This window comes from Homo sapiens, chromosome 13 (genome assembly GCF_000001405.40).
Source record: "Homo sapiens chromosome 13, GRCh38.p14 Primary Assembly".
Lineage (NCBI taxonomy): Eukaryota > Metazoa > Chordata > Mammalia > Primates > Hominidae > Homo > Homo sapiens.
Window position 1 is genome coordinate 57613346 of NC_000013.11, and position 144179 is coordinate 57757524.

Below are 144179 nucleotides of genomic sequence, written 5' to 3' on the forward strand. Positions count from 1 at the left end.
TTGTCCTTTTGCAACTGTAATTGGAAGCCTTGTTTTTCATTAAATAGTTTACAAGCTAAAAAATAGAAAAAAAATTTACTTATGAATTCAAAATCTGTTAATAAGTATATTTTGGACCAGTATTTTTCTTGAAGTTGAAATCCAAGAGTATCTTTATTCTTGTAAAATCAATAAAAATGTAAGAAAAATTCAAAAATTGGGTCTAATCATGATTACATATTTGTGCTTATAATTACAAATTTTTCAAATCCACATTTTAAAAATTTGTATGTTATAATGCATATTGTTTTTAACTGCACAGTGAAATCGTTGATGGATAATTCAGTTTTCTTGTATTTACTGCCTTCCATTTCACTTTTTAATTTTGTTAGATTTATTTATAAGATTCCTATGTTGGGACATAAATGATGCTTTATTATATTTAGGTCATTAAAAATAGGTATAATCCTAACTGGACTTAAAAACAGAAGTTTGTTGGCATATTACTGAATGGAACATACAGTCATGTATTTTTTTTTCTTTTTTCATTATGATAGCAAGGAGATAAACAATATTCAGTTCAATAACATAATGCTCACTCAAGTTTTAATTGATCTTTTATACAGTAATGTTATCTTTCAAACCATGTTACTACTATTTATATCCATATCCAATCAACTTTATGCCAATCTTATGTACCATTCTAACATCACCTGTGCCATTTTAACCATTTCTATTGTGCCCAAAGAAAATAATAAAAGAAGAATTTAAGAAAAGCTAGAGAGAAAAAGATCAAAGGCATCCATTCAGTACCTACTGCTGCCCTATGTGTGGCATTAAATATATACCCCTTCATTTAACCTACCAATCAAATCATTTATCATCTATACGTTATAGAAAACTTAGCACATTTATGACATGGAATCTCTATAACAGTTCAAGGAAATGTAAATATTACATTCATTGTAGTGATTAAACCACGAAAAGTGTAACTAAAACTTTTTAACAGCAAGTACTTTTGCTTATGACAGTTTAGTATCTCATACATTATTTTTAATTCTATGATCCAGCTAATGACTAAAGAAATAAAAATGCTTTCTTGAGTCTCCCTTTTAGAATAGAATTAAGTACTTGATTAATTATCATAACACATCTTAAAGTGTAACATCAAGTCATTTGTATGTATGACTTATATGAATAAAGCAGTTTGCTAAAATTTGTGGAACTGCCACTTCAGTAAAAAATGGAATTAACTTCATAAGGATAATTGAAATAATAAAGCAAATTAAGACATGTCATAAAATGATTCCAAAATTAATCTTGTCAAGTATTCAACATATAATGACAAAATTGATAACCATCTACCTAAAATGAAAATACAAATATAAATTCTTATTGAATTTTGATGACTCTCTTCCTTGAACATTTAAGACTACTATAATCTTTTTATATGTAATAAATTATCTAATTCTGGAGACAATTTCTATGATAAGGTGTACAAAAGAACAATTCTACCAGCAGGAAAATTTTATTCAAGAGTATTGTGATAGGGAAGAGAGATGGAACTCAACTCCCCTAAAACAAAAGGCAGAAAAAGTTTAAATACTGGGATGAGGTACTGCAAAAGTATATGATATACACACACTCCTATTTATTTTTATATCAATGTTGGTAACCATGAGTAAATACCAGTACTTCTAATTCCACTGCAAAACTATGGAGTCACACGACTTCCACCCACTTCCAAATTTATATTCTGCTTCCTGGAGTGTGAAATATGTTTGCATCATCTTAATCCTCCTGTATGTAGCCAACCTCCCAATGCTGTTAATGCTGCTACACCCTCACATTGGGCCCTACACTGACTTGAACGTGCCTAATATCGGGCTGCCTACCTCATTTGGATTTGTCTAATGGATTTTTGACAATGGAAGGAAGTAAAGAAGAGTAGAAGAGACAAGGTGGAAAGAACACCTGTAAACCCTCTACTAGATTTAGCTTTTGTAAATATTTTGTCACATTTGCTTTCTCATTCTCTTTCTTTCTCTTCTCTACATGGCATGTATGTATAAACATACGCATCCATTAAGTGTATATGCATATACATATCATCTGTGTATACACATGCATTACTTTCTGAATCATTTGAAAATAAGGTTTACAAATCACAGCCATGCACTCCCAAATATTTTAATGTGTATTTCCTTAAAATAAGGATATTGCCTTAAATAACCCCCTGTAGACTTACTGCCATCAAAATATAACATTGATACAGTCATCCCTTGGTATGGGTGGTGGAGAAATTCGTTCCAACAACCTCCAAGAACCTACGCTGATACCAAATTTGAGAAATGCTCAAGTCCCTTATTTTAAATGACACAAAAAAATAAAAATAAATAAATTAGTTGGGCATGGTGGCACGTATCTGTAGTCCCAACTACTCAGGAGGCTGAGACAGGAAGAACGCTTAAGCCCAGGACCCCAGGAGCTCCAGGCTGCAGTGAGCTATGATCACACCACTGCACTCCAGCCTGTGCAGCAGAGTGAGACCCTGTCTTAATAAATAAATAAATAAATAAAATGACATAGTGTGACCCACTGTATCTGCCAATTCTACATTCACAGATTCAACAAACCGTGGATCAAAATACAGCATTTTCTGCCCTGTATGGTGGCACATGCCTGTAATCTCAGCTCCTTGGGAAGCCAAGATGGGTGGATCACTTGAGCCCAGGAGTTTGAGACCAGCCTATACAACATGGTGAAACCCTATCTCTATAAAATACAAAAATTAGCCTGCTGTGGTGGCAGGTGCCTATAGTCCCAGTTACTTAGGAGGCTGAGGTGGGAGAATCACTTAAGCCCGGGAGGTTGAGCCTGCAGTGAGCGGTGATTTCACCACTGCACTACAGCCTGGGCAACAGAGCAAAACTTTGTCTCAAACAGAGAAAAAAGGAAAAAAAGAAAATACAGTATTTTCTATAAGTACAGTATGTACTTATTTTTGTCCAATCAGCTAAGCGCACTCAAATTTTGTCATTTTATCCGATGTTGTCATTTAGAGTATTTTTAAAATTTCAGTAAAGAATCCTGTTTAGGATTGTTAATTAATTTCTCTTTAGTTTTCTCTAATCTGAAATATTTCCACAGCCTTTTTGTGTCTTGCATGACATAAATTTTTGAAGAATGCAGTACCCCCAACTTTTTATTAGAACACACCAATTAGTTATGAAATGTGCATTTCTTTTGATATGGATAATTAATTTCTTGCAAAATAATTGCATGTGAAAAATACTCCTACAAATATAGAATAGAAAAAGATGTTATGTCAATTTCAACACTAAAAAAAAGATCATCAGAATCAGTCTATATACCTATTAAGAGGGAATTAGTTACATACTAATATCTACACAAATAAATTCCACATATCCATTCAAAAGTACAATGTTCTTCTACTGAAAGATATTCTTAGTATATCATTACTGGAAGAAAAAGAAATCCTAAAAAAAGTAATTATTACGTCTCATTTAAATTTGCTAAGGTATTGCTGCTTTTATAAAAACCTTGACAACCAAATTTCAAAAATTTATGTCAACATTATTTTGTATCAAAAACATAAATTTAAAATATTTCTCAAGTTACTTTAGGACTAATCTAAATAATTAAAACCTCTCCTAAATTCTAAAAAGAGTTTTAAGTTTACTATTCCACAATTTTCTGACATTAGGTATTTATAACAATTTTAGTGACATCTAAAAGTATTATAATCCTAAGTATTTTATCCAATATAGGACTGCTGATAGCAAAATCTCTTTACAAATTTAGAAAAGGAGTATCCACTGGTGTTTTGAAATATGTAAGATTATTATTAATTTAACAAATAATTTTTGGTAATATGTCTAGTATATAATCAAACAAATTACAGGCTGCAACTGTATATATATCAAATAACTATCAAAATAATGTGATTATCTTTTGAATCAACTTATAGACATTTAGCAGAAAGTCACATGTAGAAATGTCATCTGTATAATAAACTAGCATGTCAATCTCCCCCCACAAAAATCATGCAATAGCCAGCAGAATATTGATGCTAATTGGTATATGTTTTTCTTTTAGAAGTGAAAATTCTAACCTTTCACTTGACAGATGTTTGGGTAAAATGCCATGTAACATTTTGAAAGCTTATTTGTGCTCTTTACAGTTGTGTTTATGCTGCCACACATTCAGGAGCAAACAAATGAAAAAGTAAACAAGAGTAAAAATATGACTGCATTAGCTATTTACAGATCAACATATAAATCAAAAGCAAGTTAATCTCAAATATATAAAAATATAACTAATTAATCAAATAAAATATCAACCTAGAAAGCATATTTCAAAACATTTGGAATATTTGAGAACAAACAGCATATAGTATGGTCAAGAGATTCATAATTTTAAATAGATATGAAAACTATATATCTTATGAACACAAATCTCTAATTCTCAAATGCTCATTATATTCCTTTCTGTCATAATTTAGCTACAAATGACTACTAATGCAATAATTATAGTGACAACTGTTTTTTAGAGTTAGTAAAAATTTTTCCAAATATAATGTGGTTCCCACAAATGTGGGTAGAAGGAATATCAGATATTTTGTAAGCATTTTCGAGATTAGAAAATTTAGTCTCTGTGAAGTTAGCTAACTTGCCTACTGGACTAGATTAAAACCAAGGTATTCTGATAATATTTTCAACCTCATTAATGAAGAGTCCACCCCCTCCCCACATCAAGTTATTAGAAACATTTAGGTACAATTAAGACTGCCAGTAATTCCATGTGCTTTATTATGTATTATTATTATTATGACTGCATTGCTAAATGAATTTATTAATGTTTCTATTGAAAATGTATACCAAGTCCACACAAATCAGTGAGCTTTGCTTGTTCCTGTGTCTTAGACATCTTTTTTTAATTGTTTATTTACTTATTTTTTTTTAACAGAGATGAGGTCTTGCTACGTTGCCCAGGCTGATCTAGATCTCTTGAGCTCAAGTGATCCTCCTGCTTCCGCCTCCCAAAGTGCTGAGGTTACAGGCATGAGCCACTGCTCCTGGCCTTGTGTCATAGATATCTTAAGCCCCTCAGGATAAAAGATAAATACATTTGATTGAAAAGATACACAGAGTGGCCCGGCGCGGTGGCTCACGCCTGTAATCCCAGCACTTTGGGAGGCCAAGGCGAGTGGATCACGAGGTCAGGAGATCGAGACCATTCTGGCTAACACGGTGAAACCCCGTCTCTACTAAAACTTACAAAAAATTAGCCGGGTGTGGTGGCAGGTGCCTGTAGTCCCAGCTACTTGGGAGGCTGAGATAGCAGAATGGCATGAACCCGGGAGGCAGAGCTTGCTGTGAGCCGAGATCGCGCCACTGCACTCCAGCCTGGTCGACAGAGCGAGACTCCATCTCAAAAAAAAAAAAAAAAAAAAAAAAAAAAAAAGATACACAGAGAATTGTGAGTTATAATAAATTAATTCATACTTTCATAAATAATAGTTTATCAATGTACCACTAATCTAATTGATCCAATAAAGAAACTCATCAGATGTGGGACCTTATATACACAACAGTATTAAAATATAACAATTTAGTATACCTAATCTATGGAGTTAAGTAACAGAATTAAAAGCAGGAAGTAGTAACAAGTATTTTTTTCCTTTGAAATGTTAAGTTACAGCATACCATATCAATAGGTTCTTATTTCATTTACCTATAAATTAATTTCTCTTTTACATTAACTGGTCTCTCAGCAATGCATTAAAATAAAAAAAGATTCTTAGTCATGCACCTACACCCAGGTTGCTGTTATTCTACATTGGGGATAAATTATTTGCTACAACTTTTATAATGGAAAGCAAGAGAAAGTAGTATAAGCAATCAGTTGGAACTCTCGGGTTTTGGAAAACAGATTTCTGTGAAAAAAAAGATTTGCCTGGTGAAAAGAACAAAAGCAAACATGGAAATTGATATCACTTATATGAGAGGTAGTGAAATAATAAGAGACTAAATGTATTGGTGAGGGAAAATTGTACTACTTGTCTATTTATACATTTTCTTTAACATAAATTAATGTGTTCATAATACAAAATTTATAAAATATAAGATGTTAAGAAGTCACCCACCATTCTATCACACAGACATAAATACTCACAGTATGTCTTTATAAATGCTTGATGTTTATCTCACCACTTATTTTTCTACATACAAATGTGTATATACAAGTTTTAAGAATGTTTTAATAGTATATACTCTGTTCCTATCCTGTTTTAATATAAATTTTAACTGTTTCCATTTTATTAATTTTTATGTTAACATTTCAATTGAATGCTATCATATAAGTTGTAGGATGTATTTATCCAATTCTTTTGTGGGTAGTCAGAATACTACATTATATGGGAAAAAAAAGTACTTTGCAGATTTAACTAAGATTGTAGACTGATTCAGAGAGATTGTCCTGAGTTGTCTGACTGGACCCAATCTAATAACATAAGCCCTTAAAAGCAGAGAATTTTCTTCTACTGGAGGCCAAAGAAATAGCACAGAAGGGGAATTCAGACAGATTTAAAGCTTGAGAAGGAACAGGCTTTTCTGGTTTGAATATGGAAGGGCAATGGTGCTTATTGTGGGGTGGGGAGACGGGGGAGGGATAGCATTAGGAGATATACCTAATGTTAAATGACGAGTTAGTGGGTGCAGTACACCACCATGGCACATGTATACTTATGTAACTAACCTGCACGTTGTGCACATGTACCCTAAAACTTAAAGTATAATAATTTAACAAAAAAAGAAAAACAAAAAAAGAATGCAAACTGCTGAGGAAGTCTCTTGTCTGAGAACCAGCAAGGAAATGTGGACCTCCACTCCTACAGTAACACTGAATTTATACAACCTTGGATCTTGGATGAAGCACCTTCTTTGTCTGCCTCCTTCACTATTATAATTCCATGCCCTAAAACCCTAAAATTTACATCTCATTTGCTAGGTCAATAAATAAATAAATTATATTCCTTTTTTTGGAGCTTGTTCTTTACTATCACTTGCTGAAGTTTTGTTTTTTTCTTTTCCTTGAGGAATAATTCCACGTTTCTTATTGATTTGTGGGAGCTCAAAGTTCTATACAGGTATTAAATACATAGAGGATGAGACATTCAGAAGACAAATCTCTCTTATAGAAGAAGAAAAATACATGAAAGTGAGTTAATGAAAATTAAAAGAAATTAGGAGACCACCCAAAGCAGTTCTGGGAAGTGTAAATTGGGGTTACCCCTTAACAGTAATTTTTTCATCATCTTTGAATTTCACATGTCGGGGGAATATGTCTATGTTTGTTTTTACATTTTGCTGGTATTCAATGAGGTGGTCTAATTTATAAACCTAGGCCTTTTCAACCTTTTTTCCTCATATTTTTATGGTTATAGATTTTCCTCAGTTTCCCCATTTTATTTTGTTTTCTTCTTTTAAAATTTCTGTCATTTATTACTATATTCTGGTAATAGCCTGTTCTTGTCATTGTATTTATTTTTCTCTGATTTTATTTATCTCTTCATCCACCCCATTGCTCTGAGTTATAGAAAAATATCTGAACTTTCTCTTGTATTTCTCCAAGTTTTCTGCAATATTCTTCTGCTATTGACTGCACTTACTGTAGTTTTTCACTTTACAGTCATGATATTTTATTTTATTTTATTTATTTTGACATGGAGTCTAACTCTTGTTGCCCAGGCTGGAGTGCAATGGCATGATCTCAGCTCACTGCAACCTCCGCCTCCCAGGTTCAAGTGATTCTCCTGCCTCAGCTTCCCAAGTAGCTGGGATTACAGGCGCCCGCTACCACGCCCACGTAATTTTTGTATTTTTAGTAGAGATGGGATTTCGCCATGTTGGCCAGGCTGGTCTCGAACTCCTGACCCTAGGTGATCCACCCGCCTCGGCCTCCCAAAGTGCTGGGATTACAGGCGTGAGCCACCACGCCCGGCCTCAGTCATGACATTTTAAATATTGTCACTTTGTCTTCATGATTACCTATTCAAGTTTCATGGACTCACTGTTTCCAAAAATCTTTTTGAGACCTTGATGTACAATTTTTATGAAGACTTTCTTCTGTTTCTGCATTAATTCCACTTTGTAAGAGAATGTATACTTTGATTCCTTAATGTGGTCCTGAAACTCTAACTTAACAGTAGTACTATTTTTCATAATGATACACTTACCTTGTTCATCTTCACAGAGAGAGATCCTTGAGGGGGTTAAGACAGATTCCCTGAGAGACTGCAGATTTTTATCAAATCCAGACAAAAGTGAGGGCTGAAACTTCTGATTCACTTCCTATAGCTACTGATAAAATAAAATTTGCATCCACTGCTTTCCACAGCCTACTATTTGTGCTTCTTCTCTTCATGGACATGATATTTACATTCTTCCAGGGTCTCCTTCCTCTTACTCCCAGGGAAGTGACTCTGGGGAGTTAAGACTTGAGAAACGTCAAGATGGGACTAGTCCCATCTCACCTGTATCTATAAATCACTCTTAGTTATTCAAATATGTCACTGTTTCTCTTTCTATTATCATGCACAATTTTCTTTGTATTCATTTATTTTCTAGTGATATTTTTAATGACAGTTTAGCAAGATTTGAGGCAAAGGAGTAATACGTGACAACTGCACATGTCACTAACTCAATTTAGAACTAGGACAAGGTTTTAAACTGTGTTTAATCTTAGGTAGTTTAAGGTGCTTACATTTCTTCTTAGAAAAATCCCTGAATAGACCAATAACAGGCTCTGAAATTGAGGCAATAATTAATAGCTTACCAACCAAAAAAAGTCCAGGACCAGATGGATTCACAGCCAAATTCTACCAGAGGTATAAGGAGGAGCCGGTACCATTCCTTCTGAACCTATTCCAATCAATAGAAAAAGAGGGAATCCTCCCTAACTCATTTTATGAGGCCAGCATCATCCTGATACCAAAGCCTAGCAGAGACACAACAAAAAAAGAGAATTTTAGACCAATACCCCTGATGAACATCGATGCAAAAATCCTCAATAAAATACTGGCAAACCGAATCCAGCAGCACATCAAAAAGCTTATCCACCATGATCAAGTGGGCTTCATCCCTGGGACGCAAGTCTGGTTCAACATATGCAAATCAATAAACGTAATCCATTACATAAACAGAACCAAAGACCAAAACCACATGATTATCTCAATAGACGCAGAAAAGGCCTTTGATAAAATTCAACAGCCCTTCATGCTAAAAACTCTCAATAAATTAGGTATTGATGGGACGTATCTCAAAATAGTAAGAGCTACTTATGACAAACCCACAGCCAATATTGTACTGAATGGGCAAAAACTGGAAGCATTCCCTTTGAAAACTGGCACAGGACAGGGATGCCTTCTCTCACCACTCCTATTCAACATAATGTTGGAAGTTCTGGCCAGGGCAATCAGGCAAGAGAAAGAATAAAGGGTATTTAATTAGGAAAAGAGGAAGTCAAATTGTCCCTGTTTGCAGATGACATGATTGTGTATTTAGAAAACCCCATCGTCTCAGCCCATTTTTATGCCCTTCTCTTACTGCTTTTGCCCGTTCACATCAGTAGTGCCCTTTACCTCTAACTAGACAGATTTATACCATCCATCTTTCACCAGAGTGAGAAAGATCTCTACATCTCAATGGATTTTTTGCTGCTAATCCTGAATAGCAAAGTGAAAAGACTGCACCCTGGACAATCTTTTTATTCTCTCCTGGTTGTGAGATGCACTTGAACCACAATAGTTACAAGCTTCCAATTGTAAATGAAGTTTCTGGTCATAAGCACAGGAAGCTATTTTTATAAACAGATTTTTCAATTATTAAAATATGATCATATTGTGCAATGTATTACACAAACCTGTCTCACTTTTCTTAAAATTTTAATATTAGCAGATTAAAGCTAATTCCTGAAAATTGTTGAAACTGAGCTACTCATTGTAAACAATGCGTATGCTAGTCAACTATATACAATTCCTACAAGTGTTCATGAAAATATTTGTGTACATTGAATTTATAGATTACCATCAAATTTATTGAAAAGAGGTCTTGTAGCATTCAAGCATATTCTTGAATGGATCCTTGTAACAAAGGAATTTAATTAGCGGTATTCCTTATTGATACATTTTCAGAATATTATTAATTTATATTTGTATAAATGGCTGAGCAGTACAATAAATTTTAAATTAATCTGTTTTTATGCCTTTCTTTGAGTCTTATTCCCTTAGTATATGACTCGGAGGGGAAAATGGATCACCCTGACTCATATAATTATTATAACCAATATGTTTCTGAATTTGATCTGTATTTTTCTGAGAAAAATTGGCCAATATTTAAATAAGCACTTGAGAATCTAAATTCCTTTTTTCTAATACTACATTTATGGTTGTCACATATCAAACATATATTGCAAAAAGCATTTTTGGTAAGAAATTAAGATATCTCACTTATTTACTACCAAAGTTCTACTTAAGTCTTTCAATGTTTAATTAAAATATTATATAAATCATTCTATTTCTGTTTTAGTATTGTCCATTTCTAAATGATTATGGCCTTTTTCCTACATATTCTTCTTACCTTTTCTCTTATCACTGGTAACAAGTGACACTGACTCAGAAAGCTACAGATACTCTTTAAAAATCTGAGTATAGAGATAGATTAGATTTCAGTAGCTCCAAAAATGAATTCAGCCATGGTAATTTTCAAGAAGTTTCATTCCAGTGGTTCCTTTTATTTAATATCTAACATCATTTCAAAAACATCACTCAAGTAAGAACAGAAATTATTTTATTGGATGTGTATTTGTTTATGAATATTTTTGGGGGAAAAAATAAACAAAGGTGCTTTACCTAAAACAAGAGTGTGCTATTTTGAGGGTGACAGACAATAGCTGTTTAACAGCGCTTAGTTTTCAATTGAAATGCTCCGAATTTTAAAAGATAAGAGAAAATAATATGCTTAGCTCACTGAAAAGAGGAATTTACATAAGCAGAACGTAATTATCCAAGTAAGACCTTGTCGCTGAAACTTGGGAGGGTTAATGATTATGATGATAATTAAAATGCAGGGATTTGTAGAGTACTTATTTGCTTTCTGAAGAGCTCAGCGTACTTCTATATTCTTCTCATTGATCTCTGTGCGAGAGCTATACAACAGGCTGCTTAAATACCTCAGAATTATGGAAAGAAATATATGGCTTGTTATATCCATAAGTTATTATAAGTTTTTGGTTTTTGCCTCACCTGAAAGGCAGGACCTCCGGTGACACAGCTTTTTGAAACATCATTTTAGGTCATTGTTGCTAAACTGACTCTGAGGAAAGAGTGCCACCTACTGAATCAAATGTCCCGGGTTGCCTCCAAGGGCTGGTCTCCAGCTTTAGAATTGTCCTAACATGCTTAGCTATAAGAAACAATGAGATTGCTGCACCATGCATGAAATCATCATATTTGTTTCCAGCTTTAGCCACCTTATTTTAACAATCCAGCGGTCACATCTGTAAATTAACTATTTAATTCATAAGCTTTTCATTTGTTTTTAAAAAGTAGTATACAAAGATTAAACAAACCTAATTTTCCTAAGAAGTAAATTTCCCTAATGCCGGAATGTCTCGCTCTACTGTCAAAGTGACCACAAGGGGGAGCTAGCATGTAACTTCTTATGGGGCAGGAGCATTGAGGTTGTGTAATGAATTGATCTTGTTTCTGGCTGACAAATTAGGAAAGAATGGAAATATGCCACTTGAAACTCATGAAGCTCAAGACAGTTTTTCTCTGAATTACATTTTGCACAACTTAATCTAACTCCTCTTCTTAATATGTACTAGCTAATACATCAGATAGAGTATAACATGTTATTTGGTTGGACAACTCTTTTTTATCCATGGTCAAGTCTATCTATACATACACAATTTATTTTGACCACACTAAATGACATTCAATTTTAAAACTTAAATATAAAAGTCTTAAAATAATTTTAAATATGTCTCAGTACTTCAGAATGTATGCCCTGAAATATGTGTCACTTTTCAAGAGTCATTGGTTACTAATTTACATTTACTTCTGACTTACAAACTTAAAATTGTACATAAAGTACAAAAATACGAGTTGTAAATTTAGTTTATTTATTGCATGAATTACAAATTAACCTCTTGAAGATGTAACTTGCCTGTCTTTGTAGGGTTAATCCTACAAAGTGACTTCGAGTGTTCATCGGCAACACACTTCTTATACTAGCAAGGAGAACGCATATTAATAGATATGTATATGTCATCATATATTACATATTATAACATAGACGTAATATTGAAGAAAATTAAAATACATTTCCTGATCTAAATATTTTTTCTAATAGCAACATTTCACAATTGTAATAAAAACAAAAAAGTTCTATATTAAATTTAAAATGCTGTCTGTTTATAGAAATATTTTATACTTTTTCTTATTGTGTTGTTCTGTAGGCAAGATTGAGTTTTCAAAAAATTTAAAAATAAACAGTAATTATATTTTTAAAAATTATGAACAAATTATTAAATTTTTTTCCAGAATTTTAAAAATTCTTGTTAAATTATGTTGCTTTTATACAGTCCACGTTTATCATCAAGGAGAAAGATATGTTTTAGCGATTGTCCTGTTAGTAGTGTGGATTTCTCATTTGTTAAAAGGTAAAGCTTTTATTAAAAAGTTAGAAAATGGGCCAGGCGCGGTGGCTCACGCCTATAATCCCAGCACTTTGGGAGGCCGAGACAGGCGGATCACCTGAGGTTGGGAGTTCGAGACCAGCCTGACCAACATGGAGAAACCCCATCTCCACTAAAAATACAAAATTAGCCGGGCATGGTGGTACATGCCTGTAATCCCAGCCTACTCGGGAGGCTGAGACAGAAGAATCACTTGAACTCGGGAGGCAGAGGTTGCAGTGAGCTGATATCGCACCACTGCGCTCCAGCCTGGGTGACAGAGTAAGACTCCATCTCAAAAAAAAAAAAAAAAGAAAAGTTATAAAATGGTTGATGGCTGTGTATTAGAGGTGAACCATACATATCTCTAAAAGAGAAGAGCAGCTAGGAGAACTAGCTATGAAGGAACTTCTATCATTAATTTGATAATTTAAATGTGACATGGAAATCTTTGATACATATTATATCTAAAACAGTTTAGCTATTAAATTTACTTTTGAAAATTTTCTGTTAATGAATAAAAATGTATGAAACCAGGCAGTGAATTGATGGTAAAAATGATACAGAAGGAGAGAATAATTGTGGAGAGAATGACTTTTTATTCATATAAACAACGACTGCATTGAAAACATCAGCATCAAAAATGTCTCTTAAGAACTGTATTTTATTGAACTCAAGAACACAGCAAGTAGGACAAGTGGCTGAAGAATGTTAAAACTGATGCTATTATGACTGCATGCATAAACTCTCAGAACTACAACTACAACTAATAAATATGTATTTTAAGGAGTCTTTCTGAGGCAAAATTAAATAAGTTACGTTACATAAAATTCCATAAATTGCATTTCAACATTATTCTTTAATAATAGTGCTATTCAATTATTGGAATACTATAGCAGTACTAATCATTTTTATCAGTCTATAAAAATAGATTTTAATAGTTGTCTTTTTGAAGCTATTCCAACATAACAATCAATTTACCTTTAAAACTCACCTAGACTAGCATATTTTATTAGACACGTTATAATTATATGTCTTTCCAAATACTTTTCTCAATGAGTATCCACACATACATGGTTTGAATAACTTACAAATCTTTAGATGTTTAATGTGTGTGTATTAAAAGATATAATTTCTGTTTAAGGTTAAGACTATCATTTGTAATTATAAATAACAACTATCAATCAGTCTCTTCTTGAGACGTGAGACTGCAAGTATCTTTAGCTATTTATACAAACATATATTCTTCTAGATTCCTCAGTTTCGGGTTCTATGTAGCCTTCTATGGTATTAAAACATATTTCTGAACGATTTAGCTATATTTATACTATCTCTCTTTTTAAAATTAAGTTTAATACTTTAAACACAGTGAAAAATACATTCCTCAATAACTATGTTGTAAACAAAAAAACTGTTTGGGGAAAAAATACAAGTCTTAAGAGATGGTTAAAAATTAGGAGTGATTATTGTGGTTAAAGGAAAGCCAAACCATTGGAAATGAAATATCAGTTAATTTCACTCCCTTTGAACATAAACTAGGTATGGGACATAAGGAAGAAAATTAAGTACCTTGGGTATATGTCAGTATTCAGCAATAAAATTTAATACTATAGGTTAAATAAAATACAAATATGTGATACATTTCAGTCAGACACGCTGTGGTCTTCACCTAAAGCATGGTAGTTCTTTTTATATACACTAGGGGGCGATGTGACATAATTACTCTGGAGGGGTCGTAAGCAAATTTATCTCTATGAGGATGTATTCTCATATCACTGGGTCTCTTAGAAGCTGTATTTCTAACAACTCTCAGTTGCATGCCAGCACATCTCATTAAGTCTAATTGATAAATCATAATACCCTTTCCTTGGAATTTTTCCCATTCTCTTGTTTTTGCTTTATGGCAAACAAACCTCAAGGATATTTTATTACTTTCTTTGAATTAGTATGTAATGCAAAAAAGACATAGATTTGCTGTATTTAAAAAGTAATAATAAGTGAATGTGCAGTCACTATTCTTTATTCAAGTTAGCTGCTGCTTTTAAAGCCTTAAAACCTCTGATCTTCAGCTTCCAAAATACGTGCCTTGGGACAGAGGTATTAACCCCAAAGAGACATAAAACTGGCATTTCCCAAGGCAGCATGGTTAAGTACTCACTCAGGAAAACAATCTAGATTTCTACAAAGCTCTGACTCTCCCGTTCAGCAATAGTATATGCGTGACAAACTACCTGTTTAGAAAATACAAAGACACTTTAGGATTTAAAAGTCTGGCTGTAAACAGCTTCTCTTTGAGTTTTTAAACTGTCAGAGTCTCTTAAGGGAATGGCGAATTTTTGATACAGATCAGACTGCAAATTCAGACTATAGGTTATCTCATTGAATACTCCAGGAAACAGCTCCTATACCTGAATCTTTAAGCAATTATCCCAATAAAAATCTTCAGAACTATCTTGTAATTTGTTTGGATTTGATTTTCTTTGAAGGCTGAATGATTCATGTTACACACTTGTATGTTAGTCATTCACAATTTATAAATGGCAACTTCAGTATTTATGAATTGCGATCAATACTCTAGCAATCAAACACTCACCTTTTCTATTTCAATACTTCAATTTTCTTTTTTGTTCTTAACTCTTTCTCAGAACGGCTGGATCACGAGCAAACCAGTCTCCAGTTGCAGATGTTTGTGATAATATTTAGGGAAAAAAACCTCTCTGAGATTAGTAAATGAAGTTGGAGAATAAATAGATGAATCAGAAGTCGGCCTGTGTATGTGTGCTTGTGTATGTGGTGTGTGGTGGTGGTGTGTGTGTGTGTGTATATATGTGTGTGTGTGTTATGGCTTACAAAACAGAAATCTTAGATCTCCTAATGATTGGCCTTCGTGTTTTATACTTTTGTTTTCATGGATCTTTAGCAAATGCGGTTATCAATGGCTATTTGATCTTAAGGAGAAAAAATCAAATTGCAATGTGACACTTTAATAACAAGAATGGAGGTGAACAAAACACCGAAACTAGTGTGTGTGTGTGTGTGTGTGTGTGTGTGTGTGTCGGGGGTTGGGGGGTGGGTATCCACTTTACCTTGAACCTGGGCTGAGATGGTGAGGAAGGATGACCAAAAGGGGTAGAACCTTAAGTAGTATTTAGCCGGATTTGAGTTTACAAAGCTTGTATTGACAGTGAGCCTTTCTCCTTAAAGGAGAGGCTCTATTTCTCTTAAGAGACATAGCCTCTCTTTCAACGGGAGTCTGCTTTTCTTCTGAAACACTTTCATAATTAAGTGACTTTCCTTGCATAGGTGCCTGAGGACAGCTGATTTTTCTCAGAGGATGAAGAAAGTTACATATTGATTGCTGTTGCTCGCGGCATGTTCGTACCAGCGCGGGCAGAAACGGGCTCACGAGCGCCCTCGAATTCACACACACTCACCGAAATACACATCTCAGCCCGTGGAAGCGCATTCACACACACCCACGTACACTCCTCCGCACCTCATTCAGATGGGTCCACGCGGAGTCAGGGCTGCGCTTCCCTTGGCATGGGCGTGTGTGCGGCGAGGGCGTGTGTGCGTGCGTGTGTGAGAGTGTGTGTAGAGAAACCCTTTAGGCAGACCGCAGCTACGTTATTCTGCAAGCATACTGCGATTCCCGATTCCGTGTATGTAGGACCACAAAAAAATTAAATCGCTGTTAAACTTTTTTTTGTAAATTCTCTTTTCCGAAGGAAGGCGCTGGAAGAGCTACTCCCGGTGGTTAAAGGCCCGGGAGACCTGGTGGCGAATCCTGGGGCGCGTCCGCTTTGGCGGAGCGCTGGGCTCCGCTAGCCGGACTGGTTCCCCATCTAACTGATCTAATCAATGACTCCGAAGAGCCGGGGCTCCTGGCCCCGCCCCCGCCATCCTCTTCTCCGCCTCCCATTGGACGCGGGCCGAGAAGGCAGGGCCTTGCTCCTCGCTCGGATTGGCTGACAGGGAATCAGTATCAATGTTTAAGCGGCGGCGTGAGGTGAATAGAGTCAGTCAGCAAGAGACGCTGGGGAGAGAGCAGGGATCGCGAGCCCGGCGGATGCGGCAGCGGCGGAAGGCGGCTGGGGAGACGCTACTCCAACTGTTGAATTGAATTTTCACCTTTCCTTTCATCCGCTGCTTTGCTTGCGGAGATGGATTTATTTGCTTTGAAATCCGCATATCTTTCTCAGACTGTGGGGTGATCCCGGCAGACACCAGACTGAAAGAGACCACCCGTGACAGAAAAGGAGGAATTAAAAAAAAAAAAAACCTCCACAACAGACTGCACAATTAACTGTACACATCGATGTTGGACTTTGTGAATAGAAAAAATTGAGAGGAAAATCTTGAACTATGATGCGAGGCTAAGCTGGGAACAATTACTGGAAACCTGATTTTGTTTTTCCTTTTCCAAGACTCTGAAAAATTTCGGGGTACCTCTCGCCTAACCAAGAGGAAAGGTTTAAAAAAAATAAACAAAATAAATAAACCAATACACCTAGCAAAGCAGACGCCTTGTTTTCCAGAACCTCGGACTCCGGCAGAAAGAGGTAGAGTAAAAGTGCTGCTAGATTCAGCTTCACCTTCTTCCCTCCATCCTTTTCTCTTGCATTTTCTTTTTCCCCAAAAACATGAATCTGGTTTTTCTTTCTATAGACTGAGTCAGAGAAAGCGTTAGGAAGAAGCCGCAACTAATGTCTGTGAAGGGAGGACCATGAGGCGAGAGTGAATACGATTCGTTCCGCTGCTTCTGACTCATCCGGCAGATCGGAACACCTGCATTTCTGGATGTGTCATTCCCGTATGTCGAGGCGCCTCCAGAACCCGAAATAATGTGTAGACAGACCTGTGTCTAACATCCCCTCGGAGGGAGCTCCCCGGGGTAGGAGCCCCTGGCTGGACCGCCGCGGCCGCAGCTCTGCACCCCCTGCCCTCCCTGAGTCGCCCAGAAAAACTGAAAGAGAGACTGCAGAATGCATCACGCCAAACCTTGATGTGTTGCTTTCATCCAGCCCACTCCTCCTACTATAAGAGAAAATTGAAGGAAAAAAAAAAACACGTACTTTATTTGCTTCAAATATTCATCACTTTTATTCCTCGCCAAGGTTTTCTTTTCTAGATGAAGAGGACTGGGAGGCAGGGCTATTGGAAGGAGATGCTGAATAGAAAGAAAAGAGGCACTTGACAGCCCAGCCCTGTGAATGCAGAGACTGTTTCCCTTCTAGCGAGAGACAGGGAGAGTGTGTGTGCAAGGACTGGGAGGGAGGCTCCCCCTTCCTTTTTATTCGGCCTCCCCCCTCCTCCTTTAAATGTGCACGTCCAACCATGAGTTGCCTGTTGATTTCCCTTCGCCTGGGAAGAAAAGCAAACTGGAATTAAACTGCTTGGAGAGAAGTCCTTGCTCGCGGGGAGAGGATGGGATGGTAGCGGAGGCTACTGGCTTGGCGTAGAGAAATCAGAGAGTGTGTTCTACGAACAGAGGCGAAGATTTATCTCTCTACTTCCCCCCTCCCAATAGACTCACACAGCAAATGCTGATCAGGCTGTGGCTTTCTTGATTTCGGGGGAGAGCCTTTTCCGAGGAAGAGAGGGAGGAGCCTGGTGGGGAGAGGAAACTACAAATCGGGACACTAGTTCTTTACGCTGCATTTCCTCCCCTCCCTTTGGCTGCTCGGAAAGGAGAGAGAGGAAAAAAAAAATACGCTTGGCTGGTAGATGCAGTCCGCCGCCGCCGCTGCCTCAGCCAGCAATGCAAGATTAGATCTCTAAATGCAGCAAAACACTGCCTGAAAACAGACCGGCCCGCGCAGCAAGCAGACATTTCACGGTGCGCTGGGGAAGCTTCAAAATATATCTGTGACTCTGTCTTCGTTGCTCTTCATCCCCATCAATTTCATCACGGGAGGCGAGCAGCAAGTAAGAATTTCACTTTCGGATCTGCCTAGAGACACACCTCCCTGCTCCCTCCCCCACTCGATGTGAAGAGTATTCCGGAGTCTCCGGGCGGGAGTAGATTTGCAGCACCCTAGCGGGAGCGAGGAAAACCTACTGATTCTTTAGCTCATTATCATCTCTCCCAGACGAGATTTCCTTCTTATCGCCTGCCTCATCGCTCAAGTTTGAGCCTCCCGAAGTCCGGGCGGGAGAGACGAAACCCCTGGCTCACCCCCAGCCGCAGGAAGCCACCGCCTTGCTCCAAGCCCCTGCAGCTCTGCTGCACCGCAGCTTCTCACCCAGTGCGGATGCTGTAGATCAACAGGTTCAGGGAACTTGAGCAGAATAAGGAGAGACCACCGGGTGCCGCAGCTCGGGTGCAGAGGGAAAAAAGGACCCATAGACTTGTGGCTCGCGTCGCGCGCGCACGCTGCGCCAGGGCCCCAGGCTGGCGCGCACTCCCTCTCTGGCTCCTCCAGTCCGATTGCTCCTGCCCCCACCTTACAGGTCTGGGATGTACCTTTCCATCTGTTGCTGCTTTCTTCTATGGGCCCCTGCCCTCACTCTCAAGAACCTCAACTACTCCGTGCCGGAGGAGCAAGGGGCCGGCACGGTGATCGGGAACATCGGCAGGGATGCTCGACTGCAGCCTGGGCTTCCGCCTGCAGAGCGCGGCGGCGGAGGGCGCAGCAAGTCGGGTAGCTACCGGGTGCTGGAGAACTCCGCACCGCACCTGCTGGACGTGGACGCAGACAGCGGGCTCCTCTACACCAAGCAGCGCATCGACCGCGAGTCCCTGTGCCGCCACAATGCCAAGTGCCAGCTGTCCCTCGAGGTGTTCGCCAACGACAAGGAGATCTGCATGATCAAGGTAGAGATCCAGGACATCAACGACAACGCGCCCTCCTTCTCCTCGGACCAGATCGAAATGGACATCTCGGAGAACGCTGCTCCGGGCACCCGCTTCCCCCTCACCAGCGCACATGACCCCGACGCCGGCGAGAATGGGCTCCGCACCTACCTGCTCACGCGCGACGATCACGGCCTCTTTGGACTGGACGTTAAGTCCCGCGGCGACGGCACCAAGTTCCCAGAACTGGTCATCCAGAAGGCTCTGGACCGCGAGCAACAGAATCACCATACGCTCGTGCTGACTGCCCTGGACGGTGGCGAGCCTCCACGTTCCGCCACCGTACAGATCAACGTGAAGGTGATTGACTCCAACGACAACAGCCCGGTCTTCGAGGCGCCATCCTACTTGGTGGAACTGCCCGAGAACGCTCCGCTGGGTACAGTGGTCATCGATCTGAACGCCACCGACGCCGATGAAGGTCCCAATGGTGAAGTGCTCTACTCTTTCAGCAGCTACGTGCCTGACCGCGTGCGGGAGCTCTTCTCCATCGACCCCAAGACCGGCCTAATCCGTGTGAAGGGCAATCTGGACTATGAGGAAAACGGGATGCTGGAGATTGACGTGCAGGCCCGAGACCTGGGGCCTAACCCTATCCCAGCCCACTGCAAAGTCACGGTCAAGCTCATCGACCGCAACGACAATGCGCCGTCCATCGGTTTCGTCTCCGTGCGCCAGGGGGCGCTGAGCGAGGCCGCCCCTCCCGGCACCGTCATCGCCCTGGTGCGGGTCACTGACCGGGACTCTGGCAAGAACGGACAGCTGCAGTGTCGGGTCCTAGGCGGAGGAGGGACGGGCGGCGGCGGGGGCCTGGGCGGGCCCGGGGGTTCCGTCCCCTTCAAGCTTGAGGAGAACTACGACAACTTCTACACGGTGGTGACTGACCGCCCGCTGGACCGCGAGACACAAGACGAGTACAACGTGACCATCGTGGCGCGGGACGGGGGCTCTCCTCCCCTCAACTCCACCAAGTCGTTCGCGATCAAGATTCTAGACGAGAACGACAACCCGCCTCGGTTCACCAAAGGGCTCTACGTGCTTCAGGTGCACGAGAACAACATCCCGGGAGAGTACCTGGGCTCTGTGCTCGCCCAGGATCCCGACCTGGGCCAGAACGGCACCGTATCCTACTCTATCCTGCCCTCGCACATCGGCGACGTGTCTATCTACACCTATGTGTCTGTGAATCCCACGAACGGGGCCATCTACGCCCTGCGCTCCTTTAACTTCGAGCAGACCAAGGCTTTTGAGTTCAAGGTGCTTGCTAAGGACTCGGGGGCGCCCGCGCACTTGGAGAGCAACGCCACGGTGAGGGTGACAGTGCTAGACGTGAATGACAACGCGCCAGTGATCGTGCTCCCCACGCTGCAGAACGACACCGCGGAGCTGCAGGTGCCGCGCAACGCTGGCCTGGGCTATCTGGTGAGCACTGTGCGCGCCCTAGACAGCGACTTCGGCGAGAGCGGGCGTCTCACCTACGAGATCGTGGACGGCAACGACGACCACCTGTTTGAGATCGACCCGTCCAGCGGCGAGATCCGCACGCTGCACCCTTTCTGGGAGGACGTGACGCCCGTGGTGGAGCTGGTGGTGAAGGTGACCGACCACGGCAAGCCTACCCTGTCCGCAGTGGCCAAGCTCATCATCCGCTCGGTGAGCGGATCCCTTCCCGAGGGGGTACCACGGGTGAATGGCGAGCAGCACCACTGGGACATGTCGCTGCCGCTCATCGTGACTCTGAGCACTATCTCCATCATCCTCCTAGCGGCCATGATCACCATCGCCGTCAAGTGCAAGCGCGAGAACAAGGAGATCCGCACTTACAACTGCCGCATCGCCGAGTACAGCCACCCGCAGCTGGGTGGGGGCAAGGGCAAGAAGAAGAAGATCAACAAAAATGATATCATGCTGGTGCAGAGCGAAGTGGAGGAGAGGAACGCCATGAACGTCATGAACGTGGTGAGCAGCCCCTCCCTGGCCACCTCCCCCATGTACTTCGACTACCAGACCCGCCTGCCCCTCAGCTCGCCCCGGTCGGAGGTGATGTATCTCAAACCGGCCTCCAACAACCTGACTGTCCCTCAGGGGCACGCGGGCTGCCACACCAGCTTCACCGGACAAGGGACTAATGCAAGCGAGACCCCTGCCACTCGGATGTCCATAATTCAGGTAGGAGACTTTTAGCATAACTGGGAGTTCACTTTATTGCTGGTTTTGGAGCTGTCCTGAAACCTTTGGAACAGGGCAAGCCACTCTGCCAGCAGCAGTGAGGGGGAAAAATAATTAAATGAAAACGGTTTACACTTTTGACACTGTGTATACATCATATTCTACATATAACCCCTCCCATGTAAATAGTCTAAACTCTACCAAACGTAAATATCTTACTGTTTCATTTTAAAATTTATTTTTATAGGTTTAAAAATGTTAGCAGTGTTCAATAATAATAGCTTATTTTACTTACTTTTATTTGTTGGTTTACATTTCTTTTCATAAAAAGGAATTCCCAGAGCAGAAAAAAATGTTTTAGTTAATTGTCTTGAAAATATTTTTATTCTGTTTTTTTAAATGATGCCAAAAATGAAAGGAACTTATACCCAACTATTAAGAAGTTAACTTCTTTAAGTACAGAATAACAACCAGTCAGAATTTCAGAGTTCATTCAATTTGAACTAACTTTTCATCCTTAAAAAGTCAGCTTTATATTTTAAAGGTGCTTTAAAGAACATGAATCTCACTTATTCTTCATCATTACATTATGGTAAAACTGCAGCATAATGCATTAATACAGCTTAAGCTTTTCAAATGTGAGTTATACTCTGAAGCACTTTGAAAAGTTTGAATACATGCAGGCTCTGCATAATGACTAGTAACTATCTATGAAAAGTTTGTATTTGTTTTGTCCTGTGGTTACCGTGATCTGTTTCTTGGAGTCACTGAGGAATGAAAGGAATACAGCAGAGGACCAGAGGCTCATTTTGCGCTACTGAAAAAAGGAGGCAAAGTTACACTGAAGGCACTTGATGTGCCAAAATGAATTCATGATGCATTTAGTTTGCATAGTGTGTATATTAAGTATATCTAAGTGATATTTAATATATATAAGATAGTATGCTTCAAAGTTATTGATAATACCACAAAACTAAATGACTGACCCAGCTTGGACATAGATTCTAACAGCAGCAGGTGACTATACCATGTCTAGTCATTGTCTTGTTTCTTTTACCTACTATTGAGTTGTGTCACAGAAAAACTTCATTCTTGCTTATTATAATTGTATGTTGCAACAAATTACTCTGGATGAGCAGTATGTGGAATTCAAAATTGAGCTTAACTGAAAGTGACACCGCAAGAGGAAGATTAGTTTGGGGCAAGTGGAAATAATTTGTTCATAATGTTATGCTTTGAAAAGCAAATAACTTTTGATGACACTGGACTCAATAATGTTTTTATTGTTAAAATGGAGCAGTAATATTTCATAATCTTATTCTTTCTAACATAATAAGTATACCAAATACTAATACTTAGCAAAATATATTTTCCTATAATAGTATAATGTCCTTGTAAAACAATCTCACACTTGACACTACTAAATATTAAAATATCAATTGTAGTATTAAATCTCACTTCTAATAGTGTTTACTATACATCAGTAATCATAATTTTTTAAGGTCTATATAAAACTGAAAAAGAAATTCTCCACTTTAAAAAAATGTGGTTTCTATGAAAGTATTTCTGTGACTGTGTAAAACTGGTATTTATGATAATCAATACGTATTTAGAAGGAAATATTAAAACACATATTTAAAGATTTGCTACAGTCATTTTATAAATACACATATGTTAAATACCTTTCTTATATTTTTACCATTGAGAATTACAAAGATGTCACAGAGGGTTAATGCTTAGTCTTCCATTTAAAGTGCTGTGAGTTGAATTTTCATTTAGTTTCCAGTAAAAATGAAGGTGGTGCAGAATTTTCAACAAGCCTGATTCCTTTGTTAGACTAGTGGGGAACAATCTTGGATTGAAATATCCAGAGATTTTGAGAGATAGTGATACCTGTAGTATATTGCACCATGCTGTTCTTGAAGGTGGTCATTGCTTAAGGAGGAATAGGATAATGATTCCTCTCATTGACAGTAAAACTCAAGCCAAAGCAAATACACACGTGCGCACACACACACAGAATGTAAAGAGAAAACTTTTTTTAACATTCTGTTTCTTCTAGATTCTTAATTCATGCCATAAAGACACAAACTATGTTTTTGTTTTAAGTCCTTGAAATGTTTTGCACAGTGGCTAATTTTCCCATATTGCTTCTACCCTAGAAATATCCTCAACATGCATTGTTTAAACTTTTTTTTAATTCAGTTTTTGTAATCGTCTAAAGGATGCTTTGTAAGTTCTTAATATGTTAATTCTCTTTCAAATATATCAGGTTTATCTCAATATTAATTATGGGGAGCAGAGTAAATTAACTACAGGGACAGTCTTTTTTTTTTTTAAACTAGTGTGTCGCAAACACACTGTGCTAAAGTGACATGCTTAAATTAAAGCATTTAGGTATCCCATAATCTTGTTTCAGGTGCTTTTATTAGTGTATATATGTAATACAGCATCCTAAGGAAACACACTATTAATCTCATGTGTATTTCTGAAGGTAGAATTTTAATCCACAGAGTGCACTTAGCCTAACTGCTACTAGGTCTGGTTCATCTTCATTTTATAGCATCTGTGTTCTGTTTGGAAGTACAGAGTATTCTATTGATGGAATGAAAAGAATTTCATAATTGTGTTGAGATACACTGGTACAGTGCGGTGATATGAAATTTAGGAACTTTATGATTTATGAAGCTCACATTAAAGCTAAAGTTAAGATTTAAGTATCAAAGCATTTTGTGTGGGTCAAAGGGCCTAAAATGTTAAGGTTAATGCCTGTAGGTTCTCCTTAGGCATAGGAGTACTTTTACTGAGTATGGATGCTAAGCATTCATATAAGCTGATACAGAAACAGTGATGTTTGTGAGAAGAGATTTGATTTCAGGTGTTTTTCAAGTTCCTCAGAAAAATTAAAGTATAAAGTGTTTAAACAATAGATTAGCAACTAAATACCCACAATAGTGTGAATCATAATAAAACACAGTTATAATTAAATATTTAAGTCTTTTTAAACATATAAAACTGATTTTGAAGAATAGGAGCACAGGTTTTGTAGTACATAAGGCAAATAGATTGTTATACAAATTTATAAGAGCACTTTTTATAGGAGCAATATTCCTGTGAATTATTTTATGTGTTAATATGAAATCTAAAGTCAAGTAAAGAGTTTATTACTAGTTCTCAAGAATAACTGCTTATCGTGATTTATCAAGAATTAAGTGCTAAGTCTCAGGGTGACTTCTCAACAGGTGTTTTCAATGAAGGCCTTGTAGGAAAGAGAGGAGGAGGCTGGGGACTTCTCACTGATGGGAGACTTCCCAGTTTTGTTTGAACATCTGTGTTTTCACATTTTTTGTAGCACTACTACAAATCATTTTAATATGCTCTCATAGAAGGAAATACATTGAGCCAGCAGAATAAGATCTACTAAAATAAATTTTGAAAAGGAATACATTCTTACTCAGTGTTTTACAAATCAATTTCAAACGATTCACATTTGGGTTGACTTTAGAGTCTTTATGCTAGGAAGATAAAATCCTTTTGATAGATGTACATGGCCTTTTCAATAACAGGGAATTAAGCATATGGTAAATACCTAGAGCCAATCCAAATATATAAAAATGATATTGAAGTGTAGAGGACTAACGTATCATAGTGTAAACAATAAACTCAATATTGCAGAGTAAAAAGGTGAAAGGAGACTCCATCTTTAATAGCAACATTACCCGCTGTATGCCTTTATTCCCACTTTGCTCTAGTACAGGAAGATCTTCACTATGGGGACTTATTCAGATAAGTTCCCAAGATCATGATCTTCAAAATTTCATACTCTAGCCTATTAATGATTTCAGTAACAAATACAAAGTGCGTGAACAATTTATTTTGGTATTTATAATTTTGGAGATATTTTGCTATGATTTTTATTCTAAGACAGCTCTTTAATTAGTATATGCATTAGTTTCCATAAACTATATATACATCTCTACTTGTAGGCATTCTGGTATCTTGAGTAGGAAAGGAATGTCCCTTTCTTACTCTGTGCCTTCTGGATTGTTTAGTTCACTCATCCTTTTTCTTAAATATTTTGAAAAGGTAGAATGAGTAATTCCTACTTGAGAGTACACAATAATTACATATTTCTTTTTCTGTTTTATCAGGCATTAAAAGTAGTGTAAAGTAAATAAACTTAATTTAAAATATAATCAGATATTCAATGTTTAGAGTTTTTTTGGAGAAGAGTTTATAACCCCTAAAAGTCCAAAAATTGTTATCATCATTATTATATTGTTACTTTTATTTTTATATGCATTTATGAAAATTTTAGCTCCAATTTTAATGTGGCATTTCTCTATTTCCCAATAAATGAAAACACAGAAAGTATAAAGCTAGAAACCAGAGAATCTTGTTTTTAATATTAACTAATATAACTCTTTGTAATGTATTAACTTCTTGATTCCATTAGCTTTTGGTTTTCGATAAAATTTTCAAAATGCAAGCTAGGTAATATTTTACCATTCTTGTATTGAGATTATAATCCTTCAGTCTTTTGAAAATGTCAGGAGTAAGATAATTTTTAATTTTACTTGAGTTGTGTGAGTTCTATAATTTCAATAAATATTACCATATGTAAGTATATGCCAAAAAATTTGGAATTTTAGTCTTGGCATCTTCATGTTATTTAAGGCTGTGTGTGATCATGAAAAGATCGGCATAGAAAAGTATGCCCTAAAATTGTTACCTCAACTACCTGAATATACTGTTTCAGTCATGAGAAAATTTACATTACCACCTTTGACTATATTGTTCAACATACTAAACACACAAAATCCCCCAATTTTCCAGAATGTTTTCTCCATAAAGTTGATGCTATAACATATATCATTCACTTTTTTCAAGTGCATAGATGCAGATTTTGTATATGAGGTTAAAATAATCCCAAATATCATCTCTCTTCAAAAAACTAAGAAATACACATATTTTAAGAGGAAAAAACCTTCAAAAATTTCAGGTAATATTTAATCCTGTTTAAAAATATAGCATTTATATTTTATCATGTTTCAGGACTATTCTTGGGTTTCAGGTTTCAAGTTTTTCACTGTTAGTGCTGCTTGCTGCTTATGTACTATAACACAATAGAAATGTATCTACAAATATAAAGGGCATACATTAAGAAAAAATATATTTAAGATTAATGAAAATTCACATGCATTTATTGCAGTGAAATTTGGCTATGCCTGTATTTATGAAAATATACAAATAATTTTTTGGTAAATTTAAATATGTGTATAAATGTATATGTCTTTATATTTTCAATATAGTGTATGTAAGTACTTGCTCAAGCACAAATACTAGTCCAATTTTATACATTTTAGTTCAAAAGTATTTCTTCTCTAAGGAACAGCTCAAGCTTTTATTTTTCTTTGAAAATATGTTGAAGCTTTATTTTACTGTTTTAAAGTTTCAAACAATTTGAAGTCCCATAAAATAGAGCTAGTGACCCTAGAGCGGGGGGACTTAACACGTGGCCTTCAGTGGGCAATAGGTTGAAGCCTATGTAGACGAAGAGAAACAAAAATCTCACCCAAGTTCCTGATTCTTTTGAGAAGATGGCAGGAGAGCTGGAAGCATGTGAGAATGTATGCTGTGAGCCTGATGATGAAACAACAACAGGAGGAAGAAGAAGCCACTATAACTGGGCCCATGCCAGTTAGGAAGTAAAACTTAACTCCCTAATGCTGAGAAGTCTTGCAATACACTCAATAGTGGGTAAATTCTTACAAATGCACCCGCTAATTACAATATTAGTCATTGCACTAGAATGTATTCCCCTCAGTGGTACTTCTGTTTAATAAATCCCATAGGGCATTATCTTAAGGTTGTATTTTAGTAAAGCCATTAGGGAGGGATTTTTTGTGTATTAAATTCCTTCAATCAATGACTGTATATTAGTTAGAGAATAGCATAAAGTTCCTTTTGCCTATCATTTTGAAGATAATGTGACTTCTGCAACCCACCTACAAAGCACTTTTAAACTTCGTCAGACCTGCATTAACCTATTGTCAACCTACTTTAGTAAAGGAGGCTTTGACAATAATTTTCTTCAATGACATACAGTATTTTATAGTTAGTCATAAGCTTTCACCACTAGCTTTGACAATGATATACTGCGATCTTTGGTCTTCTGGAATAAGTTATCTACAATAAAGAAGTCCTTAATGACATCAACATCCCTACTGTGACTAAGCAGAAGCATGCTTTTATTTCCTTGCTACTGCAGAAATACTAAGATCAATATATTTAAGGTAAAGCAAAAAAAAAGAAAAAAAACACGCAAAAATCCCATAACAAAATATAGATGAAAAATTGTGGCTCTGTGGGTGGCATCCTTTGCTTGTATGTACCAAGTTCTTCCGGGGATAGACTATAAAATTGGTTTCAGACAGTGTTTGAGAGAAAAAAAAAAAAAAAAAAAAAAAAAAAAAATATATATATATATATATATATATATATATATATATGACATACTTCTATTCATCTGTTCTGGTCCTAGTGACATTCTGATTACTGGTATTTGTAGGCCTTGCCCTGGATCTATTCCAAGCAGTTTTATTGTAGTGAAATGGTTCTTACAGTTCATTGAGCATCTAGCATAACTGTGCTGAATATGATTGGCGCGTTTGCATATATTTATTCAAAAAAATAAGGCAGTTAAACAGCATAATTACGGGAAAACGAATCATAACAATAAAAGACCATTTAAGTTAACAAGCTTTGTGATCAAAGGATAAATACAGGTTGGATAAATGACACTTTAGATGTAACTAATCTACATAAATAGACTTTGGTCTGATTAGAGGAGTGGAATATATTAAAATAACTTAATGGTATTAGAAATTTACTTTATTTCAGTTATCTTGAAATGTTTAACGATCTGTATTATCTTATTTTCTTTATGTTTCTATTTAATATAATAGTGATACACCATATTTAAGTTGTATGAAAAATGCCAAGGTAAAGATAAATATAATTTTGTAAACTTCTGTTTGATTCTGAAATATATGCTGTCTGAACAATATTTAACACTTTTTAAACTTTTAATGTTTTTGATTGATTTTTAATTAGTGGAACACATTAAAGGGACTATTTAAAGGACCATTTCTTGTTTACGCTCTCAGCTAAAAGCAGCCTTTGTAGGGTTTGAAAGCTAGAGCATGAAAATCAATTTGAAATTTCAAAGCTATACATTCATAATTGTTTTGTAGATATATACTCTTATAAAAAACATTGGTTACATGTTTGTAAATTATATTGATACATAATTTAGACAATGACTTGATATTCTGAAAGATTCTGATGCTATTTTCATAGCATCTATGCTTTACAGTTACCTTACAACTTCTCTAAACAAGTAATTTCTTTGCAACAACTATGGTATTTTAGATATATTTCATTCAGCTGTTTTTGATAATAACTTTAAAAATATAATTTAGGCACTGAGTCATGAATTGTTACATCTCATTATCTAGGATTTCCACCTAAATACTTAACAGATGCTAAACAATGATTTGGTTTTTTGCGTGCCTAAAATTTTCATGGTCTCCAATTCAGAAAAAAACTCAAATTAAAATATATAAATGAAATAATTAGGTTATATTTGAAATTCCAATAATTTGCTTTGATCAAATGAAAATGCAACAGGTATTTATTGTAGGCAGAAATGGTTATGGGAGTCAAAATAGCTTTCTTATTGTTATAATACAATTTCAGACTATGCATGTCATATAAATTCTTAAATTTGAATTTGCTGTACAAACATTTGCATCAGTTTTGAACATCTAAAAGTAGTTTTCACCCTTAATCTACAACATTCTTTTAAAAATCATAGTCCCCAATACAAATGCCTTTGCTAAAATAGTTCATTTTATTTTTCACACAACATATTTTAGCAGTGTATACTGAGATTATTTTAACTGAATACTTGATATATTTTTGCTATTTTTTCACGGCGACATAGAAATTGCATATGTATTACTGAATTTATAAAGCAATTCACCTTTGACAATCATGAAAAGAATTACCTAACCACATGTGTAAAGTGGCTGTGTGAAATTTTTACTGATGTTCTTATTTTATCAGTAGATAAAATGAAATTAAGACATTAGAATGTTTGAGAAATAATATGCTTAAAATTTTAGCAAAATATAATAAGAAAAAAGTTATTTTAGTAATTTGGAAAAGGCAATTTGTTTAAAAGAATATTTTTCAGTTCAAACTTGAATAAGTGCTTAATGATACATTTTATATAAATTATTAGTCATAAAAACTAAATGTTAAAAATAATTACTTCAATTTCTATAGTTCTGTCAGCAAAACAAAAACAAAACACAATATCATCTAAATATTGGTGAATTCTATTATAATAGTGTCTTCTTGGGTCCCACCAGAATTCATGCCTTCTATTTTGCTCTTGCAGTTTTGCATCTATTTTAAAATAGTATATCCCAAGTCCTTTTATTGAATTAAGAATGTGAATAAGAGCAGTTATAAGTCATACAAAAAAGATAAATCACTAGTCCGTCTTTATTATCATTTTCATTGTGGTAATATTAAGGATTCCATACAAACTTACCTTCCCATTGTTTCACGGCAAGACACTTGATTGTTTTAATTATTATTTGAAGATTTGTGTGACCTTGTGTTATATTAATGAATTTTTTTATTTTTGTGAGAGGTCAGTGCCTTGCCTCATATTGTAATCTTGGTTGATTAAATCAGAAATTCCTGACTTAAAGAAGTAAGCTTATAGATATGCATTGACTGTTATTTGGCATGGTATGCATAGAATGCATTTATCATTTTAGAAAACAATACAAATGTTTTGGTGCTGTGTCATGAACCAAAGTGTAGAGTGAGATACAGGATTATTAAAAGCAGATATATCAGAAAACAGTAACTATTTTAATATCAATGCATACCTTGAAAAAATATTCATAACCTTTCACTTTTTAGTGTTGGCAGATGCACGGGTAGTAATTATTAGCTAAGTTTCCAGGTTCCAACCTTCTTAGGAAAGCTGCTGTTTATCCCTATATGGTCATAAGGATGGAAATAAGAGAACCATCCTATTAAACAAATCCCACTCACAGGACATTTTAAGGATCCTTGGCAGAAGTCTATTCTATGGTGTGGCTCTGATATCAGATGTGCCAATACCAACAAATGAAGCACTATGCCTGAGTGGAGAGAAACTAGAAAAGACAAAGAATACATTTATAGAGACTTTTTTTTCCTTCTGATTTTGAGCAATAGACTTTCCACGATTTTTTATAATCAAGACAATTACATAGTAATTTGGGTTAGAATGCGTGCCCAGTTCCCCATCTCAAAACTCAATTTGTTACCACCTGTGGCTATTTCTATTAAAAAAAAAGAAACATAATTACTATGAGTCTCAGCAGTCTTAGAGTAAATTTTTGCAATTACAATACCCCCCTTGGGCAGATGTGTGAAAATGGCAGATTAATTCTTGCCAGGATTTTTCTGTTCCTCGTGCATTTTTAGGTTTGGTGTCGCCTGCTTATTAGAGTGCCTGTTTTGCTCTGGTTAAAGGTTATGTCAGTTTTTCCGTAGTAAATCTCTAGAAATAAAGATCCACAAATTAGCCATTAAATTTTGCCTTAGGTGAAAAGTTGACATGTAATGTCTCAGGAAAGGAGCAGATAATATTTTCCATCACGCTCTTCGGTTGCCTGGTTAAGTTTGAAGTAAAAGGGAATAAGACCATTTGGCAATGTTGAGAAAGCACGACTTAGCCTAGGAGGTAATAAGAAAAGTGTGGTAAAATAATATCTAATCCAGTAGTAGCCATGGAAGTGATCCCAAAGCTACATGTTGCCTAGGGATTTTAAAGTGCAGTAAAAAATATATTAATACTGGTGGATAACAAGAAATTTAACACCCAACTCATTTCCATTCATTTCTTTTTGTAGTTGTTGTGTGTACTCTTTTCTTAATAAAGATTTAATTGATCTACACACAAACTAATGAATGATATTAAGTCTGTAAAGTGTTAAACCTCTCGATCAGTGTTTTAACTCTCTATGAGTAAGATTAGTTATTTTTTCTCAAAGCAGTCTAGATAGTAGAATACTCGAAACCAGAAGCCGCATCCATCTTGATTGTCACTGTAGTTGAAATAATGTAGCAGTTTCTGACATGTAGTATACACTTAAAAAAATATGAATTCTTTTTGAAGAAACTGAGACTTCTATAGTTAAGTCATTTTCGACAATCACCCATCAGATACATGCTGGAATTTGGATTCAAATCTAGATGTGACTAAGGCTAAAGTCTAAGATATTAATATAAATATGCTAAAATGTTGATCTGCTGGTAAATAATTTATTTGAATGTGGCATATTTTGATATTTTTAAATTTATAGTTACCACTTTTGTAATTATTGCTATGAAAATTTGTATATAATTTTATTAATAATATTACAACTTCATGGAGAAAGACAGGTGATCAAGTTTCACAATTATGAGCATCAAGCTCTCCCAGTATTTGTTTATATTATATATAATTGTATATGGTATATATAATATATACACACACACTTATATAAATGGTACATCAAGAGGAAATTGTGTTGATTGTAGCATATCTTTCTATCTTTTGTCCCACTCTTTGGTCTGGTTTATATGGTATTAGAGTGATGCACTTCTGATGTTATGTCTGTCTATTTTTTAAGGCTTTAAGGATTACCCAACCTCAGTCAGTTATTAAGAAACTAATATGATCATTTCGTCTATATATTAATTAATTTTTAACCTGGTTTTATTTGTGGAAATGCTCCATAAAGTATAAATATTTATTTTCTATATGATAATTTTAATGAAATGAGATTATATCTAAACCATAAACAGTTATTTTGGGATTACATTTATTTTTATTTTTTGATATATAATTTTACAATTTAATTGCTTGGGCACAGATCATCTACCATGTGATAATCAGAAAATAAAAATATGGTTGGAAATTATCAAGTGTATGTAATAAGCCAACTTACAACATTTTTCTCAAAATTTCAGAATCTGTCACATATATGTGGTAATGAAATTTTTATGCAAATATTGAGTAAATGCAAGCTAAGCCTTCATATAAACAGTATGTTGTCCATTTCAGTATTGTTATTAAAAAGACATCCACAACTTTCAGAGGTGTTTAATCTATAATTATTAATTCAATGAATAAATAATGTAATAATTTTAAAAGCTATTAATTGAAATGGTTTACTGGTTTTTCATTTTTTTATTTGTGCAAATTTATGGGGTACATGTGAAGTTGTATTATTTAGTACTTTTAAGCTATACTGAGAGTTAGCTACGTTTGTCTGAATTTTACATTTTAAAATCCATATCAAACCATAAGGAGGTTTTACAGAATAAAAGTTTTAGGCAGAACGAGTTTTCAAACATATTAAAAATTCAATTATCCCCATTAGTCAGAGTAGCTGAAATAAAAAGTGAAGGAAAAATAGAAAGAAGCATAGAAATGTAATTTAAAAATGTTTAGAATTCATTTTCAACCTTCGTAGACAAGAGGATTTTTCTGAAAGATTAAGCTAACGGTATTAAATATCATATAAGATTATCCCATGAATAAGAAGTTCTCAATGCAGAATTTATATCCACATTTGTCTAGGCATTATACTAATAGTTCAAGTCCATCTGTTAATTCACCCTGAAATATTTGGCATTTTTGAAAATAAGACACATCAGCAATCAGTGCTACTCAACCTTGATCCAGGGGGATGTCAAAATAAGTCTTGGTTACATGTTACTACAAGAAGCCCTGTGTGCCAGGAACAAGTTTTCTCTTAGACACCATCAACCAGAAACTGGGCTTGTAATATTCCATAATCTGTTTGTGTTTTACTCTTTCTGTGACTTTTTCTTAAACTATCGTACATGCTTTCTTTTAAAAAATACAGCTTGGACATCTGCTGGCAATGTGACTTCCAAATAATGTTGGTAAAAATCTTAACGTTTCATAAATACACCAGTTGGCAAGTACTTTTTAGTCTTTATATCAAACCTTATAATCTAAAAACATATGTCATTTGTTTAAAAGACTTTGAAAAGTCATTTAAACATTTTAGAAGTATTATCCAAAATACATGATTGTGAGTGAAAGAAAAGGAAATAAATTATTATTTATGTCTTATGCTGACCTGTTCTAATTCTATTATTTTTATCCTTGGCTCTGGTCTCTTTTCTGTGACATCCCAGCAGAAAATATGCTTTTCACAGGGTTACTTTAGTACCTTGTATATTTACATCTAGTGTACTTTTTAAAAATATTCAAATAAATATGTTGATAAGGCATGGTGATATTTATCACCAGATAAATGTTTAACTATATGCACATTTGGGCCTGGCCTCTGTATAGTTGACTTTACATAGTGCATATACACAGGGGTGGATTGGATTGAGCAGTATTATGTTTCTCATTTTAAAAATGCATTTAATAGACAAGAAACTTTTGTTTATTAGCTAAAATAAAAGGCTTCTTCAATTTCCTTTAATTTAGGCTTGAGTATATATTTTAAGATGTAAAATGTTGATTTTCTTTTATATAAAAGCAATAAAATAAACTTCTCCACATGATTTCCTCTTGTGGTTCTTCGGGCAAGAGTGTGCTCTAATAAGATATAGTCGAGATAAAATTCTCCATCTGCTACTCCTGAAGAATAGAATGCTAATTTTTTTAACCTCTTGGTAAATCTTCTTTCCATACTTATGACTATGCAAGTCAGCGTAAGCTAATGTATCAGTTCATCATATAAAGAAAGAAACTTTATAGTTAAACTTAGTCAACAAATTTCTTAGAATTATTTTTATTTGAAATTTTCCATTGAGTCTCAGTGAACTTAAACTTGACATTTATGTTAAATATCCATTATTTAACTAGAGAAATCAAATCGCCAAGGAGACATCTGTTATTTAACGATATTACAGTTTGGATTTTTTTGGTTGAAAGTGTGGGATGGTGATAGAAAGGCTCTAGGAGTGAGGGAAGGAAAGGAGCTGTGGTTCAATATCCCCAGGTAGTATAAATAATTGGAAAGTGGAGATACCTTTTTAGTTGGTTAATTGTAATAAACCTATTATCTTTTTAGAGCATTAAGGTAGAATCAACATGTTGGAAAACAGATAAAAGGTGCATGAAAGCATTTGAAATTCAATCATTAGGTTTCATTGCACCCATCTGCTCCCAGGAAATATAATTGGAAATTTTATTCATTGACCTTTAGCTGCCATTTTGGACAACAGTTTCAAAGTCTGTATTTTCAAGTTGGACATTTGAAGTTAATTAGATAAGAGCCATACTCAGTGCATTTTTAAAACCCGATTATTTGTTGGAACAAAATTTGAATAAATAAAGGCTTAATGGGCAAGTGTATATTTGACAAAGAGTCAAAATAGTTAATCTTGGATCTGCTTAAAAGCAACTAATGTTCAACTTCATTAACATTTCTGTTAACTAGAGGGACTGCTCAAGCTTTTATTGTTTTTTTATGTGCAAATTCCTACCTCACATTAATTATTTTCTGGATTCATATTACCTTAGAGTTATACTTACAACATTCAATTACACTAAAATCACGTACCATGATATAAGGGAAAAAAATTAATGAAACTATTTAGTATTTCAGGTGGTTATCTTGAGTTTTAAAATGTTGGGCACTCCCAATTCCTTTTGCCAGTGTAAGTATAATACCATATAATCTTTCTAGGATATTTTTATGTCTCTACTCAGAAGGATGATGTATGATAAAACTGTGTGTCTAATATAGGAAGTACATTATGTAAATTGATCAAGATTTCTTGCCAGCATTTGTGTATTGCTCTGCTTACTGAAGTTCATGTACCTTGGAAAAGAGTCATGATTAGACAGGTGTTTCTTCATCCTATGAGATCAAATTTCTGAAATATTTATATAGTGATGAGCCAGATGTACACAGCTTAACCTTGTAATCCCATTTCACAGCTTTCCCAAATACTTGGAAACTTGTTAAGTATGAAGCTGATTATTTTGGCAGCATATCTCCATTAATAGGATTCAGATATTCCTTATTTACAAGCCAGTGCTGTTAATATAATCTACTACATTAAATCAACAAGGAAATGGAAAAAGGAGAATCCGTCCAAGGGCAAATTGACAGGGAAGCTTTTCCTAAAGCTTTTTAATTTGTTTTTTATTGACTCCATAATATCAGAAAACACACAGCAAATGTGAATAATGTACATGTTTTGGATACCATGCTACAGCCATTTTGGTGTGAAGTAGTTAGTGCTCAGATCCCTTGTACTTCTATCATAACTTTGATGTAAGCCACATAAGACCATGCATCTCTGCTCTTTACAAATATCCCTTTCAGCATCATCTCAATGGCAAAGCTTACTGTCATTTGACATAAAATTATTTTAAATGCACTCATCTGTTTTTTAATGAACAGAAGCAATACAGAATAATGTAATAATATGTCATGATTTTCATTATGCTTATTTATTGGTTCTGCAATAATAGGAGAGCATATTGTTATGCTTTCAGCTTGAGCTATTTATGCACTGTGCTACTGGATGCACCATTTTATATTTGTGATATTTTGTCCTCCCAAGAAAAGGGGTATCAAGATCCTTAAATCAAATTAGACTAGGGGAAGAGTTTCATACTTCGTCTTTTTTATATTAAGTATATAGCTTTTATAAATTACCTAACTCTACTTGAATAAACTTACACACCTTCAGAGAGAGGAATACCCTATTTTCCAAGCTGTATGTGACAACCTGATTTACATGGTTTGAAAAGAAGGAAGAGGAAAGCAGACTATCAGAAAAGAGAACAACTTTTCCTTTTTTATCTGTTGGAGAAAATTATGTCCTTTGTGTTTTATATTTACACAAAAGTGTCTAACACACCAATAAGAAGGTGACATAACTTTTTTAGTTATGTTATAAAACAAAACATATAATTAAGTAACTTGTAAAAAAAAGAGTTTTTCAAGCCCAGATGAGATGTAAATATTTGAGATTTCTGGACCCTTGATTGTGTGTGTGTGTGTGTGTGTGTGTGTGTGTGTGTGTGTGTGTAATAACAGATACTCCAGAGATGGAGCTACTCCACTGAGACCACGTGCCTGTAGGCCTGTGTAGTTGAGATTCAGGCACGGCTGGTCTACTGCCTTTTGGATTTCAACTAGTCTATCATTGAACTGGAATCTGTAGTGACCCTCCAGGGATGAATTGCTTACATTTGACTACAGGGCCAGTTACTCCTCTTCTGTTTGATTTTTAGCAAGTCAATAGTTTCCCTACAAAAAGATACTTTAATCCTGGGAAAAACAACAACTATTACAAACTCCTGATATTCAGATATCCATGTTTTTATATTAAAATAATTTCAAGTTGTTTTTGAATATGTTATTTGTCTTTGAGTTTAATTTTCACTCTTCTCAAAATTATGACTATATTTTTCCCAATTTTAAGAAAAATTCTTATATATTGCAAATATTCTACTAAAATAAATATCTAAAACAGTGTCCAGTGTATAGTAAGAAGTCATTACATAATTGTGGACTGAAAATAGAGAAAGTTGAACTTATAGAGTTCAATTGCCTATAATTTACTACTCAGAGAAAACCATTGTTAATTTTTTGTTGAGTAAATCTGCAATTCTTCCTTTCCAATTCTAAAATTCAAAAGACTCAGGCCTGAACTGATTTAACATTACTTATAATCTTTACTTATTCTACCTAGTGTGAATATCAACATTTTTCACTGCAGAGATATCGATATGTTTAATATTGAGGTGTTCCGCTAGTCCCCACTGGAATGGACAATACATGACATATACATCAAAATATCATTCTAAAATATGAAAGAGGATGGTCTTACAAAATGAAAAAAAGGATTGTGAACCTATATCTCTTTCTACTTCTTCATGCCTGTGCACATGCACACAAACACACAACTATATATTTTATAAAGAGTTGTATATATACTAAACACAGCATAGTAAACTGCATTTTCCTTAAAATTGTATAAATTTCATGAAAAATTATATACTATTTCATTTTTTCATGTCAATAATGTAGTTTCACATTATCTTAATAATGGAATTCTAGGCCAATCAATGGATATATTAAAATTCAGTTACTCTCTGATAGATAGGTGGTTTAATTGAGGTTTTTTTTTTTTTTTTTTTTTTTGAGACCGGGTCTCACTTTGTCACCCTGGCAGGAGTGCAGTGGCACGATCTCGGCTCATTGCAATCCTTTCACATCGGCCTCCCAAGTAGCTGTTACTTCAGGCATGTGCCACCAGGCCTGGCTAACTTTTATATTTTTTTTAGAGCTGGGGTTCTGCCAGGTTGCCCAGGCTGGTCTCAAACTCCAGGTCTCAAGCCATCCATCCGCCTCAGCCTCTCAAAGTTCTGGGATTACAAGTGTGAACCACAATGCCTGGGATTCTATTTTGAAAATTCCTGACTTAAAAATATATATATTAGCTATGCAGTCCAGGGGAAGTTGCTTAATCTTTTTAAATTTTGTTTCTGATTTCTTATAAGGCATAATATTTACTATCTATAGGGCCGTTGTAAGAATTAAAGATAAAATGTAATTATTTGTATAAAGAATATGATAAATACTAAATACATATTAACACATATTATTATTGTTGTTAAAAGCAAATTACATAAAACATTCTGGTGCAGTTAAACTTTAGGGTACTGATTTGCAAACATATTCTCTATAAAAACAATATTTCACTTGGCCTAAATATAAGCAGTTGCATAAGAACAGAGTTTTATTTAAGAACACTTACGGGCCGGGCGCGGTGGCTCACGCCTGTAATCCCAGCACTTTGGGAGGCTGAGGCGGGTGGATCATGAGGTCAGGAGATCGAGACCATCCTGGCTAACAAGGTGAAACCCCGTCTCTACTAAAAATACAAAAAATTAGCCGGGCGCGGTGGCGGGCGCCTGTAGTCCCACCTACTCGGGAGGCTGAGGCAGGAGAATGGCGTGAACCCGGGAAGCGGAGCTTGCAGTGAGCCGAGATTGCGCCACTGCAGTCCGCAGTCCGGCCTGGGCGACAGAGCGAGACTCCGTCTCAAAAAAAAAAAAAAAAAAGAACACTTACGACTATAAAAAGGTAGTTTTACTGGAGTACTAATTAATTTTACTACAAATTTCATTTTGCACCCTCTAAACCAGGCTTGGTCACTTTTGGTTAATTTTTGTTAGATGATTTTAAGAGTGACAAACTTTTGGTAGAGGATTTTCCAAAATCGGTTTCTAGATATTGTAAATTTCTTAAAATAACAAAGTAAACTCTAAAGTAGAAAGATGTTAAGTCTTCTATATAAATTGTGACTTCTTTTTTATGGAGAGAGGCCTTTTAGGAAGGAAAGCTTGTACCAAGGAGAAAATGAAGAGAAGTTTCTACAAAAGAACTGTTGTAGGATAGTGAATATTAGAAATTTGGATGCGTACAATTGCTTCTGATTCCATTTATACTTCTTTTCTTACAAGAAAACTGAAATACAGAGATTTCATTCATGTATTTACAGCCAGCTAGGAATACAGAACTAATGTCATCTGGTTCAAAGTTTAGAGTTCTTGCTCTTATACCACCGGGATCTCATGATTAGCATGCATTTATCATATTGAGGTATCTATAGAGTTTGAGAAATTTATATAGTATAAATAACTGCTGCTATAAAGTACTGCAACTTGGTTCCTAGATTGCAGGTCACTTTGGAGGAGAATTCTTTAAGGCTTCTACACGTTAAACATTAAAATCTATGCTGTGACCTATGTATAACACATTGCCACAGGGTCTTTCAAATAGGAACCTGGCAGTAGTTTCAAGAGGTTCTCTAGCTTTGTCTTGTGTAGTAAAAGTATTCACAAATTTTGGATACTATAGAGCAGCCCAGGATTCTCATGGATTTAATCTCAGATTTAATGTTAAATTTATTTAATTTTATTAAATTTATTTAGTTAAATCAATTCTCAGATTTAATCATAGAACTGGCTCTGATTATTATTTTATTCTAGTCAAAATGGTCCAGTAGATTTCATTGCTTTTCTTTGTGTTTAATCTAATTCAGAGCTGAATAGTTAGGAAGAAAGCCATTCCAGGGGGTATGACCTCGTATTAGAAACTGTAGGGAGTGTTAATTAGAATGAGAATAATAAATCTGTAAAATAGATGTGACAATGATAAATAGAGTAGAATAGAAAGCACAATACACAGAAAAGCTAGATGAATCATACAGTACTTGAAAGAGTGCAAAATTTGAGTCAAAAGAAACTTGTTCATAATACTTACTCATATTGAAACCTCCACTAGCCTTTCATAAATTTCATAGGACTTAGTTTCCCCATCCACAAAAAAGAAATAATTATAATGGACCTATAGAAGTGAGGTTAAAAGGAAAGAGATTTGAAGGTGTAATATAGTGGTGAGATCATCCTATAAAATAGGTGAGGAAGTATGCGATACAAAGGAGTAAGTTCTGGGTATAAGGGTGAATTCTTTGAAGTAAACAAGAGCTGAAGAGCAATGTTGCTGGAAAGAACCGGTATTTACTCTTACACTAAGTACACTCTAGAGGAATTTATAATATGCTTTAGGAAGCTTCATGTGTCGAAATGCATTTTGTTTTCAGGTGTTCCCATGGCGGTACTGTTTCCGCAGTTTTAAGTAGTTTGGAATTGAGTATAAACACACTGCAAATCACCTAACACTGCAGTCCACTTAAAAGAAATATGAACAGTTTTTCAATCAGGTGCTTTCCACATGTACATCTTGTGAGGGAGGTCTGTGTCCTACAGAGAAAGAAAATGATTTGTGTTTTTTCTAAACTATGACCTAATTAAGCATAGTGCATACATAAAAATTCATCTTTAATATTTTATCTGCAGGAATGTGCAGAGTAAAAATGTTAATTATATGGTTAAGAACCTAGACCTAGATTTTCTAAGTAAGGAGTCAACAACTTTTTCTGTTAAGGGCCAGATAGTAAATATTTTAAACTTTGTGGTTCATGAAATTCTCTGTCACAAATACTGTACTCTGCCATTGAAGCAGGAAGGCAGCCATAGAAAACATGCAAATGAATGGGACATGGCTGAGTTCCAATAAAACTTTATTTTCAAAAACAGATAATGGGCCATGAGACAACCATTGTTGTAAAGCATGACTGTTATTGATATTTCTTAAGTTTTTTTTTTCATTTGTGTGTGTGTGCCTGTAAAAATTGCACCATGTAGATTATAAAAAGTTTCTAACAAAATCAAAATGATTGTTATTTTAAAACTAGATATAAAAGAATGCAGACCTATTGTCTCATGAAATGATCGTCATTAAGTAAGATTGCTTGTTTCACTAGAGGAGAAAATTCTTGAAATTAAAATCTTTAAGCAAAGAAAAAATTGGAGATGCTTGAATTTGATATTATGTGACAGTCTGATAAAGAGTACAGAGATTTCACTTCATCTTGTGCTAATGTTTAATTAAAAGTATATTGACACTAGTAAAGACACTTTATTTTAATTTGAGGTATAAATGTCTACCTAAAATAGACTATTTCCATTGAGTCATACATTTTAAATGTGGTATATATTCTTATATTTCAGAAAATGATAACTATCATAGAAATCTAATACTCATTAATTTGATTAATAATTATTTTTTTCCTCAAATTTGGAAATATCTTTTCCTATGTAATGGTCATGTCAGAGGTTGTCTTTCATTATGTTTTTGGATGGAATTGGTAAATTATCTTTGAAGCTATGTAGAAGGTTGGGGATTTCAAAATTTACCCAAACTATTTATTAATTATTATAAAATATGTTGGCTGATTAGCTACTGGACTGACTTGTTGTTTATAGTCATAAAAAAGTAAAAATTATTTATGCCTATCAAGAGTTAAAAGAAAAACAATAGGCATTGTGTCAGTCCATTTCATCTTGAACTTCATTTTATTTTGTTTTTTCTATTAGGAGTTAAAATGCACCTACAAAGGTGACAGTTGAAAGAATAATGCAAAACAGAGAGACAACTAAATTTGTTGATATTTTTAATTTCATTTGTCAAATGTAACATTATCTAAATAATAATTGATTTATCTTCTAATTGATGATTTAATATTTTGAGATGTAAGAATGGTGAATTTTGTTTACCAAAATTATTGTATTCATAAAGTTTCTTATTTTAGTGTATTGTGAAAAAATAAATTGATGGAAATATATAACAGACTTGTAGTCTGTTATATGTTTGGATCACCTTTTAAATTAGTTATTTTGTTTGTGTGTGGGAATTTTACATAATGATGGGAAAAAAGTAACATATTAAATTTCTTTTGCATTTAAAAAGGTAGGTATTCATAGGTGCCTAGTTTGACAATTTATATGAGTATAATGATGGTAAGTAATCATATGATTAAACCTCCTGCATGCATTAGAATATTTGATAATAAATGGCCATGATTGCCTTTTAATGTTATCGATCAAAGAAAAATCTAGTTGTCAGAGTTATATATAAAGCACATTAAACATTAAACAATAAAACACATTAAAACAATAACATGAAGGTATAGAAATGTAGAAGTACAGATTCTTTCAAAGAACCATCTTGGTATTAAGGGGGATAGTAGTTCTAGTTTTATTTATTATGTAACAGTAATTGTAAAAAAATTTTCAAGGAAAGTTACATTAATTTCTCATCAACTTATTTCCAAAAATATTGGAATGGTTCATTATTTTTCTCCATTATCTCAGAGAGGCAGTACAGCAACCGACTGGTGCTGGCAGGCTCTGGCAAGTGTCATTGTTCTATAATAAATTGGGTATATGATGGACAAATCTATGAAAGTCACTTAGCTACAGTTTCTTTGTTTGAAAAAAAATGTAAACAATGCCTCCACTTTATCTCCTAGGGCAATTGAGAAGAATGAATAATAAACATCACTACAGTAATACTGTTTTGTAGATCCTAATACAAGACACTGTACTCCAAATCTCCCAGTGCAGAATTTAATTAGTGACATTATAAACATGCATTTAGACTCAATGCATTATAGTTTCCAAGCATGTCCATAGTAGCTAAATAAATTAGGCTAAAAACCAGCTTGATCATAAAAATTTAATTTGTAAAAATGTATTTTCGCTTATTAGCAGGTTTCTTAAATTTAATTATATCTAATTTTAAGAAAATGTATCTACCATAAGACTCAGAATTCTTAGCAATAATAAGTAATATCACCAATTTATCTTCCTTTCTTTATTCTCTTCCTTTGTCTTTATATACCGAGAATATTAGAAGAAGCTATTTCAGAAATGTAATGAATTTTCACTGGCCACATATAACCTTTGAATTCTTCGTCCTGGAGGCCCTATTGCAGAGAATCCAGTTTTAGATATTTCTTTCAGTGGGAAAAGTCTTCAGTATTCTTAACAGAGATGGAAAAAGAGCACGGGAGGAAGAAAGCAGAGGAATGTCTCCAGAGATAAGTCTGGCTGAGAGATAGCAAAAAACAGAAAAGAACTTCAAATTTACTCCTACACTGCCTCTGGAATAAAAAGGGAAGACTAAGTTTTGAATAGGGCTGAGATGAAGAGGCTGACAACACAGAAGAGAATGGGTGATTTGAGGATGTTGGAGTTAGCAGTCTTTAAGTATGTTTTAATTTCTGTCCTCATGGCACATCCAGTATTTAGTGGCATCTCAGTTGGCCCTGGGATTCGCAATACAGCAAATATATAACAGGAATGTATGGCAGTCTCTATTTTATGCGCTTTCATAGATAACAAATAGCGCTCATCTTAATTTAATTTTAACTTTTTGATAATCTCAGTTTTCTTTGTTCTTGTCAAAGATAACTTTTTTCGAGATTCATAAATTACATAATTAAATGCTGGCACATCAGTTATTATTAAAGTTATCAATGTCATTTCAAAGAGTTAGCATTTGCAAGAGATCTTAATATATACCCAGATTACTTTAAGAAAAAAATCTAAGTCATCCTCATTGAGCAGCAGACTTAAAAATTCTTACTTACAGGATGTGGCTGTTCCTGTCCTCTCATTTTTAATTTAAAGGAATGCTGGTTTTTGCTCAATATTGTAAGAATACCCAATGTTTTTATTACGCCTTTAGTAGCAAAACACAAATGTCAACCACACTATACTTGTATAAAATGTATTATTTTGAAAACCACTGATAAATACAGTTATTGCCATACTTCATACACTTTAAAAATTCCACAGCCATAGGTGCTGTCAGATAACTTTATGAGTGGTGGCTTAAAATGCCGTTGCCTACTTCAGCAATGTAGAAAGAACCACACCATATATTCTGTGGAAGGCAAAGCTATCAGAAGCAATGTCGGTACGAAAAGGCTTAAAGTGAATTATTCACCTCTTAACACTCCCTTGTGTTCAGTCTACTGCAAACAGAATGCTTGTTATCAATGTGAAAAGCAGTGGCTTTGAATTAAGGCAAAAATTTGTTTTGTTTAGTTTTCAACGCAATGGTATCAAGGTAGACAAACAAACTTCTGTCCCTAATTCAAGGGTATTTTTCAAAATTTTATTTCTGTGTACCCCTGGATTAGGAAAACACTGAAAATATAAATTTGGCTGATTTTATAATTATACGATTTAACACCATATCTAGAATCATTTATTTTTAGACAAAATGTTGTTCTGTTCACTACACATCCAACCCCAAATTAGATTTTAAGAGCTGAGTTGCTCTCTTAATGACTTCAAAAAGTCAAAGACATACTTACAATTATTCTAGATTAATACACCTAGAATTAAAAATGTCTTCGTCTTTATATTTCAAACAGTGGAAGATCACTTTGTATTTGAAATACGTATCTTTATAATATATTTAAAATGTATAAAAATAATGTTGACACAAACATATAAAGCCTATACAGATAATGCAAAAAATAAATTTAAGTATTATCTATTTAGATTATTGAGGCAAATGTTTCTAGAACTTGCTGAAAAAATGCTACATCTTTTCTTCCTTAGTCTCTAATCTGCTTCCAGTCCCATCCAGTGTGTGTATTTTTACTTTAAAATACTACAGCTTTTATTTTTAGATGTTTCGTTTGAATCTTTTTTTATATCTTCTATTTCTCTCTTTCAGGATCAAAATTAACGTGAGGCAAGGGAGGTAGTTAAGGCACAAGATTTAAGGAGACACTCTCCACGTCCTGCTTTTACATTCCTGAACATATTTTTAATATTTCTGATCGATTTTTAAAGGTCCTATTAGTTAATCCTATCATCACTCATCCCTGAGTCTGTTTTTATTGATTTTTCTCCCAGGTCTAGGTTATATTTTCCTGGCTTATTGCATGCCCTGTAATTCCTGATTGAATCTTGGATATTGTGAATCTTACATTGTTGATGCTGGATTTGGGACTGCCTATGTTCTGAGCTAAATGTACATCTGTGAAATGAATGCATCCATTGGGCTGAGTGGTAGACTCTGACTTAAAGGTCTCCAGTTTGGTAAAGAGATAGAGAAAGCCAAGAGGACTTCAAGAATGCTAACGGGTTTTTCGTTTGTTTGTTTTGTTTTGTTTTGTTTTGTTTTGTTTTGAGGCGGATTCTTGCTGTGTCGCCCAGGCTGGAGTGCAATGGTGCAATCTCTGCTCACCTCAACCTCCGCCTCCTGGGTGCAAGCGATTCCCCTGCCTCAGCCGCCATCTCTACTAAAATTACAAAAGAATGCTAGCAGTTTATAATCCATTGCCTCCTGTGTCTCCGCACCAATCATTCTGGAAATGTCAGAGTTCTATGGTGTGTCAGAATTGTTCCTTTCATAGGAAATTTCCTGAATATCTCATGACTCTATCTATAATGGGTAGCATAATATTGGCTAATTAGCACCAAGGTTATTTATATTGTGTGTGTGTGTGTGTGTGTGTGTGTGTATACACACACACTCACATATATAATTATCAGAGTATGTGTAAATTAATCCCAGATTGAATTCTAGCAGCATTTACTTAAATGGTATGTTTGATGGTGAAAAACTGACCATAGAATACAGTTTCCTACTGCTCACATTATTCTTCTCTTCCTTTTGCAGGGATACATTTGAAGACTAGTGTTCTGATTTTTTTCTTAGAAATTCATTAGAAATTAGACTTAAAATAATGAGGTCTTTATTTTTCTCATCCCACAGGTGTCTAATTTTATAGAAATCCAAGTGTTGCATTAAAATTTACCATACACTCATCCAGTTACCATTATTTCATATCATTACTGTGCTGCACAATTTAAAAATTAAAAACTTATAATGAGAATTGTATTATAAACTAAGAAATTTGCATACATTATCTCGTATAAACTTAAAACCCCACATTTTGAATACTCTTATATTATCTTAATTTTGCTGCCAAAATTGTAAAATTATTTTGACAATATTTTGCATACATTTTGGTACATTTCAGAGGCTAACCGTTTTGTATTACATGTTTTTTAAGTTTTTACAAAGTATGGTGTTAACTTACTTCTAAAGGTAGAAACAGTTTTATGAGCCATTTTGAAAATTAAAACAATTCACCGTTTCTGAAGACAGAGCCCAGTCCTCCACGATCTAGCCATGTTTCTTTCCTGTGTTCAAAAGAGAAGCTACTACTTTGCAACAAGTGCAGTTTGAAATTTTTATGTAAAGTATTTATTTTATGGCTGGGTAAATCAGAGATACACACAAGAAAAAAATTCTTTGGAAGAAATAAAATTTGAAGGCTGGGTTCGGTGGCTTATGCCTGTAATCTTAGCACTTTGGGAGGCCGAGTCGGGTGGATCCTTTGAGCTCATGAGTTCGAGTTCGAGACTAGGGCAACTTGGCAAAACCCCGTCTATACTAAAGAAGAAAAAAGAAAAAAGAAAGATAGCCGCCATGTTGGCGCACCCTTGTAGTTCCAATTACTTGCGCGGCTGAGGCAGGAAGATCATTTGAACCTGGGAGGTTCAGGCTGCAGTGAGCCACGATCACCCCACTGCACTCCAGCCTGATGACAAAATGAGACCCTGTCTCAAAAAATAAAATTAAATAAATTTGAGCTATGGATCTGTTGCTTGGATTTGATGGTGTGATTAAATAGATATTTATATCCAAATTCATTTGTATTCTGTCCAAATAAATATTAAATATCTACATAGGTTTCAGAAATTGGCTCAGTATCATTTTAAAAGACAAGTTCAGAAACACTCTTTGTTGAGAATATTAAAAAAATAACTTTTATTATAATTATTTTATGAGACAGAAGAATCCTCAGCATATATGTGATGCAGATAATCATATTAGGTATATTTTGGTATTACCATTTGCTTTTAAAATTAATTACAGTAATGTGAACCTTTTTTGAGGTGTATAGTTCTATGACTGTTCATACATGTGTAGTTTCATGAAACAAGCAAGATACTGAACAGTTCTATCACTTTAAAAGCTTCCTTATGCTATCTCTCTCTATCATACTTTCCCTCACCTTTCACCCCTAGCAACCACGGATTTGTTCTGTGCCATAATAGCTTTGCCTTTTTTAAATGACTAGTCTTATAAATTGAATGATACAGTATGCAATTTTTAAAGATTGACTTTTTTCACTCAACATAAAGCTTTTGAGATTCATTCGGGTTGTTACAACAGTAGTCCATTTTTTCATTGCTAAATGGTATTTTATTACACTTATGTATGAATATGTATGATGGTCTGTCTGTTCACCTTTTGAAAGATACCTAGGCTGATTCCAGTTTGGGGCAAACATACAGAATTTTGTGTGAACATACTTTTCATTTTTTTAGGGTATATCCCTAGAAGTAGGATTGCTGGGTCATATGATAGATTTATGTTTGACGTAAGAAATGGCCAGGTTGTTTTCCAGGGTAGGTGTACCATTTTGCATTTTCACCTAAATTTATGAGAATTCCAGTTGTTCCACATCCTCATCAGCATTAGTATTGTTAAGTTTTTAAATTTCATATAATCTAATAAATATATAGTGTCATTTTATTGTAATTGTGATTTTCATTTTCCTAATTGCAGCTTATAGTAAATCTCTCTTCATGTGCTTTTGTACCATCAATATATTCTATATGATTTAGTGTTAAGCCTTTCAAGTGTTTGTTTGTTTGTTTGTTTTCTTAGTTTTGACAGTTCGTTATACAGTCTGCATGCAACATTATAGATGTTCTCTCAAGGGCTGTAGCTTGTTTTTAAATTCTCTTAACAGTTTCTTTGCAAAATCAACATTTCTAATTTCATAAACTCCAACTTTTTCTTCTGTGGATCATGCTTTGATATTGTCTAACCACTGTGTAGTGCCCTTTCACAAAGATTTTCTGCTAAGTTTTCTACTGAATATTTTTAGTTTTACGATTTACATTTAGGTCTATGTTCCATGTTTGAGGGAGAGAAAGAGAGAGAGAGAAAAAGAGAATGTGTATGTGTATGTGTGTGTGTCTAATGTGTAAGGTATAGATCAAGGTTCATTTCTACTGAATTATATATTGAATCGTCTTTTCAACTTTGTTAAACATCAACTGTTCATATTTGTGTGGGTCTGCTTCTGGACAGTCTTCTGTTCCATTGTCATATGTATTCACTCGTTTGGCAATACTGCAGTCTTCATTAGTGTGGCTTCAATAGTAAGTCTTTTTGTTGTTGTCGTTGTTTTTTGAGACAGAGTCTCACTCTGTTGCTCAATCTGGAGTGCAGATTGAGCTCACTGAAACCTCCGCCTCCTGGATTCAAGCGATTCTCGTGCCTCAGCCACCCAAGTAGCTGGGATTACAGGCATGTGCCTTGAAACCCAGTTAATTTTTGTATTTTTCTTTTAGTAGACAAGGGATTTTTCACCATGTTGACCAGGCTGGTCTCGAACTCCTGGCCTCAAGTGATCCACCCACCTTACCCTCCCAAAGTACTGGGATTACAGGCATGAGCCACCATACTGGGCCCAACAGTAAGTCTTAAAAGAGAGTAGTGTAATTTCTTCAGAAATTGATTTATCTTTTAAAAAATTGTTTTGGCTATTATAGTTCATCTCCTATCACATATTAATTTAAGAATCATCTTGTTTAAATACACAGAAAATTTTTCTGAGAATTTGCATGGAATTATGTTACATGCATACATTATTTGGGGATCCAAATTGTCTTCCAATCCATAAACATATATCTCTCCATTTATTTAGGCCCTTTAAATTTATTTCATTTTTTTATAATGTTCAGCATACAGATCCTATACATTTTAAAAAATATTTGTTGAACAATTAATTGATAGGCGCTATTATAAGTGTATTGTTTTTACTCCTCTCAGAGGAACTTAAGGACATGTAAGTGGCCATATCAAAATAACCTACTTCCACAAACAGAGAGCTTTCCTAGTCTCAGCTAGCATGACTCAGTTTCACTACATGCTTTCTTTTGACCTTTTTCAGACAAGTTTTTTAAGAATTACAATAATTTGAATCAGACATCAAGTTGTAGAAGATTGCATATCCTTAGGAATAGTTTATTACTGAATATTGCTGATAAAAATGTTGATTTTTAATATCATTTATAAATGTACCACAGTTTGCTGATCACTAGTAAAGAAAAAAGACAAATAATCAGAGAATTCATATTCTGCCAACTTTATCCACTCTGTTTGCTTGCTTGCTCACTTGTTTATTTTCCTGTTTATTTTCTCCACAAAGGAAAGTAAAGAATATCTAATTTTTTATTACCTTTAACACACAAAGAAAGAAAACGAAAAAGATAGGAGAGTACATTCAGTATGATGTTAGTTCACATCTGTTTTGTTATGATCAAATAATCACTTTTTTTAAAAAAGTGATTTTTTTGTCTCATGTATTATTGATTTTTTGTAGATTTTTAAATAGATCATCATATAGTTTTTAAAATACCTACTTGAAAACATTTATGTAGCTACCCACCAATTGTAGGTACATGTGATATTTTTAATGATAAACAAATCATCATGTTTATATATTTATCATATAAAAGTCACTGTGTTCAAGTTGAGTTTGAAGAGAACACTAGTGATTAGTTTGCATGAAAGATAAGGTTTTCAAGCATTGTAAATATTCGTGTTTAATTACTCTGCTGAGTCCTAAAATGTACAAATGTCTGACCTCAAATTCTACCCTCTTCCAAGACTTAAAATTTATGAATTATAAATGGAAAAGGTAAAACTCAATTTTTAGAGTATAGTGTTGTAAAATATCTGAATACTCTTATACTTCTAATTAAATGGTGCTGTCATACATATGGCTTTTTTCTCTATTTTTCATTTTTCTATGCAAATACTGTTATTTTATATTCAGATTATTTTAAATGAATTTTCAGAGACCCTTGGAGTCTAGATAATGAAAATGTAGTCAATTAGTTATATGTTTGTTAAAGGCCAAATGGCTATTACGTTATGGTAATTATACACACACACAATCTCTCATTCCTATCTACTTTAATCAATGAGTTCAGACATTATTAGTAAACTTCTGATACTCTGCTAGTGATTGAATTGCAAACTTTTAAAATTGTACTTTGTGAAATTCTATAATTAGAAACCAACTTCTTTTTTCTACATTTCTTTTCACTCCTCTCACCCTGCTTCCTCCTCGTTCCTGTATCTTTTCATTTCTCTCTCCCACTTTCTTTCTCTGTGCTTTTCTCTTGCTATTCCTCAGATTTCTGTTTGTTTGTTTATTTATTTTTGTTTTTGAGACAGGTTGACCAGGCTGGAGTGCAGTGGTGCTGTCACAGCTCACTGTAGCCTCGACATCCTGGGCTCAAGTGATTCTCAGTCTCAGCCTCCTGAGCAGCTGGGACAGGTGGGCGCCACCACACCTGGCTAATTTTATTACTATTTTTATCAAGATGGGGTCTCAATACATTGACAGGGCTGGTCTCGAACTCCTGAGCTCAAGTGATCCTCCTGCCTCCACCTCCCAAAGTGCTGGGATTACTGGCATGAGACACTCCACCTGGCCTTTCTTTGGCTTTCCTATTTTCTCTTGTTCTCTCCCAAACACCGTTCTTTTCTCCTTTCCTCTTGTTTTTCTATCTTCATCAGACCAATATTTGGCTGCAGTACCGTTGCCCAGAGTTCATCAAATGCTCATGCATAAATACATGTGTGTGTACATATAATTTTAATAGCTCTTCATTCAATGGAAATATGATTTCATTTCTTAGCTTATGTTTCTTATTTAATTAGAAATGCTTAGAACTTTAATAATATGCAAATATTTCTAGATACTGTTCCTATCAGGACAAGAGAAAAAAAGTTTCCCCAGACTATTTCCTTGTGTCTAAACGAATAGGGATCCACATCCTATGAGGCTCCACTTAATTAAAACCATTAAAATCACAAGACTACTTATAATAGTGCTTACATTTTTTAACTAGAGTTTCTGATTTCACAGTAAATTTTATTGTCTCTTTAATAACCTGGATTTTGTTTTCTTGAAGTGTTCTAAAACACTTATTTTTAGCTTTCAACTGACAGCAATAATGGAATAGATACATGTGTTTGATCAATTCAAAGGATGAACTAGTTTTTATTAAATTAAAATGTGAAGTGACTAAGTAATTATAGTTTAAAAATTTTTCAAAATATTTTTGGAAACATTTTTGCCACTGGTGTTGACTACTGCTATTAACTTTACTAGAAAATCAAGTTATCCTTAAAAACTGATATTTTGTCATTATGGAAACAAAAAGTAAGATGCTTCACTGAATCTAGAAATTACTACAATATATAAATAGAAAGTGTCTGCTACCAACTGCTAGTAAAAGACGGTTAGGAGTGAGCAATGAATCCACCTTTTTCACTTCATCTTTGCATGTACTTTGACATGCAGGTGAGTGAAGTTTTCCAATGCTTCACTTCATCTTTGCGTGTACTTTGATAAATGTCATTTGGACAAACCAAAAAAGGTTATATATTAAGAAATTTGTGGGGGGGGTTTCTGTCCCCAAACTTGACAATGACACATATTACTTTAAACTATCATTCTTTAATGATATCAAATAAACTATCATTCTTTAATGTATCAATACTTTATATTACTTATCAATACTTTAAACTATCATTCTTAATATGCCTTTTTCTTTTTTCAGTAATCGCTCACAAATTCAAATGCTTTATATTATTATATGGGAAGAAGAAAAAAAGAATATCTTATTTTAAATTAGCCTTATTAATAAGGAAAGCACATATTGCACTACATTAAGTCTTACCTTGGGCCCTCTGTTTCATGAATTGCATGATCCCTGTGTCACTGATACTTGTGTGCTGGATAATCTTGTAGGAACCCATAGCTGCTTCAGAGTATAATGCCGTGATATGAAGTGATGCAGGAAACAGGAGAAGCTTTGTCACTGAGTCAGCTGCAAGAAGAAGTAATGTGTATGAATGTACAGTATAGGGAAATCTATGAAAGATCCAGTCTCTTTCTCCCAAAAGACTCTGTTCCATGATACAAGGAGAATTCAGTTCTTTTTGGCAGACCTCCATGTCAGTTTGGAAGCAGTAAAAACAACCGCAAAAACAAGCCTGGTTTCTCAATGTCTTTATGCTCACGTTTTAAGTAACATTTTTTTCTCTCTTATTTTTGTTTTGCTTTGTTTTTAATAACTAGGAAGTAAAATAGAAATCCATTCCGACTGGATTGTTTGAACATAATTTCCATAGTTGGGTTGTAGCTGAGAATGAATTATAGCAATGAGTTCAACCATATGTGAGATGCTTGTATCCATTACTGGCAAAATTGGAAGGAAAGGCCCTGCATCTCTTAATTGAGGAGTGGATGACTTTAAATGATATTACATCAAGAAACACATAGAATCCCAGTAGATGATGTAATTATGTTTAAAAATGAGTATTATTAAATAATTCACACTTTTAATATGGAGAAATTAGGTTATTTTCCCACTCCTCCCACAAATATTCAATCTTAATATCTAAGTAATGAAACAACACAGCCAGTGTTATCCATCCTGGTACTAAAAGAGAATGCCAGTTATGACAGGCTCATTGTTTACTTTAACAGGTAATTTGTGGACCGGAATCATTTAATTGTTCTGAGTACATAATTACATGTCAGCAATTTCCAATTTAATTAAAATGTACAAATCTGAAGATTAAGGGAATTTTTGAATTATTAATCATTTTTCCACTAGGAAATCTTGTTGCTCTGCAGGAGATTTGTCCAGTGTACAACTATACGTATTTTTTTCCTTCTCTTTCACAGACAGACAATTTTCCCGCAGAGCCCAATTACATGGGCAGCAGGCAGCAGTTTGTTCAAAGGTAAGGCCTATTAAATAACTTTTCTCAGCTTCCCCATTTGCATTCGTGTCAAAATTGCTTTGCAAGAGACTACACTTCAGATTCAAACTAGTAGAGACAACACTTTCTCTTCTTTTTCTTTATATGTATTTCAGTAGCTCCACGTTTAAGGACCCAGAAAGAGCCAGCCTGAGAGACAGTGGGCACGGGGACAGTGATCAGGCTGACAGTGACCAAGACACTAACAAAGGCTCCTGCTGTGACATGTCTGTTAGGGAGGCACTCAAGATGAAAACTACTTCAACTAAAAGCCAACCACTTGAACAAGGTGAGTGAAGTCTTCCAATGCTTACAAAGTGTAAAGCTTAAGCAGTCATTATAAACCTATTAGATCTAGAGTTGCAGTTTATCACAGTGGAATGGACCATTTATAATATATCAAAGAAACAGCAAATCTTGAGGTTGCCCCAGAAAAAAAGCAACCATTGAATAACACAGTCAAAAACGAAAAACGAAGGCCCTGGGTATCATTCATTAATCCTAAAACAAGAACTTGACCAAAGTCACTTGATTGTTCTTATTTCATAGACATTTCCCACCCTTTCCTATTTGGGGTTATACTAACAAGGAAAATATGGCATATATTAGCTAGATATGTATATTTATGAATTTACAGTATAAAAATTAGTAAATTCAACACTTTTTAGATAAAATGAAATCATTGGAATTTTATAGCTCTTAGCAGTGCTTGTTGATTTATTTTTTGTTTGGATTTTAGCTTCAAAATAGTTTTTCAAGAGTCATAGGTAAACCAGAGTTTTGGCTTTCTTTTGATTTACATCTAAGGCTTCATGAATATCAAATGGGTAATAAAGCAATGTGTCTTAAATACATATATTTTTGTAAAATTTTATCTCTAATTTATTCATCTCATGACTTTTTATTAATTTTAATGTTTTTGTTGTTTCAAATACAATAAAATGTTTGCTAATGATTCATCCAAAGTAAATTAAATTACTCTTATGTATAAGACTAAAAACTGTGAATAGGTTTTTTATGTCCTATTGTAAAAAGTGAAAAGAACTGTAGTTGATATAGTAACAGTCTTCAGAACATTAGTAGTATGTAAATATATTTAGACTTATTATTTCAGTTGTTTTGAATGAGAAACTACATTTAAAATATGTGAACCTAACCTCTAAGTCATTTACTGATTAATGATTTATAGAAAGTTAATTTTTGCCTGTAGGGCAGCCTGTTCTATTATATATATACCTCAACAGATACAGTGTTAAGTTTTCTAGTCGTTAAAATGTTTAATGCAAATATTAATATACCCATATATATAAGTATATACATATATGTTTATATATACTTATTTATATATATTTTTTAAAACAAAATTAATATATATTCAGTTTAAATATATATTAATATTTTTGGAATAAATATAATTATGCTGAATTTATTTTAAGGTTGACCTCAGAAAAAGCTGTTTTCTAAGTAGTAATTGCTAGACCGATGACTTTTTTCACGATCTTTTACCATAGCAACTTTCTGTGTTAATAGTGCAATATTGTTTTAAAAATTATTTTTAACAAAAGCAATGTGAATCCTTATTTATTATTCCCATTTTCTGAAAATTTATATGTTTACTTGACGTGACTTAAATGGTCATGATGGGTTGTAGCTCTGTGATTTTATAAAACATATGAATCTTTGAGATACATTTTCAATAATGGCTTGTTGAAACTTGATATGTAAATACACTGCATGAGATAGACCCATCTATGTGAATGACACATAAAATGATTGATAGATAATTGATTGGCTACTACTTATGAAAATGCCTAAAGTAAGTGAAGAGTTTTTTGTATCTTTATGAGAAACTCTGTTAATTTTTTAAAAAGAGAGCAAACCAACAAAAACAGCAACAAGAAAAAACTGCTGTTCACATTAACTGTTTAATTTCATGCCAACCACTAACTTAGAAATGTATTTGACAGAAGTGAATTTTATGTATATTCTCTTATAGAGAAAGGAAGTGGTCTTATTTATTAAGTATGAAAATGCAATTTATACTAAAAAGCTATTTTTTCAATTTTGATATTGAAAATTGAAGTCTAGGGAAGGTGGCTATTATTATTTAAAAAATGCCAAAGATGGCATAAATTTTAAATAATATTGCGCAGGAAATAATTGCTAGTCTAAGAGTAAGAATGCCACACATCCCTATTAGTAAATACAGGAAAATTATTTTGAATCTAGAAGATACACTTAAATAATTTATGAATTATGTGTAAAAGACTGGCTTCCACTTTAAAGCATGATTTATATATATATATTTTTATTATACTTTAAGTTCTAGGGTACATGTGCACAACGTGCAGGTTTGTTACATATGTATGCAAGTGCCATGTTGGTGTGCTGTACCCATTAACTCGTCATTTACATTAGTTACATCTCCTAATGCTATCTCTCCCCGCTCCCCCCACCCCACAACAGGCCCCGTGTGTGATGTTCCCCTTCCTGTGTCCCAGTGTTCTCATTGTTCAATTCCCACCTATGAGTGAGAACATGCGGTGTTTGGTTTTTTGTCCTTTCGATAGTTTGCTGAGAATGATGGTTTCCAGCTTCATCCATGTCCCTACATTTTTTAAAGTTAGTTAAAATAATATTTCACTGATTGATTGATCCATTGATTTGATTTATTCATTCATTTAATAAATATCTAGTAAGTGCTTTGAATATGTAAGGAAACGTTAGATCATTCAGGAATGTCAAAAATGAATTTGAATTAGAGCCTGCCTTTAAGTAATCATATGGAACTAATTACAGATGGGTGATCTCTCTCTCTCTATTTCTCCCCTTCCCCCTCTTCATGTTCCCCTCCTTTGCTTTCTCTCCTCTCATCTTTCTGTGTCTTCTGTCCTCCTATATTTCTTTGTCTACTTCTCATCTATATATCTCTTTATCTATCTTTTTTGTCTATGTCAACTATTTTATCTATCTGTCAGTCTGTCTTTCAACTATCTATGTTTGTATCTGTTCATCTAGATTTAGAGGAGGAGACTACAATTTATTGAGTTCTTACCACTTACCATAAACAGTGCAAACAATTTCAACATTAGGTTGTTTAACCTGCAAACTCTAAAAAGTTTTTATTTTTATCTTACATATAAAAAATAAGCTAACTCGAAGTTTATTAACTGGCACAGCAGGTTGGAGTTTAATCCTAGGTCTGGATATGGCTCTAACTTTTCTATTTTCTACACAACCTTGTCTCCAAATGAGAGACTTTGCTCAAATAACCATTTTGACTCATTGCTATGAGAATATATTGAATAAACATCAGAGTAAGTAAAAACCAGTTAATGTGTGCAAACCAAGGGGGAGAAGATCAAAATATCTCATATGCATTGATTGAACTACTGTATTTTGTTCAGTACCTGAAACATATTACCCTATTTAATTCTCATGGCATTTATAGGTAGGAAAGTACTGTTACTCTCACATTCAGTAGATATTAAGTAACTATTAAGCAACTTTTTTTAATATTCTGTAGTTATAAGTAGTGAAGGCAGTATAGAAATTTAAAAAATACATTCAAAGCCTGCCCTTTCAAACAATGTTTTATGCTATTCACGTAATGAGTAGTTTACTCAGAAATAATGTTAAAATGTTAAACAAGCAAGCAGCTATTGTCTTGATCAATGTATTTATTTATTCTATTTGAAAAACATCATGAGAGAAAATTCCACAATTAAGTCAAGCACACATATAAATAACAACTTCCTTTATAGATGAGAGATGATGACAGCCATATCCAAATAATTATTTCATGTAGATTTCAAATATTAAACCCTAATTTTAATAGTTTCAAAATTACCCTAAAAAACAAAAGTAAATTTTCTCTTACGAGAAAAAACTAGAGCTAAATGAAAGGAGATGTGTTTCTCAGTCTTTTTCTCTTACTAAAAATGTGTAGCAGTGCCTTACACAGATTTCAATTAAAATTCAGTAGCATATTATATTTTATATTTTTATATTAGAATATAATTTAAAAATATATATATTTTTTCCAATTTAAATGATCTCATTTTAGAAAAATAATGTTTTATATTTAAATTGAAATATTTCTTTAATTTAGAAATGAAAATCAATTTCAAAAATAATCTTCACATTTTCAATACTTTCTTTGTTAATAATGGTTTTCCTTTGGAAATGACTTAGGCCTTTTGAGATTTTATTTTATTAGCTCAAATATTACTTTCTCATCTTCTGTGCAGTGAAATTTTTTCTATTTGTTCCGTTCCTGATATTTGTGTATTTTTGCTACCATTAGTTTAATTCCAAATACATCGCAAAAGTAATGTATTGCCCACTATTTTGGCAAAATAATTTAAAAGAATTCAGCAGCTAATTGAAGGTGTGATGTACTGTACTAGAGCTGAAGACAGCTTTAAGGATGTAATGTTAATAAACCCGTTAGTAGAAAGAGGTTATTTTTTCTTTTAGTGTGATGGGAAAAAAATCAAAGAATGTATCTAGTTTCTTTCCATTTTATTGCATGTTTGTGCCCTAGTTTTCAAATAGTTAATTAGATTTTCTCCATACCCCCCTTTCATCCTTTATAAAATATAGTAGGTAGGAAGGTAGATTAAAAAATTCCAAATATTTTGGAAGTTGTATAGTACCATAATAGGATATTACTTAATAAAAAGGTAAATATGTATTTTTACCTAATAAATTATTGTTTATTTTAAAAATGGGAAAAGAAAACCATGGAATATTGAGAAAAATATATCTGATCCTTTTTTTTAATGATTTTATATTTTGGAAGAAGATAAACTGATTTATATCAAGACCTAATGAAAATAAATATAGTATTAGTTCTGTAAAGAAGAGCTACCTATAGTTTTATAAATAATAAAACTTTTTTAAGAGTTTATGAAGCTAATGTTTTCTTAAGCCTCAGAATATTATTCACACTTTAGCTTCTTTAAGTAAGTACTGTATCTTTGAATTTCTATCCATTAGAAGCCCTGTAAATTATTTTGATTGTTAGCAATAACTTTTTCTTCATGAAAAGATTTAATAAGCATTTTCTAAAATTTAATAGTCTCCATTGATTTCTAACTAATAAATGTACAGTCCTTATAAGTGCTTACCAGCAATTTCTCTGAGCTCCTTAATGATGGCTAAGTGATAGTTCCCAATTTTCCAAGGATTATCAGCTTTCTGCTATCTTTATAATTGACTGAAACCAACTCCTTGAAATAGAATTGTACAGGAGAATTCTGTTGCAACCTGTGCCAGAAGTGGCGGTGGGATCATCACCAATTCTAACATCACCCTTTTGGGTGGCCGGCCGTCAGTCCCTTCCCGGTGACTGGATTCAAGGACTTCTCTGCTTCCCAGGGATTACCATTCTAATTCTTTCTCATTTTTTCATTTTATTTAATTGCCTTGTAATTTCTAGTTTTCTATTTAATTCTATGGCTTCCTTCTCCTGCCTCTACTGTTAGAAAATCTGTCTTCTTAAATTACATTGAGTTTTAAAATTTCATAATGAAATTCCTGATTCAAATCCAATTTTTAAAATCCATGAAAAGTTGCCAGTAATAGGAATATCAAATATCTTTGGTTTGTTTTAGTGAATTCCAGTTCTAAAACTAAATTTCTTCCTTAAGGATGGCCTTTTTTTCCTTCCTAGAACATTCTAGAAAATCACAGAAAGTAAAGCTAATAAATATTTGTTTGTTTCTTTAAGTTAGTATTTGAATTTTGCTTGGGGGCACCTTAATCAAAATAGGCTTAGGCTAGTTTAAATGAGGGCAGTATTTGTTATGTAATTTCGCAGTTGCCTAGAGGTAAGGGTGGGGGAGGCTCTGAGTTTCACTCCCTCAACTCTCCCTTTCTAATTCCCCATATAATGACTGAAAGTTCATCATATTTCTAATTATGTTTGGAAATGAAACCGATTAAGAAACTTTCCACAACCTGTATTTTACCATGAAGGAACTATTTAAGAAAGCTATAGCAAGGAAATAGAAGTTGAGGCTCGTGCCCACCTGGGGACGAATGTGTGGAACCACACATTCAGATTGTGTGAAGTTAGTGAGCTAGAGGTTTAAGGTGCTGACCACAAACCAGTTACTTTACAATCTTCCCTATAACTGACACTAAATAGAAAAGTAGTAGAACTGTTTCTTTCTGTGTTCTAGTCTGTGGAATGGTTACTGTAGTTCTGACTCTTCCAATTAAGCAGTCGAGATCTTTTCCCAGACCTTCCCATAACAGACAACAGCCAAACTTTTCCCAAACCAAAGAGAGGGTCGAGATGCTTATTCCTGTGGCCCAATAGCAAGATGCAGACTAACTGGGAAAGAAGAGAGTTTACTTCTGTAACCGGGTATAGGGAGAAGGCTGGGAAAGTATCACCAGACCAAGTCTAAATTACAAAGTTTTCCAGAGCTTATATAACCTCTAAGCTATACATCTATGTGTAAGTGTGCATTTGTCTAAAGACATAAGTGATTAACTTCTTCTAATCTATAACTAAGGTCTGAGTCCTGAAGACCTTCCTCTGGAGCCTCAGTAAATGTACTTAATCTAAATGGGTCCAGGTGCCGGGGGTGATTACCCTCATCTTGTCTCCTGCTAAATCATGGAGGTTTGGGAAGTTCCTTTAGATCCTCCAATAAAACTTGTTTGTGGAGGTCTGGGAAGTTTCTTCAGACCCCCAGTAAAACCTGTTTAATCCTAAACGTGTCCTGTTAAGAATTCCTTTGTTATCTTGCTATGCTTTAAGGCCCAGGAAAGGCCTACTCAAGACTTGATGGGCTTTTGTTACATTCCAGCCTTTGTTTAGGGGCACTGGCTCTTTCAGCTTTTAATATTTAACCTAACCACTCAATCAGTGCTGAAACATTTGTCACAGAGGCCTGCTGTTCAGCTGTTAGTGAGACCTGGCCTGCCAAAAAACCACTTCCACGTAACCAAGAACATGAAGGTGATGACTGAGTCCCTCCTTGTAGTGGCCATATGCCAGTCTCTGAAAACAATTTTTAAAAGAAATGCTGCTGCAAGCTTATTAATAGTAAATTTGTCTTAGGAAGGAAATAGAAAATTACTGTCATATATGGGGGACAGGAAGAAACTGTTGAATATTTAACACCAGAAAAAAAAATTACTTAGAAATGTTTAAGGACACTGTTGTTTTCACATAGATGGCATCTAAGAAACTGCAGTATTTGCCAGGACTTCCAATTATTTTCAAGCCCTGTAAGGTTTTACTAGAATGCATTTATCTAATAGCTTCTCAGTGTCAATTTTCCCACCCCCCTGTGCTGTCTTTCAAGACTTTCAAAATTCATCTCGGTTTATGTTTTCTGGATAAAGTGTTTCCCAAATTGTATGCAGCTTCAGTTTATTTTTGCTTACCAAAGTTTGCAACTGCCCCCACAGTTTACCTAACTTTAAAAGTTTCAATATATTTTTCACATGTGCAAACATCTGCTTCTAGAATCCAGCAGCTGGTATCATGAAAATAGAGAGATTTTATGATTCTCATATTTGTTGCACATTGTAAAGCCTCCTAACAAGTGTTGCATGATTTACTACGGACTCATGTGATTTTGAGAATCTCTTGCTTTTGCTAAAATTAGGGAATGCTGGGACTATATTTCCAAATGTCCTAAAAGCCCTCTCCTGCCTTATAATTATTGTATCTTTCAAGTAAATATCTCAACATATCAACATAAAAAAGTCCTTTTTTTAGTTTTATTATAATGACAATATTTTGTTTTATTTTTTATTTCATTTTATTTCTTTCTAGAGACAGGGTCTCGTTCTGTTGCCCATGCTGGAGTGCAATATTGCAATCACAGCTCATTGCAGCCTTGATCTCCTGGGCTCAAGTGATCCTCCTACCTCAGCCTTCAAAGTAGGACTACAGACACACACACCACTATACCTGGCTAATTTTTCAAATTTATTTATAGGTATGGGGTCTTGTTTCATTGGCCAGGCTGCTCTTGAACTCCTGGCTTCAAGTAATTCTTCCGCTTCAGCCTCCCAAAGTGCTGGGGTCACCAGTTAGAGCCACTGTGCCCACCTTTTTTATTTTTTATTAAGAAAAATCATGCACTATTATTAAGTACGCTTTTATGGAACTAGGAGGGTGCCCGTACACTATTAAAATTCAGACTAGTTATCAGCATTAGTTAGTTAAGAACTTAAGGAAATAATTTTGTTAATTTAATAGGTCTAAAACATTCCCCAGAAATTTTCTCTTATTTCATTTTGAGAGCATGTTCCAATATTAGAAGTCCTCTGTTCTTTTAAAAGCCATATTACAAAACATTATGGTGAGAAGAAACCTTGAAATATAACGCCTCCATTTTATAAGAAAACAGACAGTTTCCATTGAGTCTTCAGGTTAGTGGCAAAGGCAATACTAGTTCCAGGTTTGTGGTTTTCCACTGTAGGACTCTTTCCATCCTACCAAGCCATTCCCGTAACACACAATAGAGACTTCAAAGTCTCCAAATAGGCACATCATATCTGTAGCAGCACCATTTATTTCCTTACCTGAAGGAAATCTGAAGATGTAAGTGGTCATTTTTGAGAGCTTGATTCTTGATCCTTTAACATATATTGAATGAAAGCGCTAAAATGTCTCAATCCAGACGTACCCACTGACACTACTGTGCTATCACCAAACACTAGGATGTATATATTTTGTCAGTCTGTGCACAATATCTCTATTTCTCTTATTTGTTGCTCATTGATTCTTTCCTTAGTGTTGTAAGGAATCATGGAAACAGGAAAGCTTTTAACTCATTCATTTATTCATTCACTGTTTTAAAATAAACAGGTATACCACGGAATACAAAGATGAGCTGAGGCACAGACTGGGTTTTCAGGGAGCTCACACTGTCATAAGAGAATCTGACATATAAACTATGAGGTCAGTGCAGTAAGACATGTCCACAAAATTCATGTAGAATGAAAACCCAGCCCAGATTTAGGGAATCAAAGAGAATTTGTGGAGTAAGAAACATTTGAGCAGACCCTTCTGCACACTTGGCAGAGTAAAGTCAGAGGAGGGAGGATGACAGGAAACACTCAGAAGCACAGATGACGTGAACCAGTGTATGGCAAGTTGCTGTGAGGTGCAGATGAGTAGCGATGTGTGAGACTAGGAATGGCAGATATGAGACTAGGGAGGTGGCTGGAAGCCCAGTGATGCAAAGCCTGATAGAGAGCCATTAGGGGTGCTCAGGAGGTAACATTGCAAACTTGCATTTTAAAGAGATGATGTTTCTGGCAATGTGTTGGGAGAGAGGAATAAATTAGGAAGCTTGGGAAGTAGTCCAAGGCAAGAGAAAATGAGGCCCAGAGTAGTGAAGAGGTAGGAGGAATGAACAAAGTAAGCGATTAAAAACTTGTTTTGATATATGCCACTACTTTTATAATGATAATGGATTGCTTAGTATTTTACTTGAAATTAGTTTTTGGGATAAGAAATTCTAAAGGAAAAAAATGACTTAATGTCTAACTAAATGGAATATTAATTGAATTATTTAATGCCTTAATTAAGTTTTAATGTTATGTATGTGTTAATTATCTCTTAATGTCTGATGCTTATATGTTTATTAGAATTGACTCAGTAATGTGGAACATTTGAAATTTTTTTCCAGAGATGCTAGGAAAAAAACAAAAAAACAACTTCAGTTAACCAGATCTTTGAGAAAACCTTCAGAAAACAATTAGGTAGTATAAAACTTGATGTGTTATTGTATCATAGGATTGTGACTTCAGTAGCTGCCTAAACAGTAGTGCAGTTTACTAAGGTGGTGAAGACAGGGTGAGGTCACTGCAGGAACAACATTTGGGCTTTATAAAGAAGAGTTTAGATTTAGACATGTTAGAAATGTCTGAGGCACCCGTATGGAAGTATCAGAAGAGGCAACTGGCAATTACAGTTTGGCAATCAGAGAGGTCAGGAGGTATAAACTTGCAAGTTATTGGCATAGAAGCATACTTAAATCCAAGTAAATTAATGAGAAAGAATATTGGGAGAAAAGATAATAGGGTTCATAACAGAATCCCATAGAACACAACGTTAAGAAGCTAGGAAGAGGAAGAGGTCAGTAATAGTTCAGCCTGCCAAGAAAAATACTCAGTATGTTCTGTGGGAATCCAAAATCTAGAGACCCCTAGATGAGATATTTCACTGAATCCCACAGTTTTTACATTTCATTTCCAGCCAAGTATAATTGATAGCCAAATTATGACAATATATTGGTTGAATACTGCTGTTTCTATTTAAAATAAAATATACTGAGCTGGTTGTATTTTATGATTCACAAACTAGTCCTGAGGGCAGTCCCAAATATGTGACCATGCATGACTGGCATCAATGTATAACTTTTCAAGCTCACTATTTTGAAAGAAGAAACATTTACTTGAAAAAAATATGTTTTGAATTTTTAACTAACTTTTTGTCTTGTGCCCACTATGCATATGGGACTGTCTTAGTTGTTATGTTGAATGTTTGTTCAACAAATATATATTGCATTTCTGGCATGTGACAGATACCGTTTCAAGTGCTGAGGATTGAGTAGTAAGTGAAACAAACATTCCTGCTCACATAGAGCTTACATTCCAGTGAGGATTCCTAGCCAATTCCCTAGACTCTCTTGGGACTTATGAAACCTATTTTCAAAGAATTTACAGTCTAGTAATGAAAATGAAATATATATTGAAAATATAGTAAAATGTAGAAAATAATGTATTGTTATTTAGGTATAAATGAAAACTCTAGGGCTTTTAAAGAGGAAGGATAGAATACTAATACTTATTCAATGAAGATTTCATGTAAGAGTTAAAATTTGAGCTAGGACTTAAGAGATGAACAGAATTTTACTTTAAGAGATAAGGAGAAACTTAAACAGCATAAACAAGCATGAAATATAGAAGATATATATACAGTGTTTCAAAGAATTGTTTGATGTATTCAGAGGAGAATGGACAGAGACAGAAGAGTTATCAGTAAGAACGGGAAAGCCATAGTCAGTAAGGAAGGAGAGGGGTAGGAAGCTACATAGTCACAGTGGCCGAAGCTACGCAAGAAGACACACTGTCGGTTCTTTAGAGAAATCTAACACAATGAAGTTCAAGAAACATCTATACAATCTGACAACTGACAGGTCACTCCTGATTTCCATGAGAGGAGTTAAGATGTTAAAAGATAAGAGATTTCAAAAGGATATATCGTGGCACAGAAACTCAAATACTGCATGATCTCACTCATGTGGTGGAATCCAAAAATACTGATCTCATAGAAGTAGAGAGTCAAATGGTGGTTACCAGAGGCTGAAGTGGTTGAGAGGCCGGCCTAGAGGATTAGAGAGATGTTAGTCAAAGGATATGTAATTACAGTTAGAAGAAATAAGTTCAAGAGATCTTTTGTACAGCATGGTGACTATGGTTAAAGATGATATGTTGTTTTCTTGAAGAATGCAGAGACTGTGGATGTTAAGTGTTCTCCCTACATAATAATAACTATGTGAAGCAATATAGTTTTTAATTAGCCAGATTTAACTATTTCACTCTCTCTCTCTATCTCCATATATATATATATATATCTCGAAACATCATATTGTATATGATAAATAGGTTTTTTTAAAGAGGGATATGCCAAGGAATTATGGTCAGAGATCGGAGACAGAAGGTTTCCTCCTGTTTCAAGAAAACGTAGCAAGTAATGGAGAGGGAGCTGGGGTAGCTAAGGAAGATATTGTTATGGATGAAAAAAGCTTTGAATATTCAAGAAAACTGAGTATCAATATACTGAGGCAGTTGATCCAGTTAGGAGGAAATATGGAAGGATTGGACTAGAAAAAGGATATTCATTGAAGCATAATGGGGAGGCTAGCTTTAAAGTAAAGATAAACTCTTCTGTAAAGAAAGGAATGAAGAAATAAATTTGAAAACATAAACAGAGATGTGGAAGAAAAGGGTAAACAATTGCTGGTAGTTTATAATAGGTGGCTCTAATCTTTTCTATAAAGTGCAGGGTAAAGTCCATTAATCTCTTATTTCACATAAGCACTTATATAAATGACACTCAGATATGTAAAAATTCAGAGGAGCTAAGAAAATTACCAAGATACTCTACCACAAGGTGCACATGCGTCAAAAACACGTGTGGCCATTATTTCATATTTATAATTGGTAAAAAACAAGAAATAGGGGCATGGAATATATCAAACCAAATATTTTAACATGTTAAAATTAATTTTTTCTTTACTTTTCCGTCTCATGGTTCTCATGAATTTTTGAAAATTGATGTTATGATATTTAGGCATATAATTCTTGAAACTGTATGCTTTCCAGAATTAAGAATTTTTCTGATCTTAGAAAGGGGCTATAGTTCATATACATACATTATGTAGCATTTCCACTGGATTCTGTGACAGTATCCATAATCAAACACATTAACATTGTGTAGTGAAATATCTGAATACTCGCACTAAATAGGGTAAACTAATAATATAAGTAACCTATGTCAGTTCAAGTCAGTTTTATTCACCAAAAAAGTAACAAAGTTACTTCAAGATATGGATTTTTTTATTTTAAAATTATGAATAAGGAATATGCAGTCTTATATTTAATTTGCATGTTACAGCTTTTCCTTTTTAAAATTCTTGACAAGTTATATTGATGATGATTTAAGCAGTTGTATAATGAAAAAAATTATCGACTACGAAGACACATTATTTAATCCAATATTCTATGAAATCATAATAGAATTGTGCAGTTAGGAATCTTCAGACTGAATACAAAAAAAAAAAAGGAGTATAAGGGGTGATGGACTATTTAGTCTAGCCAAAGTAAATATGATAAATATTTACTTTGGGAAGCTAAAAAGTAACCTAGGCACATGGTAATGTATAATCACAGCATAGGATCATTTTGAATAGCACTTTTAGGATTTGCAGACCAATAACAAATACACCCTTACCTCTGACACTGGGTTTATTTTTGAAACAAAATATATATTTCATGGAAATTGATTTGTCTGCCCTAGATTTTATTTTCTTTGAGGATTTGAAAATTCATATTGAAAGATGAAATTGTTTTGTTTTTGTTCTGAATCATTTTCTTTCTAATTTGAATTACCGTGTTCATTACATAATATTCTTTATACAGATATCTGACCTTTTACCCTTACAAGCTAAGAGTATTTGTAGTATTTAATGGGAGATGGCAAGAAAACCTGAGAAAATTTTAATGCATACAGAATAACTTCATGATGTATGCAAGCATTACTGCACTCTGTTAGAAAACAATAGACAATAGATTACATCTTAAGTAAATATAAATCTGAGAATATTTTCTTTACTCATGGGGTTATGTTTTGATGTTTGTTCAGGGCCAGGTCTCATTATCATTAATTCATACATGGATAAGGTAATTCAGTAAATATTACTTCAGTAATTCAGTAAAAATTACATATACTCATGTATATGACATTGTTTGCCTTCAAAGTGTTTTGTCTTTGAGGATATCAACTCTCTATTGATCTATCTGTAATTCCATTAGGTAAATGTTATATCTACATATATATATATATAAATATGTATGTGTGTATGTATATATAATTAATTTTGCTAGAGAAGTAAATAAGGAATGACTTCACAAATTACATGAGCTTGTAATACGATCTTGAAAGTGGACTGTCTATCAGATGAAAATATAAAACTTACAAAAACTGAGAGTAATTTAAAAAGTGAATTGAGTGTTTAAAGGCGGGATAATAGCATCATCAAAGAAGTGGAGATGTAGCAAGCCATAGCATAATTTAGAAATGGCAAATAAATCAAAATATTTTTATTGGAGTGTAGGGTTATCATGGAGATAAACTGGACCAAAAGAATTTGTTAGGGTCAGATTATGAAGGACTTGAATGCCATACTAACGAGTTTAAATCTTATTTTACAGACAGCAACAAAACTTTATTTTCAGTGTGGTTACCTAGTCAGGTTATTGCTTTAGAATGATTTTTTTTTTATTATACTTTAAGTTTTAGGGTACATGTGCACCTGAGGAGGGTTGAAAATGCAAACAACTTGATGGCCAAGCTGATCATTCATCAAGTTTCAAAAGGACAGTGGCATGTTTAAAACTCTCTGAACTTTGTATATTATATCATGTCATTTAATTGCTGTGCCCAAGACTTTTATTGAAATTATTCTGAACAATAAGCATAACTCATAAGAAATATTGTGCAATATCGATTTCTGTTTGTTGATGATACCCAAAGTTGATTTTTCCCACTCATTTTTACAGCAGAGCTGATACTTCTATGTTAAATATAATTCCTAATGAAATTCTTAAGAGTATAAATATACAACAAACCATATGAAGTTATTCAATCAGATAACAAAGATCAGCTAGTAATAATTGGTAATGTAAAGAAAAAATTATTAAACATCTACTATGTGTCAAGCATTGTCGCAAGCAAGTGCTTTTAAACACATCTCTCCTCAAGTTGATGATATTGCTGTTACCACCTTTAAGAGATGAAAACCTGAGCATCAGAGAACTGAGGTAACTCGCTCATTTTGATGCCTTTAGGAGTGCAGCAGTTGTCTGTCTCATGCCATGTCTGTACTTAAACTTCCACTCTCATCCCTTTTACTTATTTACAATCTTAGATGATTAAGTGCAAAGGAGAGTTTGCAGAACAGTTGTATCAATATTTCTAAGTTGGAAATAAGATATGTTACTTTTAAAAGGTGAGTTGAACCTTATTCTTTATAACTAAATTTAAAGATTTATGGAGAGTACTTCAGCACCACCTATAGTCATATGATTAACTGTGATTATTTATTAGTATTATTCTTTTGATTTACCTTGCTTAGCATTTACTCCTGAGACTCATATCTGGTGTTTTTTGGTTTTGTTTTATTCTGTTTTGGTGCTTATATAGATTACTTACCTTTACCCAGAATAATCTCTAGTTTATTGCTACAGATTCTGCAGTTAACCCTGGTCAGTCTTACTGAAAATGGATAGAAGACACAAAAAGCTCTGTGTTAACACATTAACACCATTTAAAAATAATTTAATTTCTATATACTCCTAAAACCACCCTTATATATGAGGCTTAGCTTATTAATATATAGCCACTGGTGAAAACAAGATATAATGAGACAATTCTAAATATATGGTCTATCTCCCCATTCAGTGCCTCTCAGTGCCAAATGGTACTTCTGCTAATTATGAGCAATAAATAAGATCACTTTTTATTTTTTAAATGTTGTATTTATTAAGTGCTAGCATGAGTGTTATGTTTAGAACTATCTCAGACTCTTCCAAGATATCTACATTATACACACAAATTTAATTCCCCTTTAATGAGACTCTACAATGTACAAAACTCTGTAGTCCATCTGTATTCATGAGAGATTTCACAGTTCTCTAGGTACTTGATCAAAGTTTTTGCACAATTAAAATAGAGCAGCAACAACAACAAAAAACCCCACATACTTGGTTAAACTCCATTTTTTTTCCTCCATCCCAAACCTGCCAGCATTTTATCTTCACGTCTATCCCAAGCCCTCCCCAGCCATCTTCCTTCTTATACTCCTACAATTTACCTAGTCACTCCAGTTAGAAACAAAGGAATTACTATTTCCTTTCTCTTCCTCATGCTAACATCTGTCATTAAGCCGTGTTGTTACCACACCCTAGTTCTACTTGAAATTTCTTCAGTTCACTCACCCCCAGTGTATCTCCCTACCCAGGCTACCCTTCTTACTCAAAATACCCTCTCAGGTGGTCACATGTATTCTCTGTTGTCCTGTTACTCAATCACCAACAATTAGCAAGAAAGTGATCTGCTTGCGATGTAAATCAGGTCATTTCACTCTTCCAATTACAATGCACAACACTTCCAAAACAGTGTAAACTTTTAACCTTGGCCAACAAATCCTCTCTGTCACCCCTGCTAGCTCACTCTACAACCAGCCATTGAGGCATTTTCTTCTTTTCTTTCTTAGGAAAGAGGCGTCTAGTGCTGAGACTGTTTTGTTGTTGTTGTTGTTGTTTTTGCACCAACTTGTCTCCACCAGTAGTCTGCAGGCTTTGTGTGGGGAAGAAAATATTTCTGTTAATCTCCAAAGTATTCCCAATGACTAGTTTAAAAGAAAAAAAGATTGATCGAGTATTAAGACCACAGGTTAAGCAGAAGAATTTAGAGAACCTGAAGTTGATAATGGGTAAATGTTAAAGGATCTTGATCCGGTAAATGACATGATATCAAACTATTAATAATTTTTAAGCCTTAGGGTAGTTCTGTTAAAGTCAGTAGCAGATACAACATTTAATGACTATTCAAAGAACAGAATTATGTACACTTATCTAACTTACCTCAGGGAACATACAAAAATTTCAACAGTTTCATAAGACAGGCATATTTATTTTCATTTTGAATAGAGGAAATAACCATTCTAAGGTTACTAGAGCTTTTGCGTGACTAAGCCAAAATTTTAGCTTAGGATGTCTAATTCTAATTTCATAGGTATTTTTATTATTTCACAGTGGCCATAGCCCATGTGAGAAATAATGAAGTTCTAACCAGCCTAGGTGGTATTTAAGAGGGAGTCATGGGGATGATTGTATTTGGAGAATAAAGGCCTTATTAACATCTTGACTGGGAGTTGGAAACCCTTGATAGAATGATCATGTTTTTCAGTATTAAGAACTTCCATCAGGTTTTAACAATACAGTTGGGCTGTTAAGTAGTATTGGCTGGCAAAAACAATATGCAGAGGAAACAAATGATTTAATAGAAAGGGTGGAAAGAGAATCGGGACTTTGCAAAGAATGAGTGCAATCCATTTTGAAACGTATGACTCCTTTACTTGAAATATGTGACTGCAGATGCTCAGAATATAATGTAATCTTGAGAGAAAGATAGAAAAACTTAGGTTAGGTTTTGATTGCCTTTAACTGATATTGTACTATAAAGTATATACAAAAATTACAGTAAGCTGACATCTTCAGGAAAATAGTGAATCAAATCAACACTGTGAAACATGAGACAAATCAGCAAAATAACAGCTTATCCTGTGAGTAAATATAATAAGGACCTCAGGTGACGCTGGTAAATATTCCTCAGGACTCAGAAACCGCCTTTCCTATTACTGTACCCAGAAGACACATTTCTAATTAAATCATTCAATTTGAATACCCAGATAGTAGTGGGCAGTTATTTGTGAAATGCTGATTCAGTTAGCCATATATATGCACTGATTTAAAAACCATCAATTTAGGTAAGTTCACCTAAACCAATTGAGATGTGTAGAAAATAATGATAGAAATGAAAGATTTGCTGAAAGCAATAAGAAGACATCACCAAGAAAAGGAATAGCAGCAAATTACTCACATATTAAATAGTTTCTAAAGAGAGGGGTAATGTGCCTCTGGGGCACGAGGTGAGATACCCTTGAATTTAAACTTATAGGAGAACCCATATTAAAATAATAAAAGTTAAAAGAACGACTCTCCAGAGGCCGGAGTTTTCCAGGTTTCTTTCTTTCATTTTCACTGAGGAAAACAACACTATGTTTCTGCTCACACTTTCCTTCTGTAATGTACTGAGATTTTTAAAAACTAAGCTACATAGAATCCTAGAGGTTAGAAATAAATCTCCTCCTAGATTTGTTCTTATGAGATGCAATTTTGACTTTCTATACTTGATTACTAAATATATGTTGTTTTATAAGCACACATTCACATATATATAAACACACATTATTTTATTTAAACACATATATTTATATTCAGTTTAATGGCATAAGCTTTTTAAAATTTTAAAAATTACACCTAGCCTACATCTACCAAAATATTATTAACTTCTCAAATGTACTCTAATTGTGCCTGGAAATTGTACCAGGTTGCTAGGAACTTGTCCTTAAAATTCCAAAATGTATAAACAATAGTTAATAATGCATTTTCACATAGACTTGTTAGCACACAAGTATTCAAAACCCATTATTTATCAACCTAATTATTTATGTGTTCATATGACAATATTTCATTAACCATCATTTTTAAAATGTTGAATGTTGAAAAGAATGAAAGAAACAGATTTTTAAAGCCATGGGGCAAGTTATTGGTTTTACATTATGAGTATTATGCTTTTATGAATAGATGATAAGTATTTTACTTCACTGGTTTTAGAACTATGGTGTTATGAATATAAATTTGTACATGCATTTCACTACATTTATTACTTACGTATCACCAGTTCATTTGAATATGCTTGATACATGTATTAGTGCCATCAATGTTTGAGTGATATGCTATCATTTTCTTCTAACATAACCAAATTTTTCTGATATCAGTTCAATAATGTCAAACTACTCAAATTCAGCTAATAATACAGCACAGTAATTAATTTTGCCTTGGGGAATCTATCTGCATTATGAATTACTTTAAAAAGAAGTCAGATTTTTTAATTTGCTTTGGTTCAACATCATACTGAAATTGAAGTTGAGTCAATAGTGTGTTGCCATATAAATTCTTATTAAAATCTTCAAAGATAAATAGATGTGATAGATAGTAATTAGTATGTTATCTATAATTTTCTTCTAATTTACTTGAGGGAGACTAAAACTAACTTGGTCTCTTAGTACTATAAGTAAATTCTTATAATTGTCTTTATGCTCTTAATATGTAATACCTATTAAAAATATTGGACAAGGTAAAATCTATATAGCAATAATAATACTGACATATAAAGCATTACTGATTCTTCAAAATGCTATACATTCTTTTGTATCTTCTCAAATATAGTTTGCATTGAGTCAACAGCTATTTGTGCCACTATATAAGGAACGAAGGTGTGAAATTATGTACAAACAAGCCTAAAGCCTAATTCCTGATCTCTTAAAGCTTACTTTCCCTCAGTGGATGTTTGTGTTTTTCAAAGCTTTTGGAAAAATATGTAGTTTGATATTGTGCTAGTTATGAATACCAGTCTAAAAATTATTTTAAATCTACCATATGAATATTAAATAATGGATGGGAGTTGAGTATAAAAGTTGGTTGGAATGAAAATTTATCTTACCTGTGGGTGTGTGGTTTGTGTGATGAAATTGTAATCAATTTTATATAGAATAAAAAATTGTGGAGTCAGATTGTGGATGGGATCCTAGAACACAAAAAGGACATACGGTAATAACTAAGGAAATCACAGTAAAGTACGGAATTTAGGCCAGGAACAGTGGCTTTTGCCTGTAATCCCAGCCCTTTGGGAGGCCAAGGCAGGAGCATCTCCTGAAGGCAGGAGTTCAAGACCAACCTGGGCAACACAGTGAGATCCCCGTCTCTATGAAAAAATTTTCTAAAATAGCCAGGCATAGTGGCATGCACCTTTAGTCCAAACTACTCAGGAGGTTGATGCAGGAGGATCGCTTGAGCCCAGGAGTTTGAAGTTGCAGTGAGTCATGATGTTACCACTGCACTCTAGCCTGGGTGACACAGGGAGATCTCATCTCTGAAAAAAAAAAGTGTTGAATTGAGCTAGTAATAATGTTAGTAATAATTAATAAATATTTGTTCATCAATTGTGACAAATGTACCATGCAAATATAAGATGTCAATAATAGAGCCAACTAGTTGTGAGGTAGTTGGAACTTTCTGTAGTAACTCATTTTGTCTATAAATCTAAAACAATTCAAAAATTTTAAATTTATTTTAAAAATTACTAACGTTAGCAGAAAAGGACTGAGACCAAATTTTGCAGAACCCTGGATGTTAACCTGAGAATTTGAACATTTTTAATGATCAGTAGGAAACCATCAAAAATATAAGGGAGAAGCATAACATAATTAATGCAGTAATTTAGGAAAGCTTTTGCAATGACTCTACAAACAAATTGTAGGAGAGCAAAGATGATATCAAAGGGGCCAGTCTGGGTCTATTTCCCATATAAAGTGATATGAACCAGAATTTATGTGGTGGTCAGTTTGAGTGGAAATATGAAGGTTTGAGGTAGTTTGCAAATAAGTAACAGCACTTGGCAATTAGATGGATATGACATCTGTAGGAGAAACAAAGTCTGTGTAATTTAGAGAAGAGATATAATATAAAAAACTAGATTTGGAGATATGAAAATAATATAAAGTTTAGACTTTAAAACTACAGTTGCTAATGGTGTTAAACTAGATAGTGGAAAATAACATATATTTGAATTCTCAAGGCAAAGTGAAAGTTTATTTCCTCGAAATATGGCCTATGATTAAATAATTCGAAAACTTCTTGAACACTCAAGAAGGGATGCTTACAATTTTTCAGCCTAGAACGCACTGTGGTCTGTTTCACAAATCTTTTTGTTATGACTATTGTGTTTTATTTGAAATTCCAGCATTTTCTCTTAAGAACATAGTGAGCCCCATCCTTTAAATGCATAACTAAGTATTAGAAGTGAAATAGGAAGTTTCCCAACTGCCAGGCCATCACTAAATGAGTAATCTCTAATATGTATTCAGAATGGTTAAATAATAAAAATGGCACATCGTGCAATTCTAAATTCCGTTGATAAAATGCAATTTTAGGTACTTTATTTTATTCTCATTTACATTTTTACTTTTCATTATTAAAAACAACTTTATGTTCTGTATTTCACAACTGGAAAGTAAATTACTTCTGAAACATTTAAAGAAGGGTAAATGGTTGGAATTAAGGAATTTGAAAGTGATCAGGAAAACACCAGCAATTACTTGAGAAAGAGAGAGGAGAAAGGGAATTAAAATTTATTCACAGGTGTGTGAAACAAGCTCTTTTCTTTCAATGGAGGTTCTTAGAATGTTTTTGTAGGTGTTTTGATGTGTTCAGATTAGAAGTAGCTAGCTATTAGATTAAACACAATCTCAATCTCAATTAGATTTACATTTGCATTATATATATTTGACTGGCTCTTGAGGTTCATTCTTTAATAATGAAGCTAACTCATTTTTTTAAAAAATCTAAAATTGTATTATCAAAGGAGTAGCTATGAAGGAGTTTGCTTGAAAAAAATTAAAAAGAAGATTTGCATTCATTATTGACCTGTACAGTGCCTTTCATTTGGATTCAGCAATTTAAAATATTATGATTAAAATATATAAAATAACTAACTATTAAACCCCCAATTTGACCATGAATACCTGAAAGGAATAATGAAAGTTTTGTCCACACAAAAGGATGAATAACACAAATTCTTCTATAATGATGTGTCCTCTTGTTCCCCTCTGTCACTACTGTCCAAGGCTGAAGTTGTGGAGGGAGCTCCCCCAGTGGAGCTAAGTCCTCACACGTGGCAGATTGTCCTCCACCTTCATCAGGTTCAAACATTTTCAGGATAGTTGGACTCCTGTGAGACAATTTAGTCTAGATAAACTGTGTAGAGAGAGACTGTCAATTTGTAACACTTATAGGGCAATGAACTACTAACATCTTTGGAAATATTTTATCCAGTTAAAAAGCTTAATTCAATCATTCTCCTACCCCCCCACCCCATTTTTTTTAAAACCTTTAGAAGTCATGGGCTTCTCTCCTTCAATAACTAGTTAAAACATTTAAAAAATATTTGGGGCATGGTGGTGCACACCTGTAGTCCCAGCTACTCAGGAGGCTGAGATGGGAGGACTGTTTGGGTTGAGCTCAGGAGTACTAGGCTGCAGTGATCACAAGACTGCACTCCAACCCTCCAGCCTGGGTGACAGAGTGAGACCCTGTCTCAAAAATAAAATAAATATAAAAAACTTTGGGAAAAATTGTGTTTGTGTGTGTTAAGTGTGATAAAATTTCCCTTTTGGTACTAATTGACACATTGACTAAATGACAATTGACATAATTGACACATAGTAATGCAATTTAAAAAATTTTATTAGAAAAAAAGCAAGATTAATGGCTATTTTCATTAAAGCCAATCTTTCTCCTTAATTCAAATTTTGTGTTTTGATTTGTATGTGTGTGCACATGTTTGTTTTCAAATGTTTACAAACATTAAAATGTCTGTTAGGATGTATGAGTATTTGCAGAAATGCTATATATTATATCAAGGTACTTGACTGTATCATCAAATGCATAGCAGAAGATTTGAAAGATTCCACATCATTGTAATGAATGTAAGATCAGGAATTAAAATCAGTTGCAGTATTGACTCAGTAATAATACCAGCTGCAGATCTATTTTTCTGGCTAAGACCTTCCTTTACTTGGCTGTGTCTTAAATTCCATACCCATAAATGAGAGGACCAACCTAGATTATCTCTAATTGTCTTACCACCTCATAATGCAGTGTATATACAAACATATGGAGAAGTTTTGCTATTGTATCAACCTCTACTCTAATTCCACCATTGTAGCATTGGCATCCGTACTTGAATTCCACCAATCATTTTCTTAGTATAGAAGAGGCCATGATTAATTCTTCATGGATAATATCAATGACTAAAAATTTATTAGCGAAGAAATTCATTTGTGCTTTCGCAAAATTTTAGCATTCTTGCTGTTGCTGATGATAAAGATGATGATAATGTGTTAATTAAAAATATTTCTGAACAGCAAGATTCATTCAACAACTTTTTCTGAGTACAAATGTACAAAGTACATTGTAGAAGGGGTAGACAACAATACTTAGGGGAATATGTCATTCTAGTCAACATATGAAGGTAATGAAGAAGCACAACCAGAAGCTCCCTGGGGAAGAATTTTGAGCAGAGAAAATGACCAGTGCATTTCCTACTTGTCTGGCATATTGAATCGAAAGCACAAAGTCCAGCATGGCTGAGGGAGAAGGGGCAAGTTTGAGATTAGAGGAAGTGTCAGATAGTGAAAGGAGAATGTAGAAGAGGGATTGTATTGGACTTCATAGAAAATGGGAAGGACACAATTCTTGGTTAATTACCTTATTGATGATGTTTGTAATCTGTTTTTAAAAAGGATAATCTAAATGAGGTTCTCTTACAGTAAAGTACCAAACATTCATGGAAATTATATATTATAATCAAATTTACATAGACCTTTAAAAATACATTGCATATTTTCTCAATAAGTATCTTTGAGTGTATTTTTCTGTATATGCATAATGCAATCGGATTTATTCCAAATATATAATTTGTGGATTTATCTTAACACTTAGCATTATATTATAAGCAAATCCTTGACCCCTAAATTTCTTCAAAATCATTAGTCATGTTCAACTCCGTATTCAGAACTGTGGTTGAAGAATTCTTTATTGATGCATACCTCTATTCTGGGAAAAAATAATATGTATACACATACATTTTATAATTACTTTTATAATAGGCTATTCTAATTATATTTGCAGATAATATACTGTTAAAGATATGTCTTAAAATAAGATCTCTAATTATTTTCTTAAGAAGTGGCAATAGAAGCAAAATTATTGTTTTAAAGGATGTGAATATTTTTAAATGTTCTTGATGAAAACAATGACTCCATAGGAAGTTAAAGTAAAATTAGTAGGCTATAGATTCTTCAGAATCTTCACATAACCAGGCCAGTGTCCAAAAAGACAATACTCTTAAGAAGGAAATATAATTATATTTTTATATTTCATATTAGGTTTTTAAAATCATGCATGAAAAATAATTATTTTAATATTTAGACTAGCATCCTATCCATATTCATGCTGGGTTTTTACTGTATTGTTGGCATTATTTGGGCACAAGTGTTTTTACAAATTAGTGAAAACATATGCTTTTCATATCCTTTTATTGGAACACATCTCTAAAAGTGGCAACACAAAAAAGAAGCAGTATCAGATGAACTGGTAGAATCTAGAATAACTTTTAAGAATTACTATAATATCATCTTACTGTAATAAAGAGTGTAGGAGATTATATTCAAAGGTTCTTTATCTAATTAGAATGTAAAGAGATCATTTAATGATGTGTAAGGGAGTTCAAGTTTTAGATAGAACAGTTTAGAAAACCTAAAATTATTGTCATAATATTCATGAGTCACTATAACTTCTTTTACCAAATTATGCACCTGAAACTAAATAAGAGAGGTGAAAACAAGGAAAATCATGAATTTCATTAGGTGAAATGGTATATTTAATGTATACTTATGATGAAAGAATACAACTTCTCAATAAAACTGAAAATTTTCATGGGTAGAAAAATTTGATACAATGCATAATCCATAAATATAAGTCCTTTGTAGTATCATTTATGTGTGATATAAATCATGAAATCTTTATCTCGTGCCGAGTATTGTTTTTATGATAATCTAAGCACAGCATGTTCACTAATTGCATTACTCTAACTAGCTATATTGTATGCCCTTCATTTGACAGTGTAACTGTATAACCTTTGAAAATGATATCCCTTGTGGTTTTTAAATGCAGTATCAACATTTTGGCAGAATCATTTTACAGACATTTAAATTACATGCATTTGAGTTAAAAATTACAGCCTCAGAATAGTGTCAGCAATATGTATATTTTTTCTTTTACTCTTGCTCATTGGAAGTATAATAAATTAATAATTCTTTGGTGACTACCAATTCATTAGTCAAAAGTGTTTACCAAAATTAAATATGAAGTAATTATGAAGAAATATTTAATTATTCCAGCTAAAATTCTGTTATTAAGTGAAAGAAATAGAAAATGAAGCAAACTTTTTGTTCATTTAAAATGAACTTAATTCACTCAATACATGACCATTTTTATAGCACATAGTGAAAATATTTAGTAGGATGATCATATAATTTATTATTCAAAATGGCTAATTTTTGAGGGTGAAAGGGACACTTTTAAGTCTTTCACTGGGACAAATATTTCAGGACAAATCTGAACTTATGGCCAGCCTAATAATAGATAATTTTTTTTAAATGATGGGATAAAAACTAATCATGGAGGAGACCAAAAAAACATAAGGACCATGGAGAGATGAAAAGTGGGGAGTAAACCAAGTATTATTCTATTTGCCTCTTTTGTGATTATTTTTTAATGTTAAAGCTTTTAACATTTACATTTTAATTTTTAAAAAGAATGTAAGCTATTTTTGGTACTCATAGATGTAGTATGTGTACACATCAATTAAAAATTTAAAAGCTTTACATATAGCTTCACACATCTCCCCTGTGTATTTAGAAGTAGAAATGGGTAAGTTGAAAGGGAATCCATGAGAAAGAAAATTATTTAAATTTTAATTCATGGAGAAAGTGGCCTATCTAGGATAATTTTAGTTGCTGTTAGTATGAATGTAGAGTTTCCTTACATATTTTGCCTTTGCCTAATTAATAAACACATTATTGTTATGCTGACTAATAAAGGCACTTTATTTTTGAATTGAAGGCAAACCTATATTTGAATGCATATCAGACTGTCTTTCTATTTTGAAATTATACTAGAGCTTATTAAATTTTAATACAAGTAAACCAATTTAAGGTGACTTATGGTTTAATAAATGTCAGTGAGAACAGGAAGTTAAAATGCTTATAAAATCAGGAAGATAATTTCAACTCGATAATGTTTCATGGGGCAGGCTGATAACATTTTCTCTTACTATTTCTTTTCATCCTCTATTTTCTGGTATCCAAACAGTGATATTTAGCATTTCATGCCTTGAATAACAGTTCTACGCTTATTATTAAATTGTCTGCAATTTTATGGATAAATAAATGAGAGAGTCTCAATTTCTTATCCATGCCCAGGAAGCATACTGGCAGTTTTTATTTCCATACATCAATTGAATGTTACGTTAACTAACTGCTCTCTTGGTTTATCAACAGTTAATTATATCTGTATTAATTTACTTTAAAGTTTTACTTTTTAAATATTGTAATTTGTTTGAAGTTAACTAGGCTGACATTTAGAGCTTGTATTCACAATGAAATAAGACTTTTAAAGCTTTTGTACTAAAATGAATTAAGACGTGCCATAAACTAATTCAGCTACATTTCTAGTAATTTAAATGTTTTATTCAATATATAAGAGCATCTGGGAATGTTAAAATGCTATATGTATTTCATATCCTTTTATTGGAACACACTTCTAAAGGTGGCCATGTGAAAAGAAGATGGAAAGAACACAAATTAACTTGTATTTTAATATTCACTTATTTTAGATTGAGTATTATTTTTCTTTCATTCTTACTCTTTTCTTTTTTTAGTCACCCTTTCAAGCCTTCCCTTTCAAAGGGGAGAAGAAAAGCTTGGTTAGCTTTCCCAACTCAGCTTATAAACATAAATCTCATTTTAAATGCTACCATTTTGATTAAAAAACAAATTATACATTTCATATATTATGTATTTTCAGCAGTAAGGTGAAACATATCATAAAACCTTTGAATTTTTATTTATTTGAACTTGTTTTAGAATTAAGTTATTGTATGCCCATTTCTCTCACAAATACATAGATATAAGAAGTATAAAGATTTTCTTTTTTTCAATTAAAGAAATAGAGACAGTGGAATTTCTCAGCTTTTCCATAGCCAAAAAGAAATCCATGACTCAGCCTGGATAGGAGGTTATAGTTTTTGTACTTATCTCCAGGGATATGCCTGTTGTCAAGATTTCCACTTTCATTTATTTCCACGGTTTTCAAATACCAAGAAAGTTAGTGCTCATTGAAATAGTAAAGGTGAACACCTGAATGCAGACCAACATCTTTTTTTTTTCATTTCAGTATGATAACTAATTGTGAACTGAAATAGTATTTGAGGTAAAAAAAATTTTTAAGAAACTTGGTATATTTGTTCACTTACATTCATATATATATATATATATATATATATATATCAAGGAGTTAGGATACAAAATATCTTCTCTAAAAGAATGCTTAGATCTTGAGATTCTGATTCATTTAAAAATTTTACACTGCTCTTTCATACTTTGTTTTTTAAGGTTTAACTTAGAGGAATTGCAGATAGGTTAGAGTGGATGTGAGTCCTATATATATTATTTGGAAATGATGCGTAAAGTCAAATTTCATATATACAATTTCTTAAGTTCCTTAAATTTGATTTCACTTAAAATCGTTTGGATCTTATTATTTCAAATATTATGATTGGAAGGACACAATAATTTAAAAATGATTGCATGATTTTATAACTTTCAGCTACACAGATCTCTTTTATAAAAGATTAAATTATTACACAGCATTTCAGTCCAAATAATTATTTTTCTAATTATATAGGTCTTTTAAAGTTATTTTTCTCACATTTTATAATCTCTTCTTTTCTTTAGAAAAAGTTTTACAAATTCTTGATTTTCTTTTTAAATTTTTCAAACTATTACATGTTTAGATTTCATCTTTCTATATAAGTTATGTCTTCAGAGACCAGTTAAAGTCAAAGGAGGTTGCAGGAATACTTCCAACTTACACATTGTAGGTACATAAATCCAGCATTCAGTCAAGTGTTTTTTTTTTTTCTTTTTTGAGGTAAATGACTTAAAGAACAGCATACAAGGCAAGTCTAGGCAGCACATCTTGAATATTTCATAGCCAAGTTTTATATTTCCATCTAGATCAAGTTAGATGCAAAATGAAATCAATCCTACCTTGATTTGGCAAAGTTGAGTATTGACTCAGTTGTCAAGATGTGAAAGCTAGAAGTTGATAAATCAGTCCAAGTGTATGGGTTTATGCTATGTTTTCTCAGCTAAAGATGTTTGTTGTTAAAAAATGCCCAATGGACCTGAGTTCTGTTTGCAACAGTTTTGGAGCACAATAAAATTGCTACATTATAATAGCTACTTTCTTATTTGTAAAATTATGTCAGCAATACCTTGCATACTTACCATAAAGAGCAATTGTTAGAATCCAATGAGCAATGAAGATGAAAAGATTTTGATGAGAATGAAGGACTTTCTTTCCTTTTGTCCCTTTTAGCCCTGTGCATTCGTGTATATACAAGGGTTCCTCCTATTAAAAAAATGCATGTCCAGAAAGTATTAGGGAACATTCTTTACTTCAGAAGATAAAAGGAAATTTGAACCTTCAAAAGATATTCTAAGCAAATTCAATTATTGAATAAACACACTTAACACTAGTTTCAGTTGCTAAAATAAACTATAAAATGGTAAATATTATGTGTTTTCATTTTTTTAATACTTTCCTGAAGTGAAGTCCTTTTACTTGAGGTCAGCATTTTATTATTAAAAAATTTTTAACCTTTTTAAAAATTTCTCTGAAAACCAAAAAAACAGTTACAGTATATGATACTATAATTGTTCCATTTTAATAGTCTATTTTTTCTCCAGTCCTCAGAGAGATCGTATGTAGGCCATTGCCACATGTATCATTCTAGAGTATATTAATCAAGGATCTGAATCAGGATGGCAACTCCTGTGTGTCCAAAGAGCTGGGTCAGGATGTTTCTGTAATTCCCTGATGAGGAATAGAAAGATATTGGCCTTTTGTGCTATATATATTTTAGTGTTTTGTATTTTATTAACCACTTGATTCCTGCCCAGGATACTTGCTAAGTAGGACACATTTTTATAAGTGTAAGTCTCATTTATCCAGTTGAATTGAATTTTTAGAAAAGTCTCCTACTGCCTGAAAAAAAATGAAATCAATTATGTTTTTCCTTTCTAAATAAATTAAAATCAAATGTGTAGAGAAAATGGGAAGATTGAGTTACCATCTATTTATTGTAGTGTATCTGTTATAAAACAAAAGCTTCAAGTATATTGATAATTTACATTTTAAAATATTAAATAACTGAAAAAAGGAGATGATCATATTTAGTTTGTAAATTTTTGACTTTCATTTAGCAATTTTAGCATAAACCCTTGGTTTTGAGATGCTGCCAAATTGGAGTTTTCATATGAAGGCACACAAGGTAAATTTGAAGTTACAGATAAAATGAGAGAAAGAAAGAAAGAAAGAAAGAAAGAAAAGGAAGGCAGGGAAGAAGAAAGGAAAGACAGAATGGTGGGGGGCATGGAGGAAAGGATGGAAAAGATTGGTTTCTAAAGGTAAATTTTGTCTTCAGTGGAAAGAAATGTATTTATTCTAGCTATTTTAATGAAAATCAACCAATTTTTAACATATAGTCTGGCATTTATAATTCCCTCCGCAAAACTACATTTTTCTGAAGAAACATCAAATTAGGGATGGAAAACTGGGGCCAAATTTAAATGTTATGGACCAATGTGGTAGATTACAAAATTGCCACTACCACGTCTCTACTTTATATTCAGCTCTTTACTTATATCATTTCTGTCCTCAAAGATTAAAACCATTGTAATTTATATCTTATTTCCATGTTACTAAAAAACAAATCATGGCTCAACAAGCATTCTTGTAATTGAAAGTCTCTGCTCTACCCGGGATATATTGTTGTTTCATATAAAAGTAGACAATTAAGCAGAAAATCTGGGTCCTGGTTTAGTTTAATCAGTTGCTGATATAGATCAAGTCCCTTTAACTCTTTGGATTCAGGACCCTCATTTGAAATCCAGAACTGTTAGCAGTGGTCTCTCTTTGAAGATGAAGTTCAAGTGTATTGATACATGGGAAAACAGTGTGTGAACCCTGTAACTCTGTACATATGATAACGTAACGGTTGTTCTTAGTAAAAAATAGGAATATATGATTGATATTTATATTTAACTTGTAATTACTACCTTGATTTTCCAAACTAGTTACTTTTGACTTTCAACAGACAACATTTGATGAAAATACTGGCTAACTAAGGTACTGAGTATCTTGACTAGAATAGAAAGGAAAAATTGCAGATAACATAAAATTATTTAAATCTTTATTTTTAGACAGACAAATTCTTATTTTATAAATGTTCAAAAAAAGTGGGTTTTAATTTCGTGTAAATTAATTATGTTTTATTCCCAATATTTTAAGAAAACCATCTTAAATGTGTAGAGAAATATAATAAAATAGAATATTGATGGAAATGTTAATGTTACTTAAAATAGATCATTTTAATAAAGGAAAATACAGATATATACTGTTCGCAAAAAAAATGTGGAAAATAATTGGACTGTTTTTAAATGCCTTAGGATTAATTCTTCGCAGCCTGTCTTATATGGTATCCATTAAAATATACCATATTTTAAAATACATTTCAAAGAATTAGTAATAAAATTGAAATTTATTTTGTCATTTACATAGGATAAAGAAAGTTAGGGGTTCTGTTTTTTAAGCAAAATGCCAGGTTTTACACATTTTGAGTATTAACAATGGAAATTAGAACAGATCTATAAATTGAGATTCACAATGAGGAAAAAGCCTTTTCTTCTTTCTAAATGGCAGTGAAATTGCTAAAGTTTTTGTCTGTGTTAGTAGAAGAAAGGAGTCAAATATAAAGGTTGGCAGTGCTTTCATCTACTTAAATTCCTCCCACATCCACAGCTGATTGACAGTCTCAACAAACTGATAATTGCCCATTTGGTTTGTTTTAAATAATTCTTAATTTTTTTTGTATTTTTAAGTAGGCTTGAAGAAATCATTAGGAAATACTTGCATCAAGTGGGATCATTTGCTTTTATTAAGGTAGGGAGTCCATCCTTTATGGAGGCAATCTTCTATCCATTGGGGCACCTGCTTCAGTTTTCAAATGCCCCTCTCTTCATTAAGCTGCATGAGCTTGTTTTCATTAAGTGAAAACCCCATGAATTCAGGCTGGTTTTTTATTCTTTCTGATCTCATATGGCTAGACAGAGTAGTTCTTATTTATTCATAAAATAAATGGTTTTATGCAGATTAGCCATGTTGCAGAACAGTGATTTAGCAAATTTTTGCATGTGTTCTGTGCTAGAAATCTAAGATGGTTTTCTTTTTTCCTCAAGAGATACTGGATTTTTAAGTTATCCTTTTAGATTTGTGTTAACAGGTTTAACATCTAATGTATACAACTCACATAGAAAAAAAATTCATTGATCTTGCCAAATAAGCAAAATAGGCTAAATGATGTTAAGAAGCCAACTATTTATTATATCCAGCATGAATTGCTGTGTTACCATTGTTATCTGATATTTAGGCTTGTAATAACATGTTACTACCAAAAGTTAAACTGTGAGTCTGTTAACAATTCATACTGGCCGGATAAGAATGACTGTCATTATATACGCTTTCTATAGAGTCAAAAGTTAAATAATCAAAAATGGTATTTAGAAGAAAAAAGACTATAGATTACAAATAATGAAATAAAACACAGACTATGTATCTTTAATATATTCATCCTAGAGCTCAAAACAAAAGTGATTTTTTTTTTTTAGGGTACAAATGAAAGTTGGAAAAGGAGTCAGTAACAAAGCACAGAACCAAAACTCCTAGTTGGGGGGTACTTCACATTAAATAAACTTAAATTATATTTATTATGTGAAATTAAATAGATCATAATTCTACTTTGGGTTTCTATCAGTCTTTCAAATATATTAAAATATTTGTTAATAGTCCTGATATTCTTCAGTTGTTTCCACAGATAACCACATCACAGCAGTGGGGCATCTGAATTCAATGATAGTGAAAATTCATGCCTTGAAAAAGCCAGTATACATATGGTGTAACATTGTACAAAAACATTTAATCAAGTAACATTTTACCTGGACCTAATGTATTTTGTGGTGCCTAGAATTATAACATGTTCTGAATTGATTAAATTGATTCATTTATATACATAAATATGAAGATAATATATAGAGAAATATATATAAAGATATATACATATAGATATACACACACACACATAGAGTTTGTCTTGTTTAGTTATTTTTAAAAAATAACTCAATATTTTTTATTCATATGCTTAAGTATCATTCCTAGAATATATTTATGGAAACAAACTTTACCTGTTGGCCTTATAGGAAAATTGAGGCTAGAAAGTTTATCACATAAATGTTCTGTTTGAGATTAAAATTAGGACTTAAATATAGGTTTTCAGGGGTTGAGAAAAATCATGCTGCTTTCTCGATCCTTCCTGGAAAACAGAGGCCGATTTTACAATATGGGCACTATTCCTGCTCATGTTACTGAAAGACACCAAATAGCATATTGTGCTTTTCACAATTTCAATTGCTAATTTTGAGGACTATATAGTGAAATAAGTTTACCTATTCCGCAGAAATCATTGAGTAATGTGATCCACTCAAAAATATTCCAACATATTTTCTCTCACTCTGAAGCTGATTCATTCAGGTCATAGAGATATAATGATCCGAAATGATGCCTAATAAAATGGCCTTCAACACTGTTAATGCCGGCCTTTCAGAGTGAAAGAACTCAAATGAGCAGTCACCTTAACATTAGGTAGCATATCTTTATGAGAAATTAAAAAATGGATAGTGATCTATAGCACCTTGTAGAAAATCAGAATAAAATATTAGCTATTTTATGTCAAAAATCGAAAGGAAAAGGAGAAAAAAAACAGTAGCTAGAACCGACTTGACATCTTTTTTCAGCCACTCTGATTCAGTTATATGTAAACAGAGCTCCATTTTGACAACTGTTTAGCTCAAGGCACAGATTTGAAGTATTAGAGATAACGGCAGTTTTATTAGATTAACACTAGGATCTTTAGTGTCCTAGATAATTACCAGCCATGGTACATCTCGATGGTTTCAGCTTGTAGTATTTTAATGTTTATGCATTCCCTTGTAGGCATTGATGTTTTGTCAAAAGAGATATTAGAAAGTTCATACCTAGTTTTGTTTCATTGATTTGTGTTTTTAAAGTGTGTATGTGTTCATGTTTGTGAAATGATTCATATCTTTGTTTTTATATCCCCAAATTAAAAAAAGGTGAAAGTTTCTTTTAATTTCCTGAATTCCTAAGAAACTATTCTCCCAGCTATCTTTATAATTTTAATTATTGATCTGTCATTCTTTGATTACTCAAGTGAGCGGCACCAGAATTCTTTCATCAAATTTGCACATTACGTTTCTCTCTCTTGTTTTGTATGATTTATTTGCACAGTCTCTTTGCATACTTGCATTTTCATTCTGGATCCTCATGCCTTTTTATCCTTCTTTTGTTTTTACCTATTGTTCTTTACTAGCTCCTTTATATGTAAGATTCTTTTTTTTTACAAGGCGTGTTTTTATTGCTTCTTTTATAACTCTTAATTTGGTTTAAAGTTTTTTGATTAGCTTAATATTTTATATGGATATTCTTAACATTTCCCTATTTCTGTTCTTTGTGGTACCCATTGTTTCTCTCAAAAATGATAAAGATCTTCTACCGCATTTTTTCATGTACATCGAAGGAATCTTCAGTCAATAAATATACAACTATTTTAAAATTTTAAAATATTAAAAATGTATATTCTTTTCCAGGAAAAAAATGTTAAAATTATTCAACCCAATGAAATTTTTATTTGTTTTACTTTTTAAAATGACCTCTTCAGAACAAAACAAAGGATACTAAACTTGATCTTTCCTTGCCTTATGAGTAGGGATATCTTATGTCATGGTTTACTCAGAAAAATCTCTGTTTATACATATTCTTCTGTCATAATTATTAATAGCAGTTCCTATCACTTTCAAAATTGCCGTGGTTTGGTCAACACATTATGTGGTCAACCTGTTATGAGTAACTACCACAAAGAAATATAAAAAGAAAAATATAGAGATACATAAAGTGTGGGAAGAGACTAGAGTTGGCATCAGGTGAATAATTCTTATTTTGCCCCTAAGTTTCCTGGACTTCAATTTTCTTACCTGAAAAATAAACATATTTTATTTTATGATACCTAACATTCCTCACCTCCCTAAAATATAAACTATCGCACATAATTACATCTCTCTCTCTCTCTTTTTTTTTTTTTTTTGAGACCAAGTCTTGCTCTATCGCCAGGCTGGATTGCAGTGGCGTGATCTTGGCTCACTGCAACCACTGCCTCCCGGCTACAAGCGATTCTCCTGCCTCAACTTTCTGACTAGCTGGGACTACAGGCGCGTGCCACCATGCCCAGCTAATTTTTGTATTTTTAGTAGAGACGGGGTTTCATCATGTTGGTCAGGATGGTCTCGATCTCTTGACCAACTACACAAAGATTATGTATGCTAATGAACAGTAGCTGCAAGGGAAGAAGCTTAGATGGATACATTTGTTTTGAGGGATTAAAGAAGCCTAATGGTGGGAGTAAATATATTCTTTCTTTTGTTTGAAATTATGTTGATATTGTCCAAAGGCATTTGTCTTTGGAAAAATATTAAGTAAATATATTAATGTGACTGTCATTCTGTAGGTGAGCAGTCAGTCATGCACATTAAAATCTGAACTAGACTAGACTAGAAAAATTCAGAACAAACACTTCTGAAATAGGGTTATTTTCGCAGTGTTCAATTAACAGGTAAATAAGATGTGTTTTAAGCCAGGCCTGGTGATGTGTGCTTGTACTCCCAACTACGTCGGAGGTTGAGGCAGGAGGAACAATGAGCCCAGGAATTCGAGACCAGCCTGGGCAACACAGGAAAACCCCATCTCAGTAACAATAATAATATAATAATAACAGCAACAATAATGTCCTTCTTTTGAGTCACCATTTTTTGAGTATCAATAAGCAATGTGTAAATAATAACTAGATGTTTAGACTAAAAATAAACCTTCCTTATTATTTTCTTCCAGTATTGAGACTCATAAAAAAGAATTTTTTAAAATGAAGTTTAGTTTACCAAAAAAATCAAAGACAAAAGCTAGCATTATCTTTCACAGTTTATCAAACTACATTGTCACAGTGCTACTTTGTATCTCCCCCGTTTGTTTGTTTGTTTGTTTGTTTTTTAACATAACCTGTAGAAGTGAAGCAAAAAGTGATGGGAAAATAACGTGTACGGTAGATATGAGATACTGTTCTAAAATTTGTTCTGCTTCTAATTTGTGTGGGGCCCTAGTCAAATCCCTTTGATATTTCTCAGAATTTTCTACTAAAGGATTTCTAAAGGCAGAAAAGAGTAAATACATACTTGTGGGCCTTCCAACAACTGCTAGAAGTATTTGATTCTGATATTTTAAATTTAAGACACCCATATTTTGCTTTATGTCTTATAATTTCAATATTTTTTAATAGAGAAGTAATGCTTACAATTATTTTTCATCTAGTAATTTTATTCTTCAGAAAAAATGTGCCAGGTTTGTTTTCGGTTTTATGTATCCTGAACATAGTCCCCTATTAGAGAAGTATGGTGATAGGTGACCAGTGGTTCTAAAATTCTGATTCTATTTATTACAGAAATGACATAGAAGTAAAGAATAATATATTTATAACATTTTTGCTTCAAATGTAAATGAATTCCATCCTCAAAAGTTTTGTGTATTTGTTTTATTACATATTTAAATTGAGTGAGAAGTTTTATTTTAAGTGTATTAAAGTTTTTAAGTGTATTAAAAACAACAGCAACAACAATAACTGTACGGGTTTTTTTTTGGATGGAGTCTTGCTCTGTTGCCCAGGCTGGAGTGCAGTGGCATGATCTCGGCTCACTGCAACCTCTGTCTCCCAGGTTCAAGCGATTCTTCTGCTTCAGTCTCCCGAGTAGCTGGGATTACAGGGACGTGCCACCAGGCCCAGTTAATTTTTGTATTTTTAGTAGAGACGGGGTTTCATCATGTTGGCCAGGATGGTCTCGAGCTCCTGACCTCTGGTGATCCACCGCCTCGGCCTCCCAAAGTGCTGAGAATACAGGCGTGAGCCACCATGCCCAGCCTGTTTTTCTTTTTGGTACCAAAACGTAGCTTCAAAATAAATGGCTTTCACTTGCAAAAGGCTCCATGTCTAAACAGAGTTTGTGCCTGAATTATATTGTACTTTTCTTGATTTGCCCACCGAGCCCTACTTGGCATCATAACCTAATAGTAGCATTCACTGAGTGCTTTGCATACATGTATTCACTTAGCCCCCACAGAAGCCCTGTGAGGATATCCCCATTTTACAGAGGAGGGAGTGAAAGAATATAGAACATAAGAGATTTGATCTAGAACACCTACAGTAAAACTTTAAATCCGGCTGTGCAGGGTTGCCAAATTCAACCCCTTCCCTTCCCCAATGTTCTAACTGCCAGACATCATTTATATTTGCAGTAATCCACATATTCAAGTTGAAATTCTCAACTCCTCAAACAAAGCAGGCAGCTAGAGTCAAAGGATAGTAGATATACTCTCCCTTTGCCTCCACTGTGCTCTCCAAGTACTGAAAGAGCTCAGCAGTATGACACGCAACTGCATGTGGCAAGACAGCCAGTCTCTGACTATAAAGACCCACATAGACCCATAGGAGAACACTGTCCTGCTCTTATTGTCTTTGTCACATTCTGAACTGCTGCGACAATGAGTTCAAAAAGTGGTTAGAAAAATTAGCTATTAGAAGGAGGCACAGTTAAAGATGCTGGCAGGCTCCAACTGATTCTGACCTTTCTGCCTATCTCTCTGCAAAAGTATGTAAGTGTTTGTAACTGTGTTGTGTGTGTGGCGTTTGCATGTGCACATGTGCATATGTGTGTTCTGTCTTGTTTTCATTTTTATATCACCAGTTTACTTTTATTAAAATTTCACAAATGATGGAGTTAACTGGCTTCTGTAAATGTTCCCCACTTTTTAATGACACATTGTTTTTTGCCAAGATAAGAATTTAGAAGTCCATAAAAGGCATCTTCTTTTTCTCTACAATTTGAGGTTATGGGTTTTTTAAGCCACATGACTTTGAATATAATTTAATCAGCTTGCTTTTAGGCCTAACAAGCACCAGATATGAACTGCTTGGCATTCAAAAAATTTTTTTGAGAGAGGAAAACTTATAGATAATTTGGGGTGCATAAAGAACTTCTAGGGGTAGTAAATAAGTAAAGGTGATTATTTCCCAATTAGGTTAACAAAGAAAGTCTAATAAATCTAGGGATGCAAGAAAGTGTATAGTGGAGGAAAGATAAGGAGGAGTGAGCAAAAGGAGATTGGAGTAAAACAAACTCTTCTTTCATGCATCTTCATAAAATCATGTCTATGTCCCAGAAGGAGGAAACTAGCTCTTTTTCTCCTGCACTTTCTATTATGTTTTATTGTTCTGTTCAAAGGCTTCAGATTAATTATTATAACTCAAATTAATTAGCCTGAGTTAGTATTCTCTTTTTTAGAACAATTGCACAGCATGTTGAATATAGCTAATAATTGGGTACTATGCATTTAAATATTACTAACTGAATAAACTTCTAATTTCTGAGCTAGTATTCTTAGCATTGTATTTAGTACTGTAGTTCAGCCACCCTATGAGTTTAGCATGTTTTTGTAAACTAAACTAGGAATCTACTTAATTATGACCTTTTTAATGTAGTAAAATTTTTCTTTGAATTCCAAAAGTCAAAATAAAGAATAAACTTTCAGAAAATAATTTATTTTCAGTTGTAGAATACACATAGGCTCAGTCTTTTTGATTGTATAGTCTACCAGTGATGTTTGTTTTCTGTCATAATCAGAATGTTGACTTATCCTTTTATTTTTACTGCTGTTGTTACTATTGTTGAGCTAGAGAAAGTCACAGAAAAAAATTTAAGATAAGATTTATTCCTGACTTGGTTGGATATTTTTGTACTCTTAGATACCTGTTCTCTGATTTCAAGACTAAAATGAATAAGAATTCAGCTATATAGGTTTGTAGTCTCTGAAATTTAATCACAACCCGGCTGTACCTGTCAGTGTGCCATTTTGTTTTGACATCAAAGTGAAATGGTTTAAATGATTTCTCTCTTCTTTGTAGCCATTGTCAAGGATAATGATGATTACATGGCTTATTATGTCTTCATGACTTTTTGGTAGGCATTACAGATCACAAAATCTGCTTTCTAAAACAGTCTAGTAGGCAGCAGAAATTTTGTAGAAAAGCAAAAGTCTATCAAGCGTTTTTCCCTTTGATTATAATTCTGATAATATAAACCATTTTTTAAATCTAATTTTGCATTATATTTCTGAGTCATCATAATGATTGATAGATAAATATTAGGAATAATTTTAATTTAATAGCTATTCCCTATTGTAAAGCCCAGCTTGCTGACTCAAATCTCTATCCAAAAAAAAAAAACAAAAAAACTACTGAAACCCTGAAACCTAAGATGTGGGCACAGTAATTGGAAGCCATTATTTGAAACAGTGACAAGGGATAATTTGCTATGCTACAATAAAACATGTATTGATTTTTCATTTAAAGAAATTGAAATAACATGGCGGAAACATTCTACTTTGAACAATATCACAAAACGATGAGATATTTTATTGCATTTGTGTGTAAGATACTCTTGTCAGTTTTCACACACCATTAGGTTTAATCACTTTGAGGTATGTTATGTAACTTGGATAGATTGATTTGTAGGATCTGCACTTGCTAAGGACATGTGAATACTATAAGTACATATACATTATATCATGTGTATATGTGTATGTATATATGTATATTATGTATATGTATATATACGTAATGTAGAATTTCTTTAGCATCCCACAACCAGTTATAAAGTTTGTCTCAATTTCTTTTTAAAGCTACTTGACATTTACTCTTCTCCTCCTCCACAACATTTATTTCATGAAATAGAATGCCTTAGAGAGAAAATATGACTTAATATTAATATAGATATAAAACCCAAAAGAAACAAAATATGTGCATTTGTACTAAATTGAGAAATGCCTTTGCTAATAACCCATATTGCTAATATATAGTATATTTTAGTGAAATTTAGCATAATATTTCTTAAGGAAAATATATTTCTGGCTTTTTTATCTTAATGAAAAATATAATCAATGCCTTTTAATAAATGTATAAATATGAAATATTTTTAATGTTTAAGTTTTCATTTTCTAGAAAAGTAGGAAAATTATATATTGTCTGAAACAATGCAGAGTATCAGCTGTTGGCATCATCCATTCATATTATCCATATTAAGTATCTGACTAAGAACATGCATGTATATGGAGCTATATTTACAAATATAAAGACATGTATTCTCCTTACAGAAGAAGATCTCTTTTGATCATGAATCCAAATACCCATACTCATATGTGCACATTTTGTGCACATGTATTGTCACACATTTCATTTAATAACTCACTAGTATATATGGAAATTTTAAGTAAATTTATCCCTGGAGATGATACCAAACATCTGATATACTATACCTAGAAATCAAACACAGTACACAAACTGAAAAGAGAAGCTTCATCAGTTTTAAAAAATAAGCAAAAATAGGGTAGGCACAGTGGCTCACCCCTGTAATCCCAGGACTTTGGGAGGCCGAGGCGGGTGGATCACCTGAGGTCTGGAGTTCAAGACCAGCCTGACCCACATGGAGAAACCCTGTCTCTACTAAAAATACAAAATTAGCTGGGTGTGGTGGCGCATGCCTGTAATCCCAGCTACTTGGGAGGCTGAGGCAGGAGAATCACTTGAACCCAGGAGGCAGAGGTTGCGGTGAGCCAAGATTGAGCCATTGAATTCCAGCCTGAGCAACAGGAGAAAAACTCAGTCTTAAAAAAAAAAAAAAAATACCCTTACCTTTCAATAGGTGTCAGAGAAAAAGCATCAGATTACTTCTACATGAAATCCAGGAAATGTAAATATTAAAACACAAAACTGAAAAAAAAGCAAAAATAGTGATTAATTTGTAGACATTTTAAGAAAATATTTGTTTCAAAGTATTTCGTATGATTTGGAACAATTACATATGTGTTTCTTGGGTGCTGTCAATTGAATCTTACAGTCAGCAGCATCAATTTTACTGGCATATGTACTTACATCTTTTGCCAAATTGTTTATTTGTGAACCATAAAATGGAAGACAAAAATTTAATTTTGTCATTTCAGTCTTGTTTTATCTTTCCACAGTCTACTTTTTAATTTACTCCATTGTCATTATCAGCAGCAGTGTTTTTATTGCTATGTAGGCATTTTATATTTTGAAGTTTCTTTTTCAACAGCCTGGATTAGTTTCCTAGGGCTGCTATAACAAAGTACCACTAACTGGGTGGCTTAAAACAAGAGAAATTTATTTTCTCATGGTTCTGGAGACTAGAAGTACAAAATCAAGGTTTAGCAGAGCCATGCTCTCCATGATGGTTTATTCTTCATTTCATCCCATCTCTGTCCTTTTCAGTCCAAGTTGGCAATGTTTCTGCTAGTATAAAATTCTCAAAAACTTTGTTCATCTTCTGTGTTGACAGGATGAGCAATAGACAAGAGAGTTCTCTATAGATCCTTCCTCAGTAACTCCATCTCTAATCCTAACCACTGTTGAAATGGTGGATTGGATCCATAAGTCAGTTGCTTAATCTTTTTAGCAAATGGTTGTTGAGCCACATCCTTGGCTCTGTTTCCAAAGCATGCTATCTGATTGGCAGTTGAGAATTTTCCAAATCAAGTGCTGCTTCCATTTTCCTTAAGAGTTCATTCCTCAATTATTCTCTTTTCCTCTAATTAATTTTCTCAATTTTCATTTTCTTAATTATGTAATTTTCTCAATTACAAAAGTAATTGTGGTTTTTGTTAAAGAAATTGCCAAAAACTCAAGTACTTTTGCACCTAGCTAATATAAGCATCAAGAAGTAACCACACCACACACATCACACTTAGCTTGGAGATCTGAGCTAAGAATCCAAGTTCATCACTTACAAGTTCTACCTTCTACTTAGTAGTAGATCACAATTTGGCAAAGTTTTCTGCCACTTTATAGCAAGGATTGTCTTACTTTCAGTGTCCAAAAACATTTCCATTTGAGACCATTTGCATTTATGACTATATATACGTATGTCATAAAAAAACTTTCTCTGTAGCTTTGTTTGTGATATATGACCGTGTGTGTGTGTGTGTGTGTGTGTGTGTGTGTGTGTGTTCATAATAAAAGCTTTATCTGTAGATTTTCCTTTGCTTCTTTCTGAGCCCCCAGCAGAATCAACTTTAATGTCATTATTTCCTTCAATAGTATATTCAAAACAATGTAGGCTTTTTCTACCAAACACCTCAAAGATCTTTTAGCTTCTACCCATGGCAGAATTCTAAAGCCACTTCTACATTTTTAGATATTTTTTACAGCAGCACCTCACTTCACAGTAGCAAAATTAGTAATGGTTTTCTAGGGCTGCTATAACGAAGTACTGCAAACTGTGTGGCTAAAAATGACAGAAATTTATTATTTCATAGTTCTGGTGGCTAGAAGTCCAACATCAAGGTATAAGGAGGACCATGCTCTGTCTTATAGTTCTAGGAGAGGACCCTTCCTTGACTCTGGTAATTGCCAGCAATCTTAGACACACACTTCAATCTCTGTGTCTATGGTCCCATGATGTTCTCCCTATGTGACTGTCTCTGTGTCTCTGTTTTCTCTTCTTACAAGGACACAAGTCTTTGGATTAAGGCCAACTCTATTCCAGTATGACCTCATCTTAAGTAATTACATCTGCAGAGACCCTATTTCCAAATAAGGTCATATTCTGATGTTCTGGGTTGACATACATTTTAGGGTGGGGGGCAGTATCCAATCAAGTACACAGCCTATAGCTGTTTTTTCTTCAACTTGGATGAGATCAATTTTTCTGATTAAAGGAGTTGTGTACTTTATGTGACTCTGCTTATATTATTTTAAAAATATATGACATATTTTGAATGTATCTAAAATACATTAGATATTGACTACTGAGTTTGGATTATTATCAAGTAAATGTAAAGTGCTTTCTACGTAGTAAAATGGTTAATGGATATTGAAAAGCCTTATTGTTGGTACCATTAAAAATCTAAGAGGGTCATGTTATATGCCGAAAAGACAAATGAGTTTGGTAACAAAGTAAGAATATATGAAGGTCCTAGACTTTGAACTTTTTTAATATATATTTGGCAAGAACTAGTGCTTTTTCAGAATGTCAAGACAAACATAATAACAAGGTAATTTCTAGATTATTCTTTTTCTCTAAACAAACATTCAGTATATTCTGTATTCTCTTTACTCTGTTAAATATTACAATAGTCATCATTTAAACATGTGCGTGAGGCAGACTTATTTTCAGGTGTTTCCATCTGTTGTGAGGGTATACTTTAAAAATAGGACAGAAACACACACAAATTAAACACAAAGCCAGGGGAAAAAGAAAAGAATGAAAGAAATATCCCCAGGGCAACAGTGAGAAAAAAACCATTTGAGCTGCCTGTTATTAATTGTTCAACCTGTTTTACCTTGGAATCCTACATAATTATTTTCCAGGGGAGGGGCAAACAACAGATGTTGAATAAAGGTTGAATCTCAGAAAATGAGACTATTTTAAAAATAAAGTTACTCTCACTCACCAACAGGCATTTTTTGTTGGCAAGACTTTCAGGCAGCAATTGATTTCTCATATTCACTGTGCATTTCAATAACATTAATGCAGAACAAAATATTCTTTTTTTGTTTGTTTTAGTCTAAGAAGTAGATCAAATATACATGTACATAATATATCTAAGTTAGAGGCTCATAAAAAGCAAAACAAAAACAAAAGCAAGAATATACCACAGCATTTTCTTAATTTTGTATTACATACATGTTTCATGTTAGGTAACAAAAAAATAGAAGATGTTACAGAAATATATATATGTATAAAATATATATATATATTTCTCATTGCTAAAGTCAGTACATTCTTAAATTAGGTGACTGAGTAAAGGGCTAAATTACAAATAGTGTCTTGTTTCAAGTTCTAGACAGCATATATTGTATAACTAATATTAAGATGCAGTACACATTTTTATTAAAACCTTGGTAACTAGGGATATTACAGAATAGTTTGTGACTTTAATTTTTGGGGCCTGCTTGTTCACATCTTCTATCCACTATTGCAGAAAATTATTTTATTTAAGGTTAATGAATGCATCATCATCATGAGTGTATTTCTTCCATGGACCTAGGAATACATCTTGTTACTTTGCACTGTTTTCATCTCATCTAAACTTAAATACCCCCAGAAAAGTAATTTTCTTCCAATAAGACTAAGTCTTATGTAGCTGGGGAAATACCAATGACCATATCTTTTAGATATTGATCATTCTAAAGAATTTTAATATAAAAGTTAAAATCAATAGAGAAGGATTCATAATTCAGTTGGCCCTTTTTCCTACTTGGTTTTTTCTATTTGTTAACTAAAAATATTTTATTTTTCAAGCATTCCCGACTTTGCTTTCCTTTGCTATCCTCACCCTACACACCATCACAAGTAGACTTCAGTCTGTTGATCTGCTTCCTCCAGGTGAGCAATTTCTTCATCTGCTAGCTTTCTTCTCTGTGATCCAAATTTTACTTGTTAGATGATAGCACTCATAAAACTATACATTTGCAAGGCAGAACATGTGGACTTTATTTCTTTAAAGGAAAATAGCATAGTAAGTGAGTAATTTTCTTTATTGTTTCTGCATTAATGCTCTTAGTATTTCCGGAAAAGCTGTATAGTGTTAACGGTTGAAACAAGAATCTAGTCTTACACCAGATTTTTAATATTTGTTATTCTTAAGTGAGTTTAAGTGGGCCAAATCTTAATTATTTCATATTTTGAAAATTCTACCACTTATATTAATTTCACTTAGGAAATAGTGTAGAATAAACTGATGGAATGGAAAGTGGGCTGTACAGGAAAGAAAAACTTGATTATTTTCTTTTGGTGTAAGTTGTTGGTGTAGATGCAATCTGCTTCACTGTTGCCACCTGAATAACTGTGTTTCACCTGAGAAACTGAGTCCCCAAATTCCTCTTTCCTTTTGGACTCAATTACACATCATATTAGCTAAGTGTTACTTTGTGAAAATACGTTAAAGGCTTCTTTACACAATACTTTAAAAAACCTTTACATAGCAGCCCCATATAGTTTCCTAAAGGCAAGGCAGAACCAAAATTATATAAATTATAATGGCTAATGAAGCTAAATATTTAAATCCCTGGAACTCCATAAATTATGCAATACATTTCAATCTCTAAGTATGCTTTACATGTGATTCAGATAATCTTGGAAAACACATTAACATTTGAAACAACTGGAAAAATTAAGTAAAAAAACAGGAAAAAGTATTCCTATCTCAGGTGAAATTTTAGCTCAACATATTATACCATTCTACGTCTGGATATCATCCAAGTCTCTGAATCATTTGAATGCTTTTGAGAGATTTGATTGGTTTCTGCATAGTTTAATCACTACTTAAGAAAAACTTGCTACTGGAGAAAATGATTATATCAGGTTGTTGCTGTGCTTGAAAAACATACATGTATATTATAGTAATCTAAGAATCGCAATTTTTCTTGCTTTATTCATGCCAGAGAAAGAGACAAGGTTGCTTTATTTCTTGTATGGAAATGAATGGAAACTGGAGTAAAAATAGAACAGCTTTAAACAGACAAGGTTATAGTTGGGAAAGTTATACCTGTCCTTGATTTGGGGGTAAAAAGGTGAGAAGTTTGAAACACAAGTGTGTCAGTGTGCATGTGCATGCACACACACACACACATATGTAAGGTCTATATAAAGTCTTCCTTGTTACCCTTGAATAGCTGTGATTTCACATTGATTAAATTTTAATTAGTTGGGAAAAGTGTTATATTTTTTTCATTCAGCAAAAATTAAATTCAAGGGTATCATTTATACCAATAATCATTTTGGATTTTAGAATGTAAATTTTTATACATTATTTCATGTGTTCCTCAATATATTTCTGCCTTGATCTCACATCCATTTCCTGCTCAAATGTATGTGAATGCTCACTGGTGCATACATGCACAGGCACATGTACACCTGTGCAGAACCATGGCCATTTACCAACAAGAAACACAGAGCTAGTGTTGTGATTGAGCACCAGGAAAACTGGAAACTGTTGTTAGGTAAATTAAGCCTTATTTTATGTCCACTAAGTGGTTCTCAGAGATTGTTGTCTTTAGGCAAGGCCCCTTCTATTCATTTCCATCTGGTATATGAATGTAATTTTTTAATCATGTGTATGAAGAATGCATGCATAACTATATGTACATTTGCTTTTTAGCTGTATTCCTTGGGTGATAATTATGTGACAAATTTGAAGTTATCATTTTAAATTTACATTTTCTCAAAGTGTCAAGATAATCAGGATAGCAAAGCTTGCTAATATTTTCTATTGAATATATACTATAAAACTCTTCAATTTAGAATACAATTGTTGAGGCTACTGAATGTAATTTTGCATATATATTTTTGATTATTATAAAATTACTATAACATAATCATTTTGTCTCTATGTTATAAAATAATCAGAATAATAATATTTTTACTTTTGTTTCAATTATCTCCCAAATAGTTCATATAGATATAATCTTTGTGTTTTATAGGTAATAAATACATCAATGAGTTATGTATCTTAGGATGTATACTTTTTAATAAATTATTAATCTAACAATACATTATTTATATTTGGGATTTTATGCAAAATTATGTGCAGATATATTTATTTTTAGTAATAAAACAACTATACTCAATAAGAAAAAAGCCTAGATAGAAAGTTTCTTTTTACTAAATACTGCTAACCTAATAATTTTTCCATTTTATAATAATAGCAGGTAGGTTTCCTTTGTGATCATAAATACTTTTATCATTTAAAGAATGAGCTTTAAAATAAATATGTTACTGGAAATTTGTCAAATCAAATAGTTTAATTGTAGTTCACTTATGGGTAGACCTTGGATTTTAATACTGGATAACTTTAGCTCAAGTCAAAAACTCATCTGGACCTTAAAAATGTACACATTCACGGTTAGAGTGAAACTTACTTAAATTCAAGCTTTTTTCTCCTTTCAGCAGAGACGTTGTGATCCCAATTATGTGTCCAATAGAAGTGTCCACATTCTCTGATTGACTTATGAATTATATTTCTAAAGGAATTTTAGGGTCCAGTTAGAAGATTACTGCTATTTTCCTAAGCATTATAAAGAAATGTGCTGTGAAAGCAAATGTAAAAATCTGACTTGCCTGAATTTAAATTTATTTTTTTAATAATAGAGTTGCCTAAAAAATTTATTTTGGCTAGATTATGAAGGTCTTAGAACACCAAACTGAATAATTCATCATACATCCATTTTTGATAATGAATATGAAAATTGTTAAATGGCTCCTTGAAAATACCTTTGGTAGCAACAAAAAAATCACTTATTTCTAAGATTGAATGAAAAGATTATTAATAAGAAAAACTCAAATATAGCATGTTTGAATTAAGAAAGACTGTCTTAATTAGTTCTTCTGTTATATTAATATGAATTCCTTTTTAGATTGGATTCAGATTAAAAGTCTGAAAATAAAATAATTGCTTATATATTTCTATTTATTTTCTTGTTAAAATTACCCTTTAGGAATGCACTTCACTCTTACTGTCTGTTCTTTGCTCTGGGTATGGCTGATTATCAATGGAATCGCAGAAAATACTCTCCAAGATAAGAAAGTATTTAAAACATCACTGTTAGACACTTTTTTATCTCCATACTGCATGATGCATGGTAACATTTTCTTTAAAAACACATTTTTATCTTTACTGTGATTCAGAAATAGCCCTCTCCAGTAGCTTTTTTGCCCCTCAGTTTGATTACATAGCAGGATAATCTAAAGAGCCACATCTCCTCTCTTTTAATATGTAAATTTCCTGACCTCTTCTACCAATTTCTCCAATGCTTCAGTGTGTTTTAATGATTACAAAACATTAAAGCTGTTACTAGAAAAACGGCTTGTCATTGCCAATAAAACCTATTACAAGAAACATTTCTGTATATTTACTTTAGAACACGGATATTGAGTGCATTGATTTCACTTAAAGTTTTATTCTTGGGATGAACCAATTGTAGAGGATAAAACACATCAGCTTCCAATAAATTTATAGCACAGTTACAGGTAATAAGAACAGAATGGTTTTAGAGAGGTAATTCCAAGAACAGCCTTTATTTGAAATGGCAGTTATCATTGCTTTCCTACCCTTTATAGGTATTTTTGACTATTTAAAATAATAGTAGCCATAAGATTCACAGTTTCAGCAGCTTAGTGGTAGGGGTATTGTTTGAGTAAGATCAAGGCCGAATTGTTTAGGTCCAAATGCCTGTATTTTATTCTAAAGTTATCTTTGGAAACTATCATTTTAATTGTCCTCTTAGAAAGATTCCACTTCATAGGAGACATTTGTATGTATTTATTCAAGTACATATTTATTATTATTTTTCTGTGTGTGTGCATGCATGCACATGTACGCGTATGCATGAACACATTGAGGGTATTTAGCTTTAGTTTTTACATTTTTGTTATATAAGTACCTGTTGCAGAATCATTTATGGAGTAGTATAGTTTCATACATATTTCTCACTCATTTGAATCTTTAAAAAAACCTTTTGTATTACTTCTTTCTTCAAAAATATAGTATTTTTGAAAATACTTGTCTGAGCAAGACACGGATCTGTTCGTGTACACATGCCCACCTAATTTAAGTTAACAAAGGAAACTTTAGACCTATCCCAAGTAGAAATCTGTGAGTTTAATAAATAGCTTCTGGAAACTAGAATGTCATTAAAAATATTAAAATATTAAAAACATTCTTTAAAAATCTATCTTCTGGGACTCCCATATCCTATTGGCAGAGGTTGATTGCTAAATAATAAGCCAGAGAAGATGAACTGCATCTGAATTAACTGTTTTCTGAGAGTGCTAAAACTGACACCTGATTCTGTTTGCTTGTTTCTAGCAATGGAAAATAAGAGCTGCTAGAAACAAGATGAACAACAGGATTTAAACTGGTAAATAGATATACATCCCAATAGCAATCAGACAGCAGGCAGAGAGAAAACACTAATAAGACTCTCTTGCTTGCTTCTTACAATGAGTTTGGTTTAATAGGCATGTTTTCATTGACCTTCCTTACAGGATTACCACTTTGCTAGGAGGATGACTTGAATCTTAGATGTATTCATCCATGTCATCAAAAATGGTGTCATTATCAGAGATGGGGTTGGCTTACAGAGGCAATAAAAGCATAAGGAAAACATCCTCTCCAAAGATGAAGGATAGTAGAATACTTAAACAGTCTTGGGTCTGAAATTCACAGTATTATTTAAGTTGCTAGAATTTTAAATTTGTCCTTGTAAGCCAAACAGCTTTTGCTAACTACTGCATGCCAGAGCATAGGTTTCTCACTGCATATAAATCAGGTTCTTTCGGAAATTGCATTAACTCTTTCAAGACTCTAAAATTACAAAGTTTTATTAATTAATTCATATGTTGATGATAGCTGTTGGCTAAAGTGTAAGATACAGAGACAGCTCACTTAAAAGAGAAAAGTGTCTCATTCGACACGGCAATGCAGTAGAAGAAAAAAACAAAAGAGAAACGTAGCAGAGAAGAAAGAAACCTATAGGTGCTGAGGTGTAGTTTTCAGGATACTCACTGTTTTCCATAATTTAAAATTATAAAGAGGTGATTATTTAAATATAGGCTTTGATTTCAATAACAGTGTCACTGGTTTCCAAAATTTCCTAAAGGGAAATTATTCTGACCTCCAAGTTCGAGTAGAATATATGTCAGGCAGGATTTATCTCATAATTTAAAATGGTATTTTCAATAATAAATAGATAACTTTATATTTTCTATATAAACATTGTTTTTAACAGACATCTGATATTACTGTAAACAATGCATATCTCACAGCAATAGACAGCTATTATGTACAACTTCATTTGGTCCTGGGATCATTCTGAAAACTGACATTATGATCTCACAAATGAATGGTACTGAAATGAGTAATTTATAAAGTATGTAGTTGTTCCCATTATAGGTTACCCGTAGTGTTTGATAACTTTTAATTTAATGATCCTTTCCATCAATTAAAGCGTCTGTTCAAATTCAGAAGTGTACATTGAGTGTGTCATATATTCAAGGAATGGAATGCTGAAGAATATACTGTAGTATCTTGATTTCAAGGGACTTTAGGGTCTCCAGGTAAACAGATAAAAAATAATAAGGAATGCAGAGTAATGCTGTAATATATAATTCAATGGGAAAATTGCTACATTATCTTCATACAAAATATAAATGCTTATTTAGGAAAAAATTGGAAGTTTTTAAAATTTATTGTTCTTTATATGGTGTATCAAAAACCTTTTCAATGGTGTATCAAATATGAAAACTGTTCTGAGATTCATCCATCTTACTCTTTGTTGTTGTCTTTGCTTTGTTGATATATTTTTTACCTCTCTTTTGAATACCTAGCGAATCTCTTTTGTTCCAGACTCTCCATTTTCTGATTTTCTAAAATAATCCTTTAATATTTCAAATACTTTACCATATGAAATGTTATGTTTGGTTAATGATAACAGAAAATTAGAGGAAGAGGGAAGAAAGATAAAGCAGATGTAGGAAAAAGAAATATTTTTCTAATGAAGAATTTAAAAATGCAAGATTTATGCTGGTAACATAAAATACCAGTTTAAATGCACATTAAGACTTTCTTTAGAAGAAGCAGGATGATATGAAAGATGAAAGCTGAGTCTGGGGGCTGGAATGCCTATTCCAGTGAATCATTCAGGTCTTGTTGTGTCTGTTGGAGATACTCTGGCTTGAGCCAAAAACTCTAGATATCCCTTTTTAGAAAAAATGCTGATTTGGATTCTATTTACCCTATAGCTCATCCCAATTCTATAGTTTCATTAATGGTGTCTGATGACTTTCCAATCAACCACCGAAATAATTCAAGAATCTTTGAGACATATGATACACTGCTTAAATACTTATACTAGTGCTTCATTGCCTGCTGCATTAAATTTGGTCTTTTACTTAGAACTTTTCCATTCTTTTTTCAGATCCTAGCAAATTTTCTCTACATTGTTATGTCAAGTGTTGCCATTGCAGCTTAAGTCCTTTGACCTATAAAGCTGGTCTCTTACTGCCCTGTGAAGTGCACATTCCCATGTGAGGTGTGTTTCTTTTCTTAATCCTTTACCTGGAGCGCCCTCTCTCTGCTCTCCACTCTCTGTTGAAACCCTGATCAGCCTTTGAATCACAGATCAAGCACCACCTCTTGCATAAAGCCTTTCACAATATTACAACCTACGCTTTTCTCTGTATTTCTGCTGCTTGACGTTCATATGACATAGTTCAAAATGTAACTGATCATGAATAATTTCCCATATGCTGGTTTCACTCTACTTTTTAGTTTCCAATCAAAGTTTAAACTCATCGGTAAAGAGATATAGTCTTACAAATTTCAGAACTTTAGAAGTAGATAGACCTAGGTTTATTTACCACAGACCTGTATGCAACAAAACACTCATTCTACAGCATTCTACCCAAGATACCCCTCCTTGAAAACTTTCAATTCCTAGGCAAGGTGTGGGGAGGTGTGTAATGCATTTTTACCTTATAAATTATTGTGTGTAACTTCTTTAAAGTAATTGCTGAACTACACACATCTAATGTGCCCACAAAATGTGAGCTGTCTTTATGCTGGTGGGACGTTTGAATTGTATTGTTTTTCCTTGAAAGTCTCTGTAAGCATACTTTTCTCAAAGTGAATATAAACCTTGTTCTGGTGGTATAATATTGAGCTTCAGCCAGTTCTCTTCGGGGTACCTGTTAGGAAAAAGATGGTTCCATTTAGCTGTGCCTTTACTTCCAAGCATCTGCCGCTGCCCCAGGTGATGGCTGTGCCTACAGAAGGGAATTCAGGGAAGGGGCAGATTAAATTTTCAGTGTTGATCTCAGTGGCATGCCATGGGACACAAATGATATTTGTGCCATAAATTCCCAATGCATGGTTTACATTCTCATTGTTTTGTAGTCCTAGCACTTCCATATCAAATACTGTTTTGCATTTATTCCTTATCATAAATTTCATTTCAATTTGTCTTAAGTTCTGTTCACCTTAGAGCGTTATCTATGTGTGGTCAATATATACGCCAGAAAATTCCACTCCGGTAAACATTTTACTATGTCCAAAGGGTCACAGACACTTAAAACCATCCCTGAAGGTGTGCAGGTGCATTGAACAGTAAGTGCAAATGCTCCAAACAGCTCCAAATACCCAGCTGTGATTGGATTCACTTGCTTATGATATAGGACAGTGATTTCTGGTGTCTGAATGCAGCCGTGGCAATACATTCAAAAGCATTGTGCGATGCAGGTGCATGCTAGAGGATTGGTACTTCAAAGCTGCCGTGGTTTGACTATTTGATAGTATTATAACAACTTCCTTTTCAAAATGTGCTCTCTGCTATCAAAAGCAGATAGAATAGCACTTCACAAAGTAAAATCTGGAAGCCAGATTAGCAGTGTATACTCCTCAAAATGTATACATTTTTTCTCATAGTAGTTTTATTACTTGAGATATATTTTAAATTTATAATTCTTTATGGGGCTGATTTTTTAAAAAATAATTTTATTTCCTCAGGTCCTATGTCTAATTTTTCCTCATTATATCACTGCCAACATGTTAACAGACAACCTCATGAAATAAGCATATTGTAACAAGATATATTTTCCTCATTATATTAAAAAATAAAAGCAGCAAGACATTCCATATCTGTGTATCTCTATATTAGTTACTTGATTAAGAAACAACATGTATCCCTGTGCACAAGTGAGACACATGGGAAATACAATGCTATAGAAGAATAGCTTAGCTAAGCAAGGGATGGATTCTCCGATTAACATTTTTTCTTACACAACCCTGTTCTTCCCTGCATAAAGGATAAAATAAGCTTATTAAAAATGGTGTTAAAATAAAACTTGGAAGTAGGAAAAAAATTCCAGGAAATTTGTAATATTAGAATACCCATTTAAAAATCTGACACAGGAAAAAATAATTTTGAGACAACTTACTTATCCAGAACTGTCTCTAGAAATAATATTGAAAGCAAAATTTTTACTCCTTTTAGTCAGATAGTGAGAACAGAATATTCATTTTTAACAATATACAAGTAAATGGGACATAGAAGTCATAAGTGGAAATAATAATGTTTATGAATATAGATTGTTAAGGTACCATTTATATGGAATGACTCACTCTATTATTATAACAAGTGTAAAGTTTTTATAGGATCAGAAAAGAAAGTAAGTCAATAATAATCAACATAGCCAAAAAAAGAAAGAACTGTGTATGTTAGAAAAGTGTCAGTTCACAGGATGTTGTAAATTATGTCAACTCACTGAAAGAAAAATCCATTTTATTAGAGGTATGTTGGACCATTTTCTGATGAGATTTCTGTTTTAGCATTGATGTTTTCTCTATGTTAGAATATATTGGGATAAATTGCAATTTGTTGTGGTCATAGAAAAATGTGTGCACATGCATGTGTGTGTAATTGTGTGTATGTGCTGAAGAAAGAAAAAGGCCATAAAATCAAGCTGCTGTTATACCATTAAAGCCTCTTAACAGAAAACTATTACTGAGCATGAACTGCCAGCCAAAGGTCTTGGCTTGGCTTGGTTTGCAGACAGATAAAGAATTTGTGATGGGTACTTAGCTTAGATTCTGTAGAATTAATCTACAGAACACTTGTGCAGACCGTAAATAGAGATGAGTGCTTGCTCTCTGATTTGGAAGACAGCTAATTAGATATTATGAAAGCTTACATTGTTGAAAGAAGGTAAATTAGAAACAAAAAAAGAATAACGGGAACAAATAAAAACTGGACTTCCATTTATAGAGTTGTCTACTTGGAAAAACTCTAATATTAAGATGTTGTTAGAAATGATACCAACTACCACAGTAATAGGAGAACACAATTTCTATTTACATCTGTTTACAAAACAGAAATAAGACCATTTGGTTGACAATCATAAAGCACAGATAACTTTTTGAAATGTCCTTTTCCCCTGGCCACAACAATTTAGACTGTCTTTATTGATGCCATGATTTATAGATTTTGGTTTTTAAGTGTCTATGACACAGACATTTATCTCATCATTATAGAAAAGAAAATCAGAGGCAAATACTGGATGCAGATAGGAAACTCCTGTGCTGCAAACTATATGTACGTTTTCAGGTGTACAAATATGTAAGTTCCCAAAGCACCAAGTAAGTCTGAAACTCAGGGGAGGAAATCCTTTTATGCTCTCTAAAATTTCCCTAAGTGGTCACAAATTACTTTTGTAGTGCTCTGAAGACAGGGAAAATAAGTTTAAAATTCTGACTTGTGACAAATTTCTGCCTGAGAGCAAAACAGAATAGAATAAAGAGGTAGATTCTCTCCAAAGTAAGACTTTTTTGGCTGGTTGCTAGGCATATTTCCTGTGCTTGGACACTACAGAATCAGAATCCACAAGTGTTTTTCCCTGAGCTTTCCACAATAACTATGTTCAACTGAGGCACTTAGTCTTTGTTAATCTTTGTTGATTTTAATAACATTTTGGTTTCAACTTTCTATCTTATAAATGATAATTTTGGGCATCATTGAAATGGCTATGCACTCCTGTGATATAGTGACATTATACAATTAAAACACATTGTAAAATTAAATTATATAACATTTGTGGGAGACTATTAAAACCCAACAATTTAAAAGCAGATAATTTGATGTTTTTATCTAAGTATTTTTTCCTCACATAGATATAATTTAGAATAATTTCACAATGGCTTGATTCATCTGAAGGTATATTTTGTCACAAAATGATTGCTTGCCTGATATCCTTAAGATTAAGCTATTAAACTGCTTAGTGTAGGTTAAAAAAGAGAGAGAGAGCTTTCAGATATTATCAGCCAATATGAATATGCAGATTTCGGGTATCTTTATGTCCAAATCCATTTTAATTACATGAAATTCTAAAATCAGAGACAGTTAAAGTGTTGATCTAATCATAGGTTTTGCACCCAGGCTTGTGGCAAAGGGGAAGATTAAAATGTTGCTTATTGGTGCTTTTAGTCTGAAAGATTTATACATATGTGTACATTAATATATGTAAGCTTTGTTAATATATAAACAAATACATAAAATATTGTTATTTTATTTACAATAATAAAATATTGTCATTTTATTTACAATAATAAAATATTGTCTTGTTTATGTACCCCTGATATTATGAATATAGAACTTCCTGTGATTCACCTGTATTTCTCTTATGGTAATTGCTAGTAGTTAATGTTCAGAAATGCATAGGTTATGAATTTAAGATTTTCTATTTTATTAACGAATTTTTAGTCTGTGTCTTGGAAAAAGCTAAGTTTTATCACAAACATAAAAATAAAGGTCTGTATACAATATGAATATGTGTGCATGTGTCTGTGTGTGGTTTATGGTGCAGGTAAACTGCAAGTACTACAGTCTTTTGAGTTACTTCATCTGTTTTGCAAAAATGTCATATAAATTAAGAGGCACAATTGAACTAATTAAGGTTACTGCATTTAGATACTTCCCTTTGAGGCTTGCATAACAGTCAGATGCAGCAACAGGAGTATAGAAAGTGATTCTTAATACTAAACAAGTGTTTAAAGTTATTTGATTGTCACATAATATTTCAGGGAATCATGCTTTTAAAAGATTAGACATTGTAAACTAATAGTTTATAACTGTAAACACTGTAGTTTACAGTGTCTAATATAGGCAGAACTGCCCACAGTCCCACCTTGTGTACTTTAGAATTGTTTTCTTTCTGCAATATAAACATGCTTATCTGTGAGTATCTCTCATCTGCATACTATTTAAATTTTGCTATGTTTCTTGGCAAGGGATGCATTCTATGAAGGGGTGATCATGTTATATTGAGGAAAGTAGGAAAACAAAAGTAAGTAATATCTTGGCAATCCCAGATAGAACCTGAAGAAAAAAGTGAATATTTGTTCAACTATTTTTTATTTGATTTCTTCTGTTCAGGGTTTCTGGACTTGTTTTCTGGTGTATATATTGAATATATGCAAACGGTGGCTATCTAAATAATTTGCTTTTTTTTTCATTTCCATAGCTTATAATTTAACATATCTATTCCAGAATCCATTCCCCTTAAAGTACAGAGAGCAGTTTGATCATCTATCTTAGAACTGTAGGGCTTAAGTAAATACTCTTCAATGTTATTTTTTATTATACACACTTAACTTATTGAGGGCACTTAAAAATGTGCAATAGAAGGTACACGTGTCAGAAATACTGTGAATACACCCCTTTTTGTCTTAAACAAACCCTTTCTTTGTGGCAGCTTTCCCTCCTTCTCCCTCCACACTACACTCTCTCTTCATCTACCCCCAGCCCTTGCCTCACTCTCATTCTCGTTTCCCTCCTTCCCTTCACTTTGTTTTGCTTCTTTCCCTTTCTACTTTCTTCCTTTTTTCCATTTGTCTATCTTTTTTGCCCAACCAGTCATTCATTGTATATTATCTGTGTCTCTTCTTTCTGTATTTACCTATTCATCCATTTATGTTTTTTCAAAAATGATTTCCCTCTCTCACAAATTCTAACTTGACCCTTGACAGTTAGAGTTCATTTTGTGCTCATAGTTTCTACTGTTTGTACAAAAGTGTCCATTCAATTTTCTTCACTGACTGTGAACTGCTGCCATCAAAATTATAGTCTAATCACAAGGTGAACAGCTTGTAATGTATCATAATCAATACTCAAAATTTGCTCCCCACGATGTGACATAAAGGAGTTAAGTAAAATGCTGCAGATTTTCAGCAGTGACAAGCAAACAATCATTTTATGTTGGTGGTTTCAAATTCAAGGTCGATTTACACTTTCATACGTCTGCATTATTCTTTCTTTTTCTGTGTCTTAAATTCATACTGAATTCATTCAGTGTTAGCTATCCAAATAGCTGCAATGAAAGGCCAGTCAATATGAAACATGAAACTACATTAGCATATTTCAAAGACAGTGTATGAGTTATAAATGAATTTTTTAAAAAATTTCATGATGCTAGAAGATACAAAAGTATTACTGAGTGAAATAGATTGTAAAGTTTTCTACTTTTCCTTCTTTCTGAAAGATAAAATTTGTTGAAAGTTATCTATTTGTTGAAATGATTTTTTTAACATTTACTGACAGATATAAATAAAGGTAATATTTATGATTCCCATTTAGAGTAGGTAAAGGAAACAAATGACTGATACCTGATATTGAACCTTTCTTTTTGCTTTTCTATGTATTTATTTACTTATTTATTTTGAGACAGGGTTTAACTCTGTCACTCAGGCTGCAGTGAAATGGCATGATTACAGCTTACTGCAGCCTTGAACTCCTGGGCTCAAGCCATCTTCCTTCCTCAGCCTGCCGCGTAGCTGCATGCACCACCTCACCTGGCTAATTTAAATTTTTTATTTTTGTAGAGGGGTGTCTTGCTATGTTGCCCAGGCTAGTCTCAAACTCCTGGGCTCAAGCAATCCTCCTGCCTCAGACTCCCAAAGTGCTGGGATTATAGGCATAAGCCACTATACCTGGCCAATATTGAACTTCTGATACCCCCTTTTAAAAAATTTCAGTTCTAATTTAAATACATAAATAGAGGCTTCTGAAAAAAAATAATGCCTAGTTTCTGCTGTTCTTCATGTCTGTCTAACAGTCTTTCGATTTGTAGATAGTATTTGCGTCTGTGGATGCACTGTGTGACTGCTTTTCAGCATTCTTTCCTGCATAATAAATTTAACAGTGAATATTTAATTTACTCATAAGAAAACATTTCTTTTAAAAAATGACAAAATTAAAATAGAAGAAAGATACCTAATTTTTTTTGAGGTTTCACAGGTGTGAATAAATAACATAGTATCTTTGTTTTCTCAAGACACCATTTTGATTTCTTCCTAAAAATTTCAGCCTCTTAAGAAATTGTTTTATCTTAAAACCTTTTGAGATAAAACAGATTGTGGGCTTTTTAATGTAAATAATTATTTACATGCTTTAAGTATAAATTTAGGTTTCATATATAACTTTGAGAAGTGATATACAAATTTATCAATGCTATTACATTTGCTGCTATTTTAAATATATGTTTCATGTGGACATCCTTTTCTTGCACAGGACACTCTAAATGTGTAGAGATCATCTAGCACCAATTAAATGGCAAATCCCAAGGGCGCCTAAAAGTGTAGGGACTTCTATTCCCATTACATAAAGGTAAATTGTAAATATCCTCTCCTAAAAGTAAAAGTCTCTGATTTAGAAACAGTCATTAACCACAATGGGCACAATCATTTATATAAGAAAGGGACAACTGGGACGATGTAGCTCAAAGTTATGGTTTAAAATATTGGGGTCAATGGAAGTATGCAGCTCTTCTATAATTAAGGATTTTTTTTCATATTCCACATTCAGCATCTGTGAAATAGAGATCATTAAAAGAATGCTTTATTTAGAGTCTCTATTGGCAAAGGAAAAAAGTAAAAATTCCCACAGAAAGCATTATTATTTAAAATGGGAAATCATGATTTGTCATTCATTCTGACCTGTATCTGTTGAGTAAATGCATTTTCACCTACTTACACCCAAAACAAAAAGCTGAACAGAAAACTGATTACATGATCCATACGCCTATCTAATAAAATAGAGATGTGCACTTTTTGACAAGCTTATTCATAATACGTCCTGATAAAAAATTCCATTTGCCACTCTCAGTAGGAAAAGTAAGCATTTAAAGGAAACCTTTTATTTCATGACTGTCATCCAAATAACAATTACAAGCAAAATAGTGATAAAACGTTTTTTAAAGAGCAGCTTAGAACTTGTTATGGAAGTTTGCAATCCAGTTTTTGCCTTGTTATTTGATTTGAAAAAAATAATCCTGATAATCTTTTTTGAAGTTCACTGTTTCTAGGATGAGTTATACAGAACAAAGACTAACTGATATTCCCAGGAGTTTAGTTTATGGTGATGCTCTATTCTACTGAGAATGATTCTCCAATGGCCACATCTTACTTCTTCCCAGGCTGTGGGAATTCATTAATCTCTAGAGAATAGACTTAAATTAAACCATTGTCTCAACCAGCAGGTTTATGCAACCATCCTGAAATGTTTTAATTATTGTTTTCTTTTCCTTTTTAATTAAGAGACCAGAGGTCAAGCAAGCCCATTGAGAGCTGATCACAGCCTCTGTAGAAATTTAAAGAAAACTCTAATGATTGGATTTGCTGTTTTCTCTTTTGTTTTGCAGAACCAGAAGAGTGTGTTAATTGCACAGATGAATGCCGAGTGCTTGGTCATTCTGACAGGTGCTGGATGCCACAGTTCCCTGCAGCCAATCAGGCTGAAAATGCAGATTACCGCACAAATCTCTTTGTACCTACAGTTGAAGCTAATGTTGAGACTGAGACTTACGAAACTGTGAATCCCACTGGGAAAAAGACTTTTTGTACATTTGGAAAAGACAAGCGAGAGCACACTATTCTCATTGCCAACGTTAAACCTTATTTAAAAGCCAAACGTGCCCTGAGCCCTCTCCTCCAAGAGGTCCCCTCAGCATCAAGCAGCCCAACCAAGGCGTGCATCGAGCCTTGCACCTCAACAAAAGGCTCCCTGGATGGCTGTGAAGCAAAACCAGGAGCCCTGGCTGAAGCAAGCAGTCAGTACTTGCCCACTGACAGTCAATATCTGTCACCTAGTAAGCAACCAAGAGACCCTCCCTTCATGGCTTCCGATCAGATGGCAAGGGTCTTTGCAGATGTGCATTCCAGAGCCAGCCGGGATTCCAGTGAGATGGGTGCTGTTCTTGAGCAGCTTGACCACCCCAACAGGGATCTGGGCAGAGAGTCTGTGGATGCAGAGGAAGTTGTGAGAGAAATTGATAAGCTTTTGCAAGACTGCCGGGGAAACGACCCTGTGGCTGTGAGAAAGTGAAAAAAGAAAAAAAAAAAGGCATTGGCATTTTCTTGTCTCTTCTGTTGATTTAAAAATGATCCCTCCTGGTGATAACCCATTTTACAGGGATGAAGAAAGACCAATGCTGCTTTAAGGCTTTTAGTGAACATCTGAAGTGCCCACAAGTATGTTCTTTCCACTGCTGATTTCTTTTTCAGAGATAACAATGGTTTCGTTTTGACCAAACTTGTATTAGGACAGAATTAATGATGCTTAAAGAGAAAAGAAAAAAAGAGAGAAGAAAAAGGAGAGATGAAAAAGGAGGATGAGGAGAAGAATTACCTTTTGACAATCTGTTAGGAAGGTATGCAGTGTGAGAACTGAAGTATTTCTGATCACTCTCAGACTGTCCTCCGTGATTTATGCTGACTTAACTGTTTACCTATAAACCCCATACAAAGCAGGGTCATAATTTGTGATCTGTGGTGGATTTCTAGCAGTCATCACAGGCTTCTACTGAAAGTCCTGAAAAGACCTTGCAGTAGTCCAAGCTACACCAAACATTAACACATATTTGTGGTAAACATTTCTGTATAAAGTTACCTGACACACATATAAACACAAGGAACATTCCATATCATTAGTCGAAAACAAAAACAAAAAAAAAACCTTTGGTCATTTGTAAGACATCTCATGTCATATAAAAGTTAAATGTAAAAAGATACAGTCCATTTTGTCCTGCACACACGTAGACTAATTCACGTCATTAAAGAAGAAGAAAACTTAAAGATTTAAAATGCCTATTTAGCATTTTAGTGTCCAACAAAGATTTAAACAATGATGAATATGTTTTAAATTTGACATAGAAAAGTTCTAAAAAATAGTTACCATTGAGTGGTAAGATTCAGAGAAAATTAACTTGATTAATATGTTTTATTCATTTGTGGACACTAAAATAGCTCAGGAAAGTGAAAATGTCTTAGACATACGCAAGTCACATGACCATTTAAATGTGCAAATGTAAGAAGATTCAATGTGTTTACATCAAATGACATATTTTATTGATTTATTGCAGATTCAGTGCATATGAGCCAAATTGTTGAGTGTGTAAGAGCTATATTGTGTATTTTATTAAATTAATATATAGTTGTGTTGCAAAAATATTTGGGCTTATATTGTAAATGGCAAGTGTTGCCTTGGTAGCTGTCGAACTCTATGAGTTTTGTTTTTTCCTGCTTCCTTTTCCCCATGGAGTGTGGGAAGCAGTGCCTCAGAGCAAAGTCTCTTGTTTAATGTATAGTCTACCAAGTACTACAGTACATAATCTGTTCAAAATGTGTTTGAGTGAGCTGATGGAGCTAACTGAAAGGTCAAAAATTACATCCATCAGTCATGGTTATGTGCAAGTCCTTGTAGAAGCTTTTATTAAAGTCATGCTAAATCACAAGAATTGACATTTGTACCAATATCTGAAACTTCTTCATGTTTTTTCAATAACATACAGCTTCTGCCTGTGTAGATATTATGCCATCAGTTGGTTCTCAAAAGTATTTTAAGTGCTTCAGATGTGTGTTCCCATTATATTTTGAAAACATGAAAAATGCTTTAATGCATGTATGTACCAGCAGTGGTTACTTGCATTGTGTAGTGTTTTTCAAGAGGTCTGGGTCTTAACAAAATGTTTTCCTTTATCTCAGTGCTCTTCTGCCTCTTTTTGTTGGTGTCCTTTGAGAACAATACACCTTCTATTCCTTCATTTGGTTACACCTTTCCTTGTGACATTTAGCGAGTTTCAAACTTACTTCCATATGAGGCTAAGAAACCTCAAATTTCAGGAATTGGGAAAAATAAAATTAGCACTTGCAGAAGTAGCAGCAGATGGGAAAATGCCTTGATTGACATTTTCTTTCAGCATTTAAAATTTTTGGCATTTTACAGCTTCATGACAAACAGTTTTGTGCCCATACCTTAGAAAATGTGGTGCTGAGTTAAATAAAGGCTGTTTGAGCACTGGAGCAGAAAAATGCATTATTTGCAAACTGGTGGATAATTTTGTGCCTTCTCTTCTGGCCACCAAGCCAGTGTAGAAACAGCAAAAATGTCATAAAAATTCTTATATTTAAAACAAAAACAAAAGCAAAAACAAACATTGAATTAAATTAAGTTTTGTAATTTTAAACTTTAAAAACTTCTACTGAAAATATTTCCGCCAAATGCCATCAATATTTTAGACTGTACCTCGTTTGCAAAACTGCTTTGAGAGGGAAGAGTGGACAACTCCCATCAGCCTTATTCTCTTGAGAACTATATTTTGGTTCCTAGTAACAGCCTTTCCAAAGCTCTACTCTTGGTTTTTATTACTCATAAATGTTTAAATTAGAAAAGAAGGGACCTTGTACATGTGAAACCTAATTGACTCTCTATATTTTGGACAATTTATGTATCTGAAATGTGTTGTCTCTGTTATATGATGTTATTTTTGCCAGGAGACTACAGGTTGATTTAGCTTGATAGCTGAAATTTGATGGAAAACTGATTTCCATTTAGTCTTACCAAGTGTTGCTTCTCTCTTACTAGACAGATATCCACTTAGTAAAATCTAAAGCAGTATGTAAATGAAACCAGCAAAGAGAGTAGGGTTTATTTTATAAACATTCTTAATGCTAAGTAACCAGTTGTTCAATTTATTATATGTGTCTGAGGACATTAAAACACCATAAGGTTGTAATAATTGGTTGTGCCAATGTGTGAGGGATTTACCTTTAGGCTCTCTGTCACCAGTGATTTACTAGTGTTAGCTGTTTAACACATTATCTGTATTTAGTAGTGATTATTTATTTACAAGTTGGTGGTAATTCAGCAGTCAGGACTCTAAGCTTTTATAGTTGAATTGAGGAAATCTCGCTTTTATTCATTTAGCTGGCAACTGCCTTTATTGCAGACCTCTGGTGCTTGGCTTTCAAGGAAGCCTATGAGATGCCAAAATCACACCTTTAGAGAGCACCTTGCTCTAATAGGTGATGCATGAGCAAACAGTGAGATTTGAAGGGGTTTTAACATAATTTAGAATGTGAAAAAAATATCAATTCATATCTTTCAAGTACTAACCCCTCAAAAAAGCCCACACATACAAAATATGTGATGTGATACCACTTTGTCTTTTAGGTCTTTAAGTAACTGAAGTTAAGCACAGAAAAAAAAATCACTTCATGGAAATTTCAGTAAGAAACCCAAACTTCTAAAAATTGCTTGCAGATGAGCTAAAAAAAAAAAAAAAAAAAAAAAGCAACAAAATAACCTTTTCATCAGAGTTAAAAGTAGTGAGAATCTGTTAGTTATACGTATACCAAAGTAAACATTAAAGAGACATATCATGCAATTTCAAAGAATTCTTTCATGCTATTTCTTAACCTGACATTTCTAACTTTATTGCAGGCAATATACAAAGATTGGCTCACTACTCCATAGGTTAATTGAATTCCTGGTTGAGAAACTAACTTGTTTTGTTTTCCAAAATTAGCTGAAATCTTGTAAAACATGACTTCCCTTTAAAGGATCTAGATATTGTTCAATTTAAAATATGGCACCATAAAAAAGTCATGTAGTAATAGAGCATATGCTTTTTTAGAACCAGGTTAAAAGCTGTTTGTTATCTAATAGAGTAAAAGTTACTGAGGTCAACAGATAGACAGGTCTGGCATAATATATGCCCAGTCATAATAGTCTAATTATATTCTTTTGACAACAGACAGCATTCATCAGAGCACTAATTCGAATGAGAGTTTTGGCTATCAAGATGTGTTGATTCTAAATATTATTGAATGAGACCTGATTAAAGTCTGACTTTCCTGGCCCCAGTGTTTTGCAGGTTGGCTATTTCCATTATCAGCCCATCACTCCATAAAGTTCTTAGCTGCACCAAGTGATTGGTGAACAAGGACAACAACAAAAGCAGCATACATTGTATGGATTTATCTCAACGCTATTGTTTAATGGCTGTGTTTAATGTGATCTATCTGGAAAATGAGGACTCCGAATAAAAAGCTATTACTAATAGTGGTGTTGCCTTCCCTTGAATTCATTAACCCAGAAGGGATGTGTTACACACTTCCCTGTGCATATCACAGGGACCCTGATCATAATTATTTTGGAAAAGCAAACTGTGGCATCACAGCTCATTTTGCTAGTTATCTGCTTGCCATTAAAATAAGACTTTTTTAAACAAAAATTACTTGATAGTATCACTAGTTTCTCAATAGAAGTGGATTAACAATCTTTCACATAGCTTAGATAAATTGGCTAGTTAAATAATTACCAAAGGGTCATAGCCTAATAATATTTGTGGTTTTAAATATTTACAATTAATATAAAGAGAATTTGGCATAAGATCTCAGAGGATTTCAGAAAAGTACATTTATAAGCTCTGTCATAATCTTACATGACTAATGAAAGCAAATAGAATAGTCCTCTCTCATCCGCAGGGGAAACGTTCTGAGACCCCTAGTAAATGCCTGAAACTCCAGATAGTACAGAATCCAATATATACAATATGTATAAATGGTATTTTAAAGTAAACACATATTTATCTTGGCATTTAAAAATAATAAACCTCCTTTTCTCCTCATTTAACAAGCATCTATTGCATTCCTACTATGTGTTTGCCTTGGGCTATGATGCCTCAGGAGTAAACACTAAAAAGGAATGGTGTCAGAGTTACTATCTTGTTGGACAAGTAATTAGGTACATTCTAATACACATTACTCTTTATAAATTAGATTTGGTCGTTTGCATTTTTTCTTAGTTAATCCACACATCCCACATATCTGCCATTTCACTAACTGAGTGACATCTTCTAAATTTCAAACTAGTGTAATATTCTTTTTGTTTGGAATTTTTTAAAATTTTACTTTTCTTCTAGCTGCATAACATATATCATGAAGAGTGCATTGCTTTTCCATATCTAAGAAGATCTTTATAGGTTAGATTTATTGTTATAGATTAAATAACTTGCATATTTGTCCTTTTGTTCATTTATTTGCTTGCTTTTTCTTTTTTATTGAAGACCACTTATGCACTAGGTGCTATACAAGGATCCTAAGGTACAAAGAAGTGCTAAGCCAATTACATTTTGCCCTTAGAATATGTATAGTTTTTGCTTGGTGATATTTACTAACATAGAAATTGACCTTATTCTACCTTAACACTACTACTTAATACAAGTAATTTCATTACATAAAGAAAATAACTTTACTTTTAAGAACAGCAAAATCCATATGCTTACCATGCCATTCCTTCACTGCCCTCAAGTACACCAAGCTGATAACTGAGTTACCTGAACAATCTGACCAGGGTTGAGGGCGTACTGAGTCTTTCAAATGAAGTTCCCTGTCTGGCTATGCTGCAATTAGGAGGAAACTGTGGAAGGGACATATATCACAGGCTTACTCGATATCAATGAAATGTTAAAGTCCTCCAGATAATATTTACTTAAGTAGGTATACTCACTAGATACAATTATTTGGCAATAGCAATTAAATTAATTTGTAAAGACCAGTATAGCATCAATAAGGCACATACAAATAGATCAGCCAGCTAATGGACTATTTTAAAGCTCTTTATTACCTGCTTTTGGAGGTGGTGGATGCATATGGCTCACCAATGGCATGTATCATTTTCTGTTCATTTTAGACACTAATGATATTTTAAGAAATCTATTCTACATTAGGGATCAAATTCTCAGTATTCCTAAAAGAGAGTGCAGCTTCTTTTAACGTTCTTCATTTTAAATATTTCAGAAAGAGTTATCAAAAAATAACTTAGGTTTTGGTCAAACTATGGCAATAAGTATTTTACATGCAAGGAATAAGTAAGGGAGGGAAGATATTGGTGAGCTTTTACAAACTGTATATTACACAGATCAACTTACCGTTCATTAACTCTAAATAGATGCTCTACTTTTTCTCTTACAAAATGAAACATCTCACTTTGAGAGGAATGATTTCCTATTTGTTCCACACTCCATTTCTTATATACATTAAATTATTTAAAATAATCAAATAAACCACATTTTAATTATGATTCATATTTTAAAATATAGCTTTCTGAAGTTATGTAATTCAAATTACTTCATAACATTTTCCAAAGATTGTAAGGAAAAAGAACCAAATTTTGAACCTTTTTTAATTAACTTCAAATAGATTATCATTAGATTTTGTTTAAAAAATTGGCATTCAGGGCTGCTCATATGAAGACTATGCTTACTTTCCTAAGGATAATTCAGAACCTAAATTAATAATAATAAACTCTGCTTATAGAGCATATTTCAATTCACAGAACACTTTCACAAATTTTTAAGATATTATGGAAGTAAGGATTCTGAAGCTCAAAGAGGTCAATGGACTTATTCAAGGGCGACTAGGTAGGAAGCCTTATACCCAGACTTGAACTAAAAGTTCAATTGCTCCCCTTATCATAGACTTTGTGAATTCTGTAATCCTGCCATATTTAATATCTTACCCCTCTAGTATCTCCAATGTATCATTTGAAACAATTTTTAAAATTATGCCACTAATATGATTGTCTTTTAAAATTCACCATTACATCATATACTTTAGATCATCTCTATGTTAATGGTTCTTAATGGTTCAGAATTGTTTCTCCAAGATTGCCTTCAATTTTTCATTGCCATTTTTAAAGATATTTCACAACATTGGTGGTATGGGCTCTAAAAAATATTATGGCACATTAGAGATTTTAAGTGAGCTTGGTATATTTTCACCTGGAGGCAATTATGTAGACTGTATTGAGTTCCTTTATATCATAAAGTTTTGCATATATAAATTAACAGGATTATCAATCGGCTTCTTAGAAACGATTATGTAAGTTCTAGTAATATTAAAAAGATATTTAAACATTACATCCATACATATGGGTTAAAATACACATACAAAAACAGGAGAGCCTAATAATTTCAGAAGCCAGTATCATAAAACAAAGGGGAAGGAGAAGTTAAGTAACAGCAGTATGGCTAATAAATAAATAATGCATTTTAAAATGTCTGCCTTGCTTCATTTATATTAAATAAATGCAATTTTATTGCCTTCTTCAAAGATCAGATGAAAAGGTAATATTGCAATTGCTAGTAGTCACTTTCAGGGTGGTTAATCAAGTGAGGCTGGCCTGACTCTGAATTTAACTTACTAAAAAATTGTTTAATTTGTCTCCTTGTAACTTACAGAGCTCCATCTTATTCTGAAAAGATGCAGTAATACATTTCTAATGTTCTTTAAACACTACTTATTTTATATTTTAGAAATCTAAATTAAAATAGATGGGATATTCACTCGTTTCATTGATCTGCTAAATACCAGTATACTACCTCTTTAACAATATTACGTCATATTTTGGTAGTATTTTCCCTTACCACTGCAGTTTAAATGCTGTCTTAAATTTAATAATATGCTTTGAGATAAGATTTTTGAACTTTTATTTTATCCTTTCCCTTTAAGAATCAAATTTATGTCATATCTTTTTGTCCACAGTATTACTAAACATTCTATAATGATTGTCTACTATTTCCCATGTGATTATTATCTTATTTTCATCTTCATTTCATAATTTTCTCTCAATGACAACTAAATATTATGTTGTCTTTCTCATCTATTTATTTCTCCATTAAAATAACTCCCATATGTCCACATGTTGTAAATCAATGATGGAAGTAGGAGGCCGGGCGCGGTGGCTCACGCCTGTAATCCCAGCATTTTGGGAGGCCGAGGCGGGCGGATCACCTGATGTTGGGAGTTCAAGACCAGCCTGACCAACATGGAGAAAACCCGTCTCTACTAAAAATACAAAAAATTAGCTGGGCATGGTGGCGCATGCCTGTAATCTCAGCTACTTGGGAGGCTGAGGCAGGAGAATCGCTTGAACCCAGGAGGCGGAGGTTGCAGTGAGCTGAGATTGCGCCATTGCACTCTAGCCTGGGCAACAAGAGCAAAACTCGGTCTCAAAAAAAAAAAATAAAATAAAATAAAATAAAATGATGGAAGTAGGAATGACCTACTCAATAATTACATTGGGTGAAAAATGTCCAAACTACTTATGTAAACCTGAAGGAAAACTAACAGTAGTATTTAGGTATAACCTACATGGAGTGTTAAAATGGACAAAATGCATTATAAAGTATAACAGGAAATATATGAAATGATAAACAGGTTAGAATGACAAATCTCAGATAAAATCTTTATGCAAGAGTGCCTAGCTATTTCATTTAAAGGTTGAAAAAGTGATAGAAAGTGAATTATCTTACTATATTATCACCAATTCCTATGTATTAAGAAATCCTCATTTTAAGATTCACCATGTGAAGTGTTTGACTTTGATTTGAGGGTAGGAGAAGATAAACCTCTGAGATTATGTGCTTATGATTTCTTAACCTGCATTTCTTCCTAAAAGATTTCTACAATTCAAATGTTATATGTACTTCATTTCTTTCATTTTGCACAACTACGAAAATCTAGAGGAGGAAAGGAAATAAATGAATGGGTCAAATATGACTTCTCTGCTACCTTTCCTTCCAGAGATTGTACATCCCAATTCAATTCAACAGAAATTTATGGAGCATATATTGTATATTTTGACACCATGGGGCATACAAATATTAACTAGATATAGTCTTTGTCTCTCTAGAATTTATAATATACTGAGAAATGAAGATATTTACAAAATACAGATTGTAGTTGGTACTATGAGAAAAGTACAAGTCACAGTGAGCAAAATTTTTTTCAAAAAAGAAAAAGCAAGTACTTTCAAGGGAGGAAATGAGAGGTCAAAAAGGGAATCAGTAACAGCTTCTTGGACACAGCAGCATTTGAATTGAGCATTTAAGGTAGGACAGGATTTTGGCAGCAGAGACTTACAGGAAATGCATTCTGGAAGAAGAGAGAGGCGGCCTGTATAAAGACATTTAAATAAAGTCAGGATATTTTCTGATTAAAGTTAAACAGGGTTAGAAAGGTAAGTTCGAATAAGGTGGGGATTGTTCCAAATGTGTCGCTTAGGGGATGTCACTGTGATGTCTATCCTAAGGAAGATCCTTAGCCAAGAGCCTTAAGTACACCTGAATTAGGCTCACTAGCTTGGAGAGTTCTGCAGAAGACTTGCCAAGCTGAATGTGAATTCAGGAAAATAACAGTAGGACAGCTTGCTGTTGCCTGGTAATCCATTCTTTATAAGATGCTGCCTAATAGCACCTTGTTCTTGGGCCAGGTCCAACTATCTAGAGGCAATGCCAACTTTGCTGAATCTTGCAATTCTCAGCTTCAAGCCATTATCAGAGTATTTATGTGTATGTTTCCAACTTCCCAGCAATAATTCTTCGTTTGAAATCTGAAATCATCTTTGAAGCTCTGGCAGACAGAGACAGAAGAGAGAGGTGAAGATCAAGGGCAGAAATGATAGGAAGGATGTCCATGCCTTGAAAAGTGCCTTTTAAATATCCCAGATCCTCCAAGCACCTCCTGAAATCTGCTGTGTGAATTCTGTTAGGTAGAATAATTTTATTCCTAGGAATTGTTTATGTATGTCCACTGTCCCAGGAACTCCCAAAGTTGATAGAGCTGTCCTGTCTTATTCCTTCTATAATATTCTATATTTACTGGAGCTTGTACTAACTGGTATTTTGGCACAAAATAGAGAATAAGTAGTTCCCAACTAGGGACAATTTTCCCCCTACAGATATTTGGCAGTATCTAGAGACAATTTTGATTGTTAAGACATGGGGATAGAGAAGTTGTTGATGCTTGCATCCAGTGGGTAGAGCCAGGGGTGCTACTAAGCACCCTACAATGCACAGGGCAGCCACCCACAACAAAGATTTATCTAGTCAAAAATGTCAGTAATGCCCAGCTTGAGAATTCGTGCCATACAGAGAAAGGACATAGATAAGAAAAGAGGAGTGAACAACACTGGGCTTTGGATATTGAATATTAAATAGATTAACATGTTTTTGTTTTGTTTTGTTTTGTTTTCTAGAATTTAGAGAGAATTTCTGGAGATTCTTTCATTAGCATTCAGTACTTCTTCCCAACTTCCTGGGGATATATTATTCTCTGTAGATTGGCAGGGCCAGCATCTCCCTGCAGCTGAGAGGGTTAGCTCAGGCCCTAGTCAGTACGAAAGCTCACATGTTGGTAGAATCGCTATGGAATGTAAGGGAAGGGCATTGCTTGAGATAACTGTTTCTCTACTCCTTTTTTCTTTTCTTTTCTTTTTTTTTTTTTTTTTTTTGATACGGGATCTCACTTTGTTGCCTAAGCTGGTGTGCAGTGGCATGATCTCAGCTCACTGCAACCTCTGCCTCCAGGTTCAAGCAATTCTCGTACCTCAACCTGCCAAGTAGCTGAGATTGCAGGTGTGCACGACCATGCCCGGCCAATTTTTGTACTTTCAGTAGAGACGGGGTTTCACCATATTGGCCACGCTGGTCTCAAACTCCTGACCTCAAGCAATTCGCTCACCTCGACCTCCCAAACTGTTGGGATTACAGGCGTGAGCCATGGCACCTGGCCTTCTCCACGCCTCTTGAAAGAATTTAAAATGGATTCCTTACGGAAGGCAGGTAAAACAAAATTCCCAGCTATGAAAGGAGAGAAAATAATCTGCCTTTGGGACTCTCTCAAAGGTCTAGCCTTCTGTTGCGTTTTAGACAGATTGGCATGACCAACTTATTCTCCATCTGAAGTCACCTTAGTGTGTATGTGAAATCTGTCTCTACCATGACTTTGGGAGACTGTAGAGGCCAAATACTAAAAAGATAACAATGGTAGAGTGGTAGCAAATCAAGAAATGGCAATCTTCAAGCAGAAGTTAGCTAACCATATGTATCCCTGAATGCTGTAGAATGAGTAGAGATCTTTATTGATCTCTTAGGTATCTTCCAAGCATAAACACTGATTTTAATTCCTTCAAAGTAACACGTGGAACGCCAAAAAAAAAAAAAGTCAGATTGACTTTCTAAATGAGGTGAGGGGAAGGTGAGTGCAAACGTTTCTTAAAAGTTTTTTTTGTCTTGACACATATTCTGTTTTACCCATCTGTAAGGCAGGGTAGGCGGTTCCAATGCACATTTTATGAATTTGAACTTGAAATGACTCTAGTTTTAAAATAATAATGGTAATGTGTTAAAAGGGTGACAAGAACTCCAGTGGCAAAGTTGAAAGTCTGCACACTGACAGGCTAATTAATATAAATAGTAATTACCATAGCCAATCCACATTAGAGACTGGATTTTATTTGGCTAAGTATGCACTAAGTGTGTTAAAAATAAAGTTATTATACACTGCAGTGAATACTAGTATTACCGACAGACCAGGAACCCTGAAAATCAGATACTTTCACAAAGGGAGGCAGAAGAAAAGACTACAGCCTCAGCCTTGGGAATGATCCTTCCAGTGGAGACTCAGTAACCTCCCCAGCACATATACAAATGTGTGTATATCTTCCTATTTTAAAAAGCAATATAATTGTGATCTACCACCACTGTTCAAGCTAATTTACTTCCTAATGGTTTATTTGCATAGTGAAATTTGCATTTTATTTTATAGCAAATGTTATTATTACTCCACCTGCCCTCTCTTAGATGGAACACCAAAACTAAGAGCGAAAATAGAAACAATTTAAGAAGAGAACAAATATTGGAAACACTTCAGTTAGGCATCCTCGCTTGACAATACTGAATTTGGCAGCCAGGATAGGGCATGCCAAACCTTGATGCTTTCTACCTTTCGTGTATGAGTGTACCAGCTTTCCATTTCAATCATCTCTCTCTCTGTTTCTCTGTCTCTCCGCCTCTCTCTCTCTCTCTCTGAGTGTGTGTGTGTGTGCACGCGCACGTCCAAGTACTTGTGTCTACTGTTGCAGTTCAATAAAGGTAATTTCCACAAGTGACACTAAGCCATACTAAGTTCATTGCGAGGGTGTATTCATACTGAGAAATGTTAAAGACAAGCAAGAAGTTACATGCAGGTGTAGAATGACTTACCAACCTTTAACATCACTCCTGCCTGCCTGACTTTTACTGGCCTCAGGCAGACAGGAGTCCAAACTGCAGATCACAGCCTAATATAAAAAGCATTGCTGGCCGGGCCCAGTGGCTCACACTTGCAATCCCAGCACTTTGGGAGGCCCAGGTGGGCAGATCATGAGCTCAGGAGTTCGAGACCAGCCTGGCCAATATGGTGAAACCCCGTCTCTACTAAAAATACAAAAATTAGCCGGGCATGGTGGCGGGTGCTTGTAGTCCCAGCTATTTGGGAGGCTGAGGCAGAAGAATCGCTTGAACCCGGGAGGCGGAGGTTGCAGTGAGCCGAGATCACGCCATTGCACTCCAGCCTGGGTGACAGAGTGAGACTCCATCTCAAAAACAAAAAACAAAACAACAACAAAAACAAAAATTTCTAACTTCCTTATGTTATCAAGAACACAAAATCTGGGGATATATTTTCCCTTTTTGTTGAAGCACATGTATCATTATATATAAATAAACCTATGTATAAAAACCCATATATACATGTATATATATGGTTTTTTTCCTGCTTCAAAGTTCAAATTCTAGGGTGACAGCTGTCATTTTAAAGGTGACTCACTATAGTCATTTAGAGGGTCCTGTAAGAGGTAGATAGGACTTTGTTTCCTGTGGAGCACTGACAGGTAATGATTCCCGACAGCTTTTTAATCATTTCAACAAACTTATACACATGTGTCAATTACCCTATTTGGGAAAGTTAACACAGCAATCAGAGAACGACAGGGTGCTGGAATTAAAAGAAAAAAATATTCCATAAAATTTTTACATACAGAAAAGAAAATGCAGGTAAAAACATATTTGAAAGTTTATTTTTTTAATCCATAGGCAAAAACTCTGAATTTCCAATAATAAATTTCATATTTATGTTATTATTGATGATAATTCTTAGATGCTTCATAAATAAAAGTATTAGGGATAAAACTATAAAAATGTAACGAATTAAATAAAACATTGAAGGCACATAATAAAGCAAAGTCATTTTTCTCTTTGAAAACTTTAATCATTGTACAATTAAAGGCTCCCAAATGAATGGAATAGGAAGTATTTTCAGTTACAAAGTCACAGAAAGGAAGTAGAGGATGGTGAAGTCACGGACTCTGTGGCTTAACTACCTCAATTGGAATCATAACTCTCACCTACCACACTCAACTACGTGCCCTTGTATCAGTTATAGGCAAAATAAAATCTTTGGGCCAAATCCATCCCCTCGTCTCTTTGTGTAAATTGACTAGAAGCCAGCTATGCCCACTTAATTTACTTATTGTCTTTGGCGGTTTTCCAGCTAAAGAGTTCACTCATTAGGACAAAACTGTATGTCCCCAAAAGCTAAAAAGATAACTATCTGGCCCTTTACGGAGGAAATTTCTTGGCTCTTAAATTATGTAACTGCTATGTACTTAATTTCTTAATATGCAAAATGTGAACGATAGCAGTAACTCCTAAGGTAATTGTAAGGAATAAATGAAGTAATACATGAAAAACTTGGAACTATTTGGACACATAATAATCTTTCAAGAAATGTTATCCATTATTCCAAATGGGATATTCTCAGTAATATCAATCTATCCACACCTAATCGCAGTACATCACTTCAAAATCTTGTTGAAGGTCTTTGTCAGACAAATTGTTCTAAAACAAAACACAACAAAACAATAACTATAACAAAACAATTCAAATATTGACTGAGTTTGTTGTAGTTTCCCAGCCATTATGAGCCACTATATTCCTTCCACATTAATAGCCAATAAGTCACTTAAGCATTTACTATCATTATTTCGCCAGAACCCTGAAGGCCTTTACCTTGTTTGCCACTAGCTTGTAGGGGTATGTAGTCCATGGTCAAATGCTTCTCAGTAAAGTTAAACAAGTGGCAGCTGGCACCATACAGCTCTGTTATAATGAAAACATGAGGTGGCTGCCATTACACAGTCCTGCACTAATGAGAACAGTAGGAGGCTAGCATTACAATGGTCTAATGAAAACAGGAAATGGCTGGCATTAAATTGGTATAATAAAAACAGGAGGTGGCTAGCATTACCCTGGTAGAATAAATAAATTAAGAGATGTCAGGCCTACCCAATCTCATCTCCATTATATATGACCACGGTACTCACAATTTGGACCAATTCCACTCAAAGTCAACCCAGTGTTGGATGAAAGTATGATTTTTTTTTCACACTATGCTTCAAAAGTTTCTTCTGTTTCAATTTGTGTTTTCCTTTAGCAAATGCAAGCATGTTATAAAATAACGATATAATTCACACTGAATTCTTTCCCTCCCCCTTTACTCCAAAAAAAGCAACATTATTTCCGACTCAGAAGAAGATTGGCTGGAATAAAAGCCAACAATTCAAAAGGAGTTTCTAATTTTGTCCTTGCTTTTTCCTCACCATTCTCTTTTAAGTATCCAATGGTGACTAAATACTCAGAGTTGCATAAAACATCCTGAAAAGGAACACAGAAAGAAAAAAAAATGCTGTAGAGAAAAAAAATAAGCATAAAATCAATCATTTAACTCATTTAACTAATGGACTTTTTTTCTCTGAACAAAAGGTCAGGTTTTTCTCATACATGGGTTGATTTTTAAAAAATGTATTTGTGTAGCTAGAAGACTCTTGTTTATAGCTCTCAGACCATAGATTTGCAAGAATCCTGTGCTCTGTTGTAACTCACAGAGCCAGCTGTATCTGAATCATCCTGTTTTTTTTTGTTGTTGTTGTTTTGGGGGGTTGGGGAGCTAAAAACTGAGCAAGTTTGCGCAGTTCAAGGTCAGTACGTTAAGACAGCAGCACATCAATCCTCTGTCATTCAGTGGCTCCAATTTTCATTTTAAAATTACATATCAGCTGCTTTGTTTTTTAATTTAAAAATGCATACATATGTACATATTTGCCAGTGACTTCCAAAGAAGAACAATGCCAAAAGTATTAAATACTTCTACGGAAAAGGTCATGTTTCTGTAGGCTCAGATACTGCTGAAAGCTTTAGGATCCTGATGCCGAAAGCAGAAGCAAGCATTCTGATAAGATACTCAGGTGAGAAAACAGCAGTGTAATTCAAATAAGATCAAAATATTAATAATCAAATAAAACTTTTTAGTCCAGTTGTATACACTGATAACATTTTAATTTTCTCTGCTCTGTAATTTTACTGGCTTTCTCAAATACTTCTGAATATATCCAATTTCATGAATACATTTCTAATATACTAAAGAAGCAAGAAGGTGACAAGAAAAAATAATTTTCTTACATTGGCCCCGCTTGCCTTCTACATTTAGGTAAGGTTAATTCTTTTTTGCTGAATATGCCTTTATTAGAAATCATCAAAATTGATATAACAATTTAGAAAGATCATGGACAAAAAAAGGCAGTTAACATTCCTTATTGTTTTCAAAGAGATGGAACTTATAATATAAAAAAAGTGATTTTGTCCCATGTTTAAAGCCAGAATAAAATCAATGATGCCCTGAACACTAATACATATGTTGCTTAAAATCTGTTGCTGGGCTTGCATGGGACTCACAGGCATGGCTTAATCGAGACACAAAGTGATGCATGCCATGCATTCAAAATTAGCATCTGGCTTGGGGCCACGAAATTTGGCATCCCAAGAACTGATTCTGTGCTCTGCCAAGTTTCTGCAGGGACTAGACTCACTGAATTCTGAATCACAGCCTCTAATTTCCTCTTCAACAGAATCTCTTTGAATTGTGAGACCAGAGAAACCTGCAAGTGAACATAAAAATTGAATGTGAAATACAGAACTCTTCAAAGAATATTCTAGATAAAAGTTGGATACAGAACATGAAATATTTCCAGTTAATCAATTGTAATATGGACTGCTTACTAGCCAGCTTGCCCCATTCAATTTGTTTATTCCTTACGTAAAGAGGGGACACGATAGGCTGCCTGTGCTGCCAAACTCCAAAGAAATACTTGAAAGCTTATAAATTTTGCATATCATAAATTTACTTGACAGGTTTCATGACATTGTAAGCAATATTTTTTATTAACCACATTTGTGGAAGAAATGGTATTTTGCCCTATTTTCAAACTAACCAATTCTGTCATGGTTGGCATCTTTATTACATTATTAAATACATCAGTCAATACCACCTGATGTGATTGAGTCCTGTTATGTAACAAAGTTGTTAAAACTTAGATTTATTTTTCCCTAAGTCAAATCAACAGGTAGAAAAGAAAATTGTTTTTAATGGAATTTTTAAAAAAGTATCGCCATTGAAACTATTTCTGATTTAAAATAATAAATTGACCTTTCTTCAGGTTATGCTCAAAATCACTTATAATTGTGTTTCACTGAAAGTGCTGCATCAAGCATTTGATTATATATGATTTCAGCTTTTGCAATCCATGAAACCAAGCACCTGGAAATTACAAAGGGATCACAAATGAATGAGGTGGTAAAATGTAAGAAGGACTTGAAAAGGCTTGCTTAGAATTCAAAAGAGGGGAAGAGAAGAAAGGGTTAGAAAACAGAACATTTAATAGGGGAAACAGAAATCGTTCTTTATTTTAAATTATTTTTTAAAATCTCTACAGAAAAAGGTTAGTAAGTTTTCTTGAAGGTCAATAAAATTGTTTTAAACAAAAAAGATGCTAAGAGAGGGAAAATTCAGGAAAAAACATTCCAACCGTTTAGTTTCCTTCTCTACTGAAACTCATTAAAACAGCTTTAAATGCCAATATAAAATAAGAACACAGAATTAAGTTAAATTTTCATAGGCAGTGTCAGCATTATTTAAAATATTTAGTATCTTGTCTGGAAAAAGCAACTTAATTTCTGATTTACCCTCAAATCAGAAAACATAACAACAATTCAATTGTGTTTTTCAAAGAAAAACGAAATATTTAATCTTATCTACTAAGAACAAAATTTCCATGATAAAGTTATTGTGTTTTTAGCATATGTGAACTCAGAATTCCACAAGAACTCTTGGTAATATTTCACATTGGAGCAATTTATATGTGACTCACCTAATTAAAAATGAAAACTTAAAGACTTTATTTTATGTGTCAATTTTTTATGATAAAGCTCTCTCTCTCTAGATAGAAACATAGATATACATGCAGATCTATTTCCTACTGGTTCTAGTTCTCTGGAAAACCCTGACTAATATTATTACTAATACTACTACAAGGGTATACCATTATATTTTCAGTGCTTGGAGCTAGTTTGTTTAATGGTAGTTTTGGTGTTAGGACTGTCGAGGACAATGTTGGGAAATGCAACCTCGATTAATTTTTTTACCCAAAGCACATGTAAGTTGATTATCCCAAACATCTTTTCAAAAGAATTGACACAGAAAGTAACCACCCAGCTGTTTTAAAGAATAAGTAGAAGTTTGTGTAGTGAAAGGAGGGATGAAGAAATCCCTGTAAATAATTCTAGGAAATTGAAGCAGTACATGCAAAACCTGGATGCCTGAAAGATCATGACTTATTTAGAAAATTATATTAATAGGAAGCTTTCTACTAGAATGATCAATTGCTGTCAAGGACATTGAATGATTTCCTGGCAAGTATGTTATGGAGGAGGATTTCTCCACATCTCTTTGAAACACACAGCTTCCTTAAAAAATATATCTAAAAGTCTTATTAATAACATATTACTTATATTAGTTAATTATGTATGATAAATATAAAACAATGTGATTTAATACATTGATATAACTGAACAAAGCAAAAATATTTACAAATTATATATAAACAGGAATACAAAACCAACAAAACTCAAATTAGCCTGGAATCCAGCACTTTGGGGGGCCAAGGCAGTATCACTTAAGCCCAGGAGTTTGAGACCAGCCTGAGCAACATAGTGGCACCTTGTCTCTACAAAATAAAAATAAGAAAATTAGCTGAGGATTGTGGCATATACCTATAGTCCTCGCTACTCAGGAGGCTGAGGCGGGAGGATCACTTGAGCCCAGCTCACTTGAGATTTCAGTGAGCTATGATCTTGCTACTGCACTTGCCTGGGTGACAGAATGAGACTCTGCCTCTAAAAATAAATTTTAAAAAAAGAATACTTAAATTAACCACAATTAACTTAAGTTAATGAATAATTGTGTTTTGCTGAAACTGAATTGCCACTTGAAATGTTAATATGAATATAGCACAGTGCTCTGTTTAGGGACTGACTGCAGGTGGTTTTGAGTTTGGCACTGTGCATCTTACAATGACGTAAATCTCCTACCACTCATCTGTTTTTGACCCACTGTAAAACACTCATTAGTACACATACCCTGGTGTCTTTTGAATGAATGCATCATTTACATATTAATTATGTCTCTATTCTTTTTCTCTTTAGCCTCCAAACATGGTGTTAGGCTCAAACTTAATAACTAATTTTTTAAAAATAATTTTCACAATGAAAACCTATACTTTAAAAGTTCTGGGAGAAAGTTTTCTAACACCCAAGGATATATCTGCATATCCCAGAGAACATATGGACCCCAATTGAAAGAAATTATTACAGAAAAAATTTGTATTATGTTAATTTGTTTTCCTGAGGTATTTGAACCCAATTTTTTTCTGTTCTCCTTATCGTGGAAATAATGTACAGTTATACCACCCTGAACACGTCTTATCATGGAAATAATTATCTTGTTCCTTATCTTTTTCCTCAGAAATTTTTCGACAGAATAGAAGACTGAAATTGTGAGATGCAATAGATAGAATGTGCCATAGAAACATAATGAAATCATGATACAGCTTTAGTGATTGTATTTTATTTCATGAATAAAAGTGGAATTCATGCCATTATCCACAATTTGGTTGGAAAAAGCAAATCAGTGTCATCCAGGGAACTTCCATACCATGAGAATAAGTTTAGGTAGAGTGATAATCTTCTATAACTTTCCAAATGAAGTAAGGCCGGAGAGTTACGGCACTCCTTAACCAATCTTTAATTTGCCCCAGCTTGGCAAAGTTCCTGACAAGAAAGCAAGAAGTGGCATTGAAGTATCTCATTCTTACCTTGATAAGCCCTTAAAATGCAATTTACTGTTACTTTCAATTACTATATATCCCACAAGTGTTGATTATTTTTGGCTTACGGCAGCCTCATAGTCAAACAATGATGAATGAATATAATGATCTGTTCTGTTTTAACAGAAATCTAGTGTTAAAGCAAAATAAGATATTTAGACTAATCTCTATGACTCCCACTTGAAGTTTTAATAAACTGCCAAAACAATGTGTTAAAACTAGAGTGAAACAGTTATTCCAAGAAGACAGAATTTTTTCCAGGAAAATGAGTGATTTCCTTCCTACGAAAGTGATAATTTGGCATGTTTTCCAAATGTGTTATTTATATTAATTAACTCAGTTCTAGAAGGTCCTACTTCATATTACTAAACAACTTAGTAGGTAGCAATGAATTCAAATATCCTGAAGTATGGCAAGCATTCCCCAATTACACTTTAATTGAAAGTACCATATCTGAAGTTATGTCATATAGGTCATATGTATCTCATAACATATACGTGTGGGTCTATATTGGCTGTTTAAGATTTACATGGTGGCCAAAAGCAAAACAACAAAACAAAGAAAAAACCTTACTGAAAAACATTGGCAGGGAAGATGATACATATGGATGTGGGTGGCAGTGTTTGAACAACAGATCTTGTCGTCCCTAAGGGAACATTTCAGGAAAAAAAAAATATATATATATATAAAAGTGTATGTGTATATATATACTTATATATATATGTATATATAATATATATAAGTATAGATATTATATATGTATATATAATATATATACGTATAGATATTATATATGTATATATAATATATATAAGTATAGATATTATATATGTATATATAATATATATAAGTATAGATATTATATATGTATATATAATATATATAAGTATATATACACATACTTATATATAAGTATATATGTGTGTATATATGTACATATATACTTATATACATAATATATATTATATATAATTATATAATATATATACATAATATATATGTATATATTATATATACATATATTAATATATAGTATATATATTGTATATATACACTTATATATATATGTATATATATACATATATACACACACCAGACTAGTTCATTGTGTTACATTGAGTGAGAGTTTCTATCAAATATTTGTATGTTATCAAAATTACAACCTTTGCCATGGTTAGCTTGGTGCCCTTGGATCTTATTATCTTATTTGTGAGGTAGGATTTAAGATACTGCCTTACTCTCACATTGTCCTACACATTTTAAGACGTTGTTCCACTTGTATAAAATTAGTTTTAAAATATTGAATTAGTATTATTTATGTACATTGAATAACATGGATATCTATATTTATTTATTGCAGCAGCCCATCACGTGGCTTGGAAGCAATCAAGCAGAATATTTTAGATACATTATATAACAAGTCCTAAATGCTCATTCCTTTTTTTTTTTAACTCTCATTGAAAACTTGCTCTCCTTCAAATATAAGAGATATAATTAGAGATCATTTAGTAAGAACACCGACTTTGAAATCAGAAGGATGTAAGTGCAAATCTATCTCAAGCTTTTGCAAACTGAGACATTTATTGAAATTATCTGGGTCATGAGTTTTATATGTATGATTATGCCTACTTCATTAGGTTATTGTGAAGGTAAAAGTGAAACTATGGTCTGATGTACAAACAAAATAATGTCTGGATCATATTAATTTCTTTTTAAATGGTGGTGCTGATTATCAACAAATCCCTTTATTATTCAAGTTACTTCAACGCAGAAAACATTTATTGAGCTTTAAGGATATATGCTAGATACTATATAAAATAAAAATATAATTAATCTTAGGTGTATAATAAGTGAATATAGGTGTACTTAGGAAGGTGGGAAGAGATGCATATTTTGTTGCAGTTATTTTAACATACTTCAATCCCTTTGATTTCAAAAATACTTTAGATTATATCTTATCATCACTATCTCTTTTTTTATGGATGAAAATATTGAAGCCTAGACTAGTTAAGAAACTGGTTTAAGGTCACACAAGATTTTAACCAAAGTTCAGTTTTGAGATATGTATTTTCTCAACAATATCCAATCTGACAGCCAACCTGTGGGCACTTTTTTCAAGTATTCTACACCATTTACTTCTCATGGCTCCCACTAAACTAACCCAATCCAAGACACCATTGTTTCTAGCCTGGGTTGCTTTGTAATTTTCTAGCATAGCTTTCCGCTTCTAGCTTTTTTCCTAGCATAGCTTTCTGCTTCTAGCTTTTTTTTCCTTAAAATATCTATTGTCAACTCTGATGGTTAATTTTATTTGTCACCTTGACTGGGCTAATGGATGCCAAGATAGCTGGTAAAACATTATTTCTGTGTGTGACTGTGAGGATGTTTTCAGAGGAGATTAGCATTTGAATCAGCAGATTGAATAAAGATCCCTCTTTCCAAAGTGGGCAGACATCATCCAATCCATTGAAGGCCTGAATAAAACAAAAATGTAAAGAGAGGGCAAATTTACTCTTGATTTGAGCTGGGACATCCACCTTCTTCTGTCCTTGGACATTGGTGCTCCTGGTTCTACAGCCCTCAGTCTCAGAACAGGACTTACTCTATCAGCATCCTCTTGTTCTCAGGCCTTCAGACCTGAACTAAATGGCATCACCAGCTTTCATTGTTCTCCATCTTGCACTTGGCAAATCATGGTACTCCTTGACCTGCATATTCATGTAGTAAAGAGAAATCCTCCCAGTGGGCGGAAGCTCAGGTTGTCTACTTTTCTTGCAAGGAGAAATAGACAGACTTGCAATTATATATTAATTCATGAGATGTAGACAGTTGTCTAGCTGGATAGTAAAAGATTTGAAAGGAACATGATTGGGAAATTGGTGACAAATTTGGGGAAGAATGTGGCAAGATCTTTCTGAAAGGGCACAAAATGTTAAGATAACTGTGTTCCATGTGAATGCTCACCAAAAGGTGACCTCAGCAGGGGAAGATTTTAAATATCAAGTGAATAGAATAATCTGTTTTATGGACACCTTTCTACCTAGTCACTCCTGTCATTGCCCAGTTGGGCTCATAAACAAAGTGCTCATGATGGCACTGATGGAGGTTATGCAGGGGCTAAGCAATGTGGGTTTCCACTCACTAAGCTGACCTGGGTATAGCCACTGCTGAGTGCTCAATCTGCCAGGAGCAGAGACCAAAACTGAACCCCAGATATGGCACCATTCCCCAGGGTGATCAGCCAACAACCTGTTTGCAGGTTGATTACATTATAATGCTCCTACTGAGGGAAGAGCAACATTTTGTCTTTACTGGAGTAGACATTTACTCTGGATATGGATTTGCTTTCCCTGAACGTAATTTTTTCTGCGAATACTACTTTCCAAAAACTTACAGAGTGCCTCATTTACCATCATAGCATTCCATACATATGGTGCTCTGACCACAGAACTCACTTCACAGCAGAAGAAGTGTGGCAATTGGCCCGTATTCATGGAAATGACTTATTTCACCATCTTCTCCACCATTTTGAAGCAGCTGGTTTAATAGAATGGCTATTAAATGGCTATTTTGAAGTCCCAGTTACAGTACCAGCTAGGTGGCAATACCTTGCAGGGATTAGGCAAGACTCTTCCAAAAGGCTGTATATGTTCTGAATCAGTGTCTAATATGTGGTGCCATTTTTTTGATAGTCAGGATTCATAGATCCAGGTTAAAGGGGTGGAAATAGGAGTGGCATCACTCACTATTGCCCCCAGTGACCCACTAACAAAATTTTTTTTTCTTTTTCTACAACAGAAACAGAAAGGCCTAGAAGTCTTAGTTCTAAACAGAGAAATACTTCCACCAGGAGACACAACAATGATTCCACTGAACTGAAGACTGCCACCTGGCCACTTTGGGCTCCTCATGCCTCTGAGTCAACAGACAAAGAAAGGAGTTATTGCGCAAAGAAAGGAGTTACAGTGCAAAGAAAGGAGTTGCGGTGTTAGCTTGAGTGATTCATCTGGGGTACTAAAGGGAAATTGGACTACTACTGGAAATTGGACTACTAATTGGAAATTGGACCACAAAAGAGGTAAGGAAGACTATGGCTAAAATACAGAAGATCCTTTAGGGCCTCTATTAATATTACCGTGTTCTGTCATTAAGATCAATGGAAAACTACAACAACCCAAGCCTTGCAGAATGACAAGTGGCTCAGACCCTTTAGAAATGAATCATTGGGTTATATTGTCAGGGAAAGAACTATGAACAGCTGAGGTGTTTGTGAAGGCAGAGAATTCAGAATGAGTAGTAGTAGATGGTAGTCATACATACCAGCTATAACCACATGACCAGTTACAGAATTGAGGACTTTAATTGTCATGAACATTTCTTTCTTATTTTATTATGAGCACTTTCATATGTATATATACACATATTAGCAACTATCTTTGTTGTCTTTCTTCTTCCCTTTTCGTGGAACATAAGATATATTAACTTTAAATCAGTGTTTTCAGTACTCTTAATTTTATATCTTAATATTCAGGCTATAGGCTGTTAGAAGAGTAAATGTCACTTAAGGACTTTACTTTTCTGGGGAAGGAATTATTGCTTTTTAGTTGTATGCAAGATAGTATCATGTTTTGTGAAATTATGACTTCATTATTGTCTTCATTTGGAGATTAGATAGTTTAAGGAGATGTGGGTATCAAGTTAACAAGGGGTTGGCCTTTTAATTTTATGTGTCAACTTGACTGGGCTAGGAGATACCCAAACAGTAGGTAAAACATTATTTATGGGTGTGTCAGGATGGTGTTTTCAGAAGAGTTTAGCATTTTCATGAGTAGGTTGAGTAAAGAAGATTGCCCTTATCAATGTAAGCAGACATCCTCTAATCCACTGAGGGCCCAAATAGAAAAAAGAAAAGTGGAGGTAGAAAAAATTAACTCTCGCTTTGAACCAGGACATCCATCTTCTCCTGCTCTCCCACATCAGCCTTTGGTTCTCACGACTTTGGACCAGGACAAGGACTTAAACCATCTGTTTGCCTCTATCTCTGGCCTGGGGACTTGGACTGAATTACCCTACTGGCTTTCCTCATTTTTCAGCTTGCAGACAGCAGACTGTGGGACTTTTAGGCCTCCACAATCATGTGATCAAATGAGTTAATTTCCATAATAAATCAGTCTATCTATCATTTATCTATCTATCTATCTATCTATCTATCATCTATCTATCTATCTATGTATCTATCTATTATCTATCTATCTATCTATCTATCTATCTATCTATCTATCTATCTAGTGTTAGTGTTATTGGTTCTTTTTCTCAGGAGAACCCAGACCTATACATTGACCCAATTTCCAGAGTCATACTTTCTAATCATAACCTGCAAATAATTCCTCATGTTACTCAGAGAAAAAGCCAGTCTTTATACAGGCTTACATGATGGGTCTTATCTTTACTGCTATCGTTTTACATACTGCTATCCTATTCTCTCACTCTATTTTCAGGTCCACTGGACTCTTTTTTCTGGACATGAACTTGGCCAGGCCCTTCATTTATTTCAAGTCTTGACTTAATTCTCACATTGTTACTGAGGCCCATCCTGCCACTCTAAAACAGCCATCCTGATCACTCTAAATCCTGCTCATCCTGCTCTATTTCCTGACATTCCACATCCTGTGTACAATGGTCTACTTTCTTTCATAACACTTATCATTTTCTAAAATAGTAAATAATTTACTTATTATACTTAAATACTTAAATATTTATCACCTAATCTCACTACTAGAATCAAATCTTTTTAAATGCAGGGGATCTATGTTTTTGTTTTGTTTATTTGTTTTCTTCATTCTTGTTTCTCAAGCACCTAGAACAGTGTTCCTGGAACATAATGGGTCCTCAATAAATATCTGCTAAATAAACTTGAATGTCAAAACAACTTAATAGACATTCAATAACTAGGAAGTTTATGAACAAGACTTCAGCAAATTAACAGTGTAGGAGAAGAAGCTTATTATGGAGGTGACACAGAATCTATAGTGTTTGAGGTTATTTTTATTTTAGACAGTATAAAGTCATCAGTATGGATGAAATAAATAAAAATATATCATTAGAAAAAGTTGGCTGGCCACAGTAGCTCACACCTATAATTCCAGCACTTTGGGAGGCCAAGGCTGGTGGATTGCTTGGGCCCAGGAGTCTGAGACCGGCCTGGGCAACATGGCAAACCCTGTCTCTATGAAAAGTATAAAAAGTAGCCAAGTGTGGTGGCACATGCCTGTAGTTCCTGCTATTCGGGAGACTGAAGCAGGAGGATCACTTGCGCCTGGGGAAGTAGAGACTGCAGGGAGCTTTGATCATGCCATTGCACTCCAGCCTGGGCAGTAGAGTGAGGCTCTGTCTCACACAAAAAGGAAAGCAAATCACCAAGTGAATTCTGATTAGAAGTTTGTCATGGTTGTCTCCATGGTCACTAAAACTCAGTACTGGATAATAGGATGCATAATAGATAGGCAAGACTAACAAATATTCACTACTTGAGAATTGTGATACTATGAGGATTTACACCATTCTGAACTCTGACCCCTGGTAGGCTAAAAATTAAAAATAAACAACAAATATTGTTTTCTTAACCTTTTATAAGTAAAAAATAATCTTAAAAAGATTTATGCTATATTTTTTATAGATAGTCTCAGTGTTTGCTTGCCCAGTATTAAAACATTATTTAGGCAGAAATTCACAGGAGTTACTGTGCTCTAGTTTTCTTCTTTGCAGGCTCCCACTTTGGTGGTTGCCACTTCAACTTTTCAACATCTGTCCAATTGTGTATACTACTTTATCCATTTGTTCAGCCACTGTTTATATTGGGCCTACTCAATGCCAAATAGTGTTCACAATCCTGAGGATAAAATTGTGAACAACATGGAAAATCCCTCCCCTCATGGAGCTTACATTTCATGTTCAGATAATAGTCACATGAATAGTTATTTTGAGATGGTGATATATGCCATGAAGATAGTAAAATAGGTAATATAATGGAGATTTACTTGAAGGATGGAGTTACCTTATTACACTGTTGGTGAAGGAAATTTTCTCAGGGAATGTAATATTTGAGCTATAATTAGAAAAAAGAGAAAAAATAAACTGAAAGATTATCCAGGACAAGAACATTTCTTTCAAAGTGAGAACAAAATTGGCAATGTCACACACACATACTCTCTCTATCTCACACACACACATTTAGCAGGCTGGAGTTAGTATGCAAGGGGGCAACCAATAAAAAAAATTGGCTGAAGAAGCAAGAAGTAACAAGGGGCCAATTATGCAAAGTCATGTAAGATATAATAAATGACCAGGATTTTGTTTTGAAATGCAAAGCAAATCCACTAAAAGATTTTAAGTAAAACGGAGGTTTAATTTTATTACAATTATAAAAAAATTATTCTGGCTGTTAGGTGAATGATTTGAATGGCACTGAGAGTATAAAGAGTGACATTACTTAATAGGTTATTTTAGTAGTCATGGCTCAGATCAGGGAATGTTGGGGGACACTGAAAGATTTGGACAAGTTTGAAATCCATATGAACATAAAACTAATTGAGGGATTGAATGAAGGGGAGAGAAAAGCTAGAAGCAAAGAGGATAAAAAGTTTCAAAGATAATTTTCAGGTGTTTAATTGGAAACTGGGTAGATTCAAACATCTCATTGCTCTCTAAATTGTACAAAACTTCAAACTTCCCAATGTTATTTACACTTTTCTGAAGCCTTAAAAAAATCAAATTTAAATTAATACCTATACTTGTCCCCCAAGAAGGTTATTGATAATCTTCCTCATAAATAACAATAAAAAGATATTCCAAATAAAATACTAAAATCAGCACAATAAAAATTAATGCTAAAGTCATTTTTTATTCCAGAAATGCAAGGATGGTTCAATATCAGGAAATCCATTGAGGTAATTTACTATAATAATAGGTGCACAAGAAAAGCTGTATTATCTATTTAGACACTGAAAATGCCTTCAAAATGTAATGTATGTAATACCCATTCCTCCATTTTAGAATTTTCATAGAAATTGAATGAATGAATATTCCTTAATATCATTAAGTGTTGAACTATTTAACCTTTCCTATTAAAGCCAAGAACAAAATAGAATTTCAGTATTTCCATTCTTATTTAAAATTATATTGGAAGTATGATCAGATGCAATTAGGAAAATAATTGGCCATATAAAAATTAAAAGGAAAATACAAACTATTTGTGTTTAAAGCAGTCATAATACCTTACATTGAAAAGCTAAAAGAAACAAATAAATAAATCATTGAAACCAAAAACAAAATGAATATACAAAATAAAATAATTTAGTAAGTTTGCAAGATACAAAATAAACACACTAAATTCTATTTTTTTATATATATACAAGAATTAGGAAGTGTAATGGAAAACTCATCTATAATAGAAAAAAAGAAAATGAGAGAAAATGAAAAAGAAAGATAAACCCTTAGAAATAAACCCAACAAGAAATGTGAGCAAACTGTATAAGGAAAAAGTTAAAATACTTCTGAAAGATATAAAAGTATGCTTGAGCAAATAGAAAAGACATATTATGTTATTTGTTTTGATAAGTCTGCTTAATAAAAATGTAAGTTCTACCCAAGTTAATATCTAAATTTTGTTCAATACCAATGACTTTAACACTTAAGCAGTTGACTCTATAATTCATACAAGAAAAATATATTTCTTAGCTCTGTTTATTACAATAATATACAAGCAATGATACTCTGGATGCACCAAAACCTAGATGTTGCCTTCAAACAGCACTCCTAACTAAAGAAACAAGTCTTCTAGAAAAAATAATTATTTTTAGTCTAGGCCAAGGAAAACAAAAGATGAAGTAGTAACATTTTATTGTGCCCAAAAGACCCCCAAACAAATAAGATTGTGTCAAAAGGACGTAGACTCACTTGACTTGGCTCCCATCACCCAAATTTAGGACAATTTGAGCTTCTAAAAGGATAATATCTTTCTATAGTTAGTGTAACATGTTGAACAAACAAAATCCTTGAGAACATAGTGATACTCAAGAAAGTAAAGAATAAAGAGCAAGTAAAAAATAGTCACCATTGAAGGTAACTATTACACCAACTTTAAAAATTAGTAACCAAATTAAAATAACTAAGCACTTATCCTGCCTTTAAAAAATTACTAAGAGTAGTTTATCCCCAGAATATCAAGAAAGCATTTATATACAAAAGAATATTAGCAAACAAATTGAGAAGAAATTATAAATTGGAAAACAGTTTTAATCTGCATTGAAATGATTTATAAAAGCAAAGATCAATACTGTGTATTACCACAGTGAAAAATTTCATCCCACAGATTGTTATTTGCAAAGGATCAGCCTGGTATAGTAGCTCATGCTGTACTCCCAGCTACACGGGAGGCTAACATGGGAAGATTGCTTGAGGCCAGGAATTCAAGGCTGTAGTGAGCTATGATCTCGCCACCTCACTCTAGCCTGGGGGTCAGAGTGAGACCTCATCTCTAGCATCGCTGATGGTGAGAAAATGTTATAGCATGTGCCTCCTGAATACAATACAAAGGAACCAGAATTATGTGTGTATACACACACACACACACACACACACACACTTATATATCAAACTGTATATATATGTACATATATATATACAAACTGTATATATATGTACATATATATATACAAACTATATATATATGTACATACACACACACACAGACACACATACACACACACACACACACACACACAACACACACACACAGTCTCGCTCTGTCGCCCAGGCTGGGGTGCAGTGGTGCATCGTCATCACCAGACGATGATCTTGGCTCACTGCAACCTCTGCCTCCCAGGTTCAAGCGATTCTCCTGCCTCAGCCTCCCAAGGAGGTGGGATTAGAGAAGGCCGACACTATGCCTGGCTAATTTTTTGTACTTTTAGTAGAGTCGGAGTTTCACCATGTTGGCCAGGCTGGTCTCGAATTCCTGATGTCAGGTGATCCACCCACCTCGGCCTCCCAAATTTATGGGATTACAGGTGTGATCCACTGTGCCCAGCCATGATATGTTCTTAATAAAAGTTTTATTTGAATTCAAATCAAAATCTCAGAACTAATATTCATTTTATAGAAAATGCCAGAAATAGAGAAATTGTTTCAATGATGCCATAAGGAAACAACAGTTAAATCTAGCACGTAGAATATTTAAAGATAACTGGCCCATTCTCTTTAAATTTCAATATCCTTCTTTGAAAAAAAAAATGTAGTGAGGCTGTTCTGCCAAAGAGAGACAAAAGTTTTTTGTCAAAGAGAGAAAAATATTTTTCAAGAGACAAAATAACCAAATGCATTGCAATTCTTTTTTGGATTTGATGTGTGTTTAGGGTAAAATATTAAGATGTCTGCAACTTATTTTAAGTGGTCCAGGATAAATAAATCAATAGGTAGATATTAAGAAAATGTGATAAAATGTGAATAACTGAATCTAGGGATATGGGTATTTAATACACTATTATTTGAAATTTTCTCTGGTTCAAAAAATTGTAAATTAAAAGTGGGAGGAAAAAGAGTAGAGAGTAAGAAAGCTGGAGATGATGTGTGAATATTTTCTCCCATTCTGTAGACTGTCTCTTTACTCTGCTGATTGTTTTCTTTACTGTGCAGAAGCTTTTCAGTTTGACATACTGCCATTTGTCTATTTTTTCTTCTGCTGCCTGTGTTTTTGGGTCATGTCTATAAAATCATTGTTCAGACTAATGTCACGGAGGTTTTTCTCTATGTTTTCTTCTAGTAGTTTCTTAGTTTCAGGTCTTTAATCCAGTTTGAGTTGATTTTTGTATATGGTGAAAGGTAAGAGACTGATATCATTCTCCTGCATGTAGATATCCAGTTGTACCAACAATATTTATTACAGAGACTGTCCTTTGCCTTTTGTGTGTTCTTGGCACCTTTGTCAAAAATAAGTTGGCTGTAAATATGTGGATTTATTTCTGGGCTCTCTATTCTGTTCCATTGTTCTGTGTGTCTGTTTTTCTGACAGTATGGTACTGTACATGATAAATATGTACCATTTTAAATGTCAATTTTAAAAATAAACAAATATTTTTGAAAATAAAAAAAGATAAAGCTGAGAAATAAGTGTGGTCAAATAATATAAGCAAGCCATGACTTGGAGTTACTAACTTAGTACCTGCATTTTTATATATGAAAGCTCCTATAACATTTATTTCATGAAAATCAAAACTTCTTTTTTGTAGAACCCATCAACCTTGGGAAATCTTATACTACAAAGACAAAAAAGGCTGTAATTTTTGCTTTATAAATGCATTTCAGAGAAAAAGTGAGTTGAGCGAGAAAGTAATTTTGTAAATAAAAAGTTTATTATTTAACAAAATACCCATATTACTCACTTTCCCTAAAAATAAATCTTCGAAGGTATTTGGAGAAATATAAAGGAGGTTATGTTTATGCCACTAAAGCTGTGATTTAAAATTGAACATTAGGTGTTAATGCTTTCCAGAGTATTGAGAATAATCGGTATTTTTTTTTAAAAAAAAATTTCATAGCATTTAAAGTTTATAAAATGGTTTTTACATGCGTATTTGTTAGTATAGAAAGAGCAAGCACAATTTATATACTTAAAGCTAGTAATCTTATAATATGAAATGTTTGTCCTCAGAAACCATCCAGCTGTCTATACATCTCTGCCCTGGAATTCTATTTCCCTAGTAGTATTATGTAAAAGAGAAAATGGTAAGCAAAGGCCTACCATGTTCTAGGCACTATTATAAGTGTTTTATCACAATTTCCCTATTTATGCCTCACAATATTTCTATCTAATTATGTAGTATTGTTACTTTAATTATATAGATAAGGAAACTGAAATTCAGACGTTCAATAACTTGGTCAAGGATATACAAATAGCAAGGATGGAGCCACAATTCAAATCTACTCGATAAAACTATGGAAGTCATGCTCTTAACCACTCTATATTTACTACCTCTATGGAAGGAAAGGCAACATGAGATTTGTTTCATGATAACTATTTTAGAGTTACAGGCAAATAAAAATGGAAATAATATGGAAATGTTTGGAGTTGGAACAGATCTCCATCAGATTCCCTGCTTGAAGGGACAAAAGTGGAGAATAGGGATAAAGCTGGAGAATTATATAAAAGTACTGAAGGACAGCACAGTGGGGAACTGCTGAACTCAAAGTGGAAAGCTGCAAGCAATGTCCAGTACCATTTTGCAAATGATCTCGTGTCATGTACATTAAACAGTCTGTCATGCTCACTCCACATCGAAAGGTAACTTTGTCTGTCCTTGGAGACCTGAGGACCTTGAAAGCAGTCTTTAAGCTAATTGGAAGAGTCAGTAGTCATTTTGGTTAAAGCAGCATCAGGAGTAAAAAGGGTGCACAGTTCACAGGAAACTTCGACAAATATTTATTTTTCATAACCTGATTATTTTACACATGAAATTGAGATTTAGGGTTGTGTTACTTTAAGATTAGCCATAAAGAAATGTCAGAAATACTCTTCATTTTATCCTTCCTTGTTTCATTGAGATAAATATAATATGCATAAGATTCACCAAGGGTCAATTAACATTTGTCTTTTGCTATTATGGCTTTAAAATAGTACAAGTATGCATTATCTAAGACAACTGAATGTAGAAAGCCAATCTGAATAGTTCAGGCTTATCAGTCTGCCTTCCTTCAATAAAAGAATGTGTGTCTGCTGTTTATAATTTTGCAATGATCACTTCATCTCCACTTTGTGTGTGTAGACACAGCCAGCATTAACTTTTATGGAGTGTGAAATCAAGCAAACTGGAACTAATTTAAGTATTAGTCAACACTGTACACAAGTTGAATAAAACAAGATTAACAGGGCTCAGGTAATAATTGAGAGTCATCTGATTCCAGATAATCTCATCTCTGAGATAATTAATGTACTCTATAACATAAGCTATGAAGCCAATGTGTCTGTCTACCTGTTTATCTATCATCTGTCACGCTGCAGATATACATGTATATATGTGTAAATATATTATCTAAGAATCTTACTACATCATAAGCTTTTAACACTACAGAGAGGCAGTATAGCCTAATATTGAATATGGCTTTTGAACCAGACAGAATT

General features: G+C 33.8%; 1 protein-coding gene across 4 annotated transcripts, besides 2 other annotated features; it reads left to right on the forward strand.

Annotated features, from left to right (window-relative positions):
• Positions 16362-16947: an enhancer, noted in NCBI's record as "OCT4-NANOG-H3K4me1 hESC enhancer chr13:58203841-58204426 (GRCh37/hg19 assembly coordinates)". NCBI's record gives its function as "activates a minimal SCP1, AML or CMV promoter by ChIP-STARR-seq in naive H9 embryonic stem cells {active_cell/tissue: H9 hESC(naive)}" and the evidence as "EXISTENCE:reporter gene assay evidence [ECO:0000049][PMID:30033119]".
• On the forward strand, positions 16763-115966 carry PCDH17 (protocadherin 17). Of its 4 annotated transcripts, none has more exons than XM_005266357.3 (5): positions 16763-17303; positions 17410-21766; positions 53123-53181; positions 53316-53488; positions 111267-115966. In XM_005266357.3, the coding sequence occupies exons 2-5, from the start codon at positions 19202-19204 to the stop codon at positions 111947-111949; spliced, it is 3480 nt and encodes a 1159-aa protein (XP_005266414.1). In that variant the 5' UTR covers positions 16763-17303; positions 17410-19201; the 3' UTR covers positions 111950-115966. The 4 variants fall into 4 exon arrangements, with proteins under 4 accessions (XP_005266414.1, XP_047286232.1, NP_001035519.1 ...); XM_047430276.1 differs by having other exon boundaries at positions 53319-53488; NM_001040429.3 differs by lacking the exon at positions 16763-17303 and having other exon boundaries at positions 18399-21766.
• Positions 18906-19585: an enhancer, noted in NCBI's record as "H3K4me1 hESC enhancer chr13:58206385-58207064 (GRCh37/hg19 assembly coordinates)". NCBI's record gives its function as "activates a minimal SCP1, AML or CMV promoter by ChIP-STARR-seq in naive H9 embryonic stem cells {active_cell/tissue: H9 hESC(naive)}" and the evidence as "EXISTENCE:reporter gene assay evidence [ECO:0000049][PMID:30033119]".
• Positions 115967-144179: the final 28213 nt, after the last annotated feature.

Excerpts from the sequence above, each read along its gene's own strand:
- PCDH17 (XM_005266357.3), top strand. The coding sequence starts at position 19,202 with ATGTACCTTTCCATCTGTTGCTGCTTTCTTCTATGGGCCCCTGCCCTC. Across the intron at positions 21,767-53,122 it reads CTCGGATGTCCATAATTCAG|ACAGACAATTTTCCCGCAGA; the intron begins GTAGGAGACTTT and ends TCTCTTTCACAG. Across the intron at positions 53,489-111,266 it reads AAGCCAACCACTTGAACAAG|AACCAGAAGAGTGTGTTAAT; the intron begins GTGAGTGAAGTC and ends TTTGTTTTGCAG.